Source organism: Schistocerca nitens, chromosome 3, assembly GCF_023898315.1.
Source record: "Schistocerca nitens isolate TAMUIC-IGC-003100 chromosome 3, iqSchNite1.1, whole genome shotgun sequence".
NCBI classification, from domain to species: domain Eukaryota; kingdom Metazoa; phylum Arthropoda; class Insecta; order Orthoptera; family Acrididae; genus Schistocerca; species Schistocerca nitens.
The window spans coordinates 96,184,487-96,328,665 of NC_064616.1; positions in this window are offsets into that span (position 1 = coordinate 96,184,487).

Below are 144,179 nucleotides of genomic sequence, written 5' to 3' on the forward strand. Positions count from 1 at the left end.
TCACCCAAATACACATTTTTAGATACTGTGTCGTCTGCCTGAAGCGATACGCCACTAGTTGAGTTTCTTAAGAGAAACATCGTTACTCTTGCCAGCGGTTTCTTGACTTTGAAGATGTGATTATACTGGTGACGAGATATTGGCTACCCTAAGAGAGTCACAGTGTTTCGTGCCAGTTGCTCACCCAAATACACATTTTTTATATACTGTTTCCAGTGTGCCTGAAGCGATACGCCACTAGTTGTGTATCTTAAGAGAAACATCGTTACTTTTGAAAGGGGTTTCTAGAAATTGCTGATTTGATTCTGCTGGTGACGAAGCATTGGCTACCTCAAGAGAGTCATAGAGATTCCTGCCAGTTCTTCACCCAAATACCCATTTTTAGATACTCTTTCCAGTCTGCCTGATAGCTACGCCACTAGTTGTGTATCTTAAGAGTCATTGTAACTTTTGCCAGGGGTTTCTTGAAGTTGCTGATGTGATTATGCTGGTGACGAGGCATTGGCTACCCTATGAGTGTCATAGTGATTCCTGCTAGTTGCTCACCCAAATACACATTTTTTTGATACTTTGGCCAGTCTGCCTCAAGTGACACGCCACTAGCTGTGTATCTTATGAGAAGCTTCGTTACCTTTGCAAGCGGTTTCTTGAAGTTGGTGATGGGATTATGTTGGTGACGAGGCATTGGCTACCTTAAGAGAGTCATAGTGCTTCCTGCCAGTTGCTCACCCAAATACACATTTTGAGATACTGTGTCGTCTGCCTGAAGCGATACGCCACTAGTTGTGTATCTTAAGACAAACATCGTTACTCTTGCCAGCGGTTTCTTGACTTTGAAGATGTGATTATACTGGTGACGAGATATTGGCTACCCTAAGAGAGTCACAGTGTTTCGTGCCAGTTGCTCACCCAAATACACATTTTTTAGATACTGTTTCCAGTGTGCCTGAAGCGATACGCCACTAGTTGTGTATCTTAAGAGAAACATCGTTACTTTTGAAAGGGGTTTCTAGAAGTTGCTGATTTGATTTTGCTGGTGACGAAGCATTGGCTACCTCAAGAGAGTCATAGAGATTCCTGCCAGTTCTTCACCCAAATACACATTTTTAGATACTCTTTCCAGTCTGCCTGATAGCTACGCCACTAGTTGTGTATCTTAAGAGTCATTGTAACTTTTGCCAGGGGTTTCTTGAAGTTGCTGATGTGATTATGCTGGTGACGAGGCATTGGCTACCCTATGAGTGTCATAGTGATTCCTGCTAGTTGCCCACCCAAATACACATTTTTTTTATACTTTGGCCAGTCTGCCTCAAGTGACACCCCACTAGCTGTGTATCTTATGAGAAGCTTTGTTACCTTTGCAAGCGGTTTCTTGAAGTTGGTGATGGGATGATGTTGGTGACGAGGCATTGGCTACCTTAAGAGAGTCATAGTGCTTCTTGCCCCCGCATGAACCATGGACCTTGCCGTTGGTGGGGAGGCTTGCGCGCCTCAGCGATTCAGATGGCCATACCGTAGGTGCAACCACAACGGAGGGGCATCTGTTGAGAGGCCAGACAAACATGTGGTTCCTGAAGAGGGGCAGCAGCCTTTTCAGTAGTTGCAGGGGCAACAGTCTGGATGATTGACTGATCTGGCCTTGTAACATTAACCAAAACGGCCTTGCTGTGCTGGTACGGCGAACGGCTGAAAGCAAGGGGAAGCTACAGCCGTAATTTTTCCCGAGGACCTGCAGCTCTACTGTATGATTAAATGATGATGGCGTCCTCTTGGGTAAAAGATTCTGGAGGTAAAATAGTCCCCCATTCGGATCTCCGGGCGGGGACTACTCAAGAGGACGTCGTTATCAGGAGAAAGAAAACTGGCGTTCTACGGATCGGAGCGTGGAATGTCAGATCACTTAATCGGGCAGGTAGATTAGAAAATTTAAAAAGGGAAATGGATAGGTTAAAGTTAGATATAGTGGGAATTAGTGAAGTTCGGTGGCAGGAGGAACAAGACTTTTGGTCAGGTGATTACAGGGTTATAAATACAAAATCAAATAGGGGTAATGCAGGAGTAGGTTTAATAATGAATAAAAGAATAGGAGTGCGGGTTAGCTACTACAAACAGCATAGTGAACGCATTATTGTGGCCAAGATAGACACAAAGCCAATGCCTACTACAGTAGTACAAGTTTATATGCCAACTAGCTCTGCAGATGATGAAGAAATAGATGAAATGTATAACGAGATAAAAGAAATTATTCAGGTAGTGAAGGGAGACGAAAATTTAATAGTCATGGGTGACTGGAATTCGTCAGTAGGAAAAGGGAGAGAAGGAAACATAGTAGGTGAATATGGATTGGGGGGAAGGAATGAAAGAGGAAGCCGCCTTGTAGAATTTTGCACAGAGCATAACTTAATCATAGCTAACACTTGGTTCAAGAATCATGAAAGGAGGCTGTATACATGGAAGAAGCCTGGAGATACTGACAGGTTTCAGATAGATTATATAATGGTAAGACAGAGATTTAGGAACCAGGTTTTAAATTGTAAGACATTTCCAGGGGCAGATGTGGATTCTGACCACAATCTATTGGTTATGAACTGCAGATTGAAACTGAAGAAACTGCAAAAAGGTGGGAATTTAAGGAGATGGGATCTGGATAAACTGAAAGAACCAGAGGTTGTAGAGAGTTTCAGGGAGAGCATAAGGGAACAATTGACAGGAATGGGGGAAAGAAATACAGTAGAAGAAGAATGGGTAGCTCTGAGGGATGAAGTGGTGAAGGCAGCAGACGATCAAGTAGGTAAAAAGACGAGGGCTAATAGGAATCCTTGGGTAACAGAAGAAATATTGAATTTAATTGATGAAAGGAGAAAATATAAAAATGCAGTAAATGAAGCAGGCAAAAAGGAATACAAATGTCTCAAAAATGAAATCGACAGGAAGTGCAAAATGGCTAAGCAGGGATGGCTAGAGGACAAATGTAAGGATGTAGAGGCTTGTCTCACTCGGGGTAAGATAGATACTGCCTACAGGAAAATTAAAGAGACCTTTGGAGAGAAGAGAACCACTTGCATGAATATCAAGGGCTCAGATGGAAACCCAGTTCTAAGCAAAGAAGGGAAGGCAGAAAGGTGGAAGGAGTATATAGAGGGTTTATACAAGGGAGATGTACTTGAGGAAAATATTATGGAAATGGAAGAGGATGTAGATGAAGATGAAATGGGAGATAAGATACTGCGTGAAGAGTTTGACAGAGCACTGAAAGACCTGAGTCGAAACAAGGCCCCGGGAGTAGACAACATTCCATTAGAACTACTGATGGCTTCGGGAGAGCCAGTCCTGACAAAACTCTACCATCTGGTGAGCACGATGTATGAGACAGGCGAAATACCCTCAGACTTCAAGAAGAATATAATAATTCCAATCCCAAAGAAAGCAGGTGTTGACAGATGTGAAAATTACCGAACTATCAGTTTAATAAGTCACAGCTGCAAAATACTAACGCGAATTCTTTACAGACGAATGGAAAAACTGGTAGAAGCCGACCTCGGGGATGATCAGTTTGGATTCCGTAGAAATGTTGGAACACGCGAGGCAATACTGACCTTACGACTTATCTTGGAAGAAAGATTAAGAAAAGGCAAACCTACGTTTCTAGCATTTGTACACTTAGAGAAAGCTTTTGACGATGTTGACTGGAATACTCTCTTTCAAATTCTGAAGGTGGCAGGGGTAAAATACAGGGAGCGAAAGGCTATTTACAATTTGTACAGAAACCAGATGGCAGTTATAAGAGTCGAGGGGCATGAAAGGGAAGCAGTGGTTGGTAAGGGAGTGAGACAGGGTTGTAGCCTCTCCCCGATGTTATTCAATCTGTATATTGAGCAAGCAGTAAAGGAAACAAAAGAAAAATTCGGAGTAGGTATTAAAATTCATGGAGAAGAAGTAAAAACTTTGAGGTTCGCCGATGACATTGTAATTCTGTCAGAGACAGCAAAGGACTTGGAAGAGCAGTCGAACGGAATGGACAGTGTCTTGAAAGGAGGATATAAGATGAACATCAACAAAAGCAAAACGAGGATAATGGAATGTAGTCAAATTAAGTCGGGTGATGCTGAGGGAATTAGATTAGGAAATGAGACACTTAAAGTAGTAAAGGGGTTTTGCTATTTAGGGAGTAAAATAACCGATGATGGTCGAAGTAGAGAGGATATAAAATGTAGACTGGCAATGGCAAGGAAAGCGTTTCTCAAGAAGAGAAATTTGTTAACATCGAGTATAGATTTAAGTGTCAGGAAGTCGTTTCTGAAAGTATTTGTATGGAGTGTAGCCATGTATAGAAGTGAAACATGGACGATAACCAGTTTGGACAAGAATCGAATAGAAGCTTTCGAAATGTGGTGCTACAGAAGAATGCTGAAGATAAGGTGGGTAGATCACGTAACTAATGAGGAGGTATTGAATAGGATTGGGGAGAAGAGAAGTTTGTGGCACAACTTGACTAGAAGAAGGGATCGGTTGGTAGGACATGTTTTGAGGCATCAAGGGATCACAAATTTAGCATTGGAGGGCAGCGTGGAGGGTAAAAATCGTAGAGGGAGACCAAGAGATCAATACACTAAGCAGATTCAGAAGGATGTAGGTTGCAGTAGGTACTGGGAGATGAAGAAGCTTGCACAGGATAGAGTAGCATGGAGAGCTGCATCAAACCAGTCACAGGACTGAAGACCACAACAACAACAACAGTGCTTCTTGCCAGTTGCTCACCCAAATACACATTTTGAGATACTGTGGCCAGTCTGCCTGAAGCGATACGCCACTAGTTGTGTATCTTAAGAGAAACATCGTTACTCTTGCCAGCGGTTTCTTGACTTTGGAGATGTGATTATACTGGTGACGATTATATTGGTTACCCTAAGAGAGTCACAGTGTTTCGTGCCAGTTGCTCACCCAAATACACATTTTTTAGATACTGTTTCCAGTGTGCCTGAAGCGATACGCCACTAGTTGTGTATCTTAAGAGAAACAATGTTACTTTTGAAAGGGGTTTCTAGAAGTTGCTGATTTGATTCTGGTGGTGACGAAGCATTGGCTACCTCAAGAGAGTCATAGAGATTCCTGCCAGTTCTTCACCCAAATACACATTTTTTAGATACTCTTTCCAGTCTGCCTGATAGCTATGCCACTAGTTGTGTATCTTAAGAGTCATTGTAACTTTTGCCAGGGGTTTCTTGAAGTTGCTGATGTGATTATGCTAATGACGAGGCATTGGCTACCCTATGAGTGTCATAGTGATTCCTGCTAGTTGCTGACCCAAATACACATTTTTTTGATACTTTGGCCAGTCTGCCTCAAGTGACACCCCACTAGCTGTGTATCTTATGAGAAGCTTCGTTACCTTTGCAAGCGGTTTCTTGAAGTTGGTGATGTGATTATGTTGGTGACGAGGCATTGGCTACCTTAAGAGAGTCATAGTGCTTTCTGCCAGTTGCTCACCCAAATACACATTTTGAGATACTGTGGCCAGTCTGCCTGAAGCGATACGCCACTAGTTGTGTATCTTAAGAGAAACATCGTTACACTTGCCAGCGGTTTCTTGACTTTGAAGATGTGATTATACTGGTGACGAGATATTGGCTACCCTAAGAGAGTCACAGTGTTTCGTGCCAGTTGCTCACCCAAATACACATTTTTTAGATACTGTTTCCAGTGTGCCTGAAGCGATACGCCACTAGTTGTGTATCTTAAGAGAAACATCGTTACTCTTGCCAGCAGTTTCTTGACTTTGAAGCTGTGATTATACTGGTGACGAGATATTGGCTACCCTAAGAGAGTCACAGTGTTTCGTGCCAGTTGCTCACCCAAATACACATTTTTTAAATACTGTTTCCAGTGTGCCTGAAGCGATACGCCACTAGTTGTGTATCTTAAGAGAAACATCGTTACTTTTGAAAGGGGTTTCTAGAAGTTGCTGATTTGATTCTGGTGGTGACGAAGCATTGGCTACCTCAAGAGAGTCATAGAGATTCCTGCCAGTTCTTCACCCAAATACACATTTTTAGATACTCTTTCCAGTCTGCCTGATAGCTACGCCACTAGTTGTGTATATTAAGAGTCATTGTAACTTTTGCCAGGGGTTTCTTGAAGTTGCTGATGTGATTATGCTGGTGACGAGGCATTGGCTACCCTATGAGTGTCATAGTGATTCCTGCTAGTTGCCCACCCAAATACACATTTTTTTGATACTTTGGCCAGTCTGCCTCAAGTGACACCCCACTAGCTGTGTATCTTATGAGAAGCTTCGCTACCATTGCAAGCGGTTTCTTGAAGTTGGTGATGGGATTATGTTGGTGACGAGGCATTGGCTACCTTAAGAGAGTCATAGTACTTCCTGCCAGTTGCTCACCCAAATACACATTTTAAGATACTGTGGCCAGTCTGCCTGAAGCGATACGCCACTAGTTGTGTATCTTAAGAGAAACATCGTTACTCTTGCCAGCGGTTTCTTGACTTTGGAGATGTGATTATACTGGTGACGATTATATTGGTTACCCTAAGAGAGTCACAGTGTTTCGTGCCAGTTGCTCACCCAAATACACATTTTTTAGATACTGTTTCCAGTGTGCCTGAAGCGATACGCCACTAGTTGTGTATCTTAAGAGAAACATCGTTACTTTTGAAAGGGGTTTCTAGAAGTTGCTGATTTGATTCTGGTGGTGACGAAGCATTGGCTACCTCAAGAGAGTCATAGAGATTCCTGCCAGTTCTTCACCCAAATACACATTTTATAGATACTCTTTCCAGTCTGCCTGATAGCTACGCTACTAGTTGTGTATCTTAAGAGTCATTGTAACTTTTGCCAGGGGTTTCTTGAAGTTGCTGATGTGATTATGCTGGTGACGAGGCATTGGTTACCCTATGAGTGTCATAGTGATTCCTGCTAGTTGCCCACCCAGATACACATTTTTTTGATACTTTGGCCAGTCTGCCTCAAGTGACACCCCACTAGCTGTGTATCTTATGAGAAGCTTCGTTACCTTTGCAAGCGGTTTCTTGAAGTTGGTGATGGGATTATGTTGGTGACGAGGCATTGGCTACCTTAAGAGAGTCATAGTGCTTCCTGCCAGTTGCTAACCCAAATACACATTTTGAGATACTGTGGCGTCTGCCTGAAGCGATACGCCACTAGTTGTGTATCTTAAGAGAAACATCGTTACTCTTGCCAGCGGTTTCTTGACTTTGGAGATGTGATTATACTGGTGACGATTATATTGGTTACCCTAAGAGAGTCACAGTGTTTCGTGCCAGTTGCTCACCCAAATACACATTTTTGAGATACTGTTTCCAGTGTGCCTGAAGCGATACGCCACTTGTTGTGTATCTTAAGAGAAACATTGTTACTTTTGAAAGTGGTTTCTAGAAGTTGCTGATTTGATTCTGGTGGTGACGAAGCATTGGCTACCTCAAGAGAGTCATAGAGATTCCTGCCAGTTCTTCACCCAAATACACATTTTTTAGATACTCTTTCCAGTCTGCCTGATAGCTACGCCACTAGTTGTGTATCTTAAGAGTCATTGTAACTTTTGCCAGGGGTTTCTTGAAGTTGCTGATGTGATTATGCTGGTGACGAGGCATTGGCTACCCTATGAGTGTCATAGTGATTCCTGCTAGTTGCCCACCCAAATACACATTTTTTTGATACATTGGCCAGTCTGCCTCAAGTGACACCCCACTAGCTGTGTATCTTATGAGAAGCTTCGTTACCTTTGCAAGCGGTTTCTTGAAGTTGGTAATGGGATTATGTTGGTGACGAGGCATTGGCTACCTTAAGAGAGTCATAGTGCTTCCTGCCAGTTGCTCACCCAAATACACATTTTTAGATACTGTGGCCAGTCTGCCTGAAGCGATACGCCACTAGTTGTGTATCTTAAGAGAAACATCGTTACTCTTGCCAGCGGTTTCTTGACTTTGGAGATGTGATTATACTGGTGACGATTATATTGGTTACCCTAAGAGAGTCACAGTGTTTCGTGCCAGTTGCTCACCCACATACACATTTTTTAGATACTGTTTCCAGTGTGCCTGAAGCGATACGCCACTAGTTGTGTATCTTAAGAGAAACATCGTTACTTTTGAAAGGGGTTTCTAGAAGTTGCTGATTTGATTCTGGTGGTGACGAAGCATTGGCTACCTCAAGAGAGTCATAGAGATTCCTGCCAGTTCTTCACCCAAATACACATTTTTTAGATACTCTTTCCAGTCTGCCTGATAGCTACGCCACTAGTTGTGTATCTTAAGAGTCATTGTAACTTTTGCCAGGGGTTTCTTGAAGTTGCTGATGTGATTATGCTGGTGACGAGGCATTGGCTACCCTATGAGTGTCATAGTGATTCCTGCTAGTTGCCCACCCAAATACACATTTTTTTGATACATTGGCCAGTCTGCCTCAAGTGACACCCCACTAGCTGTGTATCTTATGAGAAGCTTCGTTACCTTTGCAAGCGGTTTCTTGAAGTTGGTAATGGGATTATGTTGGTGACGAGGCATTGGCTACCTTAAGAGAGTCATAGTGCTTCCTGCCAGTTGCTCACCCAAATACACATTTTTAGATACTGTGGCCAGTCTGCCTGAAGCGATACGCCACTAGTTGTGTATCTTAAGAGAAACATCGTTACTCTTGCCAGCGGTTTCTTGACTTTGGAGATGTGATTATACTGGTGACGATTATATTGGTTACCCTAAGAGAGTCACAGTGTTTCGTGCCAGTTGCTCACCCACATACACATTTTTTAGATACTGTTTCCAGTGTGCCTGAAGCGATACGCCACTAGTTGTGTATCTTAAGAGAAACATCGTTACTTTTGAAAGGGGTTTCTAGAAGTTGCTGATTTGATTCTGGTGGTGACGAAGCATTGGCTACCTCAAGAGAGTCATAGAGATTCCTGCCAGTTCTTCACCCAAATACACATTTTTTAGATACTCTTTCCAGTCTGCCTGATAGCTACGCTACTAGTTGTGTATCTTAAGAGTCATTGTAACTTTTGCCAGGGGTTTCTTGAAGTTGCTGATGTGATTATGCTGGTGACGAGGCATTGGTTATCCTATGAGTGTCATAGTGATTCCTGCTAGTTGCCCACCCAAATACACATTTTTTTGATACATTGGCCAGTCTGCCTCAAGTGACACCCCACTAGCTGTGTATCTTATGAGAAGCTTCGTTACCTTTGCAAGCGGTTTCTTGAAGTTGGTGATGGGATTATGTTGGTGACGAGGCATTGGCTACCTTAAGAGAGTCATAGTGCTTCCTGCCAGTTGCTCACCCAAATACACATTTTGAGATACTGTGGCCAGTCTGCCTGAAGCGATACGCCACTAGTTGTGTATCTTAAGAGAAACATGGTTACTCTTGCCAGCGGTTTCTTGACTTTGGAGATGTGATTATACTGGTGACGATTATATTGGTTACCCTAAGAGAGTCACAGTGTTTCGTGCCAGTTGCTCACCCAAATACACATTTTTTAGATACTGTTTCCAGTGTGCCTGAAGCGATACGCCACTAGTTGTGTATCTTAAGAGAAACATCGTTACTTTTGAAAGGGGATTCTAGAAGTTGCTGATTTGATTCTGGTGGTGACGAAGCATTGGCTACCTCAAGAGAGTCATAGAGATTCCTGCCAGTTCTTCACCCAAATACACATTTTTTAGATACTCTTTCCAGTCTGCCTGATAGCTACGCTACTAGTTGTGTATCTTAAGAGTCATTGTAACTTTTGCCAGGGGTTTCTTGAAGTTGCTGATGTGATTATGCTGGTGACGAGGCATTGGTTATCCTATGAGTGTCATAGTGATTCCTGCTAGTTGCCCACCCAAATACACATTTTTTTGATACATTGGCCAGTCTGCCTCAAGTGACACCCCACTAGCTGTGTATCTTATGAGAAGCTTCGTTACCTTTGCAAGCGGTTTCTTGAAGTTGGTGATGGAATTATGTTGGTGACGAGGCATTGGCTACCTTAAGAGAGTCATAGTGCTTCCTGCCAGTTGCTCACCCAAATACACATTTTGAGATACTGTGGCCAGTCTGCCTGAAGCGATACGCTACTAGTTGTGTATCTTAAGAGAAACATCGTTACTTTTGAAAGGGGTTTCTTGACTTTGAGGCTGTGATTATACTGGTGACGAGATATAGCCTACCCTAAGAGAGTCACAGTGTTTCGTGTCAGTTGATCACCCAAATACACATTTTTAGATACTGTTTCCAGTCTGCCTGATAGCTACGCCACTAGTTGTGTATCTTAAGAGTCATTGTAACTTTTGCCAGGGGTTTTTTGAAGTTGCTGATGTGATTATGCTAATGACGAGGCATTGGCTACTCTATGAGTGTCATAGTGATTCCTGCTAGTTGCTCACCCAAATACACATTTCTTTGATACTTTGGCCAGTCTGCCTCAAGTGACACCCCACTAGCTGTGTATCTTATGAGATGCTTCGTTACCTTTGCAAGCGGTTTCTTGAAGTTGGTGATGGGATTATGTTGGTGACGAGGCATTGGCTACCTTAAGAGAGTCATAGTGCTTCCTGCCAGTTGCTCACCCAAATACACATTTTGAGAAACTGTGGCCAGTCTGCCTGAAGCGATACGCCACTAGTTGTGTATCTTAAGAGAAACATCGTTACTCTTGCCAGCGGTTTCTTGACTTTGGAGATGTGATTATACTGGTGACGATTATATTGGTTACCCTAAGAGAGTCACAGTGTTTCGTGCCAGTTGCTCACCCAAATACACATTTTTTAGATACTGTTTCCAGTGTGCCTGAAGCGATACGCCACTAGTTGTGTATCTTAAGAGAAACATCGTTACTTTTGAAAGGGGATTCTAGAAGTTGCTGATTTGATTCTGGTGGTGACGAAGCATTGGCTACCTCAAGAGAGTCATAGAGATTCCTGCCAGTTCTTCACCCAAATACACATTTTTAGATACTCTTTCCAGTCTGCCTGATAGCTACGCCACTAGTTGTGTATCTTAAGAGTCATTGTAACTTTTGCCAGGGGTTTCTTGAAGTTGCTGATGTGATTATGCTGGTGACGAGGCATTGGCTACCCTATGAGTGTCATAGTGATTCCTGCTAGTTGCCCACCCAAATTCACATTTTTTTGATACTTTGGCCAGTCTGCCTCAAGTGACACCCCACTAGCTGTGTATCTTATGAGAAGCTTCGTTACCTTTGCAAGCGGTTTCTTGAAGTTGGTGATGGGATTATGTTGGTGACGAGGCATTGGCTACCTTAAGAGAGTCATAGTGCTTCCTGCCAGTTGCTCACCCAAATACACATTTTGAGATACTGTGGCCAGTCTGCCTGAAGCGATACGCCACTAGTTGTGTATCTTAAGAGAAACATCGTTACTCTTGCCAGCGGTTTCTTGACTTTGGAGATGTGATTATACTGGTGACGATTATATTGGTTACCCTAAGAGAGTCTCAGTGTTTCGTGCCAGTTGCTCACCCAAATACACATTTTTTAGATACTGTTTCCAGTGTGCCTGAAGCGATACGCCACTAGTTGTGTATCTTAAGAGAAACATCGTTACTTTTGAAAGGGGTTTCTAGAAGTTGCTGATTTGATTCTGGTGGTGACGAAGCATTGGCTACCTCAAGAGAGTCATAGAGATTCCTGCCAGTTCTTCACCCAAATACACATTTTTAGATACTCTTTCCAGTCTGCCTGATAGCTACGCCACTAGTTGTGTATCGTAAGAGTCATTGTAACTTTTGCCAGGGGTTTCTTGAAGTTGCTGATGTGATTACGCTGGTGACGAGGCATTGGCTACCCTATGAGTGGCATAGTGATTCCTGCTAGTTGCCCACCCAAATACACATTTTTTTGATACTTTGGCCAGTCTGCCTCAAGTGACACCCCTCTAGCTGTGTATCTTATGAGAAGCTTCGTTACCTTTGCAAGCGGTTTCTTGAAGTTGGTGATGGGATTATGTTGGTGACGAGGCATTGGCTACCTTAAGAGAGTCATAGTGCTTCCTGCCAGTTGCTCACCCAAATACACATTTTGAGACACTGTGGCCAGTCTGCCTGAAGCGATACGCCACTAGTTGTGTATCTTAAGAGAAACATCGTTACTCTTGCCAGCGGTTTCTTGACTTTGGAGATGTGATTATACTGGTGACGATTATATTGGTTACCCTAAGAGAGTCACAGTGTTTCGTGCCAGTTGCTCACCCAAATACACATTTTTTAGATACTGTTTCCAGTGTGCCTGAAGCGATACGCCACTAGTTGTGTATCTTAAGAGAAACATCGTTACTTTTGAAAGGGGTTTCTAGAAGTTGCTGATTTGATTCTGGTGGTGACGAAGCATTGGCTACCTCAAGAGAGTCATAGAGATTCCTGCCAGTTCTTCACCCAAATACACATTTTTTAGATACTCTTTCCAGTCTGCCTTTTAGCTACGCCACAAGTTGTGTATCTTAAGAGTCATTGTAACTTTTGCCAGGGGTTTCTTGAAGTTGCTGATGTGATTATGCTGGTGACGAGGCATTGGCTATCCTTTGAGGGTCATAGTGATTCCTGCTAGTTGCCCACCCAAATACACATTTTTTTGATACTTTGGCCAGTCTGCCTCAAGTGACACCCCACTAGCTGTGTATCTTATGAGAAGCTTCGTTACCTTTGCAAGCGGTTTCTTGAAGTTGGTGATGGGATTATGTTGGTGACGAGGCATTGGCTACCTTAAGAGAGTCATAGTGCTTCCTGCCAGTTGCTCACCCAAATACACATTTTGAGATACTGTGGCCAGTCTGCCTGAAGCGATACGCCACTAGTTGTGTATCTTAAGAGAAACATCGTTACTTTTGAAAGGGGTTTCTAGAAGTTGCTGATTTGATTATGGTGGTGACGAAGCATTGGCTACCTCAAGAGAGTCATAGAGATTCCTGCCAGTTCTTCACCCAAATACACATTTTTAGATACTCTTTCCAGTCTGCCTGATAGCTACGCCACTAGTTGTGTATCTTAAGAGTCATTGTAACTTTTGCCAGGGGTTTCTTGAAGTTGCTGATGTGATTATGCTGGTGACGAGGCATTGGCTACCCTATGAGTGTCATAGTGATTCCTGCTAGTTGCCCACCCAAATACACATTTTTTTGATACTTTGGCCAGTCTGCCTCAAGTGACACCCCTCTAGCTGTGTATCTTATGAGAAGCTTCGTTACCTTTGCAAGCGGTTTCTTGAAGTTGGTGATGGGATTATGTTGGTGACGAGGCATTGGCTACCTTAAGAGAGTCATAGTGCTTCCTGCCAGTTGCTCACCCAAATACACATTTTGAGACACTGTGGCCAGTCTGCCTGAAGCGATACGCCACTAGTTGTGTATCTTAAGAGAAACATCGTTACTTTTGAAAGGGGTTTCTAGAAGTTGCTGATTTGATTCTGGTGGTGACGAAGCATTGGCTACCTCAAGAGAGTCATAGAGATTCCTGCCAGTTCTTCACCCAAATACACATTTTTTAGATACTCTTTCCAGTCTGCCTGATAGCTACGCCACTAGTTGTGTATCTTAAGAGTCATTGTAACTTTTGCCAGGGGTTTCTTGAAGTTGCTGATGTGATTATGCTGGTGACGAGGCATTGGCTACCCTATGAGTGTCATAGTGATTCCTGCTAGTTGCCCACCCAAATACACATTTTTTTGATACTTTGGCCAGTCTGCCTCAAGTGACACCCCACTAGCTGTGTATCTTATGAGAAGCTTCGTTACCTTTGCAAGCGGTTTCTTGAAGTTGGTGATGGGATTATGTTGGTGACGAGGCATTGGCTACCTTAAGAGAGTCATAGTGCTTCCTGCCAGTTGCTCACCCAAATACACATTTTGAGATACTGTGGCCAGTCTGCCTGAAGCGATACGCTACTAGTTGTGTATCTTAAGAGAAACATCGTTACTTTTGAAAGGGGTTTCTTGCCTTTGAAGCTGTGATTATACTGGTGACGAGATATTGCCTACCCTAAGAGAGTCACAGTGTTTCGTGTCAGTTGCTCACCCAAATACACATTTTTAGATACTGTTTCCAGTCTGCCTGATAGCTACGCCACTAGTTGTGTATCTTAAGAGTCATTGTAACTTTTGCCAGGGGTTTTTTGAAGTTGCTGATGTGATTATGCTAATGACGAGGCATTGGCTACTCTATGAGTGTCATAGTGATTCCTGCTAGTTGCTCACCCAAATACACATTTTTTTGATACTTTGGCCAGTCTGCCTCAAGTGACACCCCACTAGCTGTGTATCTTATGAGATGCTTCGTTACCTTTGCAAGCGGTTTCTTGAAGTTGGTGATGGGATTATGTTGGTGACGAGGCATTGGCTACCTTAAGAGAGTCATAGTGCTTCCTGCCAGTTGCTCACCCAAATACACATTTTGAGATACTGTGGCCAGACTGCCTGAGGCGATACGCCACTAGTTGTGTATCTTAAGAGAAACATCGTTACACTTGCCAGCGGTTTCTTGACTCTGAAGATGTGATTATACTGGTGACGAGATATTGGCTACCCTAAGAGAGTCACAGTGTTTCGTGCCAGTTGCTCACCCAAAAACACATTTTTTAGATACTGTTTCCAGTGTGCCTGAAGCGATACGCCACTAGTTGAGTATCTTAAGAGAAACATCGTTACTCTTGTCAGCGGTTTCTTGACTTTGAAGCTGTGATTATACTGGTGACGAGATATTGGCTACCCTAAGAGAGTCACAGTGTTTCGTGCCAGTTGCTCACCCAAATACACATTTTTTAGATACTGTTTCCAGTGTGCCTGAAGCGATACGCCACTAGTTATGTATCTTAAGAGAAACATCGTTACTTTTGAAAGGGGTTTCTAGAAGTTGCTGATTTGATTCTGGTGGTGACGAAGCATTGGCTACCTCAAGAGAGTCATAGAGATTCCTGCCAGTTCTTCACCCAAATACACATTTTTTAGATACTCTTTCCAGTCTGCCTGATAGCTACGCTACTAGTTGTGTATCTTAAGAGTCATTGTAACTTTTGCCAGGGGTTTCTTGAAGTTGCTGCTGTGATTATGCTGGTGACGAGGCATTGGTTACCCTATGAGTGTCATAGTGATTCCTGCTAGTTGCCCACCCAGATACTCATTTTTTTGATACTTTGGCCAGTCTGCCTCAAGTGACACCCCAGTAGCTGTGTATCTTATGAGAAGCTTCGTTACCTTTGCAAGCGGTTTCTTGAAGTTGGTGATGGGATTATGTTGGTGACGAGGCATTGGCTACCTTAAGAGAGTCATAGTGCTTCCTGCCAGTTGCTAACCCAAATACACATTTTGAGATACTGTGGCGTCTGCCTGAAGCGATATGCCACTAGTTGTGTATCTTAAGAGAAACATCGTTACTCTTGCCAGCGGTTTCTTGACTCTGGAGATGTGATTATACTGGTGACGATTATATTGGTTACCCTAAGAGAGTCACAGTGTTTCGTGCCAGTTGCTCACCCAAATACACATTTTTGAGATACTGTTTCCAGTGTGCCTGAAGCGATACGCCACTAGTTGTGTATCTTAAGAGAAACATCGTTACTTTTGAAAGGGGCTTCTAGAAGTTGCTGATTTGATTCTGGTGGTGACGAAGCATTGGCTACCTCAAGAGAGTCATAGAGATTCCTGCCAGTTCTTCACCCAAATACACATTTTTTAGATACTCTTTCCAGTCTGCCTGATAGCTACGCCACTAGTTGTGTATCTTAAGAGTCATTGTAACTTTTGCCAGGGGTTTCTTGAAGTTGCTGATGTGATTATGCTGGTGACGAGGCATTGGCTACCCTATGAGTGTCATAGTGATTCCTGCTAGTTGCCCACCCAAATACACATTTTTTTGATACATTGGCCAGTCTGCCTCAAGTGACACCCCACTAGCTGTGTATCTTATGAGAAGCTTCGTTACCTTTGCAAGCGGTTTCTTGAAGTTGGTGATGGGATTATGTTGGTGACGAGGCATTGGCTACCTTAAGAGAGTCATAGTGCTTCCTGCCAGTTGCTCACCCAAATACACATTTTGAGATACTGTGGCCAGTCTGCCTGAAGCGATACGCCACTAGTTGTGTATCTTAAGAGAAACATCGTTACTCTTGCCAGCGGTTTCTTGACTTTGGAGATGTGATTATACTGGTGACGATTATATTGGTTACCCTAAGAGAGTCACAGTGTTTCGTGCCAGTTGCTCACCCAAATACACATTTTTTAGATACTGTTTCCAGTGTGCCTGAAGCGATACGCCACTAGTTGTGTATCTTAAGAGAAACATCGTTACTTTTGAAAGGGGTTTCTAGAAGTTGCTGATTTGATTCTGGTGGTGACGAAGCATTGGCTACCTCAAGAGAGTCATAGAGATTCCTGCCAGTTCTTCACCCAAATACACATTTTTTAGATACTCTTTCCAGTCTGCCTGATAGCTACGCTACTAGTTGTGTATCTTAAGAGTCATTGTAACTTTTGCCAGGGGTTTCTTGAAGTTGCTGATGTGATTATGCTGGTGACGAGGCATTGGTTACCCTATGAGTGTCATAGTGATTCCTGCTAGTTGCCCACCCAAATACACATTTTTTTGATACATTGGCCAGTCTGCCTCAAGTGACACCCCACTAGCTGTGTATCTTATGAGAAGCTTCGTTACCTTTGCAAGCGGTTTCTTGAAGTTGGTGATGGGATTATGTTGGTGACGAGGCATTGGCTACCTTAAGAGAGTCATAGTGCTTCCTGCCAGTTGCTCACCCAAATACACATTTTGAGATACTGTGGCCAGTCTGCCTGAAGCGATACGCCACTAGTTGTGTATATTAAGAGAAACATCGTTACTCTTGCCAGCGGTTTCTTGACTTTGGAGATGTGATTATACTGGTGACGATTATATTGGTTACCCTAAGAGAGTCACAGTGTTTCGTGCCAGTTGCTCACCCAAATACACATATTTTAGATACTGTTTCCAGTGTGCCTGAAGCGATACGCCACTAGTTGTGTATCTTAAGAGAAACATCGTTACTTTTGAAAGGGGTTTCTAGAAGTTGCTGATTTGATTCTGGTGGTGACGAAGCATTGGCTACCTCAAGAGAGTCATAGAGATTCCTGCCAGTTCTTCACCCAAATACACATTTTTAGATACTCTTTCCAGTCTGCCTGATAGCTACGCCACTAGTTGTGTATCTTAAGAGTCATTGTAACTTTTGCCTGGGGTTTCTTGTAGTTGCTGATGTGATTATGCTGGTGACGAGGCATTGGCTATCCTATGAGTGTCATAGTGATTCCTGCTAGTTGCCCACCCAAATACACATTTTTTTGATACTTTGGCCAGTCTGCCTCAAGTGACACCCCACTAGCTGTGTATCTTATGAGAAGCTTCGATACCTTTGCAAGCGGTTTCTTGAAGTTGGTGATGGGATTATGTTGGTGACGAGGCATTGGCTACCTTAAGAGAGTCATAGTGCTTCCTGCCAGTTGCTCACCCAAATACACATTTTGAGATACTGTGGCCAGTCTGCCTGAAGCGATACGCCACTAGTTGTGTATCTTAAGAGAAACATCGTTACTCTTGCCAGCGGTTTCTTGACTTTGGAGATGTGATTATACTGGTGACGATTATATTGGTTACCCTAAGAGAGTCTCAGTGTTTCGTGCCAGTTGCTCACCCAAATACACATTTTTTAGATACTGTTTCCAGTGTGCCTGAAGCGATACGCCACTAGTTGTGTATCTTAAGAGAAACATCGTTACTTTTGAAAGGGGTTTCTAGAAGTTGCTGATTTGATTCTGGTGGTGACGAAGCATTGGCTACCTCAAGAGAGTCATAGAGATTCCTGCCAGTTCTTCACCCAAATACACATTTTTAGATACTCTTTCCAGTCTGCCTGATAGCTACGCCACTAGTTGTGTATCTTAAGAGTCATTGTAACTTTTGCCAGGGGTTTCATGAAGTTGCTGATGTGATTATGCTGGTGACGAGGCATTGGCTACCCTATGAGTGTCATAGTGATTCCTGCTAGTTGCCCACCCAAATACACATTTTTTTGATACTTTGGCCAGTCTGCCTCAAGTGACACCCCTCTAGCTGTGTATCTTATGAGAAGCTTCGTTACCTTTGCAAGCGGTTTCTTGAAGTTGGTGATGGGATTATGTTGGTGACGAGGCATTGGCTACCTTAAGAGAGTCATAGTGCTTCCTGCCAGTTGCTCACCCAAATACACATTTTGAGATACTGTGGCCAGTCTGCCTGAAGCGATACGCTACTAGTTGTGTATCTTAAGAGAAACATCGTTACTTTTGAAAGGGGTTTCTTGACTTTGAAGATGTGATTATACTGGTGACGAGATATTGCCTACCCTAAGAGAGTCACAGTGTTTCGTGTCAGTTGCTCACCCAAATACATATTTTTAGATACTGTTTCCAGTCTGCCTGATAGCTACGCCACTAGTTGTGTATCTTAAGAGTCATTGTAACTTTTGCCAGGGGTTTTTTGATGTTGCTGATGTGATTGTGCTAATGACGAGGCATTGGCTACTCTATGAGTGTCATAGTGATTCCTGCTAGTTGCTCACCCAAATACACATTTTTTTGATACTTTGGCCAGTCTGCCTCAAGTGACACCCCACTAGCTGTGTATCTTATGAGATGCTTCGTTACCTTTGCAAGCGGTTTCTTGAAGTTGGTGATGTGATTATGTTGGTGACGAGGCATTGGCTACCTTAAGAGAGTCATAGTGCTTTCTGCCAGTTGCTCACCCAAATACACATTTTGAGATACTGTGGCCAGACTGCCTGAAGCGATACGCAACTAGTTGTGTATCTTAAGAGAAACATCGTTACACTTGCCAGCGGTTTCTTGACTTTGAAGATGTGATTATACTGGTGACGAGATATTGGCTACCCTAAGAGAGTCACAGTGTTTCGTGCCAGTTGCTCACCCAAAAAAAAATTTTTTGATACTGTTTCCAGTGTGCCTGAAGCGATACGCCACTAGTTGAGTATCTTAAGAGAAACATCGTTACTCTTGCCAGCGGTTTCTTGACTTTGAAGCTGTGATTATACTGGTGACGAGATATTGGCTACCCTAAGAGAGTCACAGTGTTTCGTGCCAGTTGCTCACCCAAATACACATTTTTTAGATACTGTTTCCAGTGTGCCTGAAGCGATACGCCACTAGTTGTGTATCTTAAGAGAAACATCGTTACTTTTGAAAGGGGTTTCTAGAAGTTGCTGATTTGATTCTGGTGGTGACGAAGCATTGGCTACCTCAAGAGAGTCATAGAGATTCCTGCCAGTTCTTCACCCAAATACACATTTTTTAGATACTCTTTCCAGTCTACCTGATAGCTACGCTACTAGTTGTGTATCTTAAGAGTCATTGTAACTTTTGCCAGGGGTTTCTTGAAGTTGCTGATGTGATTATGCTGGTGACGAGGCATTGGTTACCCTATGAGTGTCATAGTGATTCCTGCTAGTTGCCCACCCAGATACACATTTTTTTGATACTTTGGCCAGTCTGCCTCAAGTGACACCCCACTAGCTGTGTATCTTATGAGAAGCTTCGTTACCTTTGCAAGCGGTTTCTTGAAGTTGGTGATGGGATTATGTTGGTGACGAGGCATTGGCTACCTTAAGAGAGTCATAGTGCTTCCTGCCAGTTGCTAACCCAAATACACATTTTGAGATACTGTGGCGTCTGCCTGAAGCGATACGCCACTAGTTGTGTATCTTAAGAGAAACATCGTTACTCTTGCCAGCGGTTTCTTGACTTTGGAGATGTGATTATACTGGTGACGATTATATTGGTTACCCTAAGAGAGTCACAGTGTTTCGTGCCAGTTGCTCACCCAAATACACATTTTTGAGATACTGTTTCCAGTGTGCCTGAAGCGATACGCCATTAGTTGTGTATCTTAAGAGAAACATTGTTACTTTTGAAAGGGGTTTCTAGAAGTTGCTGATTTGATTCTGGTGGTGACGAAGCATTGGCTACCTCAAGAGAGTCATAGAGATTCCTGCCAGTTCTTCACCCAAATACACATTTTTAGATACTCTTTCCAGTCTGCCTGATAGCTACGCCACTAGTTGTGTATCTTAAGAGTCATTGTAACTTTTGCCAGGGGTATCTTGAAGTTGCTGATGTGATTATGCTGGTGACGAGGCATTGGCTACCCTATGAGTGTCATAGTGATTCCTGCTAGTTGCCCACCCAAATACACATTTTTTTGATACATTGGCCAGTCTGCCTCAAGTGACACCCCACTAGCTGTGTATCTTATGAGAAGCTTCGTTACCTTTGCAAGCGGTTTCTTGAAGTTGGTGATGGGATTATGTTGGTGACGAGGCATTGGCTACCTTAAGAGAGTCATAGTGCTTCCTGCCAGTTGCTCACCCAAATACACATTTTGAGATACTGTGGCCAGTCTGCCTGAAGCGATACGCCACTAGTTGTGTATCTTAAGAGAAACATCGTTACTCTTGCCAGCGGTTTCTTGACTTTGGAGATGTGATTATACTGGTGACGATTATATTGGTTACCCTAAGAGAGTCACAGTGTTTCGTGCCAGTTGCTCACCCAAATACACATTTTTTAGATACTGTTTCCAGTGTGCCTGAAGCGATACGCCACTAGTTGTGTATCTTAAGAGAAACATCGTTACTTTTGAAAGGGGTTTCTAGAAGTTGCTGATTTGATTCTGGTGGTGACGAAGCATTGGCTACCTCAAGAGAGTCATAGAGATTCCTGCCAGTTCTTCACCCAAATACACATTTTTTAGATACTCTTTCCAGTCTGCCTGATAGCTACGCTACTAGTTGTGTATCTTAAGAGTCATTGTAACTTTTGCCAGGGGATTCTTGAAGTTGCTGATGTGATTATGCTGGTGACGAGGCATTGGTTACCCTATGAGTGTCATAGTGATTCCTGCTAGTTGCCCACCCAAATACACATTTTTTTGATACATTGGCCAGTCTGCCTCAAGTGACACCCCGCTAGCTGTGTATCTTATGAGAAGCTTCGTTACCTTTGCAAGCGGTTTCTTGAAGTTGGTGATGGGATTATGTTGGTGACGAGGCATTGGCTACCTTAAGAAAGTCATAGTGCTTCCTGCCAGTTGCTCACCCAAATACACATTTTGAGATACTGTGGCCAGTCTGCCTGAAGCGATACGCCACTAGTTGTGTATCTTAAGAGAAACATCGTTACTCTTGCCAGCGGTTTCTTGACTTTGGAGATGTGATTATACTGGTGACGATTATATTGGTTACCCTAAGAGAGTCACAGTGTTTCGTGCCAGTTGCTCACCCAAATACACATTTTTTAGATACTGTTTCCAGTGTGCCTGAAGCGATACGCCACTAGTTGTGTATCTTAAGAGAAACATCGTTACTTTTGAAAGGGGTTTCTAGAAGTTGCTGATTTGATTCTGGTGGTGACGAAGCATTGGCTACCTCAAGAGAGTCATAGAGATTCCTGCCAGTTCTTCACCCAAATACACATTTTTTAGATACTCTTTCCAGTCTGCCTGATAGCTACGCTACTAGTTGTGTATCTTAAGAGTCATTGTAACTTTTGCCAGGGGTTTCTTGAAGTTGCTGATGTGATTATGCTGGTGACGAGGCATTGGTTACCCTATGAGTGTCATAGTGATTCCTGCTAGTTGCCCACCCAAATACACATTTTTTTGATACATTGGCCAGTCTGCCTCAAGTGACACCCCGCTAGCTGTGTATCTTATGAGAAGCTTCGTTACCTTTGCAAGCGGTTTCTTGAAGTTGGTGATGGGATTATGTTGGTGACGAGGCATTGGCTACCTTAAGAGAGTCATAGTGCTTTCTGCCAGTTGCTCACCCAAATACACATTTTGAGATACTGTGGCCAGACTGCCTGAAGCGATACGCAACTAGTTGTGTATCTTAAGAGAAACATCGTTACACTTGCCAGCGGTTTCTTGACTTTGAAGATGTGATTATACTGGTGACGAGATATTGGCTACCCTAAGAGAGTCACAGTGTTTCGTGCCAGTTGCTCACCCAAAAAAAAATTTTTTGATACTGTTTCCAGTGTGCCTGAAGCGATACGCCACTAGTTGAGTATCTTAAGAGAAACATCGTTACTCTTGCCAGCGGTTTCTTGACTTTGAAGCTGTGATTATACTGGTGACGAGATATTGGCTACCCTAAGAGAGTCACAGTGTTTCGTGCCAGTTGCTCACCCAAATACACATTTTTTAGATACTGTTTCCAGTGTGCCTGAAGCGATACGCCACTAGTTGTGTATCTTAAGAGAAACATCGTTACTTTTGAAAGGGGTTTCTAGAAGTTGCTGATTTGATTCTGGTGGTGACGAAGCATTGGCTACCTCAAGAGAGTCATAGAGATTCCTGCCAGTTCTTCACCCAAATACACCTTTTTTAGATACTCTTTCCAGTCTACCTGATAGCTACGCTACTAGTTGTGTATCTTAAGAGTCATTGTAACTTTTGCCAGGGGTTTCTTGAAGTTGCTGATGTGATTATGCTGGTGACGAGGCATTGGTTACCCTATGAGTGTCATAGTGATTCCTGCTAGTTGCCCACCCAGATACACATTTTTTTGATACTTTGGCCAGTCTGCCTCAAGTGACACCCCACTAGCTGTGTATCTTATGAGAAGCTTCGTTACCTTTGCAAGCGGTTTCTTGAAGTTGGTGATGGGATTATGTTGGTGACGAGGCATTGGCTACCTTAAGAGAGTCATAGTGCTTCCTTCCAGTTGCTAACCCAAATACACATTTCGAGATACTGTGGCGTCTGCCTGAAGCGATACGCCACTAGTTGTGTATCTTAAGAGAAACATCGTTACTCTTGCCAGCGGTTTCTTGACTTTGGAGATGTGATTATACTGGTGACGATTATATTGGTTACCCTAAGAGAGTCACAGTGTTTCGTGCCAGTTGCTCACCCAAATACACATTTTTGAGATACTGTTTCCAGTGTGCCTGAAGCGATACGCCACTAGTTGTGTATCTTAAGAGAAACATTGTTACTTTTGAAAGGGGTTTCTAGAAGTTGCTGATTTGATTCTGGTGGTGACGAAGCATTGGCTACCTCAAGAGAGTCATAGAGATTCCTGCCAGTTCTTCACCCAAATACACATTTTTAGATACTCTTTCCAGTCTGCCTGATAGCTACGCTACTAGTTGTGTATCTTAAGAGTCATTGTAACTTTTGCCAGGGGTTTCTTGAAGTTGCTGATGTGATTATGCTGGTGACGAGGCATTGGTTACCCTATGAGTGTCATAGTGATTCCTGCTAGTTGCCCACCCAAATACACATTTTTTTGATACATTGGCCAGTCTGCCTCAAGTGACACCCCGCTAGCTGTGTATCTTACGAGAAGCTTCGTTACCTTTGCAAGCGGTTTCTTGAAGTTGGTGATGGGATTATGTTGGTGACGAGGCATTGGCTACCTTAAGAGAGTCATAGTGCTTCCTGCCAGTTGCTCACCCAAATACACATTTTGAGATACTGTGGCCAGTCTGCCTGAAGCGATACGCCACTAGTTGTGTATCTTAAGAGAAACATCGTTACTCTTGCCAGCGGTTTCTTGACTTTGGAGATGTGATTATACTGGTGACGATTATATTGGTTACCCTAAGAGAGTCACAGTGTTTCGTGCCAGTTGCTCACCCAAATACACATTTTTTAGATACTGTTTCCAGTGTGCCTGAAGCGATACGCCACTAGTTGTGTATCTTAAGAGAAACATCGTTACTTTTGAAAGGGGTTTCTAGAAGTTGCTGATTTGATTCTGGTGGTGACGAAGCATTGGCTACCTCAAGAGAGTCATAGAGATTCCTGCCAGTTCTTCACCCAAATACACATTTTTTAGATACTCTTTCCAGTCTGCCTGATAGCTACGCCACTAGTTGTGTATCTTAAGAGTCATTGTAACTTTTGCCAGGGGTTTCTTGAAGTTGCTGATGTGATTATGCTGGTGACGAGGCATTGGCTACCCTATGAGTGTCATAGTGATTCCTGCTAGTTGCCCACCCAAATACACATTTTTTATACTTTGGCCAGTCTGCCTCAAGTGACACCCCACTAGCTGTGTATCTTATGAGAAGCTTCGCTACCATTGCAAGCGGTTTCTTGAAGTTGGTGATGGGATTATGTTGGTGACGAGGCATTGGCTACCTTAAGAGAGTCATAGTACTTCCTGCCAGTTGCTCACCCAAATACACATTTTAAGATACTGTGGCCAGTCTGCCTGAAGCGATACGCCACTAGTTGTGTATCTTAAGAGAATCATCGTTACTCTTGCCAGCGGTTTCTTGACTTTGGAGATGTGATTATACTGGTGACGATTATATTGGTTACCCTAAGAGAGTCACAGTGTTTCGTGCCAGTTGCTCACCCAAATACACATTTTTTAGATACTGTTTCCAGTGTGCCTGAAGCGATACGCCACTAGTTGTGTATCTTAAGAGAAACATCGTTACTTTTGAAAGGGGTTTCTAGAAGTTGCTGATTTGATTCTGGTGGTGACGAAGCATTGGCTACCTCAAGAGAGTCATAGAGATTCCTGCCAGTTCTTCACCCAAATACACATTTTTTAGATACTCTTTCCAGTCTGCCTGATAGCTACGCTACTAGTTGTGTATCTTAAGAGTCATTGTAACTTTTGCCAGGGGTTTCTTGAAGTTGCTGATGTGATTATGCTGGTGACGAGGCATTGGTTACCCTATGAGTGTCATAGTGATTCCTGCTAGTTGCCCACCCAGATACACATTTTTTTGATACTTTCGCCAGTCTGCCTCAAGTGACACCCCATTAGCTGTGTATCTTATGAGAAGCTTCGTTACCTTTGCAAGCGGTTTCTTGAAGTTGGTGATGGGATTATGTTGGTGACGAGGCATTGGCTACCTTAAGAGAGTCATAGTGCTTCCTGCCAGTTGCTAACCCAAATACACATTTTGAGATACTGTGGCGTCTGCCTGAAGCGATACGCCACTAGTTGTGTATCTTAAGAGAAACATCGTTACTCTTGCCAGCGGTTTCTTGACTTTGGAGATGTGATTATACTGGTGACGATTATATTGGTTACCCTAAGAGAGTCACAGTGTTTCGTGCCAGTTGCTCACCCAAATACACATTTTTGAGATACTGTTTCCAGTGTGCCTGAAGCGATACGCCACTTGTTGTGTATCTTAAGAGAAACATTGTTACTTTTGAAAGGGGTTTCTAGAAGTTGCTGATTTGATTCTGGTGGTGACGAAGCATTGGCTACCTCAAGAGAGTCATAGAGATTCCTGCCAGTTCTTCACCCAAATACACATTTTTTAGATACTCTTTCCAGTCTGCCTGATAGCTACGCTACTAGTTGTGTATCTTAAGAGTCATTGTAACTTTTGCCAGGGGTTTCTTGAAGTTGCTGATGTGATTATGCTGGTGACGAGGCATTGGTTACCCTATGAGTGTCATAGTGATTCCTGCTAGTTGCCCACCCAAATACACATTTTTTTGATACATTGGCCAGTCTGCCTCAAGTGACACCCCACTAGCTGTGTATCTTATGAGAAGCTTCGTTACCTTTGCAAGCGGTTTCTTGAAGTTGGTGATGGGATTATGTTGGTGACGAGGCATTGGCTACCTTAAGAGAGTCATAGTGCTTCCTGCCAGTTGCTCACCCAAATACACATTTTGAGATACTGTGGCCAGTCTGCCTGAAGCGATACGCCACTAGTTGTGTATCTTAAGAGAAACATCGTTACTCTTGCCAGCGGTTTCTTGACTTTGGAGATGTGATTATACTGGTGACGATTATATTGGTTACCCTAAGAGAGTCACAGTGTTTCGTGCCAGTTGCTCACCCAAATACACATTTTTTAGATACTGTTTCCAGTGTGCCTGAAGCGATACGCCACTAGTTGTGTATCTTAAGAGAAACATCGTTACTTTTGAAAGGGGATTCTAGAAGTTGCTGATTTGATTCTGGTGGTGACGAAGCATTGGCTACCTCAAGAGAGTCATAGAGATTCCTGCCAGTTATTCACCCAAATACACATTTTTAGATACTCTTTCCAGTCTGCCTGATAGCTACGCCACTAGTTGTGTATCTTAAGAGTCATTGTAACTTTTGCCAGGGGTTTCTTGAAGTTGCTGATGTGATTATGCTGGTGACGAGGCATTGGCTACCCTATGAGTGTCATAGTGATTCCTGCTAGTTGCCCACCCAAATTCACATTTTTTTGATACTTTGGCCAGTCTGCCTCAAGTGACACCCCACTAGCTGTGTATCTTATGAGAAGCTTCGTTACCTTTGCAAGCGGTTTCTTGAAGTTGGTGATGGGATTATGTTGGTGACGAGGCATTGGCTACCTTAAGAGAGTCATAGTGCTTCCTGCCAGTTGCTCACCCAAATACACATTTTGAGATACTGTGGCCAGTCTGCCTGAAGCGATACGCCACTAGTTGTGTATCTTAAGAGAAACATCGTTACTCTTGCCAGCGGTTTCTTGACTTTGGAGATGTGATTATACTGGTGACGATTATATTGGTTACCCTAAGAGAGTCTCAGTGTTTCGTGCCAGTTGCTCACCCAAATACACATTTTTTAGATACTGTTTCCAGTGTGCCTGAAGCGATACGCCACTAGTTGTGTATCTTAAGAGAAACATCGTTACTTTTGAAAGGGGTTTCTAGAAGTTGCTGATTTGATTCTGGTGGTGACGAAGCATTGGCTACCTCAAGAGAGTCATAGAGATTCCTGCCAGTTCTTCACCCAAATACACATTTTTAGATACTCTTTCCAGTCTGCCTGATAGCTACGCCACTAGTTGTGTATCTTAAGAGTCATTGTAACTTTTGCCAGGGGTTTCTTGAAGTTGCTGATGTGATTATGCTGGTGACGAGGCATTGGCTACCCTATGAGTGTCATAGTGATTCCTGCTAGTTGCCCACCCAAATACACATTTTTTTGATACTTTGGCCAGTCTGCCTCAAGTGACGCCCCTCTAGCTGTGTATCTTATGAGAAGCTTCGTTACCTTTGCAAGCGGTTTCTTGAAGTTGGTGATGGGATTATGTTGGTGACGAGGCATTGGCTACCTTAAGAGAGTCATAGTGCTTCCTGCCAGTTGCTCACCCAAATACACATTTTGAGACACTGTGGCCAGTCTGCCTGAAGCGATACGCCACTAGTTGTGTATCTTAAGAGAAACATCGTTACTCTTGCCAGCGGTTTCTTGACTTTGGAGATGTGATTATACTGGTGACGATTATATTGGTTACCCTAAGAGAGTCACAGTGTTTCGTGCCAGTTGCTCACCCAAATACACATTTTTTAGATACTGTTTCCAGTGTGCCTGAAGCGATACGCCACTAGTTGTGTATCTTAAGAGAAACATCGTTACTTTTGAAAGGGGTTTCTAGAAGTTGCTGATTTGATTCTGGTGGTGACGAAGCATTGGCTACCTCAAGAGAGTCATAGAGATTCCTGCCAGTTCTTCACCCAAATACACATTTTTTAGATACCCTTTCCAGTCTGCCTGATAGCTACGCCACAAGTTGTGTATCTTAAGAGTCATTGTAACTTTTGCCAGGGGTTTCTTGAAGTTGCTGATGTGATTATGCTGGTGACGAGGCATTGGCTATCCTTTGAGGGTCATAGTGATTCCTGCTAGTTGCCCACCCAAATACACATTTTTTTGATACTTTGGCCAGTCTGCCTCAAGTGACACCCCACTAGCTGTGTACCTTATGAGAAGCTTCGTTACCTTTGCAAGCGGTTTCTCGAAGTTGGTGATGGGATTATGTTGGTGACAAAGCATCGGCTACCTTAAGAGAGTCATAGTGCTTCCTGCCAGTTGCTCACCCAAATACACATTTTGAGATACTGTGGCCAGTCTGCCTGAAGCGATACGCCACTAGTTGTGTATCTTAAGAGAAACATCGTTACTTTTGATAGGGGTTTCTAGAAGTTGCTGATTTGATTCTGGTGGTGACGAAGCATTGGCTACCTCAAGAGAGTCATAGAGATTCCTGCCAGTTCTTCACCCAAATACACATTTTTAGATACTCTTTCCAGTCTGCCTGATAGCTACGCCACTAGTTGTGTATCTTAAGAGTCATTGTAACTTTTGCCAGGGGTTTCTTGAAGTTGCTGATGTGATTATGCTGGTGACGAGGCATTGGCTACCCTATGAGTGTCATAGTGATTCCTGCTAGTTGCCCACCCAAATACACATTTTTTTGATACTTTGGCCAGTCTGCCTCAAGTGACACCCCTGTAGCTGTGAATCTTATGAGAAGCTTCGTTACCTTTGCAAGCGGTTTCTTGAAGTTGGTGATGGGATTATGTTGGTGAGGAGGCATTGGCTACCTTAAGAGAGTCATAGTGCTTCCTGCCAGTTGCTCACCCAAATACACATTTTGAGACACTGTGGCCAGTCTGCCTGAAGCGATACGCCACTAGTTGTGTATCTTAAGAGAAACATCGTTACTCTTGCCAGCGGTTTCTTGACTTTGGAGATGTGATTATACTGGTGACGATTATATTGGTTACCCTAAGAGAGTCACAGTGTTTCGTGCCAGTTGCTCACCCAAATACACATTTTTTAGATACTGTTTCCAGTGTGCCTGAAGCGATACGCCACTAGTTGTGTATCTTAAGAGAAACATCGTTACTTTTGAAAGGGGTTTCTAGAAGTTGCTGATTTGATTCTGGTGGTGACGAAGCATTGGCTACCTCAAGAGAGTCATAGAGATTCCTGCCAGTTCTTCACCCAAATACACATTTTTTAGATACCCTTTCCAGTCTGCCTGATAGCTACGCCACAAATTGTGTATCTTAAGAGTCATTGTAACTTTTGCCAGGGGTTTCTTGAAGTTGCTGATGTGATTATGCTGGTGACGAGGCATTGGCAATCCTTTGAGGGTCATAGTGATTCCTGCTAGTTGCCCACCCAAATACACATTTTTTTGATACTTTGGCCAGTCTGCCTCAAGTGACACCCCACTAGCTGTGTACCTTATGAGAAGCTTCGTTACCTTTGCAAGCGGTTTCTCGAAGTTGGTGATGGGATTATGTTGGTGACAAAGCATCGGCTACCTTAAGAGAGTCATAGTGCTTCCTGCCAGTTGCTCACCCAAATACACATTTTGAGATACTGTGGCCAGTCTGCCTGAAGCGATACGCCACTAGTTGTGTATCTTAAGAGAAACATCGTTACTTTTGATAGGGGTTTCTAGAAGTTGCTGATTTGATTCTGGTGGTGACGAAGCATTGGCTACCTCAAGAGAGTCATAGAGATTCCTGCCAGTTCTTCACCCAAATACACATTTTTAGATACTCTTTCCAGTCTGCCTGATAGCTACGCCACTAGTTGTGTATCTTAAGAGTCATTGTAACTTTTGCCAGGGGTTTCTTGAAGTTGCTGATGTGATTATGCTGGTGACGAGGCATTGGCTACCCTATGAGTGTCATAGTGATTCCTGCTAGTTGCCCACCCAAATACACATTTTTTTGATACTTTGGCCAGTCTGCCTCAAGTGACACCCCTCTAGCTGTGTATCTTATGAGAAGCTTCGTTACCTTTGCAAGCGGTTTCTTGAAGTTGGTGATGGGATTATGTTGGTGACGAGGCATTGGCTACCTTAAGAGAGTCATAGTGCTTCCTGCCAGTTGCTCACCCAAATACACATTTTGAGACACTGTGGCCAGTCTGCCTGAAGCGATACGCCACTAGTTGTGTATCTTAAGAGAAACATCGTTACTCTTGCCAGCGGTTTCTTGACTTTGGAGATGTGATTATACTGGTGACGATTATATTGGTTACCCTAAGAGAGTCACAGTGTTTCGTGCCAGTTGCTCACCCAAATACACATTTTTTAGATACTGTTTCCAGTGTGCCTGAAGCGATACGCCACTAGTTGTGTATCTTAAGAGAAACATCGTTACTTTTGAAAGGGGTTTCTAGAAGTTGCTGATTTGATTCTGGTGGTGACAAAGCATTGGCTACCTCAAGAGAGTCATAGAGATTCCTGCCAGTTCTTCACCCAAATACACATTTTTTAGATACTCTTTCCAGTCTGCCTGATAGCTACGCCACAAGTTGTGTATCTTAAGAGTCATTGTAACTTTTGCCAGGGGTTTCTTGAAGTTGCTGATGTGATTATGCTGGTGACGAGGCATTGACTATCCTATGAGTGTCATAGTGATTCCTGCTAGTTGCCCACCCAAATACACATTTTTTTGATACTTTGGCCAGTCTGCCTCAAGTGACACCCCACTAGCTGTGTATCTTATGAGAAGCTTCGTTACCTTTGCAAGCGGTTTCTTGAAGTTGGTGATGGGATTATGTTGGTGACGAGGCATTGGCTACCTTAAGAGAGTCATAGTGTTTCCTGCCAGTTGCTCACCCAAATACACATTTTGAGATACTGTGGCCAGTCTGCCTGAAGCGATACGCCACTAGTTGTGTATCTTAAGAGAAACATCGTTACTTTTGAAAAGGGTTTCTAGAAGTTGCTGATTTGATTCTGGTGGTGACGAAGCATTGGCTACCTCAAGAGAGTCATAGAGATTCCTGCCAGTTCTTCACCCAAATAGACATTTTTTAGATACTCTTTCCAGTCTGCCTGATAGCTACGCCACTAGTTGTGTATCTTAAGAGTCATTGTAACTTTTGCCAGGTGTTTCTTGAAGTAGCTGATGTGATTATGCTGGTGACGAGGCATTGGCTACCCTATGGAGTGTCATAGTGATTCCTGCTAGTTGCCCACCCAAATACACATTTTTTTGATACTTTGGCCAGTCTGCCTCAAGTGACACCCCACTAGCTGTGTATCTTATGAGAAGCTTCGTTACCTTTGCAAGCGGTTTCTTGAAGTTGGTGATGGGATTATGTTGGTGACGAGGCATTGGCTACCTTAAGAGAGTCATAGTGCTTCCTGCCAGTTGCTCACCCAAATACACATTTTGAGATACTGTGGCCAGTCTGCCTGAAGCGATACGCCACTAGTTGTGTATCTTAAGAGAAACATCGTTACTTTTGAAAGGGGTTTCTAGAAGTTGCTGATTTGATTCTGGTGGTGACGAAGCATTGGCTACCTCAAGAGAGTCGTAGAGATTCCTGCCAGTTCTTCACCCAAATACACATTTTTTAGATACTCTTTCCAGTCTGCCTGATAGCTACGCCACTAGTTGTGTATCTTAAGAGTCATTGTAACTTTAGCCAGGGGTTTCTTGAAGTTGCTGATGTGATTATGCTGGTGACGAGGCATTGGCTACCCTATGAGTGTCATAGTAATTCCTGCTAGTTGCCCACCCAAATACACATTTTTTTGATACTTTGGCCAGTCTGCCTCAAGTGACACCCCACTAGCTGTGTATCTTATGAGAAGCTTCGTTACCTTTGCAAGCGGTTTCTTGAAGTTGGTGATGGGATTATGTTGGTGACGAGGCATTGGCTACCTTAAGAGAGTCATAGTGCTTCCTGCCAGTTGCTCACCCAAATACACATTTTGAGATACTGTGGCCAGTCTGCCTGAAGCGATACGCCACTAGTTGTGTATCTTAAGAGAAACATCGTTACTTTTGAAAGGGGTTTCTTGACTTTGAAGCTGTGATTATACTGGTGACGAGATATTGCCTACCCTAAGAGAGTCACAGTGTTTCGTGTCAGTTGCTCACCCAAATACACATTTTTAGATACTGTTTCCAGTCTGCCTGATAGCTACGCCACTAGTTGTGTATCTTAAGAGTCATTGTAACTTTTGCCAGGGGTTTTTTGAAGTTGCTGATATGATTATGCTAATGACGAGGCATTGGCTACTCTATGAGTGTCATAGTGATTCCTGCTAGTTGCTCACCCAAATACACATTTTTTTGATACTTTGGCCAGTCTGCCTCAAGTGACACCCCACTAGCTGTGTATCTTATGAGATGCTTCGTTACCCTTGCAAGCGGTTTCTTGAAGTTGGTGATGGGATTATGTTGGTGACGAGGCATTGGCTACCTTAAGAGAGTCATAGTGCTTCCTGCCAGTTGCTCACCCAAATACACATTTTGAGATACTGTGGCCAGACTGCCTGAAGCGATACGTCACTAGTTGTGTATCTTAAGAGAAACATCGTTACACTTGCCAGCGGTTTCTTGACTTTGAAGATGTGATTATACTGGTGACGAGATATTGGCTACCCTAAGAGAGTCACAGTGTTTCGTGCCAGTTGCTCACCCAAAAACACATTTTTTAGATACTGTCTCCAGTGTGCCTGAAGCGATACGCCACTAGTTGAGTATCTTAAGAGAAACATCGTTACTTTTGAAAGGGGGTTTCTAGAAGTTGCTGATTTGATTCTGGTGGTGACGAAGCATTGGCTACCTCAAGAGAGTCATAGAGATTCCTGCCAGTTCTTCACACAAATACACATTTTTTAGATACTCTTTCCAGTCTGCCTGATAGCTACGCCACTAGTTGTGTATCTTAAGAGTCATTGTAACTTTTGCCAGGGGTTTCTTGAAGTTGCTGATGTGATTATGCTGGTGACGAGGCATTGGCTATCCTATGAGTGTCATAGTGACTCCTGCTAGTTGCCCACCCAAATACACATTTTTTTGATACTTTGGCCAGTCTGCCTCAAGTGACACCCCACTAGCTGTGTATCTTATGAGAAGCTTCGTAACCTTTGCAAGCGGTTTCTTGAAGTTGGTGATGGGATTATGTTGGTGACGAGGCATTGGCTACCTTAAGAGAGTCATAGTGCTTCCTGCCAGTTGCTCACCCAAATACACATTTTGAGATACTGTGGCCAGTCTGCCTGAAGCGATACGCCACTAGTTGTGTATCTTAAGAGAAACATCGTTACTTTTGAAAGGGGTTTCTAGAAGTTGCTGATTTGATTCTGGTGGTGACGAAGCATTGGCTACCTCAAGAGAGTCATAGAGATTCCTGCCAGTTCTTCACCCAAATACACATTTTTTAGATACTCTTTCCAGTCTGCCTGATAGCTACGCTACTAGTTGTGTATCTTAAGAGTCATTGTAACTTTTGCCAAGGGTTTCTTGAAGTTGCTGATGTGATTATGCTGGTGACGAGGCATTGGTTACCCTATGAGTGTCATAGTGATTCCTGCTAGTTGCCCACCCAGATACACATTTTTTTGATACTTTGGCCAGTCTGCCTCAAGTGACACCCCAGTAGCTGTGTATCTTATGAGAAGCTTCGTTACCTTTGCAAGCGGTTTCTTGAAGTTGGTGATGGGATTATGTTGGTGACGAGGCATTGGCTACCTTAAGAGAGTCATAGTGCTTCCTGCCAGTTGCTCACCCAAATACACATTTTGAGATACTGTGGCCAGTCTGCCTGAAGCGATACGCCACTAGTTGTGTATCTTAAGAGAAACATCGTTACTTTTGAAAGGGGTTTCTAGAAGTTGCTGATTTGATTCTGGTGGTGACGAAGCACTGGCTACCTCAAGAGAGTCGTAGAGATTCCTGCCAGTTCTTCACCCAAATACACATTTTTTAGATACTCTTTCCAGTCTGCCTGATAGCTACGCCACTAGTTGTGTATCTTAAGAGTCATTGTAACTTTAGCCAGGGGTTTCTTGAAGTTGCTGATGTGATTATGCTGGTGACGAGGCATTGGCTACCCTATGAGTGTCATAGTAATTCCTGCTAGTTGCCCACCCAAATACACATTTTTTTGATACTTTGGCCAGTCTGCCTCAAGTGACACCCCACTAGCTGTGTATCTTATGAGAAGCTTCGTTACCTTTGCAAGCGGTTTCTTGAAGTTGGTGATGGGATTATGTTGGTGACGAGGCATTGGCTACCTTAAGAGAGTCATAGTGCTTCCTGCCAGTTGCTCACCCAAATACACATTTTGAGATACTGTGGCCAGTCTGCCTGAAGCGATACGCCACTAGTTGTGTATCTTAAGAGAAACATCGTTACTTTTGAAAGGGGTTTCTTGACTTTGAAGCTGTGATTATACTGGTGACGAGATATTGCCTACCCTAAGAGAGTCACAGTGTTTCGTGTCAGTTGCTCACCCAAATACACATTTTTAGATACTGTTTACAGTCTGCCTGATAGCTACGCCACTAGTTGTGTATCTTAAGAGTCATTGTAACTTTTGCCAGGGGTTTTTTGAAGTTGCTGATATGATTATGCTAATGACGAGGCATTGGCTACTCTATGAGTGTCATAGTGATTCCTGCTAGTTGCTCACCCAAATACACATTTTTTTGATACTTTGGCCAGTCTGCCTCAAGTGACACCCCACTAGCTGTGTATCTTATGAGATGCTTCGTTACCCTTGCAAGCGGTTTCTTGAAGTTGGTGATGGGATTATGTTGGTGACGAGGCATTGGCTACCTTAAGAGAGTCATAGTGCTTCCTGCCAGTTGCTCACCCAAATACACATTTTGAGATACTGTGGCCAGACTGCCTGAAGCGATACGTCACTAGTTGTGTATCTTAAGAGAAACATCGTTACACTTGCCAGCGGTTTCTTGACTTTGAAGATGTGATTATACTGGTGACGAGATATTGGCTACCCTAAGAGAGTCACAGTGTTTCGTGCCAGTTGCTCACCCAAAAACACATTTTTTAGATACTGTTTCCAGTGTGCCTGAAGCGATACGCCACTAGTTGAGTATCTTAAGAGAAACATCGTTACTCTTGCCAGCGGTTTCTTGACTTTGAAGCTGTGATTATACTGGTGACGAGATATTGGCTACCCTAAGAGAGTCACAGTGTTTCGTGCCAGTTGCTCACCCAAATACACATTTTTTAGATACTGTTTCCAGTGTGCCTGAAGCGATACGCCACTAGTTATGTATCTTAAGAGAAACATCGTTACTTTTGAAAGGGGGTTTCTAGAAGTTGCTGATTTGATTCTGGTGGTGACGAAGCATTGGCTACCTCAAGAGAGTCATAGAGATTCCTGCCAGTTCTTCACACAAATACACATTTTTTAGATACTCTTTCCAGTCTGCCTGATAGCTACGCCACTAGTTGTGTATCTTAAGAGTCATTGTAACTTTTGCCAGGGGTTTCTTGAAGTTGCTGATGTGATTATGCTGGTGACGAGGCATTGGCTATCCTATGAGTGTCATAGTGACTCCTGCTAGTTGCCCACCCAAATACACATTTTTTTGATACTTTGGCCAGTCTGCCTCAAGTGACACCCCACTAGCTGTGTATCTTATGAGAAGCTTCGTAACCTTTGCAAGCGGTTTCTTGAAGTTGGTGATGGGATTATGTTGGTGACGAGGCATTGGCTAACTTAAGAGAGTCATAGTGCTTCCTGCCAGTTGCTCACCCAAATACACATTTTGAGATACTGTGGCCAGTCTGCCTGAAGCGATACGCCACTAGTTGTGTATCTTAAGAGAAACATCGTTACTTTTGAAAGGGGTTTCTAGAAGTTGCTGATTTGATTCTGGTGGTGACGAAGCATTGGCTACCTCAAGAGAGTCATAGAGATTCCTGCCAGTTCTTCACCCAAATACACATTTTTTAGATACTCTTTCCAGTCTGCCTGATAGCTACGCTACTAGTTGTGTATCTTAAGAGTCATTGTAACTTTTGCCAGGGGTTTCTTGAAGTTGCTGATGTGATTATGCTGGTGACGAGGCATTGGTTACCCTATGAGTGTCATAGTGATTCCTGCTAGTTGCCCACCCAGATACACATTTTTTTGATACTTTGGCCAGTCTGCCTCAAGTGACACCCCAGTAGCTGTGTATCTTATGAGAAGCTTCGTTACCTTTGCAAGCGGTTTCTTGAAGTTGGTGATGGGATTATGTTGGTGACGAGGCATTGGCTACCTTAAGAGAGTCATAGTGCTTCCTGCCAGTTGCTAACCCAAATACACATTTTGAGATACTGTGGCGTCTGCCTGAAGCGATACGCCACTAGTTGTGTATCTTAAAAGAAACATCGTTACTCTTGTCAGCGGTTTCTTGACTTTGGAGATGTGATTATACTGGTGACGATTATATTGGTTACCCTAAGAGAGTCACAGTGTTTCGTGCCAGTTGCTCACCCAAATACACATTTTTGAGATACTGTTTCCAGTGTGCCTGAAGCGATACGCCACTAGTTGTGTATCTTAAGAGAAACATTGTTACTTTTGAAAGGGGTTTCTAGAAGTTGCTGATTTGATTCTGGTGGTGACGAAGCATTGGCTACCTCAAGAGAGTCATAGAGATTCCTGCCAGTTCTTCACCCAAATACACATTTTTTAGATACTCTTTCCAGTCTGCCTGATAGCTACGCCACTAGTTGTGTATCTTAAGAGTCATTGTAACTTTTGCCAGGGGTATCTTGAAGTTGCTGATGTGATTATGCTGGTGACGAGGCATTGGCTACCCTATGAGTGTCATAGTGATTCCTGCTAGTTGCCTACCCAAATACACATTTTTTTGATACATTGGCCAGTCTGCCTCAAGTGACACCCCACTAGCTGTGTATCTTATGAGAAGCTTCGTTACCTTTGCAAGCGGTTTCTTGAAGTTGGTGATGGGATTATGTTGGTGACGAGGCATTGGCTACCTTAAGAGAGTCATAGTGCTTCCTGCCAGTTGCTCACCCAAATACACATATTGAGATACTGTGGCCAGTATGCCTGAAACGATACGCCACTAGTTGTGTATCTTAAGAGAAACATCGTTACTCTTGCCAGCGGTTTCTTGACTTTGGAGATGTGATTATACTGGTGACGATTATATTGGTTACCCTAAGAGAGTCACAGTGTTTCGTGCCAGTTGCTCACCCAAATACACATTTTTTAGATACTGTTTCCAGTGTGCCTGAAGCGATACGCCACTAGTTGTGTATCTTAAGAGAAACATCGTTACTTTTGAAAGGGGTTTCTGGAAGTTGCTGATTTGATTCTGGTGGTGACGAAGCAATGGCTACCTCAAGAGAGTCATAGAGATTCCTGCCAGTTCTTCACACAAATACACATTTTTTAGATACTCTTTCCAGTCTGCCTGATAGCTACGCCACTAGTTGTGTATCTTAAGAGTCATTGTAACTTTTGCCAGGGGTTTCTTGAAGTTGCTGATGTGATTATGCTGGTGACGAGGCATTGGCTATCCTATGAGTGTCATAGTGATTCCTGCTAGTTGCCCACCCAAATACACATTTTTTTGATACTTTGGCCAGTCTGCCTCAAGTGACACCCCACTAGCTGTGTATCTTATGAGAAGCTTCGTTACCTTTGCAAGCGGTTTCTTGAAGTTGGTGATGGGATTATGTTGGTGACGAGGCATTGGCTACCTTAAGAGAGTCATAGTGCTTCCTGCCAGTTGCTCACACAAATACACATTTTGAGATACTGTGGCCAGTCTGCCTGAAGCGATACGCCACTAGTTGTGTATCTTAAGAGAAACATCGTTACTTTTGAAAGGGGTTTCTAGAAGTTGCTGATTTGATTCTGGTGGTGACGAAGCATTGGCTACCTCAAGAGAGTCATAGAGATTCCTGCCAGTTCTTCACCCAAATACACATTTTTAGATACTCTTTCCAGTCTGCCTGATAGCTACGCCACTAGTTGTGTATCTTAAGAGTCATTGTAACTTTTGCCAGGGGTTTCTTGAAGTTGCTGATGTGATTATGCTGGTGACGAGGCATTGGCTACCCTATGAGTGTCATAGTGTTTCCTGCTAGTTGCCCACCCAAATACACATTTTTTTGATACTTTGGCCAGTCTGCCTCAAGTGACACCCCACTAGCTGTGTATCTTATGAGAAGCTTCGTTACCTTTGCAAGCGGTTTCTTGAAGTTGGTGATGGGATTATGTTGGTGACGAGGCATTGGCTACCTTAAGAGAGTCATAGTGCTTCCTGCCAGTTGCTCACCCAAATACACATTTTGAGATACTGTGGCCAGTCTGCCTGAAGCGATACGCCACTAGTTGTGTATCTTAAGAGAAACATCGTTACTCTTGCCAGCGGTTTCTTGACTTTGGAGATGTGATTATACTGGTGACGATTATATTGGTTACCCTAAGAGAGTCACAGTGTTTCGTGCCAGTTGCTCACCCAAATACACATTTTTTAGATACTGTTTCCAGTGTGCCTGAAGCGATACGCCACTAGTTGTGTATCTTAAGAGAAACATCGTTACTTTTGAAAGGGGTTTCTAGAAGTTGCTGATTTGATTCTGGTGGTGACGAAGCATTGGCTACCTCAAGAGAGTCATAGAGATTCCTGCCAGTTCTTCACCCAAATACACATTTTTTAGATACTCTTTCCAGTCTGCCTGATAGCTACGCTACTAGTTGTGTATCTTAAGAGTCATTGTAACTTTTGCCAGGGGTTTCTTGAAGTTGCTGATGTGATTATGCTGGTGACGAGGCATTGGCTATCCTATGAGTGTCATAGTGACTCCTGCTAGTTGCCCACCCAAATACACATTTTTTTGATACTTTGGCCAGTCTGCCTCAAGTGACACCCCACTAGCTGTGTATCTTATGAGAAGCTTCGTAACCTTTGCAAGCGGTTTCTTGAAGTTGGTGATGGGATTATGTTGGTGACGAGGCATTGGCTACCTTAAGAGAGTCATAGTGCTTCCTGCCAGTTGCTCACCCAAATACACATTTTGAGATACTGTGGCCAGTCTGCCTGAAGCGATACGCCACTAGTTGTGTATCTTAAGAGAAACATCGTTACTTTTGAAAGGGGTTTCTAGAAGTTGCTGATTTGATTCTGGTGGTGACGAAGCATTGGCTACCTCAAGAGAGTCATAGAGATTCCTGCCAGTTCTTCACCCAAATACACATTTTTTAGATACTCTTTCCAGTCTGCCTGATAGCTACGCTACTAGTTGTGTATCTTAAGAGTCATTGTAACTTTTGCCAGGGGTTTCTTGAAGTTGCTGATGTGATTATGCTGGTGACGAGGCATTGGTTACCCTATGAGTGTCATAGTGATTCCTGCTAGTTGCCCACCCAGATACACATTTTTTTGATACTTTGGCCAGTCTGCCTCAAGTGACACCCCAGTAGCTGTGTATCTTATGAGAAGCTTCGTTACCTTTGCAAGCGGTTTCTTGAAGTTGGTGATGGGATTATGTTGGTGACGAGGCATTGGCTACCTTAAGAGAGTCATAGTGCTTCCTGCCAGTTGCTAACCCAAATACACATTTTGAGATACTGTGGCGTCTGCCTGAAGCGATACGCCACTAGTTGTGTATCTTAAAAGAAACATCGTTACTCTTGTCAGCGGTTTCTTGACTTTGGAGATGTGATTATACTGGTGACGATTATATTGGTTACCCTAAGAGAGTCACAGTGTTTCGTGCCAGTTGCTCACCCAAATACACATTTTTGAGATACTGTTTCCAGTGTGCCTGAAGCGATACGCCACTAGTTGTGTATCTTAAGAGAAACATTGTTACTTTTGAAAGGGGTTTCTAGAAGCTGCTGATTTGATTCTGGTGGTGACGAAGCATTGGCTACCTCAAGAGAGTCATAGAGATTCCTGCCAGTTCTTCACCCAAATACACATTTTTTAGATACTCTTTCCAGTCTGCCTGATAGCTACGCCACTAGTTGTGTATCTTAAGAGTCATTGTAACTTTTGCCAGGGGTATCTTGAAGTTGCTGATGTGATTATGCTGGTGACGAGGCATTGGCTACCCTATGAGTGTCATAGTGATTCCTGCTAGTTGCCTACCCAAATACACATTTTTTTGATACATTGGCCAGTCTGCCTCAAGTGACACCCCACTAGCTGTGTATCTTATGAGAAGCTTCGTTACCTTTGCAAGCGGTTTCTTGAAGTTGGTGATGGGATTATGTTGGTGACGAGGCATTGGCTACCTTAAGAGAGTCATAGTGCTTCCTGCCAGTTGCTCACCCAAATACACATATTGAGATACTGTGGCCAGTATGCCTGAAACGATACGCCACTAGTTGTGTATCTTAAGAGAAACATCGTTACTCTTGCCAGCGGTTTCTTGACTTTGGAGATGTGATTATACTGGTGACGATTATATTGGTTACCCTAAGAGAGTCACAGTGTTTCGTGCCAGTTGCTCATTCAAATACACATTTTTTAGATACTGTTTCCAGTGTGCCTGAAGCGATACGCCACTAGTTGTGTATCTTAAGAGAAACATCGTTACTTTTGAAAGGGGTTTCTAGAAGTTGCTGATTTGATTCTGGTGGTGACGAAGCAATGGCTACCTCAAGAGTGTCATAGAGATTCCTGCCAGTTCTTCACACAAATACACATTTTTAGATACTCTTTCCAGTCTGCCTGATAGCTACGCCACTAGTTGTGTATCTTAAGAGTCATTGTAACTTTTGCCAGGGGTTTCTTGAAGTTGCTGATGTGATTATGCTGGTGACGAGGCATTGGCTATCCTATGAGTGTCATAGTGATTCCTGCTAGTTGCCCACCCAAATACACATTTTTTTGATACTTTGGCCAGTCTGCCTCAAGTGACACCCCACTAGCTGTGTATCTTATGAGAAGCTTCGTTACCTTTGCAAGCGGTTTCTTGAAGTTGGTGATGGGATTATGTTGGTGACGAGGCATTGGCTACCTTAAGAGAGTCATAGTGCTTCCTGCCAGTTGCTCACCCAAATACACATTTTGAGATACTGTGGCCAGTCTGCCTGAAGCGATACGCCACTAGTTGTGTATCTTAAGAGAAACATCGTTACTTTTGAAAGGGGTTTCTAGAAGTTGCTGATTTGATTCTGGTGGTGACGAAGCATTGGCTACCTCAAGAGAGTCATAGAGATTCCTGCCAGTTCTTCACCCAAATACACATTTTTTAGATACTCTTTCCAGTCTGCCTGATAGCTACGCCACTAGTTGTGTGTCTTAAGAGTCATTGTAACTTTTGCCAGGGGTTTCTTGAAGTTGCTGATGTGATTATGCTGGTGACGAGGCATTGGCTACCCTATGAGTGTCATAGTGTTTCCTGCTAGTTGCCCACCCAAATACACATTTTTTTGATACTTTGGCCAGTCTGCCTCAAGTGACACCCCACTAGCTGTGTATCTTATGAGAAGCTTCGTTACCTTTGCAAGCGGTTTCTTGAAGTTGGTGATGGGATTATGTTGGTGACGAGGCATTGGCTACCTTAAGAGAGTCATAGTGCTTCCTGCCAGTTGCTCACCCAAATACACATTTTGAGATACTGTGGCCAGTCTGCCTGAAGCGATACGCCACTAGTTGTGTATCTTAAGAGAAACATCGTTACTCTTGCCAGCGGTTTCTTGACTTTGGAGATGTGATTATACTGGTGACGATTATATTGGTTACCCTAAGAGAGTCACAGTGTTTCGTGCCAGTTGCTCACCCAAATACACATTTTTTAGATACTGTTTCCAGTGTGCCTGAAGCGATACGCCACTAGTTGTGTATCTTAAGAGAAACATCGTTACTTTTGAAAGGGGTTTCTAGAAGTTGCTGATTTGATTCTGGTGGTGACGAAGCATTGGCTACCTCAAGAGAGTCATAGAGATTCCTGCCAGTTCTTCACCCAAATACACATTTTTTAGATACTCTTTCCAGTCTGCCTGATAGCTACGCTACTAGTTGTGTATCTTAAGAGTCATTGTAACTTTTGCCAGGGGTTTCTTGAAGTTGCTGATGTGATTATGCTGGTGACGAGGCATTGGTTACCCTATGAGTGTCATAGTGATTCCTGCTAGTTGCCCACCCAAATACACATTTTTTTGATACATTGGCCAGTCTGCCTCAAGTGACACCCCACTAGCTGTGTATCTTATGAGAAGCTTCGTTACCTTTGCAAGCGGTTTCTTGAAGTTGGTGATGGGATTATGTTGGTGACGAGGCATTGGCTACCTTAAGAGAGTCATAGTGCTTCCTGCCAGTTGCTCACCCAAATACACATTTTGAGATACTGTGGCCAGTCTGCCTGAAGCGATACGCCACTAGTTGTGTATCTTAAGAGAAACATCGTTACTCTTGCCAGCGGTTTCTTGACTTTGGGGATGTGATTATACTGGTGACGATTATATTGGTTACCCTAAGAGAGTCACAGTGTTTCGTGCCAGTTGCTCACCCAAATACACATTTTTTAGATACTGTTTCCAGTGTGCCTGAAGCGATACGCCACTAGTTGTGTATCTTAAGAGAAACATCGTTACTTTTGAAAGGGGTTTCTAGAAGTTGCTGATTTGATTCTGGTGGTGACGAAGCATTGGCTACCTCAAGAGAGTCATAGAGATTCCTGCCAGTTCTTCACCCAAATACACATTTTTTAGATACTCTTTCCAGTCTGCCTGATAGCTACGCTACTAGTTGTGTATCTTAAGAGTCATTGTAACTTTTGCCAGGGGTTTCTTGAAGTTGCTGATGTGATTATGCTGGTGACGAGGCATTGGTTACCCTATGAGTGTCATAGTGATTCCTGCTAGTTGCCCACCCAAATACACATTTTTTTGATACATTGGCCAGTCTGCCTCAAGTGACACCCCACTAGCTGTGTATCTTATGAGAAGCTTCGTTACCTTTGCAAGCGGTTTCTTGAAGTTGGTGATGGGATTATGTTGGTGACGAGGCATTGGCTACCTTAAGAGAGTCATAGTGCTTCCTGCCAGTTGCTCACCCAAATACACATTTTGAGACACTGTGGCCAGTCTGCCTGAAGCGATACGCCACTAGTTGTGTATCTTAAGAGAAACATCGTTACTCTTGCCAGCGGTTTCTTGACTTTGGAGATGTGATTATACTGGTGACGATTATATTGGTTACCCTAAGAGAGTCACAGTGTTTCGTGCCAGTTGCTCACCCAAATACACATTTTTGAGATACTGTTTCCAGTGTGCCTGAAGCGATACGCCACTAGTTGTGTATCTTAAGAGAAACATTGTTACTTTTGAAAGGGGTTTCTAGAAGTTGCTGATTTGATTCTGGTGGTGACGAAGCATTGGCTACCTCAAGAGAGTCATAGAGATTCCTGCCAGTTCTTCACCCAAATACACATTTTTTAGATACTCTTTCCAGTCTGCCTGATAGCTACGCCACTAGTTGTGTATCTTAAGAGTCATTGTAACTTTTGCCAGGGGTATCTTGAAGTTGCTGATGTGATTATGCTGGTGACGAGGCATTGGCTACCCTATGAGTGTCATAGTGATTCCTGCTAGTTGCCTACCCAAATACACATTTTTTTGATACATTGGCCAGTCTGCCTCAAGTGACACCCCACTAGCTGTGTATCTTATGAGAAGCTTCGTTACCTTTGCAAGCGGTTTCTTGAAGTTGGTGATGGGATTATGTTGGTGACGAGGCATTGGCTACCTTAAGAGAGTCATAGTGCTTCCTGCCAGTTGCTCACCCAAATACACATATTGAGATACTGTGGCCAGTATGCCTGAAACGATACGCCACTAGTTGTGTATCTTAAGAGAAACATCGTTACTCTTGCCAGCGGTTTCTTGACTTTGGAGATGTGATTATACTGGTGACGATTATATTGGTTACCCTAAGAGAGTCACAGTGTTTCGTGCCAGTTGCTCATTCAAATACACATTTTTTAGATACTGTTTCCAGTGTGCCTGAAGCGATACGCCACTAGTTGTGTATCTTAAGAGAAACATCGTTACTTTTGAAAGGGGTTTCTAGAAGTTGCTGATTTGATTCTGGTGGTGACGAAGCAATGGCTACCTCAAGAGTGTCATAGAGATTCCTGCCAGTTCTTCACACAAATACACATTTTTAGATACTCTTTCCAGTCTGCCTGATAGCTACGCCACTAGTTGTGTATCTTAAGAGTCATTGTAACTTTTGCCAGGGGTTTCTTGAAGTTGCTGATGTGATTATGCTGGTGACGAGGCATTGGCTATCCTATGAGTGTCATAGTGATTCCTGCTAGTTGCCCACCCAAATACACATTTTTTTGATACTTTGGCCAGTCTGCCTCAAGTGACACCCCACTAGCTGTGTATCTTATGAGAAGCTTCGTTACCTTTGCAAGCGGTTTCTTGAAGTTGGTGATGGGATTATGTTGGTGACGAGGCATTGGCTACCTTAAGAGAGTCATAGTGCTTCCTGCCAGTTGCTCACCCAAATACACATTTTGAGATACTGTGGCCAGTCTGCCTGAAGCGATACGCCACTAGTTGTGTATCTTAAGAGAAACATCGTTACTTTTGAAAGGGGTTTCTAGAAGTTGCTGATTTGATTCTGGTGGTGACGAAGCATTGGCTACCTCAAGAGAGTCATAGAGATTCCTGCCAGTTCTTCACCCAAATACACATTTTTTAGATACTCTTTCCAGTCTGCCTGATAGCTACGCCACTAGTTGTGTGTCTTAAGAGTCATTGTAACTTTTGCCAGGGGTTTCTTGAAGTTGCTGATGTGATTATGCTGGTGACGAGGCATTGGCTACCCTATGAGTGTCATAGTGTTTCCTGCTAGTTGCCCACCCAAATACACATTTTTTTGATACTTTGGCCAGTCTGCCTCAAGTGACACCCCACTAGCTGTGTATCTTATGAGAAGCTTCGTTACCTTTGCAAGCGGTTTCTTGAAGTTGGTGATGGGATTATGTTGGTGACGAGGCATTGGCTACCTTAAGAGAGTCATAGTGCTTCCTGCCAGTTGCTCACCCAAATACACATTTTGAGATACTGTGGCCAGTCTGCCTGAAGCGATACGCCACTAGTTGTGTATCTTAAGAGAAACATCGTTACTCTTGCCAGCGGTTTCTTGACTTTGGAGATGTGATTATACTGGTGACGATTATATTGGTTACCCTAAGAGAGTCACAGTGTTTCGTGCCAGTTGCTCACCCAAATACACATTTTTTAGATACTGTTTCCAGTGTGCCTGAAGCGATACGCCACTAGTTGTGTATCTTAAGAGAAACATCGTTACTTTTGAAAGGGGTTTCTAGAAGTTGCTGATTTGATTCTGGTGGTGACGAAGCATTGGCTACCTCAAGAGAGTCATAGAGATTCCTGCCAGTTCTTCACCCAAATACACATTTTTTAGATACTCTTTCCAGTCTGCCTGATAGCTACGCTACTAGTTGTGTATCTTAAGAGTCATTGTAACTTTTGCCAGGGGTTTCTTGAAGTTGCTGATGTGATTATGCTGGTGACGAGGCATTGGTTACCCTATGAGTGTCATAGTGATTCCTGCTAGTTGCCCACCCAAATACACATTTTTTTGATACATTGGCCAGTCTGCCTCAAGTGACACCCCACTAGCTGTGTATCTTATGAGAAGCTTCGTTACCTTTGCAAGCGGTTTCTTGAAGTTGGTGATGGGATTATGTTGGTGACGAGGCATTGGCTACCTTAAGAGAGTCATAGTGCTTCCTGCCAGTTGCTCACCCAAATACACATTTTGAGACACTGTGGCCAGTCTGCCTGAAGCGATACGCCACTAGTTGTGTATCTTAAGAGAAACATCGTTACTCTTGCCAGCGGTTTCTTGACTTTGGAGATGTGATTATACTGGTGACGATTATATTGGTTACCCTAAGAGAGTCACAGTGTTTCGTGCCAGTTGCTCACCCAAATACACATTTTTTAGATACTGTTTCCAGTGTGCCTGAAGCGATACGCCACTAGTTGTGTATCTTAAGAGAAACATCGTTACTTTTGCCAGGGGTTTCTAGAAGTTGCTGATTTGATTCTGGTGGTGACGAAGCATTGGCTACCTCAAGAGAGTCATAGAGATTCCTGCCAGTTCTTCACCCAAATACACATTTTTTAGATACTCTTTCCAGTCTGCCTGATAGCTACGCTACTAGTTGTGTATCTTAAGAGTCATTGCAACTTTTGCCAGGGGTTTCTTGAAGTTGCTGATGTGATTATGCTGGTGACGAGGCATTGGCTATCCTTTGAGTGTCATAGTGATTCCTGCTAGTTGCCCACCCAAATACACATTTTTTTGATACTTTGGCCAGTCTGCCTCAAGTGACACCCCACTAGCTGTGTACCTTATGAGAAGCTTCGTTACCTTTGCAAGCGGTTTCTTGAAGTTGGTGATGGGATTATGTTGGTGACAAAGCATTGGCTACCTTAAGAGAGTCATAGTGCTTCCTGCCAGTTGCTCACCCAAATACACATTTTGAGATACTGTGGCCAGTCTGCCTGAAGCGATACGCCACTAGTTGTGTATCTTAAGAGAAACATCGTTACTTTTGATAGGGGTTTCTAGAAGTTGCTGATTTGATTCTGGTGGTGACGAAGCATTGGCTACCTCAAGAGAGTCATAGAGATTCCTGCCAGTTCTTCACCCAAATACACATTTTTAGATACTCTTTCCAGTCTGCCTGATAGCTACGCCACTAGTTGTGTATCTTAAGAGTCATTGTAACTTTTGCCAGGGGTTTCTTGAAGTTGCTGATGTGATTATGCTGGTGACGAGGCATTGGCTACCCTATGAGTGTCATAGTGATTCCTGCTAGTTGCCCACCCAAATACACATTTTTTTGATACTTTGGCCAGTCTGCCTCAAGTGACACCCCTCTAGCTGTGTATCTTATGAGAAGCTTCGTTACCTTTGCAAGCGGTTTCTTGAAGTTGGTGATGGGATTATGTTGGTGACGAGGCATTGGCTACCTTAAGAGAGTCATAGTGCTTCCTGCCAGTTGCTCACCCAAATACACATTTTGAGACACTGTGGCCAGTCTGCCTGAAGCGATACGCCACTAGTTGTGTATCTTAAGAGAAACATCGTTACTCTTGCCAGCGGTTTCTTGACTTTGGAGATGTGATTATACTGGTGACGATTATATTGGTTACCCTAAGAGAGTCACAGTGTTTCGTGCCAGTTGCTCACCCAAATACACATTTTTTAGATACTGTTTCCAGTGTGCCTGAAGCGATACGCCACTAGTTGTGTATCTTAAGAGAAACATCGTTACTTTTGAAAGGGGTTTCTAGAAGTTGCTGATTTGATTCTGGTGGTGACGAAGCATTGGCTACCTCAAGAGAGTCATAGAGATTCCTGCCAGTTCTTCACCCAAATACACATTTTTTAGATACTCTTTCCAGTCTGCCTGATAGCTACGCCTCTAGTTGTGTATCTTAAGAGTCATTGTAACTTTTGCCAGGGGTTTCTTGAAGTTGCTGATGTGATTATGCTGGTGACGAGGCATTGGCTATCCTTTGAGTGTCATAGTGATTCCTGCTAGTTGCCCACCCAAATACACATTCTTTTGATACTTTGGCCAGTCTGCCTCAAGTGACACCCCACTAGCTGTGTACCTTATGAGAAGCTTCGTTACCTTTGCAAGCGGTTTCTTGAAGTTGGTGATGGGATTATGTTGGTGACAAAGCATTGGCTACCTTAAGAGAGTCATAGTGCTTCCTGCCAGTTGCTCACCCAAATACACATTTTGAGATACTGTGGCCAGTCTGCCTGAAGCGATACGCCACTAGTTGTGTATCTTAAGAGAAACATCGTTACTTTTGATAGGGGTTTCTAGAAGTTGCTGATTTGATTCTGGTGGTGACGAAGCATTGGCTACCTCAAGAGAGTCATAGAGATTCCTGCCAGTTCTTCACCCAAATACACATTTTTAGATACTCTTTCCAGTCTGCTTGATAGCTACGCCACTAGTTGTGTATCTTAAGAGTCATTGTAACTTTTGCCAGGGGTTTCTTGAAGTTGCTGATGTGATTATGCTGGTGACGAGGCATTGGCTACCCTATGAGTGTCATAGTGATTCCTGCTAGTTGCCCACCCAAATACACATTTTTTTGATACTTTGGCCAGTCTGCCTCAAGTGACACCCCTCTAGCTGTGTATCTTATGAGAAGCTTCGTTACCTTTGCAAGCGGTTTCTTGAAGTTGGTGATGGGATTATGTTGGTGACGAGGCATTGGCTACCTTAAGAGAGTCATAGTGCTTCCTGCCAGTTGCTCACCCAAATACACATTTTGAGACACTGTGGCCAGTCTGCCTGAAGCGATACGCCACTAGTTGTGTATCTTAAGAGAAACATCGTTACTCTTGCCAGCGGTTTCTTGACTTTGGAGATGTGATTATACTGGTGACGATTATATTGGTTACCCTAAGAGAGTCACAGTGTTTCGTGCCAGTTGCTCACCCAAATACACATTTTTTAGATACTGTTTCCAGTGTGCCTGAAGCGATACGCCACTATTTGTGTATCTTAAGAGAAACATCGTTACTTTTGAAAGGGGTTTCTAGAAGTTGCTGATTTGATTCTGGTGGTGACGAAGCATTGGCTACCTCAAGAGAGTCATAGAGGTTCCTGCCAGTTCTTCACCCAAATACACATTTTTTAGATACTCTTTCCAGTCTGCCTGATAGCTACGCCACTAGTTGTGTATCTTAAGAGTCATTGTAACTTTTGCCAGGGGTTTCTTGAAGTTGCTGATGTGATTATGCTGGTGACGAGGCATTGGCTATCCTATGAGTGTCATAGTGATTCCTGCTAGTTGCCCACCCAAATACACATTTTTTTGATACTTTGGCCAGTCTGCCTCAAGTGACACCCCACTAGCTGTGTATCTTATGAGAAGCTTCGTTACCTTTGCAAGCGGTTTCTTGAAGTTGGTGATGGGATTATGTTGGTGACGAGGCATTGGCTACCTTAAGAGAGTCATAGTGCTTCCTGCCAGTTGCTCACCCAAATACACATTTTGAGACACTGTGGCCAGTCTGCCTGAAGCGATACGCCACTAGTTGTGTATCTTAAGAGAAACATCGTTACTCTTGCCAGCGGTTTCTTGACTTTGGAGATGTGATTATACTGGTGACGATTATATTGGTTACCCTAAGAGAGTCACAGTGTTTCGTGCCAGTTGCTCACCCAAATACACATTTTGAGATACTGTGGCCAGTCTGCCTGAAGCGATACGCCACTAGTTGTGTATCTTAAGAGAAACATCGTTACTTTTGATAGGGGTTTCTAGAAGTTGCTGATTTGATTCTGGTGGTGACGAAGCATTGGCTACCTCAAGAGAGTCATAGAGATTCCTGCCAGTTCTTCACCCAAATACACATTTTTAGATACTCTTTCCAGTCTGCCTGATAGCTACGCCACTAGTTGTGTATCTTAAGAGTCATTGTAACTTTTGCCAGGGGTTTCTTGAAGTTGCTGATGTGATTATGCTGGTGACGAGGCATTGGCTACCCTATGAGTGTCATAGTGATTCCTGCTAGTTGCCCACCCAAATACACATTTTTTTGATACTTTGGCCAGTCTGCCTCAAGTGACACCCCTCTAGCTGTGTATCTTATGAGAAGCTTCGTTACCTTTGCAAGCGGTTTCTTGAAGTTGGTGATGGGATTATGTTGGTGAGGAGGCATTGGCTACCTTAAGAGAGTCATAGTGCTTCCTGCCAGTTGCTCACCCAAATACACATTTTGAGACACTGTGGCCAGTCTGCCTGAAGCGATACGCCACTAGTTGTGTATCTTAAGAGAAACATCGTTACTCTTGCCAGCGGTTTCTTGACTTTGGAGATGTGATTATACTGGTGACGATTATATTGGTTACCCTAAGAGAGTCACAGTGTTTCGTGCCAGTTGCTCACCCAAATACACATTTTTTAGATACTGTTTCCAGTGTGCCTGAAGCGATACGCCACTATTTGTGTATCTTAAGAGAAACATCGTTACTTTTGAAAGGGGTTTCTAGAAGTTGCTGATTTGATTCTGGTGGTGACGAAGCATTGGCTACCTCAAGAGAGTCATAGAGGTTCCTGCCAGTTCTTCACCCAAATACACATTTTTTAGATACTCTTTCCAGTCTGCCTGATAGCTACGCCACTAGTTGTGTATCTTAAGAGTCATTGTAACTTTTGCCAGGGGTTTCTTGAAGTTGCTGATGTGATTATGCTGGTGACGAGGCATTGGCTATCCTATGAGTGTCATAGTGATTCCTGCTAGTTGCCCACCCAAATACACATTTTTTTGATACTTTGGCCAGTCTGCCTCAAGTGACACCCCACTAGCTGTGTATCTTATGAGAAGCTTCGTTACCTTTGCAAGCGGTTTCTTGAAGTTGGTGTTGGGATTATGTTGGTGACGAGGCATTGGCTACCTTAAGAGAGTCATAGTGTTTCCTGCCAGTTGCTCACCCAAATACACATTATGAGATACTGTGGCCAGTCTGCCTGAAGCGATACGCCACTAGTTGTGTATCTTAAGAGAAACATCGTTACTTTTGAAAAGGGTTTCTAGAAGTTGCTGATTTGATTCTGGTGGTGACGAAGCATTGGCTACCTCAAGAGAGTCATAGAGATTCCTGCCAGTTCTTCACCCAAATAGACATTTTTTAGATACTCTTTCCAGTCTGCCTGATAGCTACGCCACTAGTTGTGTATCTTAAGAGTCATTGTAACTTTTGCCAGGGGTTTCTTGAAGTTGCTGATGTGATTATGCTGGTGACGAGGCATTGGCTACCCTATGGAGTGTCATAGTGATTCCTGCTAGTTGCCCACCCAAATACACATTTTTTTGATACTTTGGCCAGTCTGCCTCAAGTGACACCCCACTAGCTGTGTATCTTATGAGAAGCTTCGTTACCTTTGCAAGCGGTTTCTTGAAGTTGGTGATGGGATTATGTTGGTGACGAGGCATTGGCTACCTTAAGAGAGTCATAGTGCTTCCTGCCAGTTGCTCACCCAAATACACATTTTGAGATACTGTGGCCAGTCTGCCTGAAGCGATACGCCACTAGTTGTGTATCTTAAGAGAAACATCGTTACTTTTGAAAGGGGTTTCTAGAAGTTGCTGATTTGATTCTGGTGGTGACGAAGCATTGGCTACCTCAAGAGAGTCGTAGAGATTCCTGCCAGTTCTTCACCCAAATACACATTTTTTAGATACTCTTTCCAGTCTGCCTGATAGCTACGCCACTAGTTGTGTATCTTAAGAGTCATTGTAACTTTAGCCAGGGGTTTCTTGAAGTTGCTGATGTGATTATGCTGGTGACGAGGCATTGGCTACCCTATGAGTGTCATAGTAATTCCTGCTAGTTGCCCACCCAAATACACATTTTTTTGATACTTTGGCCAGTCTGCCTCAAGTGACACCCCACTAGCTGTGTATCTTATGAGAAGCTTCGTTACCTTTGCAAGCGGTTTCTTGAAGTTGGTGATGGGATTATGTTGGTGACGAGGCATTGACTACCTTAAGAGAGTCATAGTGCTTCCTGCCAGTTGCTCACCCAAATACACATTTTGAGATACTGTGGCGTCTGCCTGAAGCGATACGCCACTAGTTGTGTATCTTAAGAGAAACATCGTTACTCTTGCCAGCGGTTTCTTGACTTTGGAGATGTGATTATACTGGTGACGATTATATTGGTTACCCTAAGAGAGTCACAGTGTTTCGTGCCAGTTGCTCACCCAAATACACATTTTTTAGATACTGTTTCCAGTGTGCCTGAAGCGATACGCCACTATTTGTGTATCTTAAGAGAAACATCGTTACTTTTGAAAGGGGTTTCTAGAAGTTGCTGATTTGATTCTGGTGGTGACGAAGCATTGGCTACCTCAAGAGAGTCATAGAGGTTCCTGCCAGTTCTTCACCCAAATACACATTTTTTAGATACTCTTTCCAGTCTGCCTGATAGCTACGCCACTAGTTGTGTATCTTAAGAGTCATTGTAACTTTTGCCAGGGGTTTCTTGAAGTTGCTGATGTGATTATGCTGGTGACGAGGCATTGGCTATCCTATGAGTGTCATAGTGATTCCTGCTAGTTGCCCACCCAAATACACATTTTTTTGATACTTTGGCCAGTCTGCCTCAAGTGACACCCCACTAGCTGTGTATCTTATGAGAAGCTTCGTTACCTTTGCAAGCGGTTTCTTGAAGTTGGTGATGGGATTATGTTGGTGACGAGGCATTGGCTACCTTAAGAGAGTCATAGTGCTTCCTGCCAGTTGCTCACCCAAATACACATTTTGAGACACTGTGGCCAGTCTGCCTGAAGCGATACGCCACTAGTTGTGTATCTTAAGAGAAACATCGTTACTCTTGCCAGCGGTTTCTTGACTTTGGAGATGTGATTATACTGGTGACGATTATATTGGTTACCCTAAGAGAGTCACAGTGTTTCGTGCCAGTTGCTCACCCAAATACACATTTTGAGATACTGTGGCCAGTCTGCCTGAAGCGATACGCCACTAGTTGTGTATCTTAAGAGAAACATCGTTACTTTTGATAGGGGTTTCTAGAAGTTGCTGATTTGATTCTGGTGGTGACGAAGCATTGGCTACCTCAAGAGAGTCATAGAGATTCCTGCCAGTTCTTCACCCAAATACACATTTTTAGATACTCTTTCCAGTCTGCCTGATAGCTACGCCACTAGTTGTGTATCTTAAGAGTCATTGTAACTTTTGCCAGGGGTTTCTTGAAGTTGCTGATGTGATTATGCTGGTGACGAGGCATTGGCTACCCTATGGGTGTCATAGTGATTCCTGCTAGTTGCCCACCCAAATACACATTTTTTTGATACTTTGGCCAGTCTGCCTCAAGTGACACCCCTCTAGCTGTGTATCTTATGAGAAGCTTCGTTACCTTTGCAAGCGGTTTCTTGAAGTTGGTGATGGGATTATGTTGGTGAGGAGGCATTGGCTACCTTAAGAGAGTCATAGTGCTTCCTGCCAGTTGCTCACCCAAATACACATTTTGAGACACTGTGGCCAGTCTGCCTGAAGCGATACGCCACTAGTTGTGTATCTTAAGAGAAACATCGTTACTCTTGCCAGCGGTTTCTTGACTTTGGAGATGTGATTATACTGGTGACGATTATATTGGTTACCCTAAGAGAGTCACATTGTTTCGTGCCAGTTGCTCACCCAAATACACATTTTTTAGATACTGTTTCCAGTGTGCCTGAAGCGATACGCCACTATTTGTGTATCTTAAGAGAAACATCGTTACTTTTGAAAGGGGTTTCTAGAAGTTGCTGATTTGATTCTGGTGGTGACGAAGCATTGGCTACCTCAAGAGAGTCATAGAGGTTCCTGCCAGTTCTTCACCCAAATACACATTTTTTAGATACTCTTTCCAGTCTGCCTGATAGCTACGCCACTAGTTGTGTATCTTAAGAGTCATTGTAACTTTTGCCAGGGGTTTCTTGAAGTTGCTGATGTGATTATGCTGGTGACGAGGCATTGGCTATCCTATGAGTGTCATAGTGATTCCTGCTAGTTGCCCACCCAAATACACATTTTTTTGATACTTTGGCCAGTCTGCCTCAAGTGACACCCCACTAGCTGTGTATCTTATGAGAAGCTTCGTTACCTTTGCAAGCGGTTTCTTGAAGTTGGTGTTGGGATTATGTTGGTGACGAGGCATTGGCTACCTTAAGAGAGTCATAGTGTTTCCTGCCAGTTGCTCACCCAAATACACATTATGAGATACTGTGGCCAGTCTGCCTGAAGCGATACGCCACTAGTTGTGTATCTTAAGAGAAACATCGTTACTTTTGAAAAGGGTTTCTAGAAGTTGCTGATTTGATTCTGGTGGTGACGAAGCATTGGCTACCTCAAGAGAGTCATAGAGATTCCTGCCAGTTCTTCACCCAAATAGACAATTTTTAGATACTCTTTCCAGTCTGCCTGATAGCTACGCCACTAGTTGTGTATCTTAAGAGTCATTGTAACTTTTGCCAGGGGTTTCTTGAAGTTGCTGATGTGATTATGCTGGTGACGAGGCATTGGCTACCCTATGGAGTGTCATAGTGATTCCTGCTAGTTGCCCACCCAAATACACATTTTTTTGATACTTTGGCCAGTCTGCCTCAAGTGACACCCCACTAGCTGTGTATCTTATGAGAAGCTTCGTTACCTTTGCAAGCGGTTTCTTGAAGTTGGTGATGGGATTATGTTGGTGACGAGGCATTGGCTACCTTAAGAGAGTCATAGTGCTTCCTGCCAGTTGCTCACCCAAATACACATTTTGAGATACTGTGGCCAGTCTGCCTGAAGCGATACGCCACTAGTTGTGTATCTTAAGAGAAACATCGTTACTTTTGAAAGGGGTTTCTAGAAGTTGCTGATTTGATTCTGGTGGTGACGAAGCATTGGCTACCTCAAGAGAGTCGTAGAGATTCCTGCCAGTTCTTCACCCAAATACACATTTTTTAGATACTCTTTCCAGTCTGCCTGATAGCTACGCCACTAGTTGTGTATCTTAAGAGTCATTGTAACTTTAGCCAGGGGTTTCTTGAAGTTGCTGATGTGATTATGCTGATGACGAGGCATTGGCTACCCTATGAGTGTCATAGTAATTCCTGCTAGTTGCCCACCCAAATACACATTTTTTTGATACTTTGGCCAGTCTGCCTCAAGTGACACCCCACTAGCTGTGTATCTTATGAGAAGCTTCGTTACCTTTGCAAGCGGTTTCTTGAAGTTGGTGATGGGATTATGTTGGTGACGAGGCATTGACTACCTTAAGAGAGTCATAGTGCTTCCTGCCAGTTGCTCACCCAAATACACATTTTGAGATACTGTGGCGTCTGCCTGAAGCGATACGCCACTAGTTGTGTATCTTAAGAGAAACATCGTTACTCTTGCCAGCGGTTTCTTGACTTTGGAGATGTGATTATACTGGTGACGATTATATTGGTTACCCTAAGAGAGTCACAGTGTTTCGTGCCAGTTGCTCACCCAAATACACATTTTTTAGATACTGTTTCCAGTGTGCCTGAAGCGATACGCCACTATTTGTGTATCTTAAGAGAAACATCGTTACTTTTGAAAGGGGTTTCTAGAAGTTGCTGATTTGATTCTGGTGGTGACGAAGCATTGGCTACCTCAAGAGAGTCATAGAGATTCCTGCCAGTTCTTCACCCAAATACACATTTTTAGATACTCTTTCCAGTCTGCCTGATAGCTACGCCACTAGTTGTGTATCTTAAGAGTCATTGTAACTTTTGCCAGGGGTTTCTTGAAGTTGCTGATGTGATTATGCTGGTGACGAGGCATTGGCTACCCTATGAGTGTCATAGTGATTCCTGCTAGTTGCCCACCCAAATACACATTTTTTTGATACTTTGGCCAGTCTGCCTCAAGTGACACCCCTCTAGCTGTGTATCTTATGAGAAGCTTCGTTACCTTTGCAAGCGGTTTCTTGAAGTTGGTGATGGGATTATGTTGGTGAGGAGGCATTGGCTACCTTAAGAGAGTCATAGTGCTTCCTGCCAGTTGCTCACCCAAATACACATTTTGAGACACTGTGGCCAGTCTGCCTGAAGCGATACGCCACTAGTTGTGTATCTTAAGAGAAACATCGTTACTTTTGAAAGGGGTTTCTAGAAGTTGCTGATTTGATTCTGGTGGTGACGAAGCATTGGCTACCTCAAGAGAGTCATAGAGGTTCCTGCCAGTTCTTCACCCAAATACACATTTTTTAGATACTCTTTCCAGTCTGCCTGATAGCTACGCCACTAGTTGTGTATCTTAAGAGTCATTGTAACTTTTGCCAGGGGTTTCTTGAAGTTGCTGATGTGATTATGCTGGTGACGAGGCATTGGCTATCCTATGAGTGTCATAGTGATTCCTGCTAGTTGCCCACCCAAATACACATTTTTTTGATACTTTGGCCAGTCTGCCTCAAGTGACACCCCACTAGCTGTGTATCTTATGAGAAGCTTCGTTACCTTTGCAAGCGGTTTCTTGAAGTTGGTGTTGGGATTATGTTGGTGACGAGGCATTGGCTACCTTAAGAGAGTCATAGTGTTTCCTGCCAGTTGCTCACCCAAATACACATTATGAGATACTGTGGCCAGTCTGCCTGAAGCGATACGCCACTAGTTGTGTATCTTAAGAGAAACATCGTTACTCTTGCCAGCGGTTTCTTGACTTTGGAGATGTGATTATACTGGTGACGATTATATTGGTTACCCTAAGAGAGTCACAGTGTTTCGTGCCAGTTGCTCACCCAAATACACATTTTTTAGATACTGTTTCCAGTGTGCCTGAAGCGATACGCCACTATTTGTGTATCTTAAGAGAAACATCGTTACTTTTGAAAGGGGTTTCTAGAAGTTGCTGATTTGATTCTGGTGGTGACGAAGCATTGGCTACCTCAAGGGAGTCATAGAGGTTCCTGCCAGTTCTTCACCCAAATACACATTTTTTAGATACTCTTTCCAGTCTGCCTGATAGCTACGCCACTAGTTGTGTATCTTAAGAGTCATTGTAACTTTTGCCAGGGGTTTCTTGAAGTTGCTGATGTGATTATGCTGGTGACGAGGCATTGGCTATCCTATGAGTGTCATAGTGATTCCTGCTAGTTGCCCACCCAAATACACATTTTTTTGATACTTTGGCCAGTCTGCCTCAAGTGACACCCCACTAGCTGTGTATCTTATGAGAAGCTTCGTTACCTTTGCAAGCGGTTTCTTGAAGTTGGTGATGGGATTATGTTGGTGACGAGGCATTGGCTACCTTAAGAGAGTCATACTGTTTCCTGCCAGTTGCTCACCCAAATACACATTATGAGATACTGTGGCCAGTCTGCCTGAAGCGATACGCCACTAGTTGTGTATCTTAAGAGAAACATCGTTACACTTGCCAGCGGTTTCTTGTCTTTGAAGATGTGATTATACTGGTGACGAGATATTAGCTACCCTAAGAGAGTCACAGTGTTTCGTGCCAGTTGCTCACCCAAAAACACATTTTTTAGATACTGTTTCCAGTGTGCCTGAAGCGATACGCCACTAGTTGAGTATCTTAAGAGAAACATCGTTACTCATGCCAGCGGTTTCTTGACTTTGAAGCTGTGATTATACTGGTGACGAGATATTGGCTACCCTAAGAGAGTCACAGTGTTTCGTGCCAGTTGCTCACCCAAATACACATTTTTTAGATACTGTTTCCAGTGTGCCTGAAGCGATACGCCACTAGTTATGTATCTTAAGAGAAACATCGTTACTTTTGAAAGGGGTTTCTAGAAGTTGCTGATTTGATTCTGGTGGTGACGAAGCATTGGCTACCTCAAGAGAGTCATAGAGATTCCTGCCAGTTCTTCACACAAATACACATTTTTTAGATACTCTTTCGAGTCTGCCTGATAGCTACGCCACTAGTTGTGTATCTTAAGAGTCATTGTAACTTTTGCCAGGGGTTTCTTGAAGTTGCTGATGTGATTATGCTGGTGACGAGGCATTGGCTATCCTATGAGTGTCATAGTGATTCCTGCTAGTTGCCCACCCAAATACACATTTTTTTGATACTTTGGCCAGTCTGCCTCAAGTGACACCCCACTAGCTGTGTATCTTATGAGAAGCTTCGTTACCTTTGCAAGCGGTTTCTTGAAGTTGGTGATGGGATTATGTTGGTGACGAGGCATTGGCTACCTTAAGAGAGTCATAGTGCTTCCTGCCAGTTGCTCACCCAAATACACATTTTGAGATACTGTGGCCAGTCTGCCTGAAGCGATACGCCACTAGTTGTGTATCTTAAGAGAAAGATCGTTACTCTTGCCAGCGGTTTCTTGACTTTGGAGATGTGATTAGACTGGTGACGATTATATTGGTTACCCTAAGAGAGTCACAGTGTTTCGTGCCAGTTGCTCACCCAAATACACATTTTTTAGATACTGTTTCCAGTGTGCCTGAAGCGATACGCCACTAGTTGTGTATCTTAAGAGAAACATCGTTACTTTTGAAAGGGGTTTCTAGAAGTTGCTGATTTGATTCTGGTGGTGACGAAGCATTGGCTACCTCAAGAGAGTCATAGAGATTCCTGCCAGTTCTTCACCCAAATACACATTTTTAGATACTCTTTCCAGTCTGCCTGATAGCTACGCCACTAGTTGTGTATCTTAAGAGTCATTGTAACTTTTGCCAGGGGTTTCTTGTAGTTGCTGATGTGATTATGCTGGTGACGAGGCATTGGCTATCCTATGAGTGTCATAGTGATTCCTGCTAGTTGCCCACCCAAATACACATTTTTTTGATACTTTGGCCAGTCTGCCTCAAGTGACACCCCACTAGCTGTGTATCTTATGAGAAGCTTCGTTACCTTTGCAAGCGGTTTCTTGAAGTTGGTGATGGGATTATGTTGGTGACGAGGCATTGGCTACCTTAAGAGAGTCATAGTGCTTCCTGCCAGTTGCTCACCCAAATACACATTTTGAGATACTGTGGCCAGTCTGCCTGAAGCGATACGCCACTAGTTGTGTATCTTAAGAGAAACATCGTTACTTTTGAAAGGGGTTTCTAGAAGTTGCTGATTTGATTCTGGTGGTGACGAAGCATTGGCTACCTCAAGAGAGTCATAGAGATTCCTGCCAGTTCTTCACCCAAATACACATTTTTAGATACTCTTTCCAGTCTGCCTGATAGCTACGCCACTAGTTGTGTATCTTAAGAGTCATTGTAACTTTTGCCACGGGTTTCTTGAAGTTGCTGATGTGATTATGCTGGTGACGAGGCATTGGCTATCCTTTGAGTGTCATAGTGATTCCTGCTAGTTGCCCACCCTAATACACATTTTTTTGATACTTTGGCCAGTCTGCCTCAAGTGACACCCCACTAGCTGTGAACCTTATGAGAAGCTTCGTTACCTTTGCAAGCGGTTTCTTGAAGTTGGTGATGGGATTATGTTGGTGACAAAGCATTGGCTACCTTAAGAGACTCATAGTGCTTCCTGCCAGTTGCTCACCCAAATACACATTTTGAGATACTGTGGCCAGTCTGCCTCAAGTGACACCCCACTAGCTGTGTATCTTATGAGAAGCTTCGTTACCTTTGCAAGCGGTTTCTTGAAGTTGGTGATGGGATTATGTTGGTGACGAGGCATTGGCTACCTTAAGAGAGTCATAGTGCTTCCTGCCAGTTGCTCACCCAAATACACATTTTGAGATACTGTGGCCAGTCTGCCTGAAGCGATACGCCACTAGTTGTGTATCTTAAGAGAAACATCGTTACTTTTGAAAGGGGTTTCTAGAAGTTGCTGATTTGATTCTGGTGGTGACGTAGCATTGGCTACCTCAAGAGAGTTATAGAGATTCCTGCCAGTTCTTCACCCAAATACACATTTTTTAGATACTCTTTCCAGTCTGCCTGATAGCTACGCCACTAGTTGTGTATCTTAAGAGTCATTGTAACTTTTGCCAGGGGTTTCTTGAAGTTGCTGATGTGATTATGCTGGTGACGAGGCATTGGTTACCCTATGAGTGTCATAGTGATTCCTGCTAGTTGCCCACACAAATACACATTTTTTTGATACTTTGGCCAGTCTGCCTCAAGTGACACCCCACTAGCTGTGTATCTTATGAGAAGCTTCGTTACCTTTGCAAGCGGTTTCTTGAAGTTGGTGATGGGATTATGTTGGTGAGGAGGCATTGGCTACCTTAAGAGAGTCATAGTGCTTCCTGCCAGTTGCTCACCCAAATACACATTTTGAGATACTGTGGCCAGTCTGCCTGAAGCGATACGCCACTAGTTGTGTATCTTAAGAGAAACATCGTTACTCTTGCCAGCGGTTTCTTGACTTTGGAGATGTGATTATACTGGTGACGATTATATTGGTTACCCTAAGAGAGTCTCAGTGTTTCGTGCCAGTTGCTCACCCAAATACACATTTTTTAGATACTGTTTCCAGTGTGCCTGAAGCGATACGCCACTAGTTGTGTATCTTAAGAGAAACATCGTTACTTTTGAAAGGGGTTTCTAGAAGTTGCTGATTTGATTCTGGTGGTGACGAAGCATTGGCTACCTCAAGAGAGTCATAGAGATTCCTGCCAGTTCTTCACCCAAATACACATTTTTAGATACTCTTTCCAGTCTGCCTGATAGCTACGCCACTAGTTGTGTATCTTAAGAGTCATTGTAACTTTTGCCACGGGTTTCTTGAAGTTGCTGATGTGATTATGCTGGTGACGAGGCATTGGCTATCCTATGAGTGTCATAGTGATTCCTGCTAGTTGCCCACCCAAATACACATTTTTTTGATACTTTGGCCAGTCTGCCTCAAGTGACACCCCACTAGCTGTGTATCTTATGAGAAGCTTCGTTACCTTTGCAAGCGGTTTCTTGAAGTTGGTGATGGGATTATGTTGGTGACGAGGCATTGGCTACCTTAAGAGAGTCATAGTGTTTCCTGCCAGTTGCTCACCCAAATACACATTTTGAGATACTGTGGCCAGTCTGCCTGAAGCGATACGCCACTAGTTGTGTATCTTAAGAGAAACATCGTTACTTTTGAAAAGGGTTTCTAGAAGTTGCTGATTTGATTCTGGTGGTGACGAAGCATTGGCTACCTCAAGAGAGTCATAGAGATTCCTGCCAGTTCTTCACGCAAATAGACATTTTTTAGATACTCTTTCTAGTCTGCCTGATAGCTACGCCACTAGTTGTGTATCTTAAGAGTCATTGTAACTTTTGCCAGGGGTTTCTTGAAGTTGCTGATGTGATTATGCTGGTGACGAGGCATTGGCTACCCTATGGAGTGTCATAGTGATTCCTGCTAGTTGCCCACCCAAATACACATTTTTTTGATACTTTGGGCAGTCTGCCTCAAGTGACACCCCACTAGCTGTGTATCTTATGAGAAGCTTCGTTACCTTTGCAAGCGGTTTCTTGAAGTTGGTGATGGGATTATGTTGGTGACGAGGCATTGGCTACCTTAAGAGAGTCATAGTGCTTCCTGCCAGTTGCTCACCCAAATACACATTTTGAGATACTGTGGCCAGTCTGCCTGAAGCGATACGCCACTAGTTGTGTATCTTAAGAGAAACATCGTTACTTTTGAAAGGGGTTTCTAGAAGTTGCTGATTTGATTCTGGTGGTGACGAACCATTGGCTACCTCAAGAGAGTCGTAGAGATTCCTGCCAGTTCTTCACCCAAATACACATTTTTTAGATACTCTTTCCAGTCTGCCTGATAGCTACGCCACTAGTTGTGTATCTTAAGAGTCATTGTAACTTTAATCAGGGTTTTCTTGAAGTTGCTGATGTGATTATGCTGGTGACGAGGCATTGGCTACCCTGTGAGTGTCATAGTAATTCCTGCTAGTTGCCCACCCAAATACACATTTTTTTGATACTTTGGCCAGTCTGCCTCAAGTGACACCCCACTAGCTGTGTATCTTATGAGAAGCTTCGTTACCTTTGCAAGCGGTTTCTTGAAGTTGGTGATGGGATTATGTTGGTGACGAGGCATTGGCTACCTTAAGAGAGTCATAGTGCTTCCTGCCAGTTGCTCACCCAAATACACATTTTGAGATACTGTGGCCAGTCTGCCTGAAGCGATACGCCACTAGTTGTGTATCTTAAGAGAAACATCGTTACTTTTGAAAGGGGTTTCTAGAAGTTGCTGATTTGATTCTGGTGGTGACGAAGCATTGGCTACCTCAAGAGAGTCATAGAGATTCCTGCCAGTTCTTCACCCAAATACACATTTTTTAGATACTCTTTCCAGTCTGCCTGATAGCTACGCCACTAGATGTGTATCTTAAGAGTCATTGTAACTTTTGCCAGGGGTTTCTTTAAGTTGCTGATGTGATTATGCTGGTGACGAGGCATTGGCTACCCTATGAGTGTCATAGTGATTCCTGCTAGTTGCCCACCCAAATACACATTTTTTTGATACTTTGGCCAGTCTGCCTCAAGTGACACCCCACTAGCTGTGTATCTTATGAGAAGCTTCGTTACCTTTGCAAGCGGTTTCTTGAAGTTGGTGATGGGATTATGTTGGTGACGAGGCATTGGCTACCTGAAGAGAGTCATAGTGCTTCCTGCCAGTTGCTCACCCAAATACACATTTTGAGATACTGTGGCCAGTCTGCCTGAAGCGATACGCTACTAGTTGTGTATCTTAAGAGAAACATCGTTACTTTTGAAAGGGGTTTCTTGACTTTGAAGCTGGGATTATACTGGTGACGAGATATTGCCTACCCTAAGAGAGTCACAGTGTTTCGTGCCAGTTGCTCACCCAAATACACATTTTTAGATACTGTTTCCAGTCTGCCTGATAGCTACGCCACTAGTTGTGTATCTTAAGAGTCATTGTAACTTTTGCCAGGGGTTTTTTGAAGTTGCTGATGTGATTATGCTAATGACGAGGCATTGGCTACTCTATGAGTGTCATAGTGATTCCTGCTAGTTGCTCACCCAAATACACATTTTTTTGATACTTTGGCCAGTCTGCCTCAAGTGACACCCCACTAGCTGTGTATCTTATGAGATGCTTCGTTACCTTTGCAAGCGGTTTCTTGAAGTTGGTGATGTGATTATGTTGGTGACGAGGCATTGGCTACCTTAAGAGAGTCATAGTGCTTTCTGCCAGTTGCTCACCCAAATACACATTTTGAGATACTGTGGCCAGACTGCCTGAAGCGATACGCCACTAGTTGTGTATCTTAAGAGAAACATCGTTACACTTGCCAGCGGTTTCTTGTCTTTGAAGATGTGATTATACTGGTGACGAGATATTGGCTACCCTAAGAGAGTCACAGTGTTTCGTGTCAGTTGCTCACCCAAAAACACATTTTTTAGATACTGTTTCCAGTGTGCCTGAAGCGATACGCCACTAGTTGAGTATCTTAAGAGAAACATCGTTACTCTTGCCAGCGGTTTCTTGACTTTGAAGCTGTGATTATACTGGTGACGAGATATTGGCTACCCTAAGAGAGTCACAGTGTTTCGTGCCAGTTGCTCACCCAAATACACATTTTTTAGATACTGTTTCCAGTGTGCCTGAAGCGATACGCCACTAGTTATGTATCTTAAGAGAAACATCGTTACTTTTGAAAGCGGTTTCTAGAAGTTGCTGATTTGATTCTGGTGGTGACGAAGCATTGGCTACCTCAAGAGAGTCATACAGATTCCTGCCAGTTCTTCACACAAATACACATTTTTTAGATACTCTTTCCAGTCTGCCTGATAGCTACGCCACTAGTTGTGTATCTTAAGAGTCATTGTAACTTTTGCCAGGGGTTTCTTGAAGTTGCTGATGTGATTATGCTGGTGACGAGGCATTGGCTATCTTATGAGTGTCATAGTGATTGCTGCTAGTTGCCCACCCAAATACACATTTTTTTGATACTTTGGCCAGTCTGCCTCAAGTGACACCCCACTAGCTGTGTATCTTATGAGAAGCTTCGTTACCTTTGCAAGCGGTTTCTTGAAGTTGGTGATGGGATTATGTTGGTGACGAGGCATTGGCTACCTTAAGAGAGTCATAGTGCTTCCTGCCAGTTGCTCACCCAAATACACATTTTGAGATACTGTGGCCAGTCTGCCTGAAGCGATACGCCACTAGTTGTGTATCTTAAGAGAAACATCGTTACATTTGAAAGGGGTTTCTAGAAGTTGCTGATTTGATTCTGGTGGTGACGAAGCATTGGCTACCTCAAGAGAGTCATAGAGATTCCTGCCAGTTCTTCACCCAAATACACATTTTTTAGATACTCTTTCCAGTCTGCCTGATAGCTACGCCACTAGTTGTCTATCTTAAGAGTCATTGTAACTTTTGCCAGGGGTTTCTTTAAGTTGCTGATGTGATTATGCTGGTGACGAGGCATTGGCTACCCTATGAGTGTCATAGTGATTCCTGCTAGTTGCCCACCCAAATACACATTTTTTTGATACTTTGGCTAGTCTGCCTCAAGTGACACCCCACTAGCTGTGTATCTTATGAGATGCTTCGTTACCTTTGCAAGCGGTTTCTTGAAGTTGGTGATGGGATTATGTTGGTGACGAGGCATTGGCTTCCTTAAGAGAGTCATAGTGCTTCCTGCCAGTTGCTCACCCAAATACACATTTTGAGATACTGTGGCCAGTCTGCCTGAAGCGATACGCCACTAGTTGTGTATCTTAAGAGAAACATCGTTACTTTTGAAAGGGGTTTCTAGAAGTTGCTGATTTGATTCTGGTGGTGACGAAGCATTGGCTACCTCAAGAGAGTCGTAGAGATTCCTGCCAGTTCTTCACCCAAATACACATTTTTTAGATACTCTTTCCAGTCTGCCTAATAGCTACGCCACTAGTTGTGTATCTTAAGAGTCATTGTAACTTTTGCCAGGGGTTTCTTGAAGTTGCTGATGTGATTATGCTGGTGACGAGGCATTGGCTACCCTATGAGTGTCATAGTGATTCCTGCTAGCTGCCCACCCAAATACACATTTTTTTGATACTTTGGCCAGTCTGCCTCAAGTGACACCCCACTAGCTGTGTATCTTATGAGAAGCTTCGTTACCTTTGCAAGCGGTTTCTTGAAGTTGGTGATGGGATTATGTTGGTGACGAGGCATTGGCTACCTTAAGAGAGTCATAGTGCTTCCTGCCAGTTGCTCACCCAAATACACATTTTGAGATACTGTGGCCAGTCTGCCTGAAGCGATACGCCACTAGTTGTGTATCTTAAGAGAAACATCGTTACTCTTGCCAGCGGTTTCTTGACTTTGGAGATGTGATTATACTGGTGACGATTATATTGGTTACCCTAAGAGAGTCACAGTGTTTCGTGCCAGTTGCTCACCCAAATACACATTTTTTAGATACTGTTTTCAGTGTGCCTGAAGCGATACGCCACTAGTTGTGAATCTTAAGAGAAACATCGTTACTTTTGAAAGGGGTTTCTAGAAGTTGCTGATTTGATTCTGGTGGTGACGATGCATTGGCTACCTGAAGAGAGTCATAGAGATTCCTGCCAGTTCTTCACCCAAATACACATTTTTTAGATACACTTTTCAGTCTGCCTGATAGCTACGCCACTAGTTGTGTATCTTAAGAGTCATTGTAACTTTTGCCAGGGGTTTCTTGAAGTTGCTGATGTGATTATGCTGGTGACGAGGCATTGGGTACCCTATGAGTGTCATAGTGATTCCTGCTAGTTGCCCACCCAAATACACATTTTTTTGATACTTTGGCCAGTCTGCCTCAAGTGACACGCCACTAGCTGTGTATCTTATGAGAAGCTTCGTTACCTTTGCAAGCGGTTTCTTGAAGTTGGTGATGGGATTATGTTGGTGACGAGGCATTGGCTACCTTAAGAGAGTCATAGTGCTTCCTGCCAGTTGCTCACCCAAATACACATTTTGAGATACTGTGGCCAGTCTGCCTGAAGCGATACGCCACTAGTTGTGTATCTTAAGAGAAACATCGTTACTCTTGCCAGCGGTTTCTTGACTTTGAAGCTGTGATTATACTGGTGACGAGATATTGGCTACCCTAAGAGCGTCACAGTGTTTCGTGCCAGTTGCTCACCCAAATACACATTTTTTAGATACTGTTTCCAGTGTGCCTGAAGCGATACGCCACTAGTTGTGTATCTTAAGGGAAACATCGTTACTTTTGAAAGGGGTTTCTAGAAGTTGCTGATTTGATTCTGCTGGTGACGAAGCATTGGCTACCTCGAGAGAGTAATAGAGATTCCTGCCAGTTCTTCACTCAAATACACATTTTTTAGATACTCTTTCCAGTCTGCCTGATAGCTACGCCACTAGTTGTGTATGTTAAGAGTCATTGTAACTTTAGCCAGGGGTTTCTTGAAGTTGCTGATGTGATTATGCTGGTGACGAGGCATTGGCTACCCTATGAGTGTCACAGTGATTCCTGCTAGTTGCCCACCCAAATACACATTTTTTTGATACTTTGGCCAGTCTGCCTCAAGTGACACCCCACTAGCTGTGTATCTTATGAGAAGCTTCGTTACCTTTGCAAGCGGTTTCTTGAAGTTGGTGATGGAATTATGTTGGTGACGAGGCATTGGCTACCTTAAGAGAGTCATAGTGCTTCCTGCCAGTTGATCACCCAAATACACATTTTTAGATACTGTTTCCAGTGTGCCTGAAGCGATACGCCACTAGTTGTGTATCTTAATAGAAACATCGTTACTCTTGCCAGCGGTTTCTTGACTTTGAAGATGTGATTATGCTGGTGACGAGGCATTGGCTACCTTAAGAGAGTCATAGTTCTTCCGGCCAGTTGCTCACCCAAATACACATTTTTAGATACTGTGTCGTCTGCCTGAAGCGATACGCCACTAGTTGTGTATCTTAAGAGAAACATCGTTACTCTTGCCAGCGGTTTCTTGACTTTGGAGATGTGATTATACTGGTGACGATTATATTGGTTACCCTAAGAGAGTCACAGTGTTTCGTGCCAGTTCTTCACCCAAATACACATTTTTTAGATACTGTTTCCAGTGTGCCTGAAGCGATACGCCACTAGTTCTGTATCTTAAGAGAAACATCGTTACTTTTGGAAGGGGTTTCTAGAAGTTGCTGATTTGATTCTGGTGGTGACGAAGCATTGGCTATCTCAAGAGAGTCATAGAGATTCCTGCCAGTTCTTCACCCAAATACACATTTTTTAGATACACTTTCCAGTCTGCCTGATAGCTACGCCACTAGTTGTGTATCTTAAGAGTCATTGTAACTTTTGCCAGGGGTTTCTTGAAGTTGCTGATGTGATTATGCTAATGACGAGGCATTGGCTACCCTATGAGTGTCATAGTGATTCCTGCTAGTTGCTCACCCAAATACACATTTCTTTGATACTTTGGCCAGTCTGCCTCAAGTGACACCCCACTAGCTGTGTATCTTATGAGAAGCTTCGTTACCTTTGCAAGCGGTTTCTTGAAGTTGGTGATGGGATTATGTTGGTGACGAGGCATTGGCTACCTTAAGAGAGTCATAGTGCTTTCTGCCAGTTGCTCACCCAAATACACATTTTGAGATACTGTGGCCAGTCTGCCTGAAGCGATACGCCACTAGTTGTGTATCTCAAGAGAAACATCGTTACTCTTGCCAGCGGTTTCTTGACTTTGAAGATGTGATTATACTGGTGACGAGATATTGGCTACCCTAAGAGAGTCACAGTGTTTCGTGCCAGTTGCTCACCCAAATACACATTTTTTAGATACTGTTTCCAGTGTGCCTGAAGCAATACGCCACTAGTTGTGTATCTTAAGAGAAACATCGTTACTTTTGAAAGGAGTTTCTAGAAGTTGCTGATTTGATTCTGCTGGTGACGAAGCATTGGCTACCTCGAGAGAGTCATAGAGATTCCTGCCAGTTCCTCACACAAATACACATTTTTTAGATACTCTTTCCAGTCTGCCCGATAGCTGCGCCACTAGTTGTGTATCTTAAGAGTCATTGTAACTTTTGCCAGGGGTTTCTTGAAGTTGCTGATGTGATTATGCTGGTGACGAGGCATTGGCTACCCTATGAGTGTCACAGTGATTCCTGCTAGTTGCCCACCCAAATACACATTTTTTTGATACTTTGGCCAGTCTGCCTCAAGTGACACCCCACTAGCTGTGTATCTTATGAGAAGCTTCGCTACCTTTGCAAGCGGTTTCTTGAGGTTGGTGATGGGATTATGTTGGTGACGAGGCATTGGCTACCTTAAGAGAGTCATAGTGCTTCCTGCCAGTTGCTCACCCAAATACACATTTTGAGATACTGTGGCCAGTCTGCCTGAAGCGATACGCCACTAGTTGTGTATCTCAAGAGAAACATCGTTACTCTTGCCAGCGGTTTCTTGACTTTGAAGATGTGATTATACTGGTGACGAGATCTTGGCTACCCTAAGAGAGTCACAGTGTTTCGTGCCAGTTGCTCACCCAAATACACATTTTTTAGATACTGTTTCCAGTGTGCCTGAAGCGATACGCCACTAGTTGAGTATCTTAAGAGAAACATCGTTACTCTTGCCAGCGGTTTCTTGACTTTGAAGCTGTGATTATACTGGTGACGAGATATTGCTACCCTAAGAGAGTCACAGTGTTTCGTGCCAGTTGCTCACCCAAATACACAATTTTTAGATACTGTTTCCAGTCTGCCTGATAGCTACGCCACTAGTTGTGTATCTTAAGAGTCATTGTAACTTTTGCCAGGGGTTTCTTGAAGTTGCTGATGTGATTATGTTGGTGACGAGGCATTGGCTACCCTATGAGTGTCATAGTGATTCCTGCTAGTTGCTCACCCAAATACACATTTTTTTGATACTTTGGCCAGTCTGCCTCAAGTGACACCCCACTAGCTGTGTATCTTATGAGAAGCTTCGTTACCTTTGCAAGCGGTTTCTTGAAGTTGGTGATGGGATTATGTTGGTGACGAGGCATTGGCTACCTTAAGATAGTCATAGTGCTTCCTGCCAGTTGCTCACCCAAATACACATTTTGAGATACTGTGGCATCTGCCTGAAGCGATACGCCACTAGTTGTGTATCTTAAGAGGAACATCGTTACTCTTGCCAGCGGTTTCTTGACTTTGAAGATGTGATTATACTGGTGACGAGATATTGGCTACCCTAAGAGAGTCACAGTGTTTCGTGCCAGTTGCTCACCCAAATACACATTTTTTGGATACTGTTTCCAGTGTGCCTGAAGCGATACGCCACTAGTTGTGTATCTTAAGAGAAACATTGTTACTTTTGAAAGGGGTTTTTAGAAGTTGCTGATTTGATTCTGCTGGTGATGAAGCATTGGCTACCTCGAGAGAGTCATAGAGATTCCTGCCAGTTCCTCACCCAAATACACATTTTTTAGATACTCTTTCCAGTCTGCCTGATAGCTACGCCACTAGTTGTGTATCTTAAGAGTCATTGTAACTTTTGCCAGGGGTTTCTTGAAGTTGCTGATGTGATTATGCTGGTGACGAGGCATTGGCTACCCTATGAGTGTCACAGTGATTCCTGCTAGTTGCCCACCTAAATACACATTTTTTTGATACTTTGGCCAGTCTGCCTCAAGTGACACCCCACTAGCTGTGTATCTTATGAGAAGCTTCGTTACCTTTGCAAGCGGTTTCTTGAAGTTGGTGATGGGATTATGTTGGTGACGAGGCATTGGCTACCTTAAGAGAGTCATAGTGCTTCCTGCCAGTTGCTCACCCAAATACACATTTTGAGATACTGTGGCCAGTCTGCCTGAAGCTATACGCCACTAGTTGTGTATCTCAAGAGAAACATCGTTACTCTTGCCAGCGGTTTCTTGACTTTGAAGATGTGATTATACTGGTGACGAGATATTGGCTACCCTAAGAGAGTCACAGTGTTTCGTGCCAGTTGCTCACCCAAATACACATTTATTAGATACTGTTTCCAGTGTGCCTGAAGCGATACGCCACTAGTTGTGTATCTTAAGAGAAACATCGTTACTTTTGCCAGGGGTTTCTAGAAGTTGCTGATTTGATTCTGCTGGTGACGAGGCATTGGCTACCTCAAGAGAGTCATAGAGATTCCTGCCAGTTCTTCACCCAAATACACATTTTTTAGATACTCTTTCCAGTCTGCCTGATAGCTACGCCACTAGTTGTGTATCTTAAGAGTCATTGTAACTTTTGCCAGGGGTTTCTTGAAGTTGCTGATGTGATTATGCTGGTGACGAGGCATTGGCTACCCTATGGGTGTCATAGTGATTCCTGCTAGTTGCTCACCCAAATACACATTTTTGATACTTTGGCCAGTGTGCCTCAAGTTACACGCCACTAGTAGTGTATCTTATGAGAAGCTTCCTTACCTTTGCAAGCGGTTTCTTGAAGTTGGTTATGGGATTATGTTGGTGACGAGGCATTGGCTACCTTAAGAGAGTCATAGTGCTTCCTGCCAGTTGATCACCCAAATACACATTTTTAGATACTGTTTCCAGTGTGCCTGAAGCGATACGCCACTAGTTGTGTATCTTAATAGAAACATCGTTACTCTTGCCAGCGGTTTCTTGACTTTGAAGATGTGATTATACTGGTGACGAGATATTGGCTACCCTAAGAGAGTCACAGTGTTTCCTGCCAGTTGCTCACCAAATACACATTTTTAGATACTGTTTCCAGTGTGCCTGAAGCGATACGCCACTAGTTGTGTATCTTAAGAGAAACATCGTTACTTTTGCCAGGGGTTTCTTGACTTTGAAGCTGTGATTACACTGGTGACGAGATATTGCTACCCTAAGAGAGTCACAGTGTTTCGTGCCAGTTGCTCACCCAAATACACATTTTTTAGATACTATTTCCAGTCTGCCTGATAGCTACGCCACTAGTTGTGTATCTTAAGAGTCATTGTAACTTTTGCCAGGGGTTTCTTGAAGTTGCTGATGTGATTATGCTAATGACGAGGCATTGGCTACCCTATGAGTGTCATAGTGATTCCTGCTAGTTGCTCACCCAAATACACATTTCTTTGATACTTTGGCCAGTCTGCCTCAAGTGACACCCCACTAGCTGTGTATCTTATGAGAAGCTTCGTTACCTTTGCAAGCGGTTTCTTGAAGTTGGTGATGGGATTATGTTGGTGACGAGGCATTGGCTACCTTAAGAGAGTCATAGTGCTTTCTGCCAGTTGCTCACCCAAATACACATTTTGAGATACTGTGGCCAGTCTGCCTGAAGCGATACGCCACTAGTTGTGTATCTCAAGAGAAACATCGTTACTCTTGCCAGCGGTTTCTTGACTTTGAAGATGTGATTATACTGGTGACGAGATATTGGCTACCCTAAGAGAGTCACAGTGTTTCGTGCCAGTTGCTCACCCAAATACACATTTTTTAGATACTGTTTCCAGTGTGCCTGAAGCGATACGCCACTAGTTGTGTATCTTAAGAGAAACATCGTTACTTTTGAAAGGAGTTTCTAGAAGTTGCTGATTTGATTCTGCTGGTGACGAAGCATTGGCTACCTCGAGAGAGTCATAGAGATTCCTGCCAGTTCCTCACCCAAATACACATTTTTTAGATACTCTTTCCAGTCTGCCCGATAGCTACGCCACTAGTTGTGTATCTTAAGAGTCATTGTAACTTTTGCCAGGGGTTTCTTGAAGTTGCTGATGTGATTATGCTGGTGACGAGGCATTGGCTACCCTATGAGTGTCACAGTGATTCCTGCTAGTTGCCCACCCAAATACACATTTTTTTGATACTTTGGCCAGTCTGCCTCAAGTGACACCCCACTAGCTGTGTATCTTATGAGAAGCTTCGTTACCTTTGCAAGCGGTTTCTTGAGGTTGGTGATGGGATTATGTTGGTGACGAGGCATTGGCTACCTTAAGAGAGTCATAGTGCTTCCTGCCAGTTGCTCACCCAAATACACATTTTGAGATACTGTGGCCAGTCTGCCTGAAGCGATACGCCACTAGTTGTGTATCTCAAGAGAAACATCGTTACTCTTGCCAGCGGTTTCTTGACTTTGAAGATGTGATTATACTTGTGACGAGATATTGGCTACCCTAAGAGAGTCACAGTGTTTCGTGCCAGTTGCTCACCCAAATACACATTTTTTAGATACTGTTTCCAGTGTGCCTGAAGCGATACGCCACTAGTTGAGTATCTTAAGAGAAATATCGTTACTCTTGCCAGCGGTTTGTTGACTTTGAAGCTGTGATTATACTGGTGACGAGATATTGCTACCCTAAGAGAGTCACAGTGTTTCGTGCCAGTTGCTCACCCAAATACACAATTTTTAGATACTGTTTCCAGTCTGCCTGATAGCTACGCCACTAGTTGTGTATCTTAAGAGTCATTGTAACTTTTGCCAGGGGTTTCTTGAAGTTGCTGATGTGATTATGTTGGTGACGAGGCATTGGATACCCTATGAGTGTCATAGTGATTCCTGCTAGTTGCTCACCCAAATACACATTTTTTTGATACTTTGGCCAGTCTGCCTCAAGTGACACCCCACTAGCTGTGTATCTTATGAGAAGCTTCGTTACCTTTGCAAGCGGTTTCTTGAAGTTGGTGATGGGATTATGTTGGTGACGAGGCATTGGCTACCTTAAGATAGTCATAGTGCTTCCTGCCAGTTGCTCACCCAAATACACATTTTGAGATACTGTGGCGTCTGCCTGAAGCGATACGCCACTAGTTGTGTATCTTAAGAGGAACATCGTTACTCTTGCCAGCGGTTTCTTGACTTTGAAGATGTGATTATACTGGTGACGAGATATTGGCTACCCTAAGAGAGTCACAGTGTTTCGTGCCAGTTGCTCACCCAAATACACATTTTTTGGATACTGTTTCCAGTGTGCCTGAAGCAATACGCCACTAGTTGTGTATCTTAAGAGAAACATCGTTACTTTTGAAAGGGGTTTTTAGAAGTTGCTGATTTGATTCTGCTGGTGATGAAGCATTGGCTACCTCGAGAGAGTCATAGAGATTCCTGCCAGTTCCTCACCCAAATACACATTTTTTAGATACTCTTTCCAGTCTGCCTGATAGCTACGCCACTAGTTGTGTATCTTAAGAGTCATTGTAACTTTTGCCAGGGGTTTCTTGAAGTTGCTGATGTGATTATGCTAATGACGAGGCATTGGCTACCCTATGAGTGTCATAGTGATTCCTGCTAGTTGCTCACCCAAATACAAATTTTTTTGATACTTTGGCCAGTCTGCCTCAAGTGACACCCCACTAGCTGTGTATCTTATGAGAAGCTTCGTTACCTTTGCAAGCGGTTTCTTGAAGTTGGTGATGTGATTATGTTGGTGACGAGGCATTGGCTACCTTAAGAGAGTCATAGTGCTTTCTGCCAGTTGCTCACCCAAATACACATTTTGAGATACTGTGGCCAGTGTGCCTGAAGCGATACGCCACTAGTTGTGTATCTTAAGAGAAACATCGTTACTTTTGAAAGGGGTTTCTAGAAGTTGCTGATTTGATTCTGCTGGTGACAAAGCATTGGCTACCTCGAAAGAGTCATAGAGATTCCTGCCAGTTCCTCACCTAAATACACATTTTTTAGATACTCTTTCCAGTCTGCCTGATAGCTACGCCACTAGTTGTGTATCTTAAGAGTCATTGTAACTTTTGCCAGGGGTTTCTTGTAGTTGCTGATGTGATTATGCTGGTGACGAGGCATTGGCTACCCTATGAGTGTCACAGTGATTCCTGCTAGTTGCCCACCCAAATACACATTTTTTTATACTTTGGCCAGTCTGCCTCAAGTGACACCCCACTAGCTGTGTATCTTATGAGAAGCTTCGTTACCTTTGCAAGCGGTTTCTTGAAGTTGGTGATGGGATTATGTTGGTGACGAGGCATTGGCTACCTTAAGAGAGTCATAGTGCTTCCTGCCAGTTGCTCACCCAAATACACATTTTGAGATACTGTGGCCAGTCTGCCTGAAGCGATACGCCACTAGTTGTGTATCTTAAGAGAAACATCGTTACTCTTGCCAGCGGTTTCTTGACTTTGAAGATGTGATTATACTGGTGACGAGATATTGGTTACCCTAAGAGAGTCACAGTGTTTCGTACCAGTTGCTCACCCAAATACACATTTTTTAGATACTGTTTCCAGTGTGCCTGAAGCGATACGCCACTAGTTGTGTATCTTAAGAGAAACATCGTTACTTTTGCCAGGGGTTTCTAGAAGTTGCTGATTTGATTCTGCTGGTGACGAGGCATTGGCTACCTCAAGAGAGTCATAGAGATTCCTGCCAGTTCTTCACCCAAATACACATTTTTAGATACTCTTTCCAGTCTGCCTGATAGCTACGCCACTAGTTGTGTATCTTAAGAGTCATTGTAACTTTTGCCAGGGGTTTCTTGAAGTTGCTGATGTGATTATGCTGGTGAAGAGGCATTGGCTACCCTATGGGTGTCATAGTGATTCCTGCTAGTTGCTCACCCAAATACACATTTTTGATACTTTGGCCAGTGTGCCTCAAGTTACACGCCACTAGTAGTGTATCTTATGAGAAGCTTCGTTACCTTTGCAAGCGGTTTCTTGAAGTTGGTTATGGGATTATGTTGGTGACGAGGCATTGGCTACCTTAAGAGAGTCATAGTGCTTCCTGCCAGTTGATCACCCAAATACACATTTTTAGATACTGTTTCCAGTGTGCCTGAAGCGATACGCCACTAGTTGTGTATCTTAATAGAAACATCGTTACTCTTGCCAGCGGTTTCTTGACTTTGAAGATGTGATTATACTGGTGACGAGATATTGGCTACCCTAAGAGAGTCACAGTGTTTCCTGCCAGTTGCTCACCAAATACACATTTTTAGATACTGTTTCCAGTGTGCCTGAAGCGATACGCCACTAGTTGTGTATCTTAAGAGAAACATCGTTACTTTTGCCAGGGGTTTCTAGAAGTTGCTGATTTGATTCTGCTTGTGACGAGCATTGGCTACCTCAAGAGAGTCATAGAGGTTCCTGCCAGTTCTTCACCCAAATACACATTTTTAGATACTCTTTCCAGTCTGCCTGATAGCTACGCCACTAGTTGTGTATCTTAAGAGTCATTGTAACTTTTGCCAGGGGTTTCTTGAAGTTGCTGATGTGATTATGCTGGTGACGAGGCATTGGCTACCCTATGGGTGTCATAGTGATTCCTGCTACTTGCTCACCCAAATACACATTTTTTTGATACTTTGGCCAGTCTGCCTCAAGTGACACGCCACTAGCTGTTTATCTTATGAGAAGCTTCGTTACCTTTGCATGCGGTTTCTTGAAGTTGGTGATGGGATTATGTTGGTGACGAGGCATTGGCTACCTTAAGAGAGTCATAGTGCTTCCTGCCAGTTGCTCACCCAAATACACATTTTGAGATACTGTGGCCAGTCTGCCTGAAGCGATACGCCACTAGTTGTGTATCTTAAGAGAAACATCGTTACTCTTGCCAGCGGTTTCTTGACTTTGAAGCTGTGATTATACTGGTGACGAGATATTGGCTACCCTAAGAGAGTCACAGTGTTTCGTGCCAGTTGCTCACCCAAATACACATTTTTTAGATACTGTTTCCAGTGTGCCTGAAGCGATACGCCACTAGTTGAGTATCTTAAGAGAAACATCGTTACTCTTGCCAGCGGTTTCTTGAATTTGAAGCTGTGATTATACTGGTGACGAGATATTGCTACCCTAAGAGAGTCACAGTGATTCGTGCCAGTTGCTCACCCAAATACACATTTTTTAGATACTGTTTCCAGTCTGCCTGATAGCTACGCCACTAGTTGTGTATCTTAAGAGTCATTGTAACTTTTGCCAGGGGTTTCTTGAAGTTGCTGATGTGATTATGCTAATGACGAGGCATTGGCTACCCTATGAGTGTCATAGTGATTCCTGCTAGTTGCTCACCCAAATACACATTTTTTTGATACTTTGGCCAGTCTGCCTCAAGTGACACCCCACTAGCTGTGTATCTTATGAGAAGCTTCGTTACCTTTGCAAGCGGTTTCTTGAAGTTGGTGATGGGATTATGTTGGTGACGAGGCATTGGCTACCTTAAGATAGTCATAGTGCTTCCTGCCAGTTGCTCACCCAAATACACATTTTGAGATACTGTGGCGTCTGCCTGAAGCGATACGCCACTAGTTGTGTATCTTAAGAGGAACATCGTTACTCTTGCCAGCGGTTTCTTGACTTTGAAGATGTGATTATACTGGTGACGAGATATTGGCTACCCTAAGAGAGTCACAGTGTTTCGTGCCAGTTGCTCACCCAAATACACATTTTTTAGATACTGTTTTCAGTGTGCCTGAAGCGATACGCCACTAGTTGTGAATCTTAAGAGAAACATCGTTACTTTTGAAAGGGGTTTCTAGAAGTTGCTGATTTGATTCTGGTGGTGACGATGCATTGGCTACCTGAAGAGAGTCATAGAGATTCCTGCCAGTTCTTCACCCAAATACACATTTTTTAGATACACTTTTCAGTCTGCCTGATAGCTACGCCACTAGTTGTGTATCTTAAGAGTCATTGTAACTTTTGCCAGGGGTTTCTTGAAGTTGCTGATGTGATTATGCTGGTGACGAGGCATTGGGTACCCTATGAGTGTCATAGTGATTCCTGCTAGTTGCCCACCCAAATACACATTTTTTTGATACTTTGGCCAGTCTGCCTCAAGTGACACGCCACTAGCTGTGTATCTTATGAGAAGCTTCGTTACCTTTGCAAGCGGTTTCTTGAAGTTGGTGATGGGATTATGTTGGTGACGAGGCATTGGCTACCTTAAGAGAGTCATAGTGCTTCCTGCCAGTTGCTCACCCAAATACACATTTTGAGATACTGTGGCCAGTCTGCCTGAAGCGATACGCCACTAGTTGTGTATCTTAAGAGAAACATCGTTACTCTTGCCAGCGGTTTCTTGACTTTGAAGCTGTGATTATACTGGTGACGAGATATTGGCTACCCTAAGAGCGTCACAGTGTTTCGTGCCAGTTGCTCACCCAAATACACATTTTTTAGATACTGTTTCCAGTGTGCCTGAAGCGATACGCCACTAGTTGTGTATCTTAAGGGAAACATCGTTACTTTTGAAAGGGGTTTCTAGAAGTTGCTGATTTGATTCTGCTGGTGACGAAGCATTGGCTACCTCGAGAGAGTAATAGAGATTCCTGCCAGTTCTTCACTCAAATACACATTTTTTAGATACTCTTTCCAGTCTGCCTGATAGCTACGCCACTAGTTGTGTATGTTAAGAGTCATTGTAACTTTAGCCAGGGGTTTCTTGAAGTTGCTGATGTGATTATGCTGGTGACGAGGCATTGGCTACCCTATGAGTGTCACAGTGATTCCTGCTAGTTGCCCACCCAAATACACATTTTTTTGATACTTTGGCCAGTCTGCCTCAAGTGACACCCCACTAGCTGTGTATCTTATGAGAAGCTTCGTTACCTTTGCAAGCGGTTTCTTGAAGTTGGTGATGGAATTATGTTGGTGACGAGGCATTGGCTACCTTAAGAGAGTCATAGTGCTTCCTGCCAGTTGATCACCCAAATACACATTTTTAGATACTGTTTCCAGTGTGCCTGAAGCGATACGCCACTAGTTGTGTATCTTAATAGAAACATCGTTACTCTTGCCAGCGGTTTCTTGACTTTGAAGATGTGATTATGCTGGTGACGAGGCATTGGCTACCTTAAGAGAGTCATAGTTCTTCCGGCCAGTTGCTCACCCAAATACACATTTTTAGATACTGTGTCGTCTGCCTGAAGCGATACGCCACTAGTTGTGTATCTTAAGAGAAACATCGTTACTCTTGCCAGCGGTTTCTTGACTTTGGAGATGTGATTATACTGGTGACGATTATATTGGTTACCCTAAGAGAGTCACAGTGTTTCGTGCCAGTTCTTCACCCAAATACACATTTTTTAGATACTGTTTCCAGTGTGCCTGAAGCGATACGCCACTAGTTCTGTATCTTAAGAGAAACATCGTTACTTTTGGAAGGGGTTTCTAGAAGTTGCTGATTTGATTCTGGTGGTGACGAAGCATTGGCTATCTCAAGAGAGTCATAGAGATTCCTGCCAGTTCTTCACCCAAATACACATTTTTTAGATACACTTTCCAGTCTGCCTGATAGCTACGCCACTAGTTGTGTATCTTAAGAGTCATTGTAACTTTTGCCAGGGGTTTCTTGAAGTTGCTGATGTGATTATGCTAATGACGAGGCATTGGCTACCCTATGAGTGTCATAGTGATTCCTGCTAGTTGCTCACCCAAATACACATTTCTTTGATACTTTGGCCAGTCTGCCTCAAGTGACACCCCACTAGCTGTGTATCTTATGAGAAGCTTCGTTACCTTTGCAAGCGGTTTCTTGAAGTTGGTGATGGGATTATGTTGGTGACGAGGCATTGGCTACCTTAAGAGAGTCATAGTGCTTTCTGCCAGTTGCTCACCCAAATACACATTTTGAGATACTGTGGCCAGTCTGCCTGAAGCGATACGCCACTAGTTGTGTATCTCAAGAGAAACATCGTTACTCTTGCCAGCGGTTTCTTGACTTTGAAGATGTGATTATACTGGTGACGAGATATTGGCTACCCTAAGAGAGTCACAGTGTTTCGTGCCAGTTGCTCACCCAAATACACATTTTTTAGATACTGTTTCCAGTGTGCCTGAAGCAATACGCCACTAGTTGTGTATCTTAAGAGAAACATCGTTACTTTTGAAAGGAGTTTCTAGAAGTTGCTGATTTGATTCTGCTGGTGACGAAGCATTGGCTACCTCGAGAGAGTCATAGAGATTCCTGCCAGTTCCTCACACAAATACACATTTTTTAGATACTCTTTCCAGTCTGCCCGATAGCTGCGCCACTAGTTGTGTATCTTAAGAGTCATTGTAACTTTTGCCAGGGGTTTCTTGAAGTTGCTGATGTGATTATGCTGGTGACGAGGCATTGGCTACCCTATGAGTGTCACAGTGATTCCTGCTAGTTGCCCACCCAAATACACATTTTTTTGATACTTTGGCCAGTCTGCCTCAAGTGACACCCCACTAGCTGTGTATCTTATGAGAAGCTTCGCTACCTTTGCAAGCGGTTTCTTGAGGTTGGTGATGGGATTATGTTGGTGACGAGGCATTGGCTACCTTAAGAGAGTCATAGTGCTTCCTGCCAGTTGCTCACCCAAATACACATTTTGAGATACTGTGGCCAGTCTGCCTGAAGCGATACGCCACTAGTTGTGTATCTCAAGAGAAACATCGTTACTCTTGCCAGCGGTTTCTTGACTTTGAAGATGTGATTATACTGGTGACGAGATCTTGGCTACCCTAAGAGAGTCACAGTGTTTCGTGCCAGTTGCTCACCCAAATACACATTTTTTAGATACTGTTTCCAGTGTGCCTGAAGCGATACGCCACTAGTTGAGTATCTTAAGAGAAACATCGTTACTCTTGCCAGCGGTTTCTTGACTTTGAAGCTGTGATTATACTGGTGACGAGATATTGCTACCCTAAGAGAGTCACAGTGTTTCGTGCCAGTTGCTCACCCAAATACACAATTTTTAGATACTGTTTCCAGTCTGCCTGATAGCTACGCCACTAGTTGTGTATCTTAAGAGTCATTGTAACTTTTGCCAGGGGTTTCTTGAAGTTGCTGATGTGATTATGTTGGTGACGAGGCATTGGCTACCCTATGAGTGTCATAGTGATTCCTGCTAGTTGCTCACCCAAATACACATTTTTTTGATACTTTGGCCAGTCTGCCTCAAGTGACACCCCACTAGCTGTGTATCTTATGAGAAGCTTCGTTACCTTTGCAAGCGGTTTCTTGAAGTTGGTGATGGGATTATGTTGGTGACGAGGCATTGGCTACCTTAAGATAGTCATAGTGCTTCCTGCCAGTTGCTCACCCAAATACACATTTTGAGATACTGTGGCATCTGCCTGAAGCGATACGCCACTAGTTGTGTATCTTAAGAGGAACATCGTTACTCTTGCCAGCGGTTTCTTGACTTTGAAGATGTGATTATACTGGTGACGAGATATTGGCTACCCTAAGAGAGTCACAGTGTTTCGTGCCAGTTGCTCACCCAAATACACATTTTTTGGATACTGTTTCCAGTGTGCCTGAAGCGATACGCCACTAGTTGTGTATCTTAAGAGAAACATTGTTACTTTTGAAAGGGGTTTTTAGAAGTTGCTGATTTGATTCTGCTGGTGATGAAGCATTGGCTACCTCGAGAGAGTCATAGAGATTCCTGCCAGTTCCTCACCCAAATACACATTTTTTAGATACTCTTTCCAGTCTGCCTGATAGCTACGCCACTAGTTGTGTATCTTAAGAGTCATTGTAACTTTTGCCAGGGGTTTCTTGAAGTTGCTGATGTGATTATGCTGGTGACGAGGCATTGGCTACCCTATGAGTGTCACAGTGATTCCTGCTAGTTGCCCACCTAAATACACATTTTTTTGATACTTTGGCCAGTCTGCCTCAAGTGACACCCCACTAGCTGTGTATCTTATGAGAAGCTTCGTTACCTTTGCAAGCGGTTTCTTGAAGTTGGTGATGGGATTATGTTGGTGACGAGGCATTGGCTACCTTAAGAGAGTCATAGTGCTTCCTGCCAGTTGCTCACCCAAATACACATTTTGAGATACTGTGGCCAGTCTGCCTGAAGCTATACGCCACTAGTTGTGTATCTCAAGAGAAACATCGTTACTCTTGCCAGCGGTTTCTTGACTTTGAAGATGTGATTATACTGGTGACGAGATATTGGCTACCCTAAGAGAGTCACAGTGTTTCGTGCCAGTTGCTCACCCAAATACACATTTATTAGATACTGTTTCCAGTGTGCCTGAAGCGATACGCCACTAGTTGTGTATCTTAAGAGAAACATCGTTACTTTTGCCAGGGGTTTCTAGAAGTTGCTGATTTGATTCTGCTGGTGACGAGGCATTGGCTACCTCAAGAGAGTCATAGAGATTCCTGCCAGTTCTTCACCCAAATACACATTTTTTAGATACTCTTTCCAGTCTGCCTGATAGCTACGCCACTAGTTGTGTATCTTAAGAGTCATTGTAACTTTTGCCAGGGGTTTCTTGAAGTTGCTGATGTGATTATGCTGGTGACGAGGCATTGGCTACCCTATGGGTGTCATAGTGATTCCTGCTAGTTGCTCACCCAAATACACATTTTTGATACTTTGGCCAGTGTGCCTCAAGTTACACGCCACTAGTAGTGTATCTTATGAGAAGCTTCCTTACCTTTGCAAGCGGTTTCTTGAAGTTGGTTATGGGATTATGTTGGTGACGAGGCATTGGCTACCTTAAGAGAGTCATAGTGCTTCCTGCCAGTTGATCACCCAAATACACATTTTTAGATACTGTTTCCAGTGTGCCTGAAGCGATACGCCACTAGTTGTGTATCTTAATAGAAACATCGTTACTCTTGCCAGCGGTTTCTTGACTTTGAAGATGTGATTATACTGGTGACGAGATATTGGCTACCCTAAGAGAGTCACAGTGTTTCCTGCCAGTTGCTCACCAAATACACATTTTTAGATACTGTTTCCAGTGTGCCTGAAGCGATACGCCACTAGTTGTGTATCTTAAGAGAAACATCGTTACTTTTGCCAGGGGTTTCTTGACTTTGAAGCTGTGATTACACTGGTGACGAGATATTGCTACCCTAAGAGAGTCACAGTGTTTCGTGCCAGTTGCTCACCCAAATACACATTTTTTAGATACTATTTCCAGTCTGCCTGATAGCTACGCCACTAGTTGTGTATCTTAAGAGTCATTGTAACTTTTGCCAGGGGTTTCTTGAAGTTGCTGATGTGATTATGCTAATGACGAGGCATTGGCTACCCTATGAGTGTCATAGTGATTCCTGCTAGTTGCTCACCCAAATACACATTTCTTTGATACTTTGGCCAGTCTGCCTCAAGTGACACCCCACTAGCTGTGTATCTTATGAGAAGCTTCGTTACCTTTGCAAGCGGTTTCTTGAAGTTGGTGATGGGATTATGTTGGTGACGAGGCATTGGCTACCTTAAGAGAGTCATAGTGCTTTCTGCCAGTTGCTCACCCAAATACACATTTTGAGATACTGTGGCCAGTCTGCCTGAAGCGATACGCCACTAGTTGTGTATCTCAAGAGAAACATCGTTACTCTTGCCAGCGGTTTCTTGACTTTGAAGATGTGATTATACTGGTGACGAGATATTGGCTACCCTAAGAGAGTCACAGTGTTTCGTGCCAGTTGCTCACCCAAATACACATTTTTTAGATACTGTTTCCAGTGTGCCTGAAGCGATACGCCACTAGTTGTGTATCTTAAGAGAAACATCGTTACTTTTGAAAGGAGTTTCTAGAAGTTGCTGATTTGATTCTGCTGGTGACGAAGCATTGGCTACCTCGAGAGAGTCATAGAGATTCCTGCCAGTTCCTCACCCAAATACACATTTTTTAGATACTCTTTCCAGTCTGCCCGATAGCTACGCCACTAGTTGTGTATCTTAAGAGTCATTGTAACTTTTGCCAGGGGTTTCTTGAAGTTGCTGATGTGATTATGCTGGTGACGAGGCATTGGCTACCCTATGAGTGTCACAGTGATTCCTGCTAGTTGCCCACCCAAATACACATTTTTTTGATACTTTGGCCAGTCTGCCTCAAGTGACACCCCACTAGCTGTGTATCTTATGAGAAGCTTCGTTACCTTTGCAAGCGGTTTCTTGAGGTTGGTGATGGGATTATGTTGGTGACGAGGCATTGGCTACCTTAAGAGAGTCATAGTGCTTCCTGCCAGTTGCTCACCCAAATACACATTTTGAGATACTGTGGCCAGTCTGCCTGAAGCGATACGCCACTAGTTGTGTATCTCAAGAGAAACATCGTTACTCTTGCCAGCGGTTTCTTGACTTTGAAGATGTGATTATACTTGTGACGAGATATTGGCTACCCTAAGAGAGTCACAGTGTTTCGTGCCAGTTGCTCACCCAAATACACATTTTTTAGATACTGTTTCCAGTGTGCCTGAAGCGATACGCCACTAGTTGAGTATCTTAAGAGAAATATCGTTACTCTTGCCAGCGGTTTGTTGACTTTGAAGCTGTGATTATACTGGTGACGAGATATTGCTACCCTAAGAGAGTCACAGTGTTTCGTGCCAGTTGCTCACCCAAATACACAATTTTTAGATACTGTTTCCAGTCTGCCTGATAGCTACGCCACTAGTTGTGTATCTTAAGAGTCATTGTAACTTTTGCCAGGGGTTTCTTGAAGTTGCTGATGTGATTATGTTGGTGACGAGGCATTGGATACCCTATGAGTGTCATAGTGATTCCTGCTAGTTGCTCACCCAAATACACATTTTTTTGATACTTTGGCCAGTCTGCCTCAAGTGACACCCCACTAGCTGTGTATCTTATGAGAAGCTTCGTTACCTTTGCAAGCGGTTTCTTGAAGTTGGTGATGGGATTATGTTGGTGACGAGGCATTGGCTACCTTAAGATAGTCATAGTGCTTCCTGCCAGTTGCTCACCCAAATACACATTTTGAGATACTGTGGCGTCTGCCTGAAGCGATACGCCACTAGTTGTGTATCTTAAGAGGAACATCGTTACTCTTGCCAGCGGTTTCTTGACTTTGAAGATGTGATTATACTGGTGACGAGATATTGGCTACCCTAAGAGAGTCACAGTGTTTCGTGCCAGTTGCTCACCCAAATACACATTTTTTGGATACTGTTTCCAGTGTGCCTGAAGCAATACGCCACTAGTTGTGTATCTTAAGAGAAACATCGTTACTTTTGAAAGGGGTTTTTAGAAGTTGCTGATTTGATTCTGCTGGTGATGAAGCATTGGCTACCTCGAGAGAGTCATAGAGATTCCTGCCAGTTCCTCACCCAAATACACATTTTTTAGATACTCTTTCCAGTCTGCCTGATAGCTACGCCACTAGTTGTGTATCTTAAGAGTCATTGTAACTTTTGCCAGGGGTTTCTTGAAGTTGCTGATGTGATTATGCTAATGACGAGGCATTGGCTACCCTATGAGTGTCATAGTGATTCCTGCTAGTTGCTCACCCAAATACAAATTTTTTTGATACTTTGGCCAGTCTGCCTCAAGTGACACCCCACTAGCTGTGTATCTTATGAGAAGCTTCGTTACCTTTGCAAGCGGTTTCTTGAAGTTGGTGATGTGATTATGTTGGTGACGAGGCATTGGCTACCTTAAGAGAGTCATAGTGCTTTCTGCCAGTTGCTCACCCAAATACACATTTTGAGATACTGTGGCCAGTGTGCCTGAAGCGATACGCCACTAGTTGTGTATCTTAAGAGAAACATCGTTACTTTTGAAAGGGGTTTCTAGAAGTTGCTGATTTGATTCTGCTGGTGACAAAGCATTGGCTACCTCGAAAGAGTCATAGAGATTCCTGCCAGTTCCTCACCTAAATACACATTTTTTAGATACTCTTTCCAGTCTGCCTGATAGCTACGCCACTAGTTGTGTATCTTAAGAGTCATTGTAACTTTTGCCAGGGGTTTCTTGTAGTTGCTGATGTGATTATGCTGGTGACGAGGCATTGGCTACCCTATGAGTGTCACAGTGATTCCTGCTAGTTGCCCACCCAAATACACATTTTTTTATACTTTGGCCAGTCTGCCTCAAGTGACACCCCACTAGCTGTGTATCTTATGAGAAGCTTCGTTACCTTTGCAAGCGGTTTCTTGAAGTTGGTGATGGGATTATGTTGGTGACGAGGCATTGGCTACCTTAAGAGAGTCATAGTGCTTCCTGCCAGTTGCTCACCCAAATACACATTTTGAGATACTGTGGCCAGTCTGCCTGAAGCGATACGCCACTAGTTGTGTATCTTAAGAGAAACATCGTTACTCTTGCCAGCGGTTTCTTGACTTTGAAGATGTGATTATACTGGTGACGAGATATTGGTTACCCTAAGAGAGTCACAGTGTTTCGTACCAGTTGCTCACCCAAATACACATTTTTTAGATACTGTTTCCAGTGTGCCTGAAGCGATACGCCACTAGTTGTGTATCTTAAGAGAAACATCGTTACTTTTGCCAGGGGTTTCTAGAAGTTGCTGATTTGATTCTGCTGGTGACGAGGCATTGGCTACCTCAAGAGAGTCATAGAGATTCCTGCCAGTTCTTCACCCAAATACACATTTTTAGATACTCTTTCCAGTCTGCCTGATAGCTACGCCACTAGTTGTGTATCTTAAGAGTCATTGTAACTTTTGCCAGGGGTTTCTTGAAGTTGCTGATGTGATTATGCTGGTGAAGAGGCATTGGCTACCCTATGGGTGTCATAGTGATTCCTGCTAGTTGCTCACCCAAATACACATTTTTGATACTTTGGCCAGTGTGCCTCAAGTTACACGCCACTAGTAGTGTATCTTATGAGAAGCTTCGTTACCTTTGCAAGCGGTTTCTTGAAGTTGGTTATGGGATTATGTTGGTGACGAGGCATTGGCTACCTTAAGAGAGTCATAGTGCTTCCTGCCAGTTGATCACCCAAATACACATTTTTAGATACTGTTTCCAGTGTGCCTGAAGCGATACGCCACTAGTTGTGTATCTTAATAGAAACATCGTTACTCTTGCCAGCGGTTTCTTGACTTTGAAGATGTGATTATACTGGTGACGAGATATTGGCTACCCTAAGAGAGTCACAGTGTTTCCTGCCAGTTGCTCACCAAATACACATTTTTAGATACTGTTTCCAGTGTGCCTGAAGCGATACGCCACTAGTTGTGTATCTTAAGAGAAACATCGTTACTTTTGCCAGGGGTTTCTAGAAGTTGCTGATTTGATTCTGCTTGTGACGAGCATTGGCTACCTCAAGAGAGTCATAGAGGTTCCTGCCAGTTCTTCACCCAAATACACATTTTTAGATACTCTTTCCAGTCTGCCTGATAGCTACGCCACTAGTTGTGTATCTTAAGAGTCATTGTAACTTTTGCCAGGGGTTTCTTGAAGTTGCTGATGTGATTATGCTGGTGACGAGGCATTGGCTACCCTATGGGTGTCATAGTGATTCCTGCTACTTGCTCACCCAAATACACATTTTTTTGATACTTTGGCCAGTCTGCCTCAAGTGACACGCCACTAGCTGTTTATCTTATGAGAAGCTTCGTTACCTTTGCATGCGGTTTCTTGAAGTTGGTGATGGGATTATGTTGGTGACGAGGCATTGGCTACCTTAAGAGAGTCATAGTGCTTCCTGCCAGTTGCTCACCCAAATACACATTTTGAGATACTGTGGCCAGTCTGCCTGAAGCGATACGCCACTAGTTGTGTATCTTAAGAGAAACATCGTTACTCTTGCCAGCGGTTTCTTGACTTTGAAGCTGTGATTATACTGGTGACGAGATATTGGCTACCCTAAGAGAGTCACAGTGTTTCGTGCCAGTTGCTCACCCAAATACACATTTTTTAGATACTGTTTCCAGTGTGCCTGAAGCGATACGCCACTAGTTGAGTATCTTAAGAGAAACATCGTTACTCTTGCCAGCGGTTTCTTGAATTTGAAGCTGTGATTATACTGGTGACGAGATATTGCTACCCTAAGAGAGTCACAGTGATTCGTGCCAGTTGCTCACCCAAATACACATTTTTTAGATACTGTTTCCAGTCTGCCTGATAGCTACGCCACTAGTTGTGTATCTTAAGAGTCATTGTAACTTTTGCCAGGGGTTTCTTGAAGTTGCTGATGTGATTATGCTAATGACGAGGCATTGGCTACCCTATGAGTGTCATAGTGATTCCTGCTAGTTGCTCACCCAAATACACATTTTTTTGATACTTTGGCCAGTCTGCCTCAAGTGACACCCCACTAGCTGTGTATCTTATGAGAAGCTTCGTTACCTTTGCAAGCGGTTTCTTGAAGTTGGTGATGGGATTATGTTGGTGACGAGGCATTGGCTACCTTAAGATAGTCATAGTGCTTCCTGCCAGTTGCTCACCCAAATACACATTTTGAGATACTGTGGCGTCTGCCTGAAGCGATACGCCACTAGTTGTGTATCTTAAGAGGAACATCGTTACTCTTGCCAGCGGTTTCTTGACTTTGAAGATGTGATTATACTGGTGACGAGATATTGGCTACCCTAAGAGAGTCACAGTGTTTCGTGCCAGTTGCTCACCCAAATACACATTTTTTGGATACTGTTTCCAGTGTGCCTGAAGCAATACGCCACTAGTTGTGTATCTTAAGAGAAACATCGTTACTTTTGAAAGGGGTTTTTAGAAGTTGCTGATTTGATTCTGCTGGTGATGAAGCATTGGCTACCTCGAGAGAGTCATAGAGATTCCTGCCAGTTCCTCACCCAAATACACATTTTTTAGATACTCTTTCCAGTCTGCCTGATAGCTACGCCACTAGTTGTGTATCTTAAGAGTCATTGTAACTTTTGCCAGGGGTTTCTTGAAGTTGCTGATGTGATTATGCTAATGACGAGGCATTGGCTACCCTATGAGTGTCATAGTGATTCCTGCTAGTTGCTCACCCAAATACAAATTTTTTTGATACTTTGGCCAGTCTGCCTCAAGTGACACCCCACTAGCTGTGTATCTTATGAGAAGCTTCGTTACCTTTGCAAGCGGTTTCTTGAAGTTGGTGATGTGATTATGTTGGTGACGAGGCATTGGCTACCTTAAGAGAGTCATAGTGCTTTCTGCCAGTTGTTCACCCAAATACACATTTTGAGATACTGTGGCCAGTGTGCCTGAAGCGATACGCCACTAGTTGTGTATCTTAAGAGAAACATCGTTACTTTTGAAAGGGGTTTCTAGAAGTTGCTGATTTGATTCTGCTGGTGACAAAGCATTGGCTACCTCGAAAGAGTCATAGAGATTCCTGCCAGTTCCTCACCTAAATACACATTTTTTAGATACTCTTTCCAGTCTGCCTGATAGCTACGCCACTAGTTGTGTATCTTAAGAGTCATTGTAACTTTTGCCAGGGGTTTCTTGAAGTTGCTGATGTGATTATGCTGGTGACGAGGCATTGGCTACCCTATGAGTGTCACAGTGATTCCTGCTAGTTGCCCACCCAAATACACATTTTTTTATACTTTGGCCAGTCTGCCTCAAGTGACACCCCACTAGCTGTGTATCTTATGAGAAGCTTCGTTACCTTTGCAAGCGGTTTCTTGAAGTTGGTGATGGGATTATGTTGGTGACGAGGCATTGGCTACCTTAAGAGAGTCATAGTGCTTCCTGCCAGTTGCTCACCCAAATACACATTTTGAGATACTGTGGCCAGTCTGCCTGAAGCGATACGCCACTAGTTGTGTATCTTAAGAGAAACATCGTTACTCTTGCCAGCGGTTTCTTGACTTAGAAGATGTGATTATACTGGTGACGAGATATTGGTTACCCTAAGAGAGTCACAGTGTTTCGTACCAGTTGCTCACCCAAATACACATTTTTTAGATACTGTTTCCAGTGTGCCTGAAGCGATACGCCACTAGTTGTGTATCTTAAGAGAAACATCGTTACTTTTGCCAGGGGTTTCTAGAAGTTGCTGATTTGATTCTGCTGGTGACGAGGCATTGGCTACCTCAAGAGAGTCATAGAGATTCCTGCCAGTTCTTCACCCAAATACACATTTTTAGATACTCTTTCCAGTCTGCCTGATAGCTACGCCACTAGTTGTGTATCTTAAGAGTCATTGTAACTTTTGCCAGGGGTTTCTTGAAGTTGCTGATGTGATTATGCTGGTGAAGAGGCATTGGCTACCCTATGGGTGTCATAGTGATTCCTGCTAGTTGCTCACCCAAATACACATTTTTGATACTTTGGCCAGTGTGCCTCAAGTTACACGCCACTAGTAGTGTATCTTATGAGAAGCTTCGTTACCTTTGCAAGCGGTTTCTTGAAGTTGGTTATGGGATTATGTTGGTGACGAGGCATTGGCTACCTTAAGAGAGTCATAGTGCTTCCTGCCAGTTGATCACCCAAATACACATTTTTAGATACTGTTTCCAGTGTGCCTGAAGCGATACGCCACTAGTTGTGTATCTTAATAGAAACATCGTTACTCTTGCCAGCGGTTTCTTGACTTTGAAGATGTGATTATACTGGTGACGAGATATTGGCTACCCTAAGAGAGTCACAGTGTTTCCTGCCAGTTGCTCACCAAATACACATTTTTAGATACTGTTTCCAGTGTGCCTGAAGCGATACGCCACTAGTTGTGTATCTTAAGAGAAACATCGTTACTTTTGCCAGGGGTTTCTAGAAGTTGCTGATTTGATTCTGCTTGTGACGAGCATTGGCTACCTCAAGAGAGTCATAGAGGTTCCTGCCAGTTCTTCACCCAAATACACATTTTTAGATACTCTTTCCAGTCTGCCTGATAGCTACGCCACTAGTTGTGTATCTTAAGAGTCATTGTAACTTTTGCCAGGGGTTTCTTGAAGTTGCTGATGTGATTATGCTGGTGACGAGGCATTGGCTACCCTATGGGTGTCATAGTGATTCCTGCTACTTGCTCACCCAAATACACATTTTTTTGATACTTTGGCCAGTCTGCCTCAAGTGACACGCCACTAGCTGTTTATCTTATGAGAAGCTTCGTTACCTTTGCATGCGGTTTCTTGAAGTTGGTGATGGGATTATGTTGGTGACGAGGCATTGGCTACCTTAAGAGAGTCATAGTGCTTCCTGCCAGTTGCTCACCCAAATACACATTTTGAGATACTGTGGCCAGTCTGCCTGAAGCGATACGCCACTAGTTGTGTATCTTAAGAGAAACATCGTTACTCTTGCCAGCGGTTTCTTGACTTTGAAGCTGTGATTATACTGGTGACGAGATATTGGCTACCCTAAGAGAGTCACAGTGTTTCGTGCCAGTTGCTCACCCAAATACACATTTTTTAGATACTGTTTCCAGTGTGCCTGAAGCGATACGCCACTAGTTGAGTATCTTAAGAGAAACATCGTTACTCTTGCCAGCGGTTTCTTGACTTTGAAGCTGTGATTATACTGGTGACGAGATATTGCTACCCTAAGAGAGTCACAGTGATTCGTGCCAGTTGCTCACCCAAATACACATTTTTTAGATACTGTTTCCAGTCTGCCTGATAGCTACGCCACTAGTTGTGTATCTTAAGAGTCATTGTAACTTTTGCCAGGGGTTTCTTGAAGTTGCTGATGTGATTATGCTAATGACGAGGCATTGGCTACCCTATGAGTGTCATAGTGATTCCTGCTAGTTGCTCACCCAAATACACATTTCTTTGATACTTTGGCCAGTCTGCCTCAAGTGACACCCCACTAGCTGTGTATCTTATGAGAAGCTTCGTTACCTTTGCAAGCGGTTTCTTGAAGTTGGTGATGTGATTATGTTGGTGACGAGGCATTGGCTACCTTAAGAGAGTCATAGTGCTTTCTGCCAGTTGCTCACCCAAATACACATTTTGAGATACTGTGGCCAGTCTGCCTGAAGCGATACGCCACTAGTTGTGTATCTAAGGAGAAACATCGTTACTCTTGCCAGCGGTTTCTTGACTTTGAAGATGTGATTATACTGGTGACGAGATATTGGCTACCCTAAGAGAGTCACAGTGTTTCGTGCCAGTTGCTCACCCAAATACACATTTTTTAGATACTGTTTCCAGTGTGCCTGAAGCGATACGCCACTAGTTGTGTATCTTAAGAGAAACATCGTTACTTTTGAAAGGGGTTTCTAGAAGTTGCTGATTTGATTCTGCTGGTGACGAAGCATTGGCTACCTCGAGAGTGTCATAGAGATTCCTGCCAGTTCTTCACCCAAATACACATTTTTTAGATACTCTTTCCAGTCTGCCTGATAGCTACGCCACTAGTTGTGTATCTTAAGAGTCATTGTAACTTTTGCCAGGGGTTTCTTAAAGTTGCTGATGTGATTATGCTGGTGACGAGGCATTGGCTACCCTATGAGTGTCACAGTGATTCCTGCTAGTTGCCCACCCAAATACACATTTTTTTGATACTTTGGCCAGTCTGCCTCAAGTGACACCCCACTAGCTGTGTATCTTATGAGAAGCTTCGTTACCTTTGCAAGCGGTTTCTTGAAGTTGGTGATGGAATTATGTTGGTGACGAGGCATTGGCTACCTTAAGAGAGTCATAGTGCTTCCTGCCAGTTGATCACCCAAATACACATTTTTAGATACTGTGTCGTCTGCCTGAGGCGATACGCCACTAGTTGTGTATCTTAATAGAAACATCGTTACTCTTGCCAGCGGTTTCTTGACTTTGAAGATGTGATTATGCTGGTGACGAGGCATTGGCTACCTTAAGAGAATCATAGTTCTTCCTGCCAGTTGCTCACCCAAATACACATTTTTAGATACTGTGTCGTCTGCCTGAAGCGATACGCCACTAGTTGTGTATCTTAAGAGAAACATCGTTACTCTTGCCAGCGGTTTCTTGACTTTGGAGATGTGATTATACTGGTGACGATTATATTGGTTACCCTAAGAGAGTCACAGTGTTTCGTGCCAGTTGCTCACCCAAATACACATTTTTTAGATACTGTTTCCAGTGTGCCTGAAGCGATACGCCACTAGTTGTGTATCTTAAGAGAAACATCGTTACTTTTGGAAGGGGTTTCTAGAAGTTGCTGATTTGATTCTGGTGGTGACGAAGCATTGGCTACCTCAAGAGAGTCATAGAGATTCCTGCCAGTTCTTCACCCAAATACACATTTTTTAGATACACTTTCCAGTCTGCCTGATAGCTACGCCACTAGTTGTGTATCTTAAGAGTCATTGTAACTTTTGCCAGGGGTTTCTTGAAGTTGCTGATGTGATTATGCTGGTGACGAGGCATTGGCTACCCTATGGGTGTCATAGTGATTCCTGCTAGTTGCTCACCCAAATACACATTTTTTTGATACTTTGGCCAGTCTGCCTCAAGTGACACGCCACTAGCTGTTTATCTTATGAGAAGCTTCGTTACCTTTGCAAGCGGTTTCTTGAAGTTGGTGATGGGATTATGTTGGTGACGAGGCATTGGCTACCTTAAGAGAGTCATAGTGCTTCCTGCCAGTTGCTCACCCAAATACACATTTTGAGATACTGTGGCCAGTCTGCCTGAAGCGATACGCCACTAGTTGTGTATCTTAAGAGAAACATCGTTACTCTTGCCAGCGGTTTCTTGACTTTGAAGCTGTGGTTATACTGGTGACGAGATATTGGCTACCCTAAGAGAGTCACAGTGTTTCGTGCCAGTTGCTCACCCAAATACACATTTTTTAGATACTGTTTCCAGTGTGCCTGAAGCGATACGCCACTAGTTGTGTATCTTAAGAGGAACATCGTTACTCTTGCCAGCGGTTTCTTGACTTTGAAGATGTGATTATACTGGTGACGAGATATTGGCTACCCTAAGAGAGTCACAGTGTTTCGTGCCAGTTGCTCACCCAAATACACATTTTTTGGATACTGTTTCCAGTGTGCCTGAAGCGATACGCCACTAGTTGTGTATCTTAAGAGAAACATCGTTACTTTTGAAAGGGGTTTTTAGAAGTTGCTGATTTGATTCTGCTGGTGGTGAAGCATTGGCTACCTCGAGAGAGTCATAGAGATTCCTGCCAGTTCCTCACCCAAATACACATTTTTTAGATACTCTTTCCAGTCTGCCTGATAGCTACGCCACTAGTTGTGTATCTTAAGAGTCATTGTAACTTTTGCCAGGGGTTTCTTGAAGTTGCTGATGTGATTATGCTGGTGACGAGGCATTGGCTACCCTATGAGTGTCACAGTGATTCCTGCTAGTTGCCCACCTAAATACACATTTTTTTGATACTTTGGCCAGTCTGCCTCAAGTGACACCCCACTAGCTGTGTATCTTATGAGAAGCTTCGTTACCTTTGCAAGCGGTTTCTTGAAGTTGGTGATGGGATTATGTTGGTGACGAGGCATTGGCTACCTTAAGAGAGTCATAGTGCTTCCTGCCAGTTGCTCACCCAAATACACATTTTGAGATACTGTGGCCAGTCTGCCTGAAGCGATACGCCACTAGTTGTGTATCTCAAGAGAAACATCGTTACTCTTGCCAGCGGTTTCTTGACTTTGAAGATGTGATTATACTGGTGACGAGATATTGGCTACCCTAAGAGAGTCACAGTGTTTCGTGCCAGTTGCTCACCCAAATACACATTTTTTAGATACTGTTTCCAGTCTGCCTGATAGTTACGCCACTAGTTGTGTATCTTAAGAGTCATTGTAACTTTTGCCAGGGGTCTCTTGAAGTTGCTGATGTGATTATGCTAATGACGAGGCATTGGCTACCCTATGAGTGTCATAGTGATTCCTGCTAGTTGCTCACCCAAATACACATTTTTTTGATACTTTGGCCAGTCTGCCTCAAGTGGCACCCCACTAGCTGTGTATCTTATGAGAAGCTTCGTTACCTTTGCAAGCGGTTTCTTGAAGTTGGTGATGAGATTATGTTGGTGACGAGGCATTGGCTACCTTAAGAGAGTCATAGTGCTTCCTGCCAGTTGCTCACCCTAATACACATTTTTAGATACTGTTTCCAGTGTGCCTGAAGCGATACGCCACTAGTTGTGTATCTTAATAGAAACATCGTTACTCTTGCCAGCGGTTTCTTGACTTTGAAGATGTGATTATACTGGTGACGAGATATTGGCTACCCTAAGAGAGTCACAGTGTTTCCTGCCAGTTGCTCACCAAATACACATTTTTAGATACTGTTTCCAGTGTGCCTGAAGCGATACGCCACTAGTTGTGTATCTTAAGAGAAACATCGTTACTTTTGCGAGGGGTTTCTAGAAGTTGCTGATTTGATTCTGCTTGTGACGAGCATTGGCTACCTCAAGAGAGTCATAGAGGTTCCTGCCAGTTCTTCACCCAAATACACATTTTTAGATACTCTTTCCAGTCTGCCTGATAGCTACGCCACTAGTTGTGTATCTTAAGTGTCATTGTAACTTTTGCCAGGGGTTTCTTTATGTTGCTGATGGGATTATTTTGGTGACGAGGCATTGGCAACCTTAAGAGAGTCATAGTTCGTCCTAACAGTTGCTCACCGAAATACACATTTTTAGCTACTGTGTCGTCTGCCTGAAGCGATACGCCAATAGTTGTGTATCTTAAGAGAGACATCGTTACTCTTGCCAGCGGTTTCTTGACTTTGAAGATGTGATTATACTGGTGACGAGATATTGGCTACCCTAAGAGAGTCACAGTGTTTCGTGCCAGTTGCTCACACAAATACACATTTTTTAGATACTGTTTCCAGTGTGCCTGAAGCGATACGCCACTAGTTGTGTATCTTAAGAGAAACATCGTTACTTTTGCCAGGGGTTTCTAGAAGTTGCTGATTTGATTCTGCTGGTGACGAGGCATTGGCTACCTCAAGAGAGTCATAGAGATTCCTGCCAGTTCTTCACCCAAATACACATTTTTTAGATACTTTGGCCAGTCTGCCTCAAGTGACAACCCACTAGCTGTGTATCTTATGAGAAGCTTCGTTACCTTTGCAAGCGGTTTCTTGAAGTTGGTGATGGGATTATGTTGGTGACGAGGCATTGGCTACCTTAAGAGAGTCATAATGCTTCCTGCCAGTTGCTCACCCAAATACACATTTTGAGATACTGTGGCGTCTGCCTGATGCTATACGCCACTAGTTGTGTTTCATAAGAGAAACATCGTTACTCTTGCCAGCGGTTTCTTGACTTTGAAGATGTGATTATACTGGTGACATATTGGCTACCCTAAGAGAGTCACAGTGTTTCGTGCCAGTTGCTCACCCAAATAAACATTTTTTAGATACTGTTTCCAGTGTGCCTGAAGCGATACGCCACTAGTTGTGTACCTTAACAGAAACATCGTTACTTTTGAAAGGGGTTTCTAGAAGTTGCTGATGTGATTATCCTGGTGACGAGGCATTGGCTACCCTATGAGTGTCATAGTGATTCCTGCTAGTTGCCCATCCAAATACACATTTTTTTGATACTTTGGCCAGTCTGCCTCAAGTGACACCCCACTAGCCGTGTATCTTATGAGAAGCTTGGTTACCATTGCAAGCGGTTTCTTGAAGTTGGTGATGGGATTATGTTGGTGACGAGGCATTGGCTACCTTAAGAGAGTCATAGTGCTTCCTGCCAGTTGCTCAGCCAAATACACATTTTGAGATACTGTGGCCAGTCTGCCTGAAGCGATACGCCACTAGTTGTGGATCTTAAGAGAAACATCGTTACTTTTGCCAGGGATTTCTAGAAGTTGCTGATGTGATTATGCTGGTGACGAGGCATTGGCTACCTTAAGAGAGTCATAGTTCTTCCTGCCAGTTGCTCAAACAAATACACTTTTTTAGATACTGTGTCATCTGCCTGAAGCGATACGCCACTAGTTGTGTATCTTAAGAGAAACATCGTTACTCTTGCCAGCGGTTTCTTGACTTTGAAGATGTGATTATACTGGTGACGAGATATTGGCTACCCTAAGAGAGTCACAGTGTTTCCTGCCAGTTGCTCACCCAAATACACATTTTTAGATACTGTGTCGTCTGCCTGAAGCGATACGCCACTAGTTGTGTATCTTAAGAGAAACATCGTTACTTTTGCCAGGGGTTTCTAGAAGTTGCTGATTTGATTCTGCGGGTGACGAGGCATTGGCTACCTCAAGAGAGTCATAGAGATTCCTGCCAGTTCTTCACCAAAATACACATTTTTTAAATACTGTGGGCAGTCTGCCTGATGCTATACGCCACTAGTTGTGATTCATAAGAGAAACATCGTTACTTTTGCCAGGGGTTTCTTTATGTTGCTGATGTGATTATTTTGGTGACGAGGCATTGGCAACCTTAAGAGAGTCATAGTTCTTCCTAACAGTTGCTCACCGAAATATACATTTTTAGATACTGTGTCGTCTGCCTGAAGCGATACGCCACTAGTTGTGTATCTTAAGAGAGACATCGTTACTCTTGCCAGCGGTTTCTTGACTTTGAAGATGTGATTATACTGGTGACGAGATATTGGCTACCCTAAGAGAGTCACAGTGTTTCGTGCCAGTTGCTCACCCAAATACACATTTTTTAGATACTGTTTCCAGTGTGCCTGAAGCGATACGCCACCAGTTGTGTATCTTATGAGAAACATCGTTACTTTTGCCAGGGGTTTCTAGAAGTTGCTGATTTGATTCTGCTGGTGACGAGGCATTGGCTACCTCAAGAGAGTCATAGAGATTCCTGCCAGTTCTTCACCCAAATACACATTTTTTAGATAATCTTTCCAGTCTGCCTGATAGCTACGCCACTAGTTGTGTATCTTAAGAGTCATTGTAACTTTTGCCAGGGGTTTCTTGAAGTTGCTGATGTGATTATGCTGGTGACGGGGCATTGGCTACCCTATGAGTGTCATAGTGATTCCTGCTAGTTGCTCACCCAAATACACATTTTTTTGATACTTTGGCCAGTCTGCCTCAAGTGACACCCCACTAGCTGTGTATCTTATGAGAAGCTTCGTTACCTTTGCAAGCGGTTTCTTGAAGTTGGTGATGGGATTATGTTGGTGACGAGGCATTGGCTACCTTAAGAGAGTCATAGTGCTTCCTGCCAGTTGCTCACCCAAATACACATTTTGAGATACTGTGGCGTCTGCCTGAAGCGATACGCCACTAGTTGTGTATCTTAAGAGGAACATCGTTACTCTTGCCAGCGGTTTCTTGACTTTGAAGATGTGATTATACTGGTGACGAGATATTGGCTACCCTAAGAGAGTCACAGTGTTTCGTGCCAGTTGCTCACCCAAATAAACATTTTTTAGATACTGTTTCCAGTGTGCCTGAAGCGATACGCCACTAGTTGTGTATCTTAAGAGAAACATCGTTACTTTTGCAAGGGGTTTCTAGAAGTTGCTGATTTGATTCTGCTGGTGACGAAGCATTGGCTACCTCAAGAGAGTCATAGAGATTCCTGCCAGTTCTTCACCCAAATACACATTTTTTAGATACTCTTTCCAGTCTGCCTGATAGCTACGCCACTAGTTGTGTATCTTAAGAGTCATTGTAACTTTTGCCAGGGGTTTCTTGAAGTTGCTGATGTGATTATGCTGGTGACGAGGCATTGGCTACCCTATGAGTGTCATAGTGATTCCTGCTAGTTGCCCAACCAAATACACATTATTTGATACTTTGGCCAGTCTGCCTCAAGTGACACCCCACTAGCTGTGTATCTTATGAGAAGCTTCGTTACCTTTGCAAGCGGTCTCTTGAAGTTGGTGATGGGATTATGTTGGTGACGAGGCATTGACTACCTTAAGAGAGTCATAGTGCTTCCTGCCAGTTGCTCACCCAAATACACATTTTTAGATACTGTTTCCAGTGTGCCTGAAGCGATACGCCACTAGTTGTGTATCTTAAGAGAAACATCGTTACTTTTGCCAGGGGTTTCTTGAAGTTGCTGATGTGATTATGCTGGTGACGAGGCATTGGCTACCTCAAGAGAGTCATAGAGATTCCTGCCAGTTCTTCACCCAAATACACATTTTTTAGATACTCTTTCCAGTCTGCCTGATAGCTACGCCACTAGTTGTGTATCTTAAGAGTCATTGTAACTTTTGCCAGGGGTTTCTTGAAGTTGCTGATGTGATTATGCTGGTGACGAGGCATTGGCTACCCTATGAGTGTCATAGTGATTCCTCCTAGTTGCTCACCCAAATACACATTTTTTTGATACTTTGGCCAGTCTGCCTCAAGTGACACCCCACTAGCTGTGTATCTTATGAGTAGCTTCATTACCTTTGCAATCGGTTTCTTGAAGTTGGTGATGGGATTATGTTGGTGACGAGGCATTGGCTACCTTAAGAGAGTCATGGTGCTTCCTGCCAGTTGCTCACCCAAATACACATTTTGAGATACTGTGGCGTCTGCCTGAAGCGATACGCCACTAGTTGTGTATCTTAAGATAAACATCGTTACTTTTGCCAGGGGTTTCTAGAAGTTGCTGATTTGATTCTGCTGGTGACGAGGCATTGGCTACCTCAAGAGTCATAGAGATTCCTGCCAGTTCTTCACCCAAATACACATTTTTTAGATACTCTTTCCAGTCTGCCTGATAGCTACGCCACTAGTTGTGTATCTTAAGAGTCATTGTAACTTTTGCCAGGGGTTTCTTGAAGTTGCTGATGTGATTATGCTGGTGACGAGGCATTGGCTACCCTATGGGTGTCATAGTGATTCCTGCTAGTTGCTCACCCAAATACACATTTTTGATACTTTGGCCTGTCTGCCTCAAGTGACACGCCACTAGCTGTGTATCTTATGAGAAGCTTCGTTACCTTTGCAAGCGGTTTCTTGAAGTTGGTGATGGGATTATGTTGGTGACGAGGCATTGGCTACCTTAAGAGAGTCATAGTGCTTCCTGCCAGTTGCTCACCCAAATACACATTTTTAGATACTGTTTCCAGTGTGCCTGAAGCGATACGCCACTAGTTGTGTATCTTAAGAGAAACATCGTTACTTTTGCCAGGGGTTTCTAGAAGTTGCTGATTTGATTCTGCTGGTGACGAGGCATTGGCTACCTCAAGAGAGTCATAGAGATTCCTGCCAGTTCTTCACCCAAATACACATTTTTTAGATACTGTGGGCAGTCTGCCTGATGCTATACGCCACTAGTTGTGTTTCATAAGAGAAACATCGTTACTTTTGCAAGGGGTTTCTTTATGTTGCTGATGTGATTATTTTGGTGACGAGGCAGTGGCAACCTTAAGAGAGTCATAGTTCTTCCTAACAGTTGCTCACCCAAATACACATTTTGAGATACTGTGTCGTCTGCCTGAAGCGATACGCCACTAGTTGTGTATCTTAAGAGAAACATCGTTACTCTTGCCAGCGGTTTCTTGACTTTGAAGATGTGATTATACTGGTGACGAGATATTGGCTACCCTAAGAGAGTCACAGTGTTTCCTGCCAGTTGCTCACCCAAATACACATTTTTAGATACTGCGGCCAGTCTGCCTGAAGCGATATGCCACTAGTAGTGTATCTTAAGAGAAACATCGTTACTCTTGCCAGCGGTTTCTTGACTTTGAAGATGTGATTATACTGGTGACGAGATATTGGCTACCCTAAGAGAGTCACAGTGTTTCGTGCCGGTTGCTCACCCAAATACACATTTTTTAGATACTGTTTCCAGTGTGCCTGAAGCGATACGCCACGAGTTGTGTATCTTAAGAGAAACATCGTTACTTTTGAAAGGGGTTTCTAGAAGTTGCTGATTTGATTCTGCTGGTGACGAAGCATTGGCCACCTCAAGAGAGTCATAGAGATTCCTGCCAGTTCTTCACCCAAATACACATTTTTTAGATACTCTTTCAAGTCTGCCTGATAGCTACGCCACTAGTTGTGTATCTTAAGAGTCATTGTAACTTTTGCCAGGGGTTTCTTGAAGTTGCTGATGTGATTATGCTGGTGACGAGGCATTGGCTACCCTATGAGTGTCATAGTGATTCCTGCTAGTTGCCCACCCAAATACACATTTTTTTGATACTTTGGCCAGTCTGCCTCAAGTGACACGCCACTAGCTGTGTATCTTATGAGAAGCTTCGTTACCTTTGCAAGCGGTTTCTTGAAGTTGGTGATGGGATTATGTTGGTGACGAGGCAATGGCTACCTTAAGAGAGTCATAGTGCTTCCTGCCAGTTGCTCACCCAAATACACATTTTTAGATACTGTTTTCAGTGTGCCTGAAGCGATACGCCACTAGTTGTGTATCTTAAGAGAAACATCGTTACTCTTGCCAGCGGTTTCTTGACTTTGAAGATGTGATTATACTGGTGACGAGATATTGGCTACCCTAAGAGAGTCACAGTGTTTCCTGCCAGTTGCTCACCCAAATACACATTTTTAGATACTGTGTCGTCTGCCTGAAGCGATACGCCACTAGTTGTGTTTCTTAAGAGAAACATCGCTACTTTTGCCAGGGGTTTCTAGAAGTTGCTGATTTGATTCTGCTGGTGACGAGGCATTGGCTACCTCAAGACAGTCATAGAGATTCCTGCCAGTTCTTCACCCAAATACACATTTTTTAGATACTGTGGGCAGTCTGCCTGATGCTATACGCCACTAGTTGTGTTTCATAAGAGAAACATCGTTACTTTTGCCAGGGGTTTCTTTATGTTGCTGATGTGATTATTTTGGTGACGAGGCATTGGCAACCTTAAGAGAGTCATAGTTCTTCCTAACAGTTGCTCACCCAAATACACATTTTTAGATACATTGGCCAGTCTGCCTCAAGTGACACGCCACTAGCTGTGTATCTTATGAGAAGGTTCGTTACCTTTGCAAGCGGTTTCTTGAAGTTGGTGATGGGATTATGTTGGTGACGAGGCATTGGCTACCCTATGAGTGTCATAGTGATTCCTGCTAGTTGCCCACCCAAATACACATTTTTTTGATACTTTGGCCAGTCTGCCTCAAGTGACACCCCACTAGCTGTGTATCTTATGAGAAGCTTCGTTACCTTTGCAAGCGGTTTCTTGAAGTTGGTGATGGGATTATGTTGGTGACGAGGCATTGGCTACCTTAAGAGAGTCAAAGTGGTTCCTGCCAGTTGCTCACCCAAATACACATTTTGAGATACTGTGGCCAGTCTGCCTGAAGCGATACGCCACTAGTTGTGTATCTTAAGAGAAACATCGTTACTCTTGCCAGCGGTTTCTTGACTTTGAAGATGTGATTATACTGGTGACGAGATATTGGTTACCCTAAGAGAGTCAGTGTTTCGTGCCAGTTGCTCACCCAAATACACATTTTTTAGATACTGTTTCCAGTGTGCCTGAAGCGATACGCCACTAGTTGTGTATCTTAAGAGAAACATCGTTACTTTTGCCAGGGGTTTCTAGAAGTTGCTGATTTGATTCTGCTGGTGTCGAGGCATTGGCTACCTCAAAAGAGTCATAGAGATTCCTGGCAGTTCTTCACCCAAATACACATTTTTTAGATACTCTTTCCAGTCTGCCTGATAGCTACGCCACTAGTTGTGTATCTTAAGAGTCATTGTAACTTTGGCCAGGGGTTTCTTGAAGTTGCTGATGTGATTATGCTGGTGAGGAGGCACTGGCTACCCTATGGGTGTCATAGTGATTCCTGATAGTTGCTCACCCAAATACACATTTTTGATACTTTGGCCAGTCTGCCTCAAGTGACACGCCACTAGCTGTGTATCTTATGAGAAGCTTCGTTACCTTTGCAAGCGGTTTCTAGAAGTTGGTGATGGGATTATGTTGGTGACGAGGCAATGGCTACCTTAAGAGAGTCATAGTGCTTCCTGCCAGTTGCTCACCCAAATACACATTTTTAGATACTGTTTCCAGTGTGCCTGAAGCGATACGCCACTAGTTGTGTATCTTAAGAGAAACATCGTTACTCTTGCGAGCGGTTTCTTGACTTTGAAGATGTAATTATACTGGTGACGAGATATTGGCTACCCTAAGAGAGTCACAGTGTTTCCTGCCAGTTGCTCACCCAAATACCCATTTTTAGATACTGGGTCGTCTGCCTGAAGCGATACGCCACTAGTTGTGTATCTTTCAGAGAAACATCGTTACTTTTGCCAGGGGTTTCTAGAAGTTGCTGATTTGATTCTGCTGGTGACGAGGCATTGGCTACCTCAAGAGAGTCATAGAGATTCCTGACAGTTCTTCACCCAAATACACATTTTTTAGATACTGTGGGCAGTCTGCCTGATGCTATACGCCACTAGTTGTGTTTCATAAGAGAAACATCGTTACTTTTGCCAGGGGTTTCTTTATGTTGCTGATGTGATTATTTTGGTGACGAGGCATTGGCAACCTTAAGAGAGTCATAGTTCTTCCTTACAGTTGCTCACCCAAATACACATTTCTAGATACTGTGTCGTCTGCCTGAAGCGATACGCCACTAGTTGTGTATCTTAAGAGAAACATCGTTACTCCTGCCAGCGTTTTCTTGACTTTGAAGATGTGATTATACTGGTGACCAGATATTGGCTACCCTAAGAGAGTCACAGTGTTTCATGCCAGTTGCTCACCCAAATACAGATTTTTTAGATACTGTTTGCAGTGTGCCTGAAGCGATACGCCACTAGTTGTGTATCTTAAGAGAAACATCGTTACTTTTGCCAGGGGTTTCTTGAAGTTGCTGATGTGATTATGCTGGTGACGAGGCATTGGCTACCTCAAGAGAGTCATAGAGAGTCCTGCCAGTTCTTCACCCAAATACACATTTTTTAGATACTCTTTCCAGTCTGCCTGATAGCTACGCCACTAGTTGTGTATCTTAAGAGTCATTGTAACTTTTGCCAGGGGTTTCTTGAAGTTGCTGATGTGATTATGCTGGTGACGAGGCATTGGCTACCCTATGGGTGTCATAGTGATTCCTGCTAGTTGCTCACCCAAATACACATTTTTGATACTTTGGCCAGTCTGCCTCAAGTGACACGCCACTAGCTGTGTATCTTATGAGAAGCTTCGTTACCTTTGCAAGCGGTTTCTTGAAGTTGGTGATGGGATTATGTTGGTGACGAGGCATTGGCTACCTTAAGAGAGTCATAGTGCTTCCTGCCAGTTGCTCACCCAAATACACATTTTTAGATACTGTTTCCAGTGTGCCTGAAGCGATACGCCACTAGTTGTGTATCTTAAGAGAAACATCGTTACTCTTGCCAGCGGTTTCTTGACTTAGAAGATGTGATTATACTGGTGACGAGATATTGGCTACTCTAAGAGTGTCACAGTGTTTCCTGCCAGTTGCTCACCCAAATACACATTTTTTAGATACTGTGGGCAGTCTGCCTGATGCTATACGCCACTAGTTGTGTTTCATAAGAGAAACATCGTTACTTTTGCCAGGGCTTTCTTTATGTTCCTGATGTGATTATTTTGGTGACGAGGCATTGGCAACCTTAAGAGAGTCATAGTTCTTCCTAACAGTTGCTCACCCAAATACTTATTTTTAGATACTGTGTCGTCTGCCTGAAGCGATACGCCACTAGTTGTGTATCTTAAGAGAAACATCGTTGCTCTTGCCAGCGGTTTCTTGACTTTGAAGATGTGATTATGCTGGTGACGAGGCATTGGCTACCTCAAGAGAGTCATAGAGATTCCTGCGAGTTCTTCACCCAAATACACATTTTTTAGATACTCTTTCCAGTCTGCCTGATAGCTACGCCACTAGTTGTGTATCTTAAGAGTCATTGTAACTTTTGCCAATGGTTTCTTGAAGTTGCTGATGTGATTATGCTGGTGACGAGGCATTTGCTACCCTATGAGTGTCATAGTGCTTCCTGCCAGTTGCTCACCCAAATACACATTTTGAGATACTGTGGCGTCTGCCTGAAGCGATACGCCACTAGTTGTGTATCTTAAGAGAAACATCGTTACTCTTGCCAGCGGTTTCTTGACTTTGAAGATGTGATTATACTGGTGACGAGATATTGGCTACCCTAAGAGAGTCACAGTGTTTCCTGCCAGTTGCTCATACAAATACACATTTTTTAGATACTCTTTCCAGTCTGCCTGATAGCTACGCCACTAGTTGTGTATCTTAAGAGTCATTGTAACTTTTGCCAGGGGTTTCTTGAAGTTGCTGATGTGATTATGCTGGTGACGAGGCTTTGGCTATCTTAAGAGAGTCATTGGTCTTCCTGCCAGTTGCTCACCCAAATACACATTTTTAGATACTGTGTCGTATGCCTGAAGCGATACGCCACTAGTTGTGTATCTTAAGAGGAACATCGTTACTCTTGCCAGCGGTTTCTTGACTTTGAAGATGTGATTATACTGCTGACGAGATATTGGTTACCCTAAGAGAGTCACAATGTTTCGTGCCAGTTGCTCACCCAAATACACATTTTTTAGATACTGTTTCCAGTGTGCCTGAAGCGATACGCCACTAGTTGTGTATCTAAAGAGTCATTGTAACTTTTGCCAGGGGTTTCTAGAAGTTGCTGATTTGATTCTGCTGGTGTCGAGGCATTGGCTACCTCAAGAGAGTCATAGAGATTCCTGCCAGTTCTTCACACAAATACACATTTTTTAGATACTCTTTCCAGTCTGCCTGATAGCTACGCCACTAGTTGTGTATCTTAAAAGTCATTGTAACTTTTGCCAGGGGTTTCTTGAAGTTGCTGATGTGATTATGCTTTTGACGAGGCATTTGCTACCCTATGGGTGTCATAGTGATTCCTGCTAGTTGCTCACCCAAATACACATTTTTGATACTTTGGCCAGTCTGCCTCAAGTGACACGCTACTAGCTGTGTGTCTTATGAGAAGCTTCGTTACCTTTGCAAGCGGTTTCTTGAAGTTGGTGATGGGATTATGTTGGTGACGAGGCAATGGCTACCTTAAGAGAGTCATAGTGCTTCCTGCCAGTTGCTCACCCAAAAACACATTTTTAGATACTGTTTCCAGTGTGCCTGAAGCGATACGCCACTAGTTGTGTATCTTAAGAGAAACATCGTTACTCTTGCCAGCGGTTTCTTGACTTTGAAGATGTGATTATACTGGTGACGAGATATTGGCTACCCTAAGAGAGTCACAGTGTTTCGTGCCAGTTGCTCACCCAAATACACATTTTTTAGATACTGTTTCCAGTGTGCCTGAAGCGATACGCCACTAGTTGTGTATCTTAAGAGAAACATCGTTACTTTTGCCAGGGGTTTCTTGAAGTTGCTGATGTGATTATGCTGGTGACGAGGCATTGGCTACCTCAAGAGAGTCATAGAGAGTCCTGCCAGTTCTTCACCCAAATACACATTTTTTAGATACTCTTTCCAGTCTGCCTGATAGCTACGCCACTAGTTGTGTATCTTAAGAGTCATTGTACCTTTTGCCAGGGGTTTCTTGAAGTTGCTGATGTGATTATGCTGGTGACGAGGCATTGGCTACCCTATGAGTGTCATAGTGATTCCTGCTAGTTGCTCACCCAAATACACATTTTTTTGATACTTTGGCCAGTCTGCCTCAAGTGACACCCCACTAGCTGTGTATCTTATGAGTAGCTTCATTACCTTTGCAAGCGGTTTCTTGAAGTTGGTGATGGGATTATGTTGGTGACGAGGCATTCGCTACCTTAAGAGAGTCATAGTGCTTCCTGCCAGTAGCTCACCCAAATACACATTTTGAGATACTGTGGCGTCTGCCTGAAGCGATACGCCACTAGTTGTGTATCTTAAGAGAAACATCTTTACTCTTGCCAGCGGTTTCTTGACTTTGAAGATGTGATTATACTGGTGACGAGATATTGGCTACCCTAAGAGAGTCACAGTGTTTCGTGCCAGTTGCTCACCCAAATACACATTTTTTAGATACTGTTTCCAGTGTGCCTGAAGCGATACGCCACTAGTTGTGTATCTTAAGAGAAACATTGTTACTCTTGCGAGCGGTTTCTTGACTTTGAAGATGTAATTATACTGGTGACGAGATATTGGCTACCCTAAGAGAGTCACAGTGTTTCCTGCCAGTTGCTCACCCAAATACACATTTTTAGATACTGGGTCGTCTGCCTGAAGCGATACGCCACTAGTTGTGTATCCTTCAGAGAAACATCGTTACTTTTGCCAGGGGTTTCTAGAAGTTGCTGATTTGATTCTGCTGGTGACGAGGCATTGGCTACCTCAAGAGAGTCATAGAGATTCCTGACAGTTCTTCACCCAAATACACATTTTTTAGATACTGTGGGCAGTCTGCCTGATGCTATACGCCACTAGTTGTGTTTCATAAGAGAAACATCGTTACTTTTGCCAGGGGTTTCTTTATGTTGCTGATGTGATTATTTTGGTGACGAGGCATTGGCAACCTTAAGAGAGTCATAGTTCTTCCTAACAGTTGCTCACCCAAATACACATTTCTAGATACTGTGTCGTCTGCCTGAAGCGATACGCCACTAGTTGTGTATCTTAAGAGAAACATCGTTACTCCTGCCAGCGGTTTCTTGACTTTGAAGATGTGATTATACTGGTGACGAGATATTGGCTACCCTAAGAGAGTCACAGTGTTTCGTGCCAGTTGCTCACCCAAATACAGATTTTTTAGATACTGTTTGCAGTGTGCCTGAAGCGATACGCCACTAGTTGTGTATCTTAAGAGAAACATCGTTACTTTTGCCAGGGGTTTCTTGAAGTTGCTGATGTGATTATGCTGGTGACGAGGCATTGGCTACCTCAAGAGAGTCATAGAGAGTCCTGCCAGTTCTTCACCCAAATACACATTTTTTAGATACTCTTTCCAGTCTGCCTGATAGCTACGCCACTAGTTGTGTATCTTAAGAGTCATTGTAACTTTTGCCAGGGGTTTCTTGAAGTTGCTGATGTGATTATGCTGGTGACGAGGCATTGGCTACCCTATGGGTGTCATAGTGATTCCTGCTAGTTGCTCACCCAAATACACATTTTTGATACTTTGGCCAGTCTGCCTCAAGTGACACGCCACTAGCTGTGTATCTTATGAGAAGCTTCGTTACCTTTGCAAGCGGTTTCTTGAAGTTGGTGATGGGATTATGTTGGTGACGAGGCATTGGCTACCTTAAGAGAGTCATAGTGCTTCCTGCCAGTTGCTCACCCAAATACACATTTTTAGATACTGTTTCCAGTGTGCCTGAAGCGATACGCCACTAGTTGTGTATCTTAAGAGAAACATCGTTACTCTTGCCAGCGGTTTCTTGACTTAGAAGATGTGATTATACTGGTGACGAGATATTGGCTACTCTAAGAGTGTCACAGTGTTTCCTGCCAGTTGCTCACCCAAATACACATTTTTTAGATACTGTGGGCAGTCTGCCTGATGCTATACGCCACTAGTTGTGTTTCATAAGAGAAACATCGTTACTTTTGCCAGGGGTTTCTTTATGTTCCTGATGTGATTATTTTGGTGACGAGGCATTGGCAACCTTAAGAGAGTCATAGTTCTTCCTAACAGTTGCTCACCCAAATACTTATTTTTAGATACTGTGTCGTCTGCCTGAAGCGATACGCCACTAGTTGTGTATCTTAAGAGAAACATCGTTGCTCTTGCCAGCGGTTTCTTGACTTTGAAGATGTGATTATGCTGGTAACGAGGCATTGGCTACCTCAAGAGAGTCATAGAGATTCCTGCCAGTTCTTCACCCAAATACACATTTTTTAGATACTCTTTCCAGTCTGCCTGATAGCTACGCCACTAGTTGTGTATCTTAAGAGTCATTGTAACTTTTGCCAATGGTTTCTTGAAGTTGCTGATGTGATTATGCTGGTGACGAGGCATTTGCTACCCTATGAGTGTCATAGTGCTTCCTGCCAGTTGCTCACCCAAATACACATTTTGAGATACTGTGGCGTCTGCCTGAAGCGATACGCCACTAGTTGTGTATCTTAAGAGAAACATCGTTACTCTTGCCAGCGGTTTCTTGACTTTGAAGATGTGATTATACTGGTGACGAGATATTGGCTACCCTAAGAGAGTCACAGTGTTTCCTGCCAGTTGCTCATCCAAATACACATTTTTAGATACTCTTTCCAGTCTGCCTGATAGCTACGCCACTAGTTGTGTATCTTAAGAATCATTGTAACTTTTGCCAGGGGTTTCTTGAAGTTGCTGATGTGATTATGCTGGTGACGAGGCATTGGCTACCCTATGAGTGTCATAGTGATTCCTGCTAGTTGCCCACCCAAATACACATTTTTTTGATACTTTGGCCAGTCTGCCTCAAGTGACACCCCACTAGCTGTGTATCTTATGAGAAGCTTCGTTACCTTTGTAAGCGGTTTCTTGAAGTTGGTGATGGGATTATGTTGGTGACGATGCATTGGCTACCTTAAGAGAGTCATAGTGCTTCCTGCCAGTTGCTCACCCAAATACACATTTTGAGATACTGTGGCCAGTCTGCCTGAAGCGATACGCCAATAGTTGTGTATCTTAAGAGAAACATCGTTACTCTTGCCAGCGGTTTCTTGACTTTGAAGATGTGATTATACTGGTGACGAGATAATGGTTACCCTAAGAGAGTCACAATGTTTCGTGCCAGTTGCTCACCCAAATACACATTTTTTAGATACTGTTTCCAGTGTGCCTGAAGCGATACGCCACTAGTTGTGTATCTTAAGAGTCATTGTAACTTTTGCCAGGGGTTTCTAGAAGTTGCTGATTTGATTCTGCTGGTGTCGAGGCATTGGCTACCTCAAGAGAGTCATAGAGATTCCTGCCAGTTCTTCACCCAAATACACATTTTTTAGATACTCTTTCCAGTCTGCCTGATAGCTACGCCACTAGTTGTATATCTTAAAAGTCATTGTAACTTGTGCCAGGGGTTTCTTGAAGTTGCTGATGTGATTATGCTTTTGACGAGGCATTGGCTACCCTATGGGTGTCATAGTGATTCCTGCTAGTTGCTCACCCAAATACACATTTTTGATACTTTGGCCAGTCTGCCTCAAGTGACACGCCACTAGCTGTGTATCTTATGAGAAGCTTCGTTACCTTTGCAAGCGGTTTCTTGAAGTTGGTGATGGGATTATGTTGGTGACGAGGCAATGGCTACCTTAAGAGAGTCATAGTGCTTCCTGCCAGTTGCTCACCCAAAAACACATTTTTAGATACTGTTTCCAGTGTGCCTGAAGCGATACGCCACTAGTTGTGTATCTAAAGAGAAACATCGTTACTCTTGCCAGCGGTTTCTTGACTTTGAAGATGTGATTATACTGGTGACGAGATATTGGCTACCCTAAGAGAGTCACAGTGTTTCGTGCCAGTTGCTCACCCAAATACACATTTTTTAGATACTGTTTCCAGTGTGCCTGAAGCGATACGCCACTAGTTGTGTATCTTAAGAGAAACATCGTTACTTTTGCCAGGGGTTTCTTGAAGTTGCTGATGTGATTATGCTGGTGACGAGGCATTGGCTACCTCAAGAGAGTCATAGAGAGTCCTGCCAGTTCTTCACCCAAATACACATTTTTTAGATACTCTTTCCAGTCTGCCTGATAGCTACGCCACTAGTTGTGTATCTTAAGAGTCATTGTAACTTTTGCCAGGGGTTTCTTGAAGTTGCTGATGTGATTATGCTGGTGACGAGGCATTGGCTACCCTATGAGTGTCATAGTGATTCCAGCTAGTTGCTCACCCAAATACACATTTTTTTGATACTTTGGCCAGTCTGCCTCAAGTGACACCCCACTAGCTGTGTATCTTATGAGGAGCTTCATTACCTTTGCAAGCGGTTTCTTGAAGTTGGTGATGGGATTATGTTGGTGACGAGGCATTCGCTACCTTAAGAGAGTCATAGTGCTTCCTGCCAGTTGCTCACCCAAATACACATTTTCGAGATACTGTGGCGTCTGCCTGAAGCGATACGCCACTAGTTGTGTATCTTAAGAGAAACATCTTTACTCTTGCCAGCGGTTTCTTGACTTTGAAGATGTGATTATACTGGTGACGAGATATTGGCTACCCTAAGAGAGTCACAGTGTTTCCTGCCAGTTGTTCATCCAAATACACATTTTTTAGATACTCTTTCCAGTCTGCCTGATAGCTACGCCACTAGTTGTGTATCTTAAGAGTCATTGTAACTTTTGCCAGGGGTTTCTTGAAGTTGCTGATGTGATTATGCTGGTGACGAGGCATTGGCTACCTTAAGAGAGTCATAGTTCTTCCTGCCAGTTGCTCACCCAAATACACATTTTTAGATACTGTGTCGTCTGCCTGAAGCGATACGCCACTAGTTGTGTATCTTAAGAGAAACATCGTTACTCTTGCCAGCGGTTTCTTGACTTTGAAGATGTGATTATACTGGTGACGAGATATTGGCTTCCCTAAGAGAGTCACAGTGTTTCCTGCCAGTTGCTCATCCAAATACACATTTTTTAGATACTCTTTCCAGTCTGCCTGATACCTACGTCACTAGTTGTGTATCTTAAGAGTCATTGTAACTTTTGCCAGGGGTTTCTTGAAGTTGCTGATGTGATTATGCTGGTGACGAGGCTTTGGCTACCTTAAGAGAGTCATAGGTCTTCCTGCCAGTTGCTCACCCAAACACACATTTTTAGATACTGTGTCGTCTGCCTGAAGCGATACGCCACTAGTTGTGTATCTTAAGAGGAACATCGTTACCCTTGCCAGCGGTTTCTTGACTTTGAAGATGTGATTATACTGCTGACGAGATATTGGCTACCCTAAGAGAGTCACAGTGTTTCGTGCCAGTTGCTCACCCAAATACACATTTTTTAGATACTGTTTCCAGTGTGCCTGAAGCGATACGCCACTAGTTGTGTATCTTAAGAGAAACATCGTTACTTTTGAAAGGGGTTTCTAGAAGTTGCTGATTTGATTCTGCTGGTGACGAAGCATTGGCTACCTCAAGAGAGTCATAGAGATTCCTGCACGTTCTTCACCCAAATACACATTTTTTAGATACTCTTTCCAGTCTGCCTGATAGCTACGCCACTAGTTGTGTATCTTAAGAGTCATTGTAACTTTTTCCAGGGGTTTCTTGAAGTTGCTGATGTGATTATGCTGGTGACGAGGCATTGGCTACCCTATGAGTGTCATAGTGATTCCTGCTAGTTGCCCACCCAAATACACATTTTTTTGATACTTTGGCCAGTCTGCCTCAAGTGACACCCCACTAGCTGTGTATCTTATGAGAAGCTTCGTTACCTTTGTAAGCGGTTTCTTGAAGTTGGTGATGGGATTATGTTGGTGACGATGCATTGGCTACCTTAAGAGAGTCATAGTGCTTCCTGCCAGTTGCTCACCCAAATACACATTTTGAGATACTGTGTCGTCTGCCTGAAGCGATACGCCACTAGTTGTGTATCTTAAGAGAATCATCGTTACTTTTGCCAGCGGTTTCTTGACTTTGAAGATGTGATTATACTGGTGACGAGATATTGGTTACCCTAAGAGAGTCACAATGTTTCGTGCCAGTTGCTCACCCAAATACACATTTTTTAGATACTGTTTCCAGTGTGCCTGAAGCGATACGCCACTAGTTGTGTATCTTAAGAGTCATTGTAACTTTTGCCAGGGGTTTCTAGAAGTTGCTGATTTGATTCTGCTGGTGTCGAGGCATTGGCTACCTCAAGAGAGTCATAGGTCTTCCTGCCAGTTGCTCACCCAAATACACATTTTTAGATACTGTGTCGTCTGCCTGAAGCGATACGCCACTAGTTGTGTATCTTAAGAGAAACATCGTTACTCTTGCCAGCGGTTTCTTGACTTTGAAGATGTGATTATACTGGTGACGAGATATTGGTTACCCTAAGAGAGTCACAATGTTTCGTGCCAGTTGCTCACCCAAATACACATTTTTTAGATACTGTTTCCAGTGTGCCTGAAGCGATACGCCACTAGTTGTGTATCTTAAGAGTCATTGTAACTTTTGCCAGGGGTTTCTAGAAGTTGCTGATTTGATTCTGCTGGTGTCGAGGCATTGGCTACCTCAAGAGAGTCATAGAGATTCCTGCCAGTTCTTCACCCAAATACACATTTTTTAGATACTCTTTCCAGTCTGCCTGATAGCTACGCCACTAGTTGTGTATCTTAAAAGTCATTGTAACTTTTGCCAGGGGTTTCTTGAAGTTGCTGATGTGATTATGCTTTTGACGAGGCATTTGCTACCCTATGGGTGTCATAGTGATTCCTGCTAGTTGCTCACCCAAATACACATTTTTGATACTTTGGCCAGTCTGCCTCAAGTGACACGCCACTAGCTGTGTATCTTATGAGAAGCTTCGTTACCTTTGCAAGCGGTTTCTTGAAGTTGGTGATGGGATTATGTTGGTGACGAGGCAATGGCTAACTTAAGAGAGTCATAGTGCTTCCTGCCAGTTGCTCACCCAAAAACACATTTTTAGATACTGTTTCCAGTGTGCCTGAAGCGATACGCCACTAGTTGTGTATCTTAAGAGAAACATCGTTACTCTTGCCAGCGGTTTCTTGACTTTGAAGATGTGATTATACTGGTGACGAGATATTGGCTACCCTAAGAGAGTCACAGTGTTTCGTGCCAGTTGCTCACCCAAATACAAATTTTTTAGATACTGTTTCCAGTGTGCCTGAAGCGATACGCCACTAGTTGTGTATCTTAAGAGAAACATCGTTACTTTTGCCAGGGGTTTCTTGAAGTTGCTGATGTGATTATGCTGGTGACGAGGCATTGGCTACCTCAAGAGAGTCATAGAGAGTCCTGCCAGTTCTTCACCCAAATACACATTTTTTAGATACTCTTTCCAGTCTGCCTGATAGCTACGCCACTAGTTGTGTATCTTAAGAGTCATTGTAACTTTTGCCAGGGGTTTCTTGAAGTTGCTGATGTGATTATGCTGGTGACGAGGCATTGGCTACCCTATGAGTGTCATAGTGATTCCTGCTAGTTGCTCACCCAAATACACATTTTTTTGATACTTTGGCCAGTCTGCCTCAAGTGACACCCCACTAGCTGTGTATCTTATGAGTAGCTTCATTACCTTTGCAAGCGGTTTCTTGAAGTTGGTGATGGGATTATGTTGGTGACGAGGCATTCGCTACCTTAAGAGAGTCATAGTGCTTCCTGCCAGTTGCTCACCCAAATACACATTTTGAGATACTGTGGCGTCTGCCTGAAGCGATACGCCACTAGTTGTGTATCTTAAGAGAAACATCTTTACTCTTGCCAGCGGTTTCTTGACTTTGAAGATGTGATTATACTGGTGACGAGATATTGGCTACCCTAAGAGAGTCACAGTGTTTCCTGCCAGTTGCTCATCCAAATACACATTTTTTAGATACTCTTTCCAGTCTGCCTGATAGCTACGCCACTAGTTGTGTATCTTAAGAGTCATTGTAACTTTTGCCAGGGGTTTCTTGAAGTTGCTGATGTGATTATGCTGGTGACGAGGCATTGGCTACCTTAAGAGAGTCATAGTTCTTCCTGCCAGTTGCTCACCCAAATACACATTTTTAGATACTGTGTCGTCTGCCTGAAGCGATACGCCACTAGTTGTGTATCTTAAGAGAAACATCGTTACTCTTGCCAGCGGTTTCTTGACTTTGAAGATGTGATTATACTGGTGACGAGATATTGGCTTCCCTAAGAGAGTCACAGTGTTTCCTGCCAGTTGCTCACCCAAATACACATTTTTAGATACTGTGTCGTCTGCCTGAAGCGATACGCCACTAGTTGTGTATCTTAAGAGAAACATCGTTACTCTTGCCAGCGGTTTCTTGACTTTGAAGATGTGATTATACTGGTGACGAGATATTGGCTACCCTAAGAGAGTCACAGTGTTTCGTGCCAGTTGCTCACCCAAATACACATTTTTTAGATACTGTTTCCAGTGTGCCTGAAGCGATACGCCACTAGTTGTGTATCTTAAGAGAAACATCGTTACTTTTGAAAGGGGTTTCTAGAAGTTGCTGATTTGATTCTGCTGGTGACGAAGCATTGGCTACCTCAAGAGAGTCATAGAGATTCCTGCACGTTCTTCACCCAAATACACATTTTTTAGATACTCTTTCTAGTCTGCCTGATAGCTACGCCACTAGTTGTGTATCTTAAGAGTCATTGTAACTTTTTCCAGGGGTTTCTTGAAGTTGCTGATGTGATTATGCTGGTGACGAGGCATTGGCTACCCTATGAGTGTCATAGTGATTCCTGCTAGTTGCCCACCCAAATACACATTTTTTTGATACTTTGGCCAGTCTGCCTCAAGTGACACCCCACTAGCTGTGTATCTTATGAGAAGCTTCGTTACCTTTGTAAGCGGTTTCTTGAAGTTGGTGATGGGATTATGTTGGTGACGATGCATTGGCTACCTTAAGAGAGTCATAGTGCTTCCTGCCAGTTGCTCACCCAAATACACATTTTGAGATACTGTGTCGTCTGCCTGAAGCGATACGCCACTAGTTGTGTATCTTAAGAGAATCATCGTTACTTTTGCCAGCGGTTTCTTGACTTTGAAGATGTGATTATACTGGTGACGAGATATTGGTTACCCTAAGAGAGTCACAATGTTTCGTGCCAGTTGCTCACCCAAATACACATTTTTTAGATACTGTTTCCAGTGTGCCTGAAGCGATACGCCACTAGTTGTGTATCTTAAGAGTCATTGTAACTTTTGCCAGGGGTTTCTAGAAGTTGCTGATTTGATTCTGCTGGTGTCGAGGCATTGGCTACCTCAAGAGAGTCATAGGTCTTCCTGCCAGTTGCTCACCCAAATACACATTTTTAGATACTGTGTCGTCTGCCTGAAGCGATACGCCACTAGTTGTGTATCTTAAGAGAAACATCGTTACTCTTGCCAGCGGTTTCTTGACTTTGAAGATGTGATTATACTGGTGACGAGATATTGGTTACCCTAAGAGAGTCACAATGTTTCGTGCCAGTTGCTCACCCAAATACACATTTTTTAGATACTGTTTCCAGTGTGCCTGAAGCGATACGCCACTAGTTGTGTATCTTAAGAGTCATTGTAACTTTTGCCAGGGGTTTCTAGAAGTTGCTGATTTGATTCTGCTGGTGTCGAGGCATTGGCTACCTCAAGAGAGTCATAGAGATTCCTGCCAGTTCTTCACCCAAATACACATTTTTTAGATACTCTTTCCAGTCTGCCTGATAGCTACGCCACTAGTTGTGTATCTTAAAAGTCATTGTAACTTTTGCCAGGGGTTTCTTGAAGTTGCTGATGTGATTATGCTTTTGACGAGGCATTTGCTACCCTATGGGTGTCATAGTGATTCCTGCTAGTTGCTCACCCAAATACACATTTTTGATACTTTGGCCAGTCTGCCTCAAGTGACACGCCACTAGCTGTGTATCTTATGAGAAGCTTCGTTACCTTTGCAAGCGGTTTCTTGAAGTTGGTGATGGGATTATGTTGGTGACGAGGCAATGGCTAACTTAAGAGAGTCATAGTGCTTCCTGCCAGTTGCTCACCCAAAAACACATTTTTAGATACTGTTTCCAGTGTGCCTGAAGCGATACGCCACTAGTTGTGTATCTTAAGAGAAACATCGTTACTCTTGCCAGCGGTTTCTTGACTTTGAAGATGTGATTATACTGGTGACGAGATATTGGCTACCCTAAGAGAGTCACAGTGTTTCGTGCCAGTTGCTCACCCAAATACACATTTTTTAGATACTGTTTCCAGTGTGCCTGAAGCGATACGCCACTAGTTGTGTATCTTAAGAGAAACATCGTTACTTTTGCCAGGGGTTTCTTGAAGTTGCTGATGTGATTATGCTGGTGACGAGGCATTGGCTACCTCAAGAGAGTCATAGAGAGTCCTGCCAGTTCTTCACCCAAATACACATTTTTTAGATACTCTTTCCAGTCTGCCTGATAGCTACGCCACTAGTTGTGTATCTTAAGAGTCATTGTAACTTTTGCCAGGGGTTTCTTGAAGTTGCTGATGTGATTATGCTGGTGACGAGGCATTGGCTACCCTATGAGTGTCATAGTGATTCCTGCTAGTTGCTCACCCAAATACACATTTTTTTGATACTTTGGCCAGTCTGCCTCAAGTGACACCCCACTAGCTGTGTATCTTATGAGTAGCTTCATTACCTTTGCAAGCGGTTTCTTGAAGTTGGTGATGGGATTATGTTGGTGACGAGGCATTCGCTACCTTAAGAGAGTCATAGTGCTTCCTGCCAGTTGCTCACCCAAATACACATTTTGAGATACTGTGGCGTCTGCCTGAAGCGATACGCCACTAGTTGTGTATCTTAAGAGAAACATCTTTACTCTTGCCAGCGGTTTCTTGACTTTGAAGATGTGATTATACTGGTGACGAGATATTGGCTACCCTAAGAGAGTCACAGTGTTTCCTGCCAGTTGCTCATCCAAATACACATTTTTTAGATACTCTTTCCAGTCTGCCTGATAGCTACGCCACTAGTTGTGTATCTTAAGAGTCATTGTAACTTTTGCCAGGGGTTTCTTGAAGTTGCTGATGTGATTATGCTGGTGACGAGGCATTGGCTACCTTAAGAGAGTCATAGTTCTTCCTGCCAGTTGCTCACCCAAATACACATTTTTAGATACTGTGTCGTCTGCCTGAAGCGATACGCCACTAGTTGTGTATCTTAAGAGAAACATCGTTACTCTTGCCAGCGGTTTCTTGACTTTGAAGATGTGATTATACTGGTGACGAGATATTGGCTTCCCTAAGAGAGTCACAGTGTTTCCTGCCAGTTGCTCACCCAAATACACATTTTTAGATACTGTGTCGTCTGCCTGAAGCGATACGCCACTAGTTGTGTATCTTAAGAGAAACATCGTTACTCTTGCCAGCGGTTTCTTGACTTTGAAGATGTGATTATACTGGTGACGAGATATTGGCTACCCTAAGAGAGTCACAGTGTTTCGTGCCAGTTGCTCACCCAAATACACATTTTTTAGATACTGTTTCCAGTGTGCCTGAAGCGATACGCCACTAGTTGTGTATCTTAAGAGAAACATCGTTACTTTTGCCAGGGGTTTCTTGAAGTTGCTGATGTGATTATGCTGGTGACGAGGCATTGGCTACCTCAAGAGAGTCATAGAGAGTCCTGCCAGTTCTTCACCCAAATACACATTTTTTAGATACTCTTTCCAGTCTGCCTGATAGCTACGCCACTAGTTGTGTATCTTAAGAGTCATTGTAACTTTTGCCAGGGGTTTCTTGAAGTTGCTGATGTGATTATGCTGGTGACGAGGCATTGGCTACCCTATGAGTGTCATAGTGATTCCAGCTAGTTGCTCACCCAAATACACATTTTTTTTATACTTTGGCCAGTCTGCCTCAAGTGACAACCCACTAGCTGTGTATCTTATGAGGAGCTTCATTACCTTTGCAAGCGGTTTCTTGAAGTTGGTGATGGGATTATGTTGGTGTCGAGGCATTCGCTACCTTAAGAGAGTCATAGTGCTTCCTGCCAGTTGCTCACCCAAATACACATTTTGAGATACTGTGGCGTCTGCCTGAAGCGATACGCCACTAGTTGTGTATCTTAAGAGAAACATCTTTACTCTTGCCAGCGGTTTCTTGACTTTGAAGATGTGATTATACTGGTGACGAGATATTGGCTACCCTAAGAGAGTCACAGTGTTTCCTGCCAGTTGCTCATCCAAATACACATTTTTTAGATACTCTTTCCAGTCTGCCTGATAGCTACGCCACTAGTTGTGTATCTTAAGAGTCATTGTAACTTTTGCCAGGGGTTTCTTGAAGTTGCTGATGTGATTATGCTGGTGACGAGGCATTGGCTACCTTAAGAGAGTCATAGTTCTTCCTGCCAGTTGCTCACCCAAATACACATTTTTAGATACTGTGTCGTCTGCCTGAAGCGATACGCCACTAGTTGTGTATCTTAAGAGAAACATCGTTACTCTTGCCAGCGGTTTCTTGACTTTGAAGATGTGATTATACTGGTGACGAGATATTGGCTTCCCTAAGAGAGTCACAGTGTTTCCTGCCAGTTGCTCACCCAAATACACATTTTTAGATACTGTGGGCAGTCTGCCTGAAGCGATATGCCACTAGTAGTGTATCTTAAGAGAAACATCGTTACTCTTGCCAGCGGTTTCTTGACTTTGAAGATGTGATTATACTGGTGACGAGATATTGGCTACCCTAAGAGAGTCACAGTGTTTCGTGCCGGTTGCTCACCCAAATACACATTTTTTAGATACTGTTTCCAATGTGCCTGAAGCGATACGCCACTAGTTGTGTATCTTAAGAGAAACATCGTTACTTTTGAAAGGGGTTTCTAGAAGTTGCTGATTTGATTCTGCTGGTGACGAAGCATTGGCCACCTCAAGAGAGTCATAGAGATTCCTGCCAGTTCTTCACCCAAATACACATTTTTTAGATACACTTTGCAGTCTGCCTGATAGCTACGCCACTAGTTGTGTATCTTAAGAGTCATTGTAACTTTTGCCAGGGGTTTCTTGAAGTTGCTGATGTGATTATGCTGGTGACGAGGCATTGGCTACCCTATGAGTGTCATAGTGATTCCTGCTAGTTGCCCACACAAATACACATTTTTTTGATACTTTGGCCAGTCTGCCTCAAGTGACACCCCACTAGCTGTGTATCTTATGAGAAGCTTCATTACCTTTGCAAGCGGTTTCTTGAAGTTGGTGATGGGATTATATTGGTGACGAGGCATTGGCTACCTTAAGTGGGTCATAGTGCTTCCTGCCAGTTGCTCACCCAAATACACATTTTGAGATACTGTGGCCAGTCTGCCTGAAGCGATACGCCACTAGTTGTGTATCTTAAGAGAAACATCGTTACTCTTGCCAGCGGTTTCTTGACTTTGAAGATGTGATTATACTGGTGACGAGATATTGGTTACCCTAAGAGAGTCACAGTGTTTCGTGCCAGTTGCTCACCCAAATACACATTTTTTAGATACTGTTTCCAGTGTGCCTGAAGCGATACGCCACTAGTTGTGTATCGTAAGCGAAACATCGTTACTTTTGCCAGGGGTTTCTAGAAGTTGCTGATTTGATTCTGCTGGTGACGAGGCATTGGCTACCTCAAGAGAGTCATAGAGATTCCTGACAGTTCTTCACCCAAATACACATTTTTTAGATACTGTGGGCAGTCTGCCTGATGCTATACGTTACTAGTTGTGTTTCATAAGAGAAACATCGTTACTTTTGCCAGGGGTTTCTTTATGTTGCTGATGTGATTATTTTGGTGATGAGGCAATGGCTACCTTAAGAGAGTCATAGTGCTTCCTGCCAGTTGCTCACCCAAATACACATTTTTAGATACTGTTTCCAATGTGCCTGAAGCGATACGCCACTAGTTGTGTATCTTAAGAGAAACATCGTTACTTTTGCCAGGGGTTTCTAGAAGTTGCTGATTTGATTCTGCTGGTGACGAGGCATTGGCTACCTCAAGAGAGTCATAGAGATTCCTGCCAGTTCTTCACCCAAATACACATTTTTTAGATACTGTGGGCAGTCTGCCTGATGCTATACGTTACTAGTTGTGTTTCATAAGAGAAACATCGTTACTTTTGCCAGGGGTTTCTTTATGTTGCTGATGTGATTATTTTGGTGACGAGGCATTGGCAACCTTAAGAGAGTCATAGTGCTTCCTGCCAGTTGCTCACCCAAATACACATTTTGAGATACTGTGGCGTCTGCTTGAAGCGATACGCCACTAGTTGTGTATCTTAAGAGAAACATCTTTACTCTTGCCAGCGGTTTCTTGACTTTGAAGATGTGATTATACTGGTGACGAGATATTGGCTACCCTAAGAGAGTCACAGTGTTTCCTGCCAGTTGCTCATCCAAATACACATTTTTTAGATACTCTTTCCAGTCTGCCTGATAGCTACGCCACTAGTTGTGTATCTTAAGAGTCATTGTAACTTTTGCCAGGGGTTTCTTGAAGTTGCTGATGTGATTATGCTGGTGACGAGGCATTGGCTACCTTAAGAGAGTCATAGTTCTTCCTGCCAGTTGCTCACCCAAATACACATTTTTAGATACTGTGTCGTCTGCCTGAAGCGATACGCCACTAGTTGTGTATCTTAAGAGAAACATCGTTACTCTTGCCAGCGGTTTCTTGACTTTGAAGATGTGATTATACTGGTGACGAGATATTGGCTTCCCTAAGAGAGTCACAGTGTTTCCTGCCAGTTGCTCACCCAAATACACATTTTTAGATACTGAGGCCAGTCTGCCTGAGCGATATGCCACTAGTAGTGTTTCTTAAGAGAAACATCGTTACTCTTGCCAGCGGTTTCTTGACTTTGAAGATGTGATTATACTGGTGACGAGATATTGGCTACCCTAAGAGAGTGACAGTGTTTCGTGAAGGTTGCTCACCCAAATACACATTTTTTAGATACTGTTTCCAATGTGCCTGAAGCGATACGCCACTAGTTGTGTATCTTAAGAGAAACATCGTTACTTTTGAAAGGGGTTTCTAGAAGTTGCTGATTTGATCCTGCTGGTGACGAAGCATTGGCCACCTCAAGAGAGTCATAGAGATTCCTGCCAGTTCTTCACCCAAATACACATTTATTAGATACTCTTTCCAGTCTGCCTGATAGCTACGCCACTAGTTGTGTATCTTAAGAGTCATTGTAACTTTTGCCAGGGGTTTCTTGAAGTTGCTGATGTGATTATGCTGGTGACGAGGCATTGGCTACCCTATGGGTGTCATAGTGATTCCTGCTAGTTGCTCACCCAAATACACATTTTTGATACTTTGGCCAGTCTGCCTCAAGTGACACGCCACTAGCTGTGTATCTTATGAGATGCTTCATTACCTTTGCAAGCGGTTTCTTGAAGTTGGTGATGGGATTATGTTGGTGACGAGGCAATGGCTACCTAAGAAGAGTCATAGTGTTTCCTGCCAGTTGCTCACCCAAATACACATTTTTAGATACTGTGGCCAGTCTGCCTGAGCGATATGTCACTAGTAGTGTATCTTAAGAGAAACATCGTTACTCTTGCCAGCGGTTTCTTGACTTTGAAGATGTGATTATACTGGTGACGAGATATTGGCTACCCTAAGAGTGTCACAGTGTTTCGTGAAGGTTGCTCACCCAAATACATATTTTTAGATACTGTTTCCAATGTGCCTGAAGCGATACGCCAGTAGTTGTGTATCTTAAGAGAAACATCGTTACTTTTGAAAGGGGTTTCTAGAAGTTGCTGATTTGATTCTGCTGGTGACGAGGCATTGGCTACCTCAAGAGAGTCATAGAGATTCCTGACAGTTCTTCACCCAAAAAAAATTTTTTAGATACTGTGGGCAGTCTGCCTGATGCTATACGTTACTAGTTGTGTTTCATAAGAGAAACATCGTTACTTTTGCCAGGGGTTTCTTTATGTTGCTGATGTGATTATTTTGGTGACGAGGCATTGGCAACCTTAAGAGAGTCACGGTTCTTCCTAACAGTTGCTCTCCCAAATACACATTTTTAGATAGTGTGTCGTCTGCCTGAAGCGATACGCCACTAGTTGTGTATCTTAGGAGAAACATCGTTACTCCTGCCAGCGGTTTCTTGACTTTGAAGATGTGATTATACTGGTGACGAGATATTGGCTACCCTAAGAGAGTCACAGTGTTTCGTGCCAGTTGCTCACCCAAATACACATTTTTTAGATACTGTTTCCAGTGTGCCTGAAGTGATACGCCACTAGTTGTGTATCTTAAGAGAAACATCGTTACTTTTGCCAGGGGTTTCTAGAAGTTGCTGATTTGATTCTGCTGGTGACGAGGCATTGGCTACCTCAAGAGAGTCATAGAGATTCCTGCCAGTTGCTCACCCAAATACACATTTTGAGATACTGTGGCGTCTGCCTGAAGCGATACGCCACTAGTTGTGTATCTTAAGAGAAACATCGTTACTCTTGCCAGCGGTTTCTTGACTTTGAAGATGTGATTATACTGGTGACGATATATTGGCTTCCCTAAGAGAGTCACAGTGTTTCCTGCCAGTTGCTCACCCAAATACACATTTTTAGATACTGTGGCGTCTGCCTGAAGCGATATGCCACTAGTAGTGTATCTTAAGATAAACATCGTTACTCTTGCCAGCGGTTTCTTGACTTTGAAGCTGTGATTATACTGGTGACGAGATATTGGTTACCCTAAGAGAGTCACAGTGTTTCGTGCCAGTTGCTCACCCAAATACACATTTTTTAGATACTGTTTCCAGTGTGCCTGAAGCGATACGCCACTAGTTGTGTATCTTAAGAGTCAGGGGTTTCTTGAAGTTGCTGATGTGATTATGCTGTTGACGAGGCATTGGCTACCTCAAGAGAGTCATAGTTCTTCCTGCCAGTTGCTCACCCAAATACACATTTTTTAGATACTGTTTCCAGTGTGCCTGAAGCGATACGCCACTAGTTGTGTATCTTAAGAGAAACATCGTTACTTTTGAATGGGTATTCTAGAAGTTGCTGATTTGATTCTGCTGGTGACGAAGCATTGGCCACCTCAAGAGTGTCATAGAGATTCCTGCCAGTTCTTCACCCAAATACACATTTTTTAGATACTCTTTCCAGTCTGCCTGATAGCTACGCCACTAGTTGTGTATCTTAAGAGTCATTGTAACTTTTGCCACGGGTTTCTTGAAGTTGCTGATGTGATTATGCTGGTGACGAGGCATTGGCTACCCTATGAGTGTCATAGTGATTCCTGCTAGTTGCCCACCCAAATACACATTTTTTTGATACTTTGGCCAGTCTGCCTCAAGTGACACCCCACTAGCTGTGTATCTTATGAGAAGCTTCGTTACCTTTGCAAGCGGTTTCTTGAAGTTGGTGATGGGATTATGTTGGTGACGAGGCATTGGCTACCTTAAGAGAGTCATAGTGCTTCCTGCCAGTTGCTCACCCAAATACACATTTTGAGATACTGTGGCCAGTCTGCCTGAAGCGATACGCCACTAGTTGTGTATCTTAAGAGAAACATCGTTAATCTTGCCAGCGGTTTCTTGACTTTGAAGCTGTGATTATACTGGTGACGAGATATTGGTTACCCTAAGAGAGTCACAGTGTTTCGTGCCAGTTGCTCACCCAAATACACATTTTTTAGATACTGTTTCCAGTGTGCCTGAAGCGATACGCCACTAGTTGTGTATCTTAAGAGAAACATCGTTACTTTTGCCAGGGGTTTCTAGAAGTTGCTGATTTGATTCTGCTGGTGACGAGGCATTGGCTACCTGAAGAGAGTCATAGAGATTCCTGCCAGTTCTTCACCCAAATACACATTTTTTAGATACTCTTTCCAGTCTGCCTGATAGCTACGCCACTAGTTGTGTATCTTAAGAGTCATTGTAACTTTTGCCAGGGGTTTCTTGAAGTTGCTGATGTGATTATGCTGGTGACGAGGCATTGGCTACCCTATGGGTGTCATAGTGATTCCTGCGAGTTGCTCACCCAAATACACATTTTTGATACTTTGGCCAGTCTGCCTCAAGTGACACGCCACTAGCTGTGTATCTTATGAGAAGCTTCGTTACCTTTGCAAGCGGTTTCTTGAAGTTGGTGATGGGATTATGTTGGGGACGAGGCATTGGCTACCTTAAGAGAGTCATAGTGCTTCCTGCCAGTTGCTCACCCAAATACACATTTTTAGATACTGTGGCCAGTCTGCCTGAAGCGATACGCCACTAGTTGTGTATCTTAAGAGAAACATCGTTACTTTTGCCAGGGGTTTCTAGAAGTTGCAGATTTGATTCTGCTGGTGACGAGCGTTGGCTACCTCAAGAGAGTCATAGAGATTCCTGCCAGTTCTTCACCCAAATACACATTTGTAGATACTCTTTCCAGTCTGCCTGATAGCTACGCCACTAGTTGTGTATCTTAAGAGTCATTGTAACTTTTGCCAAGGGTTTCTTGAAGTTGCTGATGTGATTATGCTGGTGACGAGGCATTGGATACCTTAAGAGAGTCATAGTTCTTCCTGCCAGTTGCTCACCCAAATACACATTTTTAGATACTGTTTCGTCTGCCTGAAGCGATACGCCACTAGTTGTGTATCTTAAGAGAGACATCGTTACTCTTGCCAGCGGTTTCTTGACTTTGAAGATGTGATTATACTGGTGACGAGATATTGGCTACCCTAAGAGAGTCACAGTGTTTCGTGCCAGTTGCTCACCCAAATACACATTTTTTAGATACTGTTTCCAGTGTGCCTGAAGCGATACGCCACTAGTTGTGTATCTTAAGAGAAACATCGTTACTTTTGCCAGGGGTTTCTAGAAGTTGCTGATTTGATTCTGCTGGTGACGAGGCATTGGCTACCTCAAGAGAGTCATAGAGATTCCTGCCAGTTCTTCACCCAAATACACATTTTTTAGATACTCTTTCCAGTCCGCCTGTTAGCTACGCCACTAGTTGTGCATCTTAAGAGTCATTGTAACTTTTGCCAGGGGTTTCTTGAAGTTGCTGATGTGATTATGCTGGTGACGAGGCATTGGCTACCCTATGAGTGTCATAGTGATTCCTGCTAGTTGCTCACCCAAATACACATTTTTTTTGATACTTTGGCCAGTCTGCCTCAAGTCACACCCCACTAGCTGTGTATCTTATGAGAAGCTTCGTTACCTTTGCAAGCGGTTTCTTGAAGTTGGTGATGGGATTATGTTGGTGATGAGGCATTGGCTACCTTAAGAGAGTCATAGTGCTTCCTGCCAGTTGCTCACCCAAATACACATTTTGAGATACTGTAGCGTCTGCCTGAAGCGATACGCCACTAGTTGTGTATCTTAAGAGGAACATCGTTACTCTTGCCAGCGGTTTCTTGAATTTGAAGATGTGATAATACTGGTGACGTGATATTGGCTACCCTAAGAGAGTCACAGTGTTTCGTGCCAGTTGCTCACCCAAATACACATTTTTTAGATACTGTTTCCAGTGTGCCTGAAGCGATACGCCACTAGTTGTGTATCTTAAGAGAAACATCGTTACTCTTGCCAGCGGTTTCTTGACTTTGAAGCTGTGATAATACTGGTGACGAGATATTGGCTACCCTAAGCGTCACAGTGTTTCGTGCCAGTTGCTCACCCAAATACACATTTTTTAGATACTCTTTCCAGTCTGCCTGATAGCTACGCCACTAGTTGTGTATCTTAAGAGTCATTGTAACTTTTGCCAGGGGTTTCTTGAAGTTGCTGATGTGATTATGCTGGTGACGAGGCATTGGGTACCTTAAGAGAGTCATAGTTCTTCCTGCCAGTTGCTCACCCAAATACACATTTTGAGATACCGTGGCGTCTGCCTGAAGCGATACGCCACTAGTTGTGTATCTTAAGAGAAACATCGTTGTATTTGCCAGGGGTTTCTAGAAGTTGCTGATGTGATTATGCTGGTGACGAGGCATTGGGTACCTTAAGAGAGTCATAGTGCTTCCTGCCAGTTGCTCACCCAAATACACATTTTGAGATACTGTGGCGTCTGCCTGAAGCGATACGCCACTAGTTGTGTATCTTAAGAGTCATTGTAACTTTTGCCAGGGGTTTCTAGAAGTTGCTGATTTGATTCTGCTGGTGACGAGGCATTGGCTACCTCAAGAGAGTCATAGAGATTCCTGCCAGTTCTTCACCCAAATACACATTTTTTAGATACTCTTTCCAGTCTGCCTGATAGCTACGCCACTAGTTGTGTATCTTAAGAGTCATTGTAACTTTTGCCAGGGGTGTCTTGAAGTTGCTGATGTGATTATGCTGGTGACGAGGCATTGGCTTCCCTATGGGTGTCATAGTGATTCCTGCTAGTTGCTCACCCAAATACACATTTTTTTGATACTTTGGCCAGTCTGCCTCAAGTGACACGCCACTAGCTGTGTATCTTATGAGAAGCTTCGTTACCTTTGCAAGCGGTTTCTTGAAGTTGGTGATGGGATTATGTTGGTGACGAGGCATTGGCTACCTTAAGAGAGTCATAGTGCTTCCTGCCAGTTGCTCACCCAAATACACATTTTTAGATACTGTTTCGTTTGCCTGAAGCGATACGCCACTAGTTGTGTATCTTAAGAGAAACATCGTTAGTTTTGCCAGGGGTTTCTAGAAGTTGCTGATTTGATTCTGCTGGTGACGAGCATTGGCTACCTCAAGAGAGTCATAGAGATTCCCCGCAGTTCTTCACCCAAATACACATTTTTTAGATACTCTTTCCAGTCTGCCTGATAGCTACGCCACTAGTTGTGTATCTGAAGAGTCATTGTAACTTTTTCCAGGGGTTTCTTGAAGTTGCTGATGTGATTATGCTGGTGACGAGGCATTGGGTACCTTAAGAGAGTCATAGTTCTTCCTGCCAGTTGCTCACCCAAATACACATTTTTAGATACTGTGTCGTCTGCCTGAAGCGATACGCCACTAGTTGTGTATCTTAAGAGAAAGATCGTTACTTTTGCCAGGGGTTTCTAGAAGTTGCTGATTTGATTCTGCTGGTGACGAGCATTGGCTACCTCAAGAGAGTCATAGAGATTCCTGCCAGTTCTTCACCCAAATACACATTTTTTAGATACTCTTTCCAGTCTGCCTGATAGCTACGCCACTAGTTGTGTATTTTAAGAGTCATTGTAACTTTTGCCAGGGGTTTCTTGAAGTTGCTGATGTGATTATGCTGGTGACGAGGCATTGGCTTCCCTATGGGTGTCATAGTGATTCCTGCTAGTTGCTCACCCAAATACACATTTTTTGATACTTTCTCCAGTCTGCCTCAAGTGACACGCCACTAGCTGTGTATCTTATGAGAAGCTTCGTTACCTTTGCAAGCGGTTTCTTGAAGTTGGTTGTGGGATTATGTTGGTGACGAGGCATTGGCTACCTTAAGAGAGTCATAGTGCTTCCTGCCAGTTGCTCACCCAAATACACATTTTTAGATACTGTTTCGTGTGCCTGAAGCGATACGCCACTAGTTGTGTATGTTAAGAGAAACATCGTTGGTTTTGCCAGGGGTTTCTAGAAGTTGCTGATTTGATTCTGCTGGTGACGAGCATTGGCTACCTGAAGAGAGTCATAGAGATTCCCCGCAGTTCTTCACCCAAATACACATTTTTTAGATACTCTTTCCAGTCTGCCTGATAGCTACGCCACTAGTTGTGTATCTTAAGAGTCATTGTAACTTTTGCCAGGGGTTTCTTGAAGTTGCTGATGTGATTATGCTGGTGACGAAGCATTGGCTACCCTATGAGTGTCATAGTGATTCCTGCTAGTTGCTCACCCAAATACACATTTTTTTGATACTTTGGCCAGTCTGCCTGAAGTGACACCCCACTAGCTGTGTATCTTATGAGAAGCTTCGTTACCTTTGCAAGCGGTTTCTTGAAGTTGTGATGGGATTATGTTGGTGACGAGGCATTGGCAACCTTAAGAGTGTCATAGTGCTTCCTGCCAGTTGCTCACCCAAATACACATTTTGAGATACTGTGGCGTCTGCCTGAAGCGATACGCCACTAGTTGTGTATCTTAAGAGAAACATCGTTACTCTTGCCAGCGGTTTCTTGACTTTGAAGATGTGATTATACTGGTGACGAGATATTGGCTACCCTAAGAGAGTCACAGTGTTTCCTGCCAGTTGCTCATCCAAATACACATTTTTTAGATACTCTTTCCAGTCTGCCTGATAGCTACGCCACTAGTTGTGTATCTTAAGAGTCATTGGAACTTTTGCCAGGGGTTTCTTGAAGTTGCTGATGTGATTATGCTGGTGACGAGTCATTGGCTACCCTATGAGTGTCATAGTGATTCCTGCTACTTGCTCACCCAAATACACATTTTTTTGATACTTTGGCCAGTCTGCCTCAAGTGACACCCCACTAGCTGTGTATCTTATGAGAAGCTTCGTTAGCTTTGCAACCGGTTTCTTGAAGTTGGTGATGTGATTATGTTGGTGACGAGGCATTGGCTACCTTAAGAGAGTCATAGTGCTTCCTGCCAGTTGCTCACCCAAATACACATTTTTAGATACTGTGGCCAGTCTGCCTGAAGCGATATGCCACTAGTTGTGTATCTTAAGAGAAACATCGTTACTCTTGCCAGCGGTTTCTTGACTTTGAAGATGTGATTATACTGGTGACGAGATATTGGCTACCCTAAGAGAGTCACAGTGTTTCGTGCCAGTTGCTCACCCAAATACACATTTTTTAGATACTGTTTCCAGTGTGCCTGAAGCGATACGCCACTAGTTGTGTATCTTAAGAGAAACATCGTTACTTTTGCCAGGGGTTTCTAGAAGTTAATGATTTGATTCTGCTGGTGACGAGCATTGGCTACCTCAAGAGAGTCACAGAGATACCTGCCAGTTCTTCACCCAAATACACATTTTTTAGATACTCTTTCCAGTCTGCCTGATAGCTACGCCACTAGTTGTGTATCTTAAGAGTCATTGTAACTTTTGCCAGGGGTTTCTTGAAGTTGCTGATGTGATTATGCTGGTGACGAGGCATTGGCTTCCCTATGGGTGTCATAGTGATTCCTTCTAGTTGCTCACCCAAATACACATTTTTTTGATACTTTGGCCAGTCTGCCTCAAGTGACACGCCACTAGCTGTGTATCTTATGAGAAGCTTCGTTACCTTTGCAAGCGGTTTCTTGAAGTTGGTGATGGGATTATGTTGGTGACGAGGCATTGGCTACCTTAAGAGAGTCATAGTGCTTCCTGCCAGTTGCTCACCCAAATACACATTTTTAGATACTGTTTCGTGTGCCTGAAGCGATACGCCACTAGTTGTGTATCTGAAGAGAAACATCGTTAGTTTTGCCAGGGGTTTCTAGAAGTTGCTGATTTGATTCTGCTGGTGACGAGCATTGGCTACCTCAAGAGAGTCATAGAGATTCCCCGCAGTTCTTCACCCAAATACACATTTTTTAGATACTCTTTCCAGTCTGCCTGATAGCTACGCCACTAGTTGTGTATCTTAAGAGTCATTGTAACTTTTGCCAGGGGTTTCTTGAAGTTGCTGATGTGATTATGCTGGTGACGAGGCATTGGGTTCCTTAAGAGAGTCATAGTTCTTCCTGCCAGTTGCTCACCCAAGTACACATTTTTAGATACTGTGTCGTCTGCCTGAAGCGATACGCCACTAGTTGTGTATCTTAAGAGAAAGATCGTTACTTTTGCCAGGGGTTTCTAGAAGTTGCTGATTTGATTCTGCTGGTGACGAGGCATTGGCTACCTCAAGAGAGTCATAGAGATTCCTGCCAGTTCTTCACCCAAATACACATTTTTTAGATACTCTTTCCAGTCTGCCTGATAGCTACGCCACTAGTTGTATATCTTAAGAGTCATTGTAACTTTTGCCAGGGGTTTCTTGAAGTTGCTGATGTGATTATGCTGGTGACGAGGCATTGGCTACCCTATGGGTGTCATAGTGATTCCTGCTAGTTGCTCACCCAAATACACATTTTTTTGATACTTTGGCCAGTTTGCCTCAAGTGACACGCCACTAGCTGTGTATCTTATGAGAAGCTTCGTTACCTTTGCAAGCGGTTTCTTGAAGTTGGTGATGGGATTATGTTGGTGACGAGGCATTGGCTACCTTAAGAGAGTCATAGTGCTTCCTGCCAGTTGCACACGCAAATACACATTTTTAGATACTGTTTCCAGTGTGCCTGAAGCGATACGCCACTAGTTGTGTATCTTAAGAGAAACATCGTTACTTTTGCCAGGGGTTTCTAGAAGTTGCTGATTTGATTCTGCTGGTGACGAGCATTGGCTACCTCAACAGAGTCTTAGAGATTCCTGCCAGTTCTTCACCCAAATACACATTTTTTAGATACTCTTTCCAGTCTGCCTGATAGCTACGCCACTAGTTGTGTATCTTAAGAGTCATTGTAACTTTTGCCAGGGGTTTCTTGAAGTTGCTGATGTGATTATGCTGGTGACGAGGCATTGGCTTCCCTATGGGTGTCATTGTGATTCCTGCTAGTTGCTCACCCAAATACACATTTTTTTGATACTTTGGCCAGTCTGCCTCAAGTGACACGCCACTAGCTGTGTATCTTATGAGAAGCTTCGTCACCTTTGCAAGCGGTTTCTTGAAGTTGGTGATGGGATTATGTTGGTGACGAGGCATTGGCTACCTTAAGAGAGTCATATTGCTTCCTGCCAGTTGCTCACCCAAATACACATTTTTAGATACTGTTTCGTGTGCCTGAAGCGATACGCCACTAGTTGTGTATCTTAAGAGAAACATCGTTAGTTTTGCCAGGGGTTTCTAGAAGTTGCTGATTTGATTCTGCTGGTGACGAGCATTGGCTACCTGAAGAGAGTCATAGAGATTCCCCGCAGTTCTTCACCCAAATACACTTTTTTTAGATACTCTTTCCAGTCTGCCTGATAGCTACGCCACTAGTTGTGTATCTTAAGAGTCATTGTAACTTTTGCCAGGGGTTTCTTGAAGTTGCTGATGTGATTATGCTGGTGACGAAGCATTGGCTACCCTATGAGTGTCATAGTGATTCCTGCTAGTTGCTCACCCAAATACACATTTTTTTGGTTCTTTGGCCAGTCTGCCTGAAGTGACACCCCACTAGCTGTGTATCTTATGAGAAGCTTCGTTACCTTTGCAAGCGGTTTCTTGAAGTTGTGATGGGATTATGTTGGTGACGAGGCATTGGCAACCTTAAGAGAGTCATAGTGCTTCCTGCCAGTTGCTCACCCAAATACACATTTTGAGATACTGTGGCGTCTGCCTGAAGCGATACGCCACTAGTTGTGTATCTTAAGAGTAACATCGTTACTCTTGCCAGCGGTTTCTTGACTTTGAAGATGTGATTATACTGGTGACGAGATATTGGCTACCCTAAGAGAGTCACAGTGTTTCGTGCCAGTTGCTCACCCAAATACACATTTTTTAGATACTGTTTCCAGTGTGCCTGAAGCGATACGCCACTAGTTGTGTATCTTAAGAGACACATCGTTACTTTTGCCAGGGGTTTCTAGAAGTTAATGATTTGATTCTGCTGGTGACGAGCATCGGCTACCTCAAGAGAGTCATAGAGATTCCTGCCAGTTCTTCACCCAAATACACATTTTTTAGATACTCTTTCCAGTCTGCCTGATAGCTACGCCACTAGTTGTGTATCTTAAGAGAAACATCGTTACTCTTGCCAGCGGTTTCTTGACTTTGAAGATGTGATTATACTGGTGACGAGATATTGGCTACCCTAAGAGAGTCACAGTGTTTCCTGCCAGTTGCTCATCCAAATACACATTTTTTAGATACTCTTTCCAGTCTGCCTGATAGCTACGCCACTAGTTGTGTATCTTAAGAGTCATTGTAACTTTTGCCAGGGGTTTCTTGAAGTTGCTGATGTGATTATGCTGGTGACGAGTCATTGGCTACCCTATGAGTGTCATAGTGATTCCTGCTAGTTGCTCACCCAAATACACATTTTTTTGATACTTTGGCCAGTCTGCCTCAAGTGACACCCCACTAGCTGTGTATCTTATGAGAAGCTTCGTTACCTTTGCAAGCGGTTTCTTGAAGTTGGTGATGGGATTATGTTGGTGACGAGGCATTGGCTACCTTAAGAGAGTCATAGTGCTTCCAGCCAGTTGCTCACCCAAATACACATTTTTATATACTGTGGCCAGTCTGCCTGAAGCGATACGCCACTAGTTGTGTATCTTAAGAGAAACATCGTTACTCTTGCTAGCGGTTTCTTGACTTTGAAGATGTGATTATACTGGTGACGGGATATTGGCTACCCTAAGAGAGTCACAGTGTTTCGTGCCAGTTGCTCACCCAAATACACATTTTTTAGATACTGTTTCCAGTGTGCCTGAAGCGATACGCCACTAGTTGTGTATCTTAAGAGAAAGATCGTTACTTTTGCCAGGGGTTTCTAGAAGTTACTGATTTGATTCTGCTGGTGACGAGGCATTGGCTACCTCAAGAGAGTCATAGAGATTCCAGCCAGTTCTTCACCCAAATACACATTTTTTAGATACTCTTTCCAGTCTGCCTGATAGCTACGCCGCTAGTTGTGTATCTTAAGAGTCATTGTAACTTTTGCCAGGGGTTTCTTGAAGTTGCTGATGTGATTATGCTGGTGACGAGGCATTGGCTACCCTATGGGTGTCATAGTGATTCCAGCTAGTTGCTCACCCAAATACACATTTTTTTATACTTTGGCCAGTTTGCCTCAAGTGTCACGCCACTAGCTGTGTATCTGATGAGAAGCTTCGTTACCTTTGCAAGCGGTTTCTTGAAGTTGGTGATGTGATTATGTTGGTGACGAGGCATTGGCTACCTTAAGAGAGTCATAGTGCTTCCTGCCAGTTGCTCACCCAAATACACATTTTTAGATACTGTTTCCAGTGTGCCTGAAGCGATACGCCACTAGTTGTGTATCTTAAGAGAAACATCGTTACTTTTGCCAGGGGTTTCTAGAAGTTGCTGATTTGATTTTGCTGGTGACGAGCATTGGCTACCTCAAGAGAGTCATAGAGGTTCCTGCCAGTTCTTCACCCAAATACACATTTTTTAGATACTCTTTCCAGTCTGCCTGATAGCTACGCCACTAGTTGTGTATCTTAAGAGTCATTGTAACTTTTGCCAGGGGTTTCTTGAAGTTGCTGATGCGATTATGCTGGTGACGAGGCATTGGCTACCCTATTAGTGTCATAGTGATTCCTGCTAGTTGCTCACCCAAATACACATTTTTTTGATACTTTGGCCAGTCTGCCTCAAGTGACACCCCACTAGCTGTGTATCTTATGAGAAGCTTCGTTACCTTTGCAAGCGGTTTCTTGAAGTTGGTGATGGGATTATGTTGGTGACGAGGCATTGGCTACCTTAAGAGAGTCATAGTGCTTCCTGCCAGTTGCTCACCCAAATACACATTTTGAGATACTGTGGCGTCTGCCTGAAGCGATACGCCACTAGTTGTGTATCTTAAGAGAAACATCGTTACTCCTGCCAGCGGTTTCTTGACTTTGAAGATGTGATTATACTGGTGACGAGATATTGGCTACCCTAAGAGAGTCACAGTGTTTCCTGCCAGTTGCTCATCCAAATACACATTTTTTAGATACTCCTTCCAGTCTGCCTGATAGCTACGCCACTAGTTGTGTATCTTAAGAGTCATTGTAACTTTTGCCAGGGGTTTCTTGAAGTTGCTGATGTGATTATGCTTGTGACGAGGCATTGGCTACCCTATGAGTGTTATAGTGATTCCTGCTAGTTGCTCACCCAAATACACTTTTTTTTGATACTTTGGCCAGTCTGCCTCAAGTGACACCCCACTAGCTGTGTATCTTATGAGAAGCTTCGTTACCTTTGCAAGCGGTTTCTTGAAGTTGGTGATGTGATTATGTTGGTGATGAGGCATTGGCTACCTTAAGAGAGTCATAGTGCTTTCTGCCAGTTGCTCACCCAAATACACATTTTGAGATACTGTGGCCAGTCTGCCTGAAGCGATACGCCACTAGTTGTGTATCTTAAGAGGAACATCGATACTCTTGCCAGCGGTTTCTTGACTTTGAAGATGTGATTATACTGGTGACGAGATATTGGCTACCCTAAGAGAGTCACAGTGTTTCGTGCCAGTTGCTCACCCAAATACACATTTTTTAGATACTGTTTCCAGTGTGCCTGAAGCGATACGCCACTAGTTGTGTATCTTAAGAGAAACATCGTTACTTTTGAAAGGGGTTTCTAGAAGTTGCTGATTTGATTCTGCTGGTGACGAAGCATTGGCTACCTCAAGAGAGTCATAGAGATTCCTGCCAGTTCTTCACCCAAATACACATTTTTTAGATCCTCTTTCCAGTCTGCCTGATATCTACGCCACTAGTTGTGTATCTTAAGAGTCATTGTAACTTTTGCCAGGGGTTTCTTGATGTTGCTGATGTGACTATGCTGGTGACGAGGCATTGGCTACCCTATGAGTGTCATAGTGATTCCTGCTAGTTGCCCACACAATTACACATTATTTTGATACTTTGGCCAGTCTGCCTTAAGTGACACCCCACTAGGTGTGTATCTTATGAGAAGCTTCGTTACCTTTGCAAGCGGTCTCTTGAAGTTGGTGATGGGATTATGTTGGTGACGAGGCATTGGCTACCTTAAGAGAGTCATAGTGCTTTCTGCCAGTTGCTCACCCAAATACACATTTTGAGATACTGTGGCCAGTCTGCCTGAAGCGATACGCCACTAGTTGTGTATCTTAAGAGAAACATCGTTACTCTTGCCAGGGGTTTCTAGAAGTTGCTGATTTGATTTTGCTGGTGACAAGGCATTGGCTACCTCAAGAGAGTCATAGAGATTCCTGCCAGTTCTTCACCCAAATACCCATTTTTAGATTCTGTGGGCAGTCGGCCTGATGCTCTACGCCACTAGTTGTGTTTCATAAGAGAAACATCGTTACTTTTGCCAGGGGTTTCTTTATGTTGCTGATGTTATTATTTTGGTGACGAGGCATTGGCAACCTTAAGAGAGTCATAGTTCTTCCTAACAGTTGCTCACCCAAATACACATTTTTAAATACTGTGTCGTCTGCCTGAAGCGATACGCCACTAGTTGTGTATCTTAAGAGAGACATCGTTACTCTTGCCAGCGGTTTCTTGACTTTGAAGATGTGATTATACTGGTGACGAGATATTGGCTACCCTAAGAGAGTCACAGTGTTTCGTACCAGTTGCTCACCCAAATACACATTTTTTAGATACATTTTCCAGTGTGCCTGAAGCGATACGCCACTAGTTGTGTATCTTAAGAGAAACATCGTTACTTTTGCCAGGGGTTTCTAGAAGTTGCTGTTTTGATTCTGCTGCTGACGAGGCATTGGCTACCTCAAGAGAGTCATAGAGATTCCTGCCAGTTCTTCACCCAAATACACATTTTTTAGATACTCTTTCCAGTCTGCCTGATAGCTACGCCACTAGTTGTGTATCTTATGAGTCATTGTAACTTTTGCCAGGGGTTTCTTGAAGTTGCTGATGTGATTATGCTGGTGACGAGGCATTGGCTACCCTATGAGTGTCATAGTGATTCCTGCTAGTTGCTCACCCAAATACACATTTTTTTGATACTTTGGCCAGCCTGCCTCAAGTGACACCCCACTAGCTGTGTATCTTATGAGGAGCTTCGTTACCTTTGCAAGCGGTTTCTTGAAGTTGGTGATGGGATTATGTTGGTGACGAGGCATTGGCTACCTTAAGAGAGTCATAGTGCTTCCTGCCAGTTGCTCACCCAAATACACATTTTTAGATACTGTGGCGTCTGCCTGAAGCGATACGCCACTAGTTGTGTATCTTAAGAGAAACATCGTTACTCTTGCCAGCGGTTTCTTGACTTTGAAGATGTGATTATACCGGTGACGAGATATTGGCTACCCTAAGAGAGTCACAGTGTTTCCTGCCAGTTGCTCACCCAAATACACATTTTTAGATACTGTGTCGTCTGCCTGAAGCGATACGCCACTAGTTGTGTATCTTAAGAGAAACATCGTTACTTTTGCCAGGGGTTTCTAGAAGTTGCTGATTTGATTCTGCTGGTGACGAGGCATTTGCTACCTCAAGAGAGTCATAGAGATTCCTGCCAGTTCTTCACCCAAATACATATTTTTTAGATACCGTGGGCAGTCTGCCTGATGCTATACGCCACTAGTTGTGTTTCATAAGAGAAACATCGTTACTTTTGCCAGGGGTTTCTTTATGTTGCTGATGTGATTATTTTGGTGACGATGCATTGGCAACCTTAAGAGAGTCATAGTTCCTCCTAACAGTTGCTCACCCAAATACACATTTTTAGATACTGTGTCGTCTGCCTGAAGCGATACGCCACTAGTTGTGTATCTTAAGAGAGACATCGTTACTCTTTCCAGCGGTTTCTTGACTTTGAAGATGTGATTATACTGGTAACGAGATATTGGCTACCCTAAGAGAGTCAATGTGTTTCGTGCCAGTTGCTCACCCAAATACACATTTTTTAGACACTGTTTCCAGTGTGCCTGAAGCGATACGCCACTAGGTGTGTATCTTAAGAGAAACATCGTTACTTTTGAAAGGGGTTTCTAGAAGTTGCTGATTTGATTCAGCTGGGGACGAAGCATTGGCTACCTCAAGAGAGTCATAGAGATTCCTGCCAGTTCTTCACCCAAATACACATTTTTTAGATACTCTTTCCAGTCTGCCTGATAGCTACGCCACTAGTTGTGTATCTTAAGAGTCATTGTAACTTTTGCCAGGGGTTTCTTGATGTTGCTGATGTGATTATGCTGGTGACGAGGCATTGGCTACCCTATGAGTGTCATAGTGATTCCTGCTGGTTGCCCACACAATTACACATTTTTTTGATACTTTGGCCAGTCTGCCTCAAGTGACACCCCACTAGCTGTGTATCTTATGAGAAGCTTCGTTACCTTTGCAAGCGGTCTCTTGAAGTTGGTTATGGGATTAAGTTGGTGACGAGGCATTGACTACCTTAACAGAGTCATAGTGCTTCCTGCCAGTTGCTCACCCAAATACACATTTTGAGATACTGTGGCGTCTGCCTGAAGCGATACGCCACTAGTTGTGTATCTTAAGAGAAACATCGTTACTCTTGCCAGCGGTTTCTTGACTTTGAAGATGTGATTATACTGGTGACGAGATATTGGTTACCCTAAGAGAGTCACAGTGTTTTGTGCCAGTTGCTCACCCAAATACACATTTTTTAGATACTGTATCCAGTGTGCCTGATAGCTACGCCACTAGTTGTGTATCTTAAGAGAAACATCGTTACTTTTGCCAGGGGTTTCTAGAAGTTGCTGATTTGATTCTGCTGGTGACGAGGCATTGGCTACCTCAAGAGAGTCATAGAGATTCCTGCCAGTTCTACACCCAAATACACATTTTTTAGATACTCTTTCCAGTCTGCCTGATAGCTACGCCACTAGTTGTGTATCTTAAGAGTCATTGTAACTTTTGCCAGGGGTTTCTTGAAGTTGCTGATGTGATTATGCTGGTGACGAGGCATTGGCTACCCTATGAGTGTGATAGTGATTCCTGCTAGTTGCTCACCCAAATACATTTTTTTTGATACTTTGGCCAGTCTGCCTCAAGTGACACCCCACTAGCTGTGTATCTTATGAGAAGCTTCCTTACCTTTGCAAGCGGTTTCTTGAAGTTGGTGATGTGATTATGTTGGTGATGAGGCATTGGCTACCTTAAGAGAGTCATAGTGCATTCTGCCAGTTGCTCACCCAAATACACATTTTGAGATACTGTGGCCAGTCTGCCTGAAGCGATACGCCACTAGTTGTGTATCTTAAGAGGAACATCGTTACTCTTGCCAGCGGTTTCTTGACTTTGAAGATGTGATTATACTGGTGACGAGATATTGGTTACCCTAAGAGAGTCACAGTGTTTCGTGCCAGTTGCTCACTCAAATACACATTTTTTAGATACTCTTTCCAGTCTGCCTGATAGCTACGCCACTAGTTGTGTATCTTAAGAGAAACATCGTTACTCTTGCCAGGGGTTTCTAGAAGTTGCTGATTTGATTCTGCTGGTGACGAGATATTGGCTACCTCAAGAGAGTCATAGAGATTCCTGCCAGTTCTTCACCCAAATACACATTTTTAGATACTGTGGGCAGTCGGCCTGATGCTATACGCCACTAGTTGTGTTTCATAAGAAAAACATCGTTACTTTTGCCAGGGGTTTCTTTATGTTGCTGATGTTATTATTTTGGTGACGAGGCATTGGCAACCTTAAGAGAGTCATAGTTCTTCCTAACAGTTGCTCACCCAAATACACATTTTTAGATACTGTGTCGTCTGTCTGAAGCGATACGCCACTAGTTGTGTATCTTAAGAGAGACATCGTTACTCTTGCCAGCGGTTTCTTGACTTTGAAGATGTGATTATACTGGTGACGAGATATTGGCTACCCTAAGAGAGTCACAGTGTTTCGTACCAGTTGCTCACCCAAATACACATTTTTTGGATACTGTTTCCAGTGTGCCTGAAGCGATACGCCACTAGTTGTGTATCTTAAGAGAAACATCGTTACTTTTGCCAGGGGTTTCTAGAAGTTGCTGATTTGATTCTGCTGGTGACGAGGCATTGGCTACCTCAAGAGAGTCATAGAGATTCCTGCCAGTTCTTCACCCAAATACACATTTTTTAGATACTCTTTCCAGTCTGCCTGATAGCTACGCCACTAGTTGTGTATCTTAAGAGTCATTGTAACTTTTGCCAGGTGTTTCTTGAAGTTGCTGATGTGATTATGCTGGTGACGAGGCATTGGCTACCCTATGAGTGTCATAGTGATTCCTGCTAGTTGCTCACCCAAATACACATTTTTTTGATACTTTGGCCAGCCTGCCTCAAGTGACACCCCACTAGCTGTGTATCTTATGAGGAGCTTCGTTACCTTTGCAAGCGGTTTCTTGAAGTTGGTGATGGGATTATGTTGGTGACGAGGCATTGGCTACCTTAAGAGAGTCATAGTGCTTCCTGCCAGTTGCTCACCCAAATACACATTTTTAGATACTGTGGCGTCTGCCTGAAGCGATACGCCACTAGTTGTGTATCTTAAGAGAAACATCGTTACTTTTGCCAGGGGTTTCTAGAAGTTGCTGATTTGATTCTGCTGGTGACGAGGCATTGGCTACCTCAAGAGAGTCATAGAGATTCCTGCCAGTTCTTCACCCAAATACACATTTTTTAGATACTCTTTCCAGTCTGCCTGATAGCTACGCCACTAGTTGTGTATCTTAAGATTCATTGTAACTTTTGCCAGGGGTTTCTTGAAGTTGCTGATGTGATTATGCTGTTGACGAGGCATTGGCTACCTTATGAGAGACATAGTTCTTCCTGCCAGTTGCTCACCCAAATACACATTTTTAGATACTGTGTCGTCTGCCTGAAGCGATACGCCACTAGTTGTGTATCTTAAGAGAAACATCGTTACTCTTGCCAGGGGTTTCTTGACTTTGAAGATGTGATTATACTGGTGACGAGATATTGGCTACCCTAAGAGAGTCATAGTGTTTCCTGCCAGTTGCTCACCCAAATACACATTTTTAGATACTGTGTCGTCTGCCTGAAGCGATACGCCACTAGTTGTGTATCTTAAGAGAAACATCGTTACTTTTGCCAGGGGTTTCTAGAAGTTGCTGATTTGATTCTGCTGGTGACGAGGCATTGGCTACCTCAAGAGAGTCATAGAGATTCCTGCCAGTTCTTCACCCAAATACACATTTTTTAGATACTGTGGGCAGTCTGCCTGATGCTATACGCCACTAGTTGTGTTTCATAAGAGAAACATCGTTACTCTTGCCAGGGGTTTCATTATGTTGTTAATGTGATTATTTTGGTGACGAGGCATTGGCTACCCTATGAGTGTCATAGTGATTCCTGCTAGTTGCTCACGCAAATACACATTTTTTGATACTTTGGCCAGTCTGCCTCAAGTGACACCCCACTAGCTGTGTATCTTATGAGAAGCTTCGTTACCTTTACATGCGGTTTCTTGAAGTTGGTGATGTGATTATGTTGGTGACGAGGCATTGGCTACCTTAAGAGAGTCATAGTGCTTCCTGCCAGTTGCTCACCCAAATACACATTTTTAGATACTGTTTCCAGTCTGCCTGAAGCGATATGCCACTAGTTGTGTATCTTAAGAGAAACATCGTTACTCTTGCCAGCGGTTTCTTGACTTTGAAGATGTGATTATACTGGTGACAAGATATTGGCTACCCTAAGAGAGTCACAGTGTTTCGTGCCTGTTGCTCACCCAAATACACCTTTTTAGATACTCTTTCCAGTCTGCCTGATAGCTACGCCACTAGTTGTGTATCTTAAGAGTCATTGTAACTTTTGCCAGGGGTTTCTTGAAGTTGCTGATGTGATTATGCTGGTGACGAGGCATTGGCTACCCTATGAGTGTCATAGTGATTCCTGCTAGTTGCTCACCCAAATACACATTTTTTTGATACTTTGGCCAGTCTGCCTCAAGTAACACCCCACTAGCTGTGTATCTTATGAGAAGCTTCGTTACCTTTGCAAGCGGTTTCTTGAAGTTGATGATGTGATTATGTTGGTGACGAGGCATTGGCTACCTTAAGAGAGTCATAGTGCTTCCTGCCAGTTGCTCACCCAAATACACATTTTTAGATACTGTTTCCAGTGTGCCTGAAGCGATACGCCACTAGTTGTGTATCTTAAGAGAAACATCGTTACTTTTGCCAGGGGTTTCTAGAAGTTGCTGATTTGATTCTGCTGGTGACGCGCATTGGCTACCTCAAGAGAGTCATAGAGATTCCTGCCAGTTCTTCACCCAAATACACATTTTTTAGATACTCTTTCCAGTCTGCCTGATAGCTACGCCACTAGTTGTGTATCTTAAGAGTCATTGTAACTTTTGCCAGGGGTTTCTTGATGTTGCTGATGTGATTATGCTGGTGACGAGGCATTGGTTACCCTATGAGTGTCATAGTGCTTCCTGCCAGTTGCTCACCCAAATACACATTTTTAGATACTGTTTCGTCTGCCTGAAGCGATACGCCACTAGTTGTGTATCTTAAGAGAAACATCGTTACTCTTGCCAGGGGTTTCTTGACTTTGAAGATGTGATTATACTGGCGACGAGATATTGGCTACCCTAAGAGAGTCATAGTGTTTCCTGCCAGTTGCTCACCCAAATACACATTTTTTAGATACTGTTTCCAGTGTGCCTGAAGCGATACGCCACTAGTTGTGTATCTTAAGAGAAACATCGTTACTTTTGCCAGGGGTTTCTAGAAGTTGCTGATTTGATTCTGCTGGTGACGAGGCATTGGCTACCTCAAGAGAGTCATAGAGATTCCTGCCAGTTCTTCACCCAAATACACATTTTTTAGATACTGTGGGCAGTCTGCCTGATGCTATACGCCACTAGTTGTGTTTCATAAGAGAAACATCGTTACTTTTGCCAGGGGCTTCTTTATGTTGTTAATGTGATTATTTTGGTGACGAGGCATTGGCTACCCTATGAGTGTCATAGTGATTCCTGCTAGTTGCTCACCCAAATACACATTTTTTTGATACTTTGGCCAGTCTGCCTCAAGTGACACCCCAGTAGCTGTGTATCTTATGAGAAGCTTCGTTACCTTTGCAAGCGGTTTCTTTAAGTTGGTGATGGAATTATGTTGGTGACGAGGCATTGGCTACCTTAAGAGAGTCATAGTGCTTCCTGCCAGTTGCTCACCCAACTACACATTTTGAGATACTGTGGCGTCTGCCTGAAGCGATACGCCACTAGTTGTGTAAATTAAGAGAAACATCGTTACTCTTGCCAGCGGTTTCTTGACTTTGAAGATGTGATTATACTGGTGACGAGATATTGGCTACCCTAAGAGAGTCACAGTGTTTCCTGCCAGTTGCTCATCCAAATACACATTTTTTGATAGTCTTTCCAGTCTGCCTGATAGCTACGCCACTAGTTGTGTATCTTAAGAGTCATTGTAACTTTTGCCAGGGGTTTCTTGAAGTTGCTGATGTGATTATGCTGGTGACGAGGCATTGGCTACCCTATGAGTGTCATAGTGATTCCTGCTAGTTGCTCACCCAAATACACATTTTTTGATACTTTGGCCAGTCTGCCTCAAGTGACACCCCACTAGCTGTGTATCTTATGAGAAGCTTCGTTACCTTTGCAAGCGGTTTCTTGAAGTTGGTGATGTGATTATGTTGGTGACGAGGCATTGGCTACCTTAAGAGTGTCATAGTGCTTCCTGCCAGTTGCTCACCCAAATACACATTTTTAGATACTGTTTCCAGTGTGCCTGAAGCGATACGCCACTAGTTGTGTATCTTAAGAGAAACATCGTTACTTTTGCCAGGGGTTTCTAGAAGTTGCTGATTTGATTCTGCTGGTGACGAGCATTGGCTACCTCAAGAGAGTCATAGAGATTCCTGCCAGTTCTTCACCCAAATACACATTTTTTAGATACTCTTTCCAGTCTGCCTGATAGCTACGCCACTAGTTGTGTATCTTAAGAGTCATTGTAACTTTTGCCAGGGGTTTCTTGAAGTTGCTGATGTGATTATTCTGGTGACGAGGCATTGGCTACCTTAAGAGAGTCATAGTTCTTCCCGCCAGTTGCTCACCCAAATACACATTTTTAGATACTGTGTCGTCTGCCTGAAGCGATACGCCACTAGTTGTGTATCTTAAGAGAAACATCGTTACTCTTGCCAGCGTTTTCTTGACTTTGAAGATGTGATTATACTGGTGACGAGATATTGGCTACCCTAAGAGAGTCCCAGTGTTTCCTGCCAGTTGCTCACCCAAATACACATTTTTGGATACTGTGTCGTCTGCCTGAAGCGATACGCCACTAGTTGTGTATCTTAAGAGAAACATCGTTACTTTTGCCAGGGGTTTCTAGAAGTTGCTGATTTGATTCTGCTGGTGACGAGGCATTGGCTACCTCAAGAGAGTCATAGAGATTCCTGCCAGTTCTTCACCCAAATACACATTTTTTAGATACTCTTTCCAGTCTGCCTGATAGCTACGCCACTAGTTGTGTATCTTAAGAGTCATTGTAACTTTTGCCACGGGTTTCTTGAAGTTGCTGATGTGATTATGCTGGTGACGAGGCATTGGCTACCCTATGAGTGTCATAGTGATTCCTGCTAGTTGCTCACCCAAATACACATTTTTTTGATACTTTGGCCAGTCTGCCTCAAGTGACACCCCAGTAGCTGTGTATCTTATGAGAAGCTTCGTTACCTTTGCAAGCGGTTTCTTGAAGTTGGTGATGTGATTATGTTGGTGACGAGGCATTGGCTACCTTAAGAGAGTCATAGTGCTTCCTGCCAGTTGCTCACCCAAATACACATTTTTAGATACTGTTTCCAGTGTGCCTGAAGCGATACCCCACTAGTTGTGTATCTTAAGAGAAACATCGTTACTTCTGCCAGGGGTTTCTAGAAGTTGCTGATTTGATTCTGCTGGTGACGAGCATTGGCTACCTCAAGAGAGTCATAGAGATTCCTGCCAGTTCTTCACCCAAATACACATTTTTTAGATACTCTTTCCAGTCTGCCTGATAGCTACGCCACTAGTTGTGTATCTTAAGAGTCATTGTAACTTTTGCCAGGGGTTTCTTGAAGTTGCTGATGTGATTATGCTGGTGACGAGGCATTGGCTACCTTAAGAGAGTCATAGTTCTTCCTGCCAGTTGCTCACCCAAATACACATTTTTAGATACTGTGTCGTCTGCCTGAAGCGATACGCCACTAGTTGTGTATCTTAAGAGAAACATCGTTACTCTTGCCAGCGGTTACTTGACTTTGAAGGTTTGATTATACTGGTGACGAGATATTGGCTACCCTAAGAGGGTCACAGTGTTTCCTGCCAGTTGCTCACCCAAATACACATTTTTAGATACTGTGTCGTCTGCCTGAAGCGATACGCCACTAGTTGTGTATCTTAAGAGAAACATCGTTACTTTTGCCAGGGGTTTCTAGAAGTTGCTGATTTGATTCTGCTGGTGACGAGGCATTGGCTACCTCAAGAGAGTCATAAAGATTCCTGCCAGTTCTTCACCCAAATACACATTATTTAGATACTCTTTCCAGTCTGCCTGATAGCTACGCCACTAGTTGTGTATCTTAAGAGTCATTGTAACTTTTGCCAGCGGTTTCTTGAAGTTGATGATGTGATTATGCTGGTGACGAGGCATTGGCTACCCTATGAGTGTCATAGTGATTCCTGCTAGTTGCTCACCCAAATACACATTTTTTTGATACTTTGGCCAGTCTGCCTCAAGTGACACCCCACTAGCTGTGTATCTTATGAGAAGCTTCGTTACCTTTGCAAGCGGTTTCTTGAAGTTGGTGATGGGATTATGTTGGTGACGAGGCATTGTCTACCTTAAGAGAGTCATAGTGATTCCTGCTAGTTGCTCACCCAAATACACATTTGTTTGATACTTTGGCCAGTCTGCCTCAAGTGACACCCCACTAGCTGTGTATCTTATGAGAAGCTTCGTTACCTTTGCAAGCGGTTTCTTGAAGTTGGTGATGGGATTACGTTGGTGACAAGGCATTGGCTACCTTAAGAGAGTCATAGTGCTTGCTGCCAGTTGCTCACCCAAACACACATTTTGAGATACTGTGGCGTCTGCCTGAAGCGATACGCCACTAGTTGTGTATCTTAAGAGAAACATCGTTACTCTTGCCAGCGGTTTCTTGACTTTGAAGATGTGATTATACTGGTGACGAGATATTGGCTACCCTAAGAGAGTCACAGCGTTTCCTGCCAGTTGCTCATCCAAATACACATTTTTTAGATACTCTTTCCAGTCTGCCTGATAGCTACGCCACTAGTTGTGTATCTTAAGAGTCATTGTAACTTTTGCCAGGGGTTTCTTGAAGTTGCTGATGTGATTATGCTGGTGACGAGGCATTGGCTACCCTATGAGTGTCATTGTGATTCCTGCAAGTTGCTCACCCAAATACACATTTTTTTGATACTTTGGCCAGTCTGCCTCAAGTGACACCCCACTAGCTGTGTATCTTATGAGAAGCTTCATTACCTTTGCAAGGGGTTTCTTGAAGTTGGTGATGTGATTATGTTGGTGACGAGGCATTGGCTACCTTAAGAGAGTCATAGTGCTTCCTGCCAGTTGCTCACCCAAGTACACATTTTTAGATACTGTGACGTCTGCCTGATGCGATATGCCACTAGTTGTGTATCTTAAGAGAAACATCGTTACTCTTGCCAGCGGTTTCTTGACTTTGAAGATGTGATTATACTGGTGACGAGATATTGGCTACCCTAAGAGAGTCACAGTGTTTCGTGCCAGTTGCTCACCGAAATACACATTTTTTAGATACTGTTTCCAGTGTGCCTGAAGCGATACGCCACTAGTTGTGTATCTTAAGAGAAACATCGTTACTTTTGCCAGGGGTTTCTAGAAGTTGCTGATTTGATTCTGCTGGTGAGGAGGCATTGGCTACCTCAAGAGAGTCATAGAGATTCCTGCCAGTTCTTCACCCAAATACACATTTTTTAGATACTCTTTCCAGTCTGCCTGATAGCTACGCCACTAGTTGTGTATCTTAAGAGTCATTGTAACTTTTGCCAGGGGTTTCTTGAAGTTGCTGATGTGATTATGCTGTTGACGAGGCATTGGCTACCTTAAGAGAGTCATAGTTCTTCCTGCCAGTTGCTCACCCAAATACACATTTCTTTGATACTTTGGCCAGTCTGCCTCAAGTGACACCCCACTAGCTGTGTATCTTATGAGAAGCTTCGTTACCTTTGCAAGCGGTTTCTTGAAGTTGGTGATGTGATTATGTTGGTGACGAGGCATTGGCTTCCTTAAGAGAGTCATAGTTCTTCCTGCCAGTTGCTCACCCAAATACACATTTTTTAGATACTGTGGGCAGTCTGCCTGATGCTATACGCCACTAGTTGTGTTTCATAAGAGAAACATCGTTACTTTTGCCAGGGGGTTCTTTATGTTGCTGATGTGATTATGTTGGTGACGAGGCATTGGCAACCTTAAGAGAGTCATAGTTCTTCCTAACAGTTGCTCACCCAAATACACATTTTTAGATACTGTGTCGTCTGCCTGAAGCGATACGCCACTAGTTGTGTATCTTAAGAGAAACATCGTTACACTTGCCAGCGGTTTCTTGACTTTGTAGATGTGATTATACTGGTGACGAGATATTGGCTACCCTAAGAGGGTCACAGTGT